This window comes from Equus przewalskii, chromosome 13 (assembly GCF_037783145.1).
Source record: "Equus przewalskii isolate Varuska chromosome 13, EquPr2, whole genome shotgun sequence".
NCBI lineage: Eukaryota > Metazoa > Chordata > Mammalia > Perissodactyla > Equidae > Equus > Equus przewalskii.
Window position 1 is genome coordinate 39,602,941 of NC_091843.1, and position 142,963 is coordinate 39,745,903.

At 48.4% G+C, this 142,963-nt stretch overlaps 2 protein-coding genes and 1 long non-coding RNA gene across 10 annotated transcripts in view; 2 read left to right on the forward strand and 1 right to left on the reverse strand.

Annotated features, from left to right (window-relative positions):
* Positions 1–7,486, forward strand: part of TIFAB (TIFA inhibitor) — a 7,578-nt gene extending 92 nt beyond the window's left edge. The window contains exons 1-4 of one of the 2 annotated variants that reach the window (XR_011525145.1): positions 1–68; positions 3,201–5,981; positions 6,432–6,570; positions 7,017–7,486. The exon at positions 1–68 is cut by the window's left edge and continues 92 nt beyond it. Coding sequence is in view for 1 of the 2 variants with exons in the window: in XM_008510314.2 (XP_008508536.2) it covers positions 3,211–3,825 (615 nt within the window). In the remaining variant the exon portion in view is untranslated. Of the gene's footprint in view, positions 69–3,200 lie in introns of both variants that reach the window. The other variant, XM_008510314.2, reaches the window with a different exon arrangement.
* Positions 7,487–39,461: 31,975 nt separating this feature from the next.
* MACROH2A1 (macroH2A.1 histone) lies at positions 39,462–112,891 on the forward strand. Of its 7 annotated transcripts, none has more exons than XM_070570946.1 (9): positions 39,462–39,739; positions 49,972–50,176; positions 71,059–71,165; positions 71,593–71,790; positions 85,652–85,759; positions 93,238–93,337; positions 99,904–99,993; positions 102,568–102,742; positions 112,124–112,891. In XM_070570946.1, exons 2-9 carry the CDS (start codon positions 50,005–50,007, stop codon positions 112,287–112,289), a joined length of 1,116 nt encoding a protein of 371 aa, XP_070427047.1. In that variant the 5' UTR covers positions 39,462–39,739; positions 49,972–50,004; the 3' UTR covers positions 112,290–112,891. The 7 variants fall into 7 exon arrangements, with proteins under 7 accessions (XP_070427047.1, XP_070427050.1, XP_070427049.1 ...); XM_070570949.1 differs by lacking the exon at positions 93,238–93,337 and adding an exon at positions 95,002–95,092 and having other exon boundaries at positions 39,512–39,739; XM_070570948.1 differs by lacking the exon at positions 93,238–93,337 and adding an exon at positions 95,002–95,092 and having other exon boundaries at positions 39,538–39,739; positions 85,649–85,759.
* On the reverse strand, positions 102,742–112,334 carry LOC139075312 (uncharacterized). The gene is made up of 4 exons (XR_011525572.1): positions 112,007–112,334; positions 110,488–111,113; positions 108,798–108,896; positions 102,742–106,658 (listed from the first exon to the last, which is right to left on the reverse strand). It is a non-coding gene; the product is annotated as an uncharacterized lncRNA (long non-coding RNA).
* Positions 112,892–142,963: the final 30,072 nt, after the last annotated feature.

Here is a 142,963-nt window from a genome sequence, read left to right on the forward strand (position 1 = left end):
CCTGGAACCACTCCCTCCCGAGAGCTCACAGCTGCAGCATCAGAGCCAGATGTGCCACTGGCAGTAAGGTAAGTGGAGGTCAGAGGGGCTTGAATCCACAGTGAGGGGAGCAGGCCTGGCGGGGCCGGGAGAAGGGCCCCTGCTGGCTCCCGCCAGGTGCACACCCCAGAATGTCTTCCTCCATCTCATCCTGGAGGTGGTGTTGGTAGGGCTGGGTTTCTACTTCCCCAGATCAGCTAGGGTCCTAGAGGCACAAGACGGCCTCCTCAGGAGCTCGACTCTGGCGGGGGTCTCTGTCAGCTCTGGAGGGCTCAGTGGAGCAGAGAGAAAGGTTATATGAGCAGTGGTGAACCTTTATTTCTGAGGGAGTCTCTTAGGGTCCCTGGGCCATAGGATTTGTTCCTAGAAGTGAACTCTGAGTTTCTGGCCGGGCCTGAGGCCTTGGAGGCCTGGCCCAGCTGTCCTGGGCCCAGCTTATATCACACACTTCAGGAAAAGGCTTTCTGGAAGCTGGGGCCAGAAGGGGGTTGTGGAGGGAGGCAGGCGTGTGTCTGTGTGTCAGGAAAAGGGGGTGTCCTGAGGGGCCCACCCCTCACCATCAGAATGGAAGGTCCTCACCATTTGCCTACTTCATCCAAAAGGCAGGAGGGGTAGAGGGCCTGGGCAGTGGGGCACAGGGCAGCGTGGCAGCTTAGATCGGAAGCCTCAGGGGAGACAGGAGAGGAGCTCAGGAAAGACAGGACAAGGACCATGTAATGTGAAGATGGACTGAACGGGGGTTGGCCAGGTGCCCGGGGCGGGGGAGTCTCCCTGTTGTGGGGGTGAGAGGGCAGAGAAAGGAAAAGAGCTTCATAGATGAGGTCGAATTTGAACCAGGCCTTTGAAGATGAGCAGTATTTGGACACAGAGTTTGGGATGGAGGATGCGTTCTTAGCAGAGAAAATAGTGTAAGTAAAAGCCTGGTGCTTTTTTACATTAGTGCATGTGTCACTTGATGGGGTTTCATTCTGGGAAATGTGTCTGTTTGGTGATTTTGTCGTTGTGCGAACATTACAGAGAGTACTTACACAAACCTAGATGCTATAACCTACTATGCACCAGGTAATACGGTGTAGCCTATTGCTCCCAGGCTACAACCCTGTCCAGCAGGTTACTGTACTGAATACTGCAGGCAACTGTAACACAGTGGTAAGTATTTGTGTAGCCAAACATACTTGAACATAGAAAAGATGCAGTAAAAATACAGTATAAAGGATAAAAAGTGGTACACCCTCACAGGGCACTTACCAGGAATGGAGCTTGCAGGACTGGAGGCTGCTCTGGGGGAGTCAGTGAGTGAGTGGAGTGAACGTGCAGGCCGAGGACATCACTGTGCACACTGCAGACTTTATAAACACTGTTCACTTAGGCTACGCTACGTTTATTTTAAAGACGTTTCTTTCTTCAATAATAAATTAACCTTAGCTTACCGTAACTTTTTTACTTTGTAAACTTTTTTTTTACCTTTTTGACTCTTTCGTAATAACACAGCTAAAACACAAACACATTGTACAGCTGTAGAAAACATTTTCTCTCTTTATATCCTTATTCTATAAGTTTCTTATTTTTAATTTTTTTTTTTACTTTTTAAACTGTTTCATTAAAAACAAAGACACATAGGGGCCAGCCCAGGGGCATAGTGATTGAGTTCACGTGCTCCACTTCGGTGGTCCGGGGTTTTTGGGTTCAGATCCTGGGCACACACCTAGCACTGCTTGTCAAGCCATGCTGTGGCAGCATCCCACATAAAGTAGAGGAAGATTGGCACAGATGTTACCTCAGGGCCAATCTTCCTTACAAAAAAAAAAACAAAAAACAAAAACAAGAACAAAAGCAAAAACACTAAGACACAAACAAATGCATTTGGCTAGGCCTACATAGGGTCAGGATTGTCAATATCACTGTCCTCCACCTTCACACTTTGTCCCACTGGAAGGCCTTCCAGGACAATAACATGCACAGAGCTGTCATCTCCTATAACAATGCCTTTTTCTGGAGTAGCTCCATTATAATCTTATGGGGCCACCGTCACATATACAGTCCATTTTTTACTGAAATGTCATTATGTGGTGCATGACTGTAATTAGTTATTCAAATCCACTCAGTCCTGTTGAAGGTTGTTCCTGTAGAAGCTGGTGGCAGGTCCTGGGCCACATGGGGTTGGTGGATGTGGCAGAGAGTTTATGCTCCTCAAACCCCCAGGAACAAAGCTGACTGTTACAAGTAGCCTTCCCACATGTGCAAATGAGATTCTAAAGGACAGATTGTTGATATAGTTGCTGGGACAAAAGATGTGTGCATTTCCCACTGGGGCAGATATGGCCAGTTGCCCTCCCAGGAGCCCTTGTCAGTCCTTGAGTGAGATCTCAGCCCCTTCCACCTCCTTCATCAGGACCTGTCTTCTCTCCCAGACAGAGGATGGCATGCTCACGGCATTCACGCCCATAAACCACTGGGCATGGTGCCAGGCTCATAGGAAGCACTTGGAATGTGCTAGCTGTTTTTGTTCTTCCTCTGGGTCTCCAGGCAGCCTTCCTGACCCCCAGGAGCAGGCTGGGCTTCCCTCTTCTATGTCCCTCCATAACACCTGGTGCTAGAAGCACCTGTCTCCTCCACCAGCTGGGTGCCCTGGAGAGCAAGGGCTTGTCCTCCTGTTGCATCTGCTTATCCTCAGCAGCTGGCCAGTGCCTGGTTCAGAGCAGAGCTCAGCAAGGGTTTGTTGTGTGACTGTCAGATACAAGGAAGGTGTATTCTGTCTGTCCTTCTCTTCCCATGAAGCAGAGCCAGATTGTCCTCAAATGACAATAGACCACCAAAACCCCACCCCCAAGCTGGTATGCCTTATACCTTGCACAGACAAGGACAGACATATCTAAATTACAAAAACTAAAATTCAGAGAGGGTGGGTGGCATGTCCTACTCGCAGAGTGTGACTGTGATGAAGCTGGGACTAGAACCAGTGGGCCTGATCTTCCACTCCAATTCCAGCCTTCGCTCCATCCTGGCTTAAGCAGAATGACTGCATCCCCAGTCAGTGCTTGGCTCTGTTTGGCTGGAGGTGGGCAGTGGTCCCTGAGATGCGCCAGCATGTCTGGGCTCAGGAAGTCAGAGGTGTGTCTGGCTCTAACCACACCTGTGTGTCTGTATTCCCTCCTTCCCAGGGTCCCATCCATGGAGAGGCCCCTCACGGTCTTGCGAGTGAGCCTGCACCACCCCACACAGGGCCCGGCTGCTTTCACCAATGTCCCACTGCAGCTGCAGCACGACACCAGCCCGCTGCTGGTGGGGCGAGGCCGGGATGCCCACATCCAGCTGCGGCTCCCCAACCTCTCCCGCCGACACCTGTCCCTGGAGCCCTACCGGGAGAAGGGCAGCGCTCTGCTGGTCTTCTGCCTCAAGGCCCTGAGCCGCAGGGGCTGTGTATGGGTCAATGGGCTGACCCTGAGGTTCCTAGAGCAGGTCCCCCTGAGCACCGTCAACAGGGTCACCTTCGCCGGCATCCAGATGGTGGTCCATGTAGAGGGAGGCACGTCCCTGGAGGCCTTTGTCTGCTGCTTCCATCTCAGCCCCTCGCCCCTGATTTACAGGCCCCAAGCTGAGGAGACGGATGAATGGGAGAGCATCCCCCAGGAGCAGCCTCCCCCAGGTTCAGGAGAGCGAGCGCTGGGTCACCTGGGCTTTCTCCATGGCCCTTCCCAGATTCAGGACGACCCTCCTCAGCCAAGCCCTGGAGGAGGAACAGAAATACAGTTCCAGAGGGAACGCCCAGACAGCCTGCTCTGCTAGCACCACCGGCCGCCAAGGGCAAGCGTCAGCTGAAACAGGCCCTGGAATATTCGAGCTCCATCATGTGAGGTTGACAAGCAAGGCCTGCCTGGCTAATAATGAACCGATTCTGCAAACACGAATAGGTTGGGGTGGGGGGGAGCAACCTCCATGGTTACAGCTATGCAAGGTAACAGGAACTTCATATACTTTTAGAGGCCCTGAGGGGTTCTCCGACCCTCTCTCAGGCTTTCCCCACATTTCCCCCTCTTGTCTGAGTAGGAGTTACTTTATGTTGCTAATTTTGTGTGCTGCTTAAGAGCTGGAGCTTGAGGTTGCCCCAGGAATGCATGGACACATGTAACAATTACGTTTGTGGTAGCTCCAGGTTACCTTCGACTTTCAAATACCCACAGGCACTTGAGGCTTAGGGAAGCCTGCATTTAATAAACTGCAAGTATTTCATTAAGCTGGCATGCCCAATAGGATTCCCTGATCCCCAGATGGGCTGCATGCATGCCACGTTGTCATGCAGAGCTGGGGGTGGGAAGTATGGAAGAGGTGTAAGAGGAAATTGGAAAGGTGGGGCTCACATTTCTGGAAAGGACACAGGCAAAGCTCAGGGCTTCCTGAGGATGGGGAACTGGGGGCTGGGCCTGCCTGGAAATTCATTGTCACCATCATCCTCTTCATCTTCACACTATACCCCTCTCTGTCGTTTCTGGATCTAAGCTTTGGCTGACCAGAGGGCAAAGGTCTTCAGGGAAAGGTGGCTTCCCAGAGCAGTGGGCTCTTTCAGGACTAATACTATGAAACAGTGGGGTGGAGGTGTGTTAGAATTCAGCCCAGCAGTTCTTTCACTCAGAGGGGGTCATATACCAATGGCCGTGGGGTGGTCTTTCCTGATAGGAGACTAGGAGGGGACCAGGCAGGCAAGGGTGGGATAATTTTCTCGGTGAACAGGGGAGCAGAGCACAAGCAGCCACTCTCCAAGCCATCCTGGGGGCATGTGGGAGGCAGATTTGGGGTGGGCAGTCAGGAGTGGGTCTTATCCTGTTCTTTACTCCAGAAGGCCCAGTATTCAGGGTTTGAAGAACGGGAGACACTGTCAGGGCTGGCGAGCAGAAGACGCCATGCATGGTGTGGTCTGATAAAGCCCACCGCTTTGGAACTGCCTTTATTTTTCACACAGACATTCTAAATGCAGCAATGATCCCTCCACAGACCAAAGTGTTCCCCAGACTATGCATTAGGGTGCAGCAGCCCACATACAGAACTGAAAAGCCACAGTCTGGAGACCACCTGAACACCAAAGGCTGAAGAGAGGAAGTTGGCTGGTGGCCCCTCAATGTCCCAGGGTGCAGCTCCCCAACTCCACTAGGGAACCTCTGCCACTGAGGGAGGGTCCTCTCCCCGCCAGGAAGGAACAAACCCATCCCAGGAGGGAGTCTATGAGAGGGAGCAGTCTGCCTCCTCCACGGGGGAATCTGCGACTTGGGGTGAAGTGTCTGTGAGGCCCTCTGGGACCCAGGATGAAATGCACTGCAGGCTGAAGGATGACGGGCCAGAGACAGGACAGGAGGGAGCCAAGACACAGCCAGGTGTTGTTCCAGACTATCCGCTCACGCATCTTCTTGGGAAACTCACTGCTTGCCTTGTACCAAGTTTCAAGACAGCGAAGATCCACTCCACACTAGGGTCCATTTTTCTTGAGTAGGGAACCATTTAAATCACCAGATCCCTCACACCCACCCCCATTCTCGCCTAGAGGTTGGAATAATCAGTTTACTTTCATGGCCCTGGTCTACACATTTGATCTCACCTTCCTTTGCACAGACATCCTGAGCAGGTCGGTGAATCCCTCCCAACAATGTCGTCCGCCTTCTCTCAGCTCCCGCACACAGGGAAGCCCACGTGGTTGAGGGGAAGCACATGCATACACGTGTGGACACATACACACAACACACATGTGCTGTGGTGGCTCCAAGCTGGGGCTCTGCAGTCAGAGTGCTGCCTGGGTTCGAATTCTCGCTCTACTACTAGTGCTGTGATGTCGGACAAGTGACTGAATCTCCCTGTGCCTCAGTTTCTTCTTCTGGAAAACAAGAAAGATGATAGCTTGGTGAAGGTAGAATGAGGCACCACATCTAAAGCACCTAGGCAGCGCCTGGCCCGCAGTAAGTGCTTGGTAGGGTTAGCTTTTCTCATCCAATTCAAGGGAATGAATTGAATGTATGTGGCACATGGACTCAGCTGGCCCCCCCACCCCCCGCACACACACACCCCTGCTACAAAGAGCTACATCAATTACATTCCGACAGTGTTGGAAATCTAGGAATCATCCCCTGTGTCCTTTAAGGCATTTTAACCCTCACATTCCTCTGCTTTGCCAAGAGTAGGAGTCTTTCCAACCTGTCTGTAAATAAGACACCAAGTTCCCTCAAGTCCTGTGTTGAGGGAGACACGAGAATGCCCCAAAAATGCACTATGAGGATGCAATGGCAGATGCATCAGACAGGGCAATCTTGGCTGTAGCCTAGAGCAAGGAGGGCCACAGCTGAGCATGGGCAGTCCCACAGGGCACGTCAGCATGCTGTGACCACAGTTTCTGTCTGTTTCCCCTGAAGAGCTCAAGCTCCATGCAGAGAAGACCACGGATTGTTCACTGCTTTGTTCTTGATGGCCACTACGGAGCTGGGCAGAGGATGGATGGACAGACAGATGGGCACGGGTGCTCAGGGAAGCAGTCACCCTCACTCTGCTAAGGTATGAGCCAGGCATCCCTGGGCAGTCGAGGGCAGGGCCAAGGCCTGCAGTGGCGGGACAAGAAGCAGGCCAGCCAGCTGGGGCAGAAAGGCCTCAAAGCCATGGGCAGACAGCAGGTGAAGGTGAATATCGCTCACCTGTTCTAGGCCCCAGTGAGGGCAACCCAGACCCTCTGGCTGTGGCAGAACAAGGCTGGTGCTTCTGCCTAGTTCTTGAGCCTCTGCAGCCCAAACTCAACCAAAACTCTGAGTTTTTGGAATTCTGTGTGATGACTACTAAGGAAAGTTGACCAAGTTGACAAGGCCCCACGTCACTGAGAGAAAGCTCTCAGCCAGCACTTCCCACCCCAAACAGAGGTACATCAGCTGCCCCCAGGAGACCCTTGAAGGGCTGCAAGCAGCAGCAGTCAGGGGCTGAGCTGGCTGGGCTGATTCTGGGCCACGCAGATCCCCTCTCCCAAAGACGCGAGGAACACTGCCTCCTGGAATCAAGCCTCCGCCCACCTGGAGCACAGCTTTCTCCTAAAGAGACTGTACAAGAGGCTAAGACATCACCCCGCTGGATGCATTTGCATGTTCAAAGAAAACATTGGAGACGGCAGTGAGTACCCTGAAAGAGTGAGTTTCCTTGTAGAAAAAGTGGCATTAAATACTGCATGATTTCACTCATGTGTGGAAGATAAACAAACACATGGATGAAGAGAACAGATTACTGGTTACCAGAAGGAAAGGGGGCTGAGGGATGGGTGAATGGGGTAAAGGGGCACATACGTACGGTGATGAATAAAAATTAGACTACTAGTAGTGAGCACGATGCAGTCTATACAGAAATTGATAAACAATAATGTACACCTGAAATTACACAATGTTATAAACCACTATGATCTCAATAAAATAATTGAAAAAGTGCATAAAAATTTTGATTAATAAAAACTAAACTCACATACAAAGAAAAGGTTTCACAGCAGGCCAATAAAGAAAACATTTCCCTTCCCCTCTAATGCACGGCTGCTGCATAAGTGCGGAAAGCCAGACGTAGTCAAGGGGCTGGCTCAAGGTCTCCCTGTGGCTAACTGAAGCTGAGACGGGAACTGAGGACTGACTCTTTCCACAACAGCCCACTTAGCGGCCAGGCTGCAGTCGATGTGCAGAAGTAAGTCAGCCCCATGCAGTGTGGACGGTTCATCACCACCTCCAGGCCCTCCTCCCACCCCCACACTGAGCTGCAGGCTGGGAGACCTTCCTTCCAGTGGATCTACTGTGTGAGCCTGGTTCTCAAGCTCTGCTCTGTGTCCTCTTCTTCCTGGGCTTCCACAACCATGGTGCCTGGTGGTGCTGATGTGGCCATGCGGAGCCGGATCCTCCAGCTTCCCTTCACTGCAGCAGCTCTACCTGCGCTCCAGGTTCCAGTCACTCGCCACCGCACTGTTCCTAGAAGCCCGTGCAAGGCTTTGGGGCGAGGAGTAAACAAACCCAGCTCCTCCACCTTTAAGAGGAGATGCCCAAGCTAATGAACTCGATTCGCCTTGCAGGGCTGGGATCCCTCTTACCTTGAACATGAACTCACAGGCGGATTAAAGTGAAATAAAACCTACCATTTGAGTTACATTCTCAGCTGATTGGAAACATGCATTACCTCCCCATGACCGGGCCGTGAGAAGGGAAGTTATTATCTTTCTTTAGAGTTTGTAAACTCTTTATGGCTGAGGCAGCTTTAATCCTGATGGGGGAAAAAATGATCCAGGAATAGATTGCTCTCATTTACCTTTGTTTTCCAATCACATGCTCCAGTGGGAACAAAACATCCTAAGTGAGGGGATGTGGGGAGCCAGGTGATCCCAGACAGAAGAGTTCAATTATTTTCTTCTTTAGGCACATGAGTTGAAAGGCCTTTAAAATGCTGTTTGGCAAGAGGGTTGCTTCACAAAAATGTGCACTCCCACAACGACGCCGGCACTCCTGCGCCGTTACCGCTCTCTGCCGTTTCTTTCTGGGGGAACACAGCCTCCATTTCCCCACAATGCCACGGTGCCCAGCTCCAGACATTTGGAAACAACCAGGAAGGAGTCTGAGAAAGGATAGATTTGAATCAAAATCAAATCACAGTCCGGGAAGGAGGGAGAGACCGTGAGGTCTGGGGTTCTGGAGGGGGCTTCCTTTCCTCCTCTGTTGTTTCTCTGATCCTCTCTGTGTTACTTAATACACAGCTTACACAGAGCAGGTACTGAGCAAAACCATCAGGAGGCACCAGGCTCTGAGCCAAGCATTCTAACTGCTGGAAGGAGCCCCAGCTGAGATGTCTGCCTCACTTCCCTTCAAAGATGCAGAGGCAGGGGGTAGGGGGTTGGGAATCTTCAGAATAAAGCTGAGACAGGGATGCTCAGTCGGCGGCCAGCCACAGGGCTTCCATAATCACTTCTCCGAGGGATCGGGACAGGATATCACTCTTCCACTCATAAGCAGCTTGTGCAGATGGGCTGAGAAGAGGGACCTTATTAGGTCATCTCACTTGGGGAAGACGGGAGAAGGGGATGGGGGAGAGTGTATCAGTCAGGAAAACAAAAACCACTCTATTTCAAAAATTTACTTCAGGGAATTGGGTACACAGGTGATGCAATTCAGAGATCAGCAAGAACAGGAAGTTGCTACCTCTGCTTGCTGCCAGCCCTGGGCCTGCAGGGGCAACTGAGAGAGGCTGTGTTACCAGAGGCAGAGCAGTCACTGTGCTGCCCAGAGCTAGAACTACCATCACTGTGGAGTTTCCCTGCAGAAGCCAGGACCTCGGAGGCAGAGGCATCCAGGGGAACTGGAGCCAAAGAGGAGATGCAGTGGCTGCCTGACACTCTCCCGGAGATGCTGAGAGAGAGGGCGAAATATCCTGGCTTCTCCCCTTTCCCACCCCACCGTGGCTCCCATTGGCTGAAGGCAGCCAGAAGGCAGCTGACAAGGGAGCCTAGGAAATGCAGCCTCAGGGTAGACTCCCCAGCAGTACAGAGCAGAGGCAGGAAGAGAGCGATGGATCTGAAGGCAAACAGTCAAAGTCAGCATAGGGACATGCCCACTTCAACACCCCTCAGCCCTTGCCTGGGGCCCTGGGGTGGCCACCAAAATGGAGAGGGGGCCTACAGTGCAAAGGGCTTCACCACCTGGGGGCTTCCTGGAGGCAATAGGCAAACACAGATCCCCCACTACCATCCCTCCAAACTCTGTGACCTTTGACCTCTGTAAGAAAGGAAAGAGGAAGGCACAAAAGGATAAGTGCAATCCAGGAAAGAGTGAGGCGTGGCCTGGCCTGGCCCACACAATGCTGCTTGAAACCCCCTCCCCTCCCACCTCAGAGGCAGGGCGGCAGAGCAGGGTCCGAACCCCCACTGCACTCCACTTACTAATTCTGACACTCCCTTCATCACCCAAGCCACTTTTCCTCCTGTGTGAAATGTGGACACCGTCGCTGCCGACCTCACCTCTGTGAAGACTGAAACACACAACGTGTAAAGGAACGTAGCACGCACACCTCTGAAATAATCAACGCCAGCCATTAATGTTAACTGCCACCCATCCCCAGATGTTCCTCCCTCCAGAAGGCTTCCCTGACTTCCTCCACACAAGAGCCATCTCCCTCCCAGCTCCAAGCCAGTGTTGCAACACTCAGAGGAGTTTTCAAGCAGTGACCCACGGAACAAAAGGTATTTCCTCAGCTGGGAATATGTGTACTTGCTGTGCGCTCTGCGCCATGCCGGAACCTCCCCCAGCAGAGCCCCGGGAGTGGCAGAAACTGTCTTGGACATGTCTGATTGAGCAGCCACCCAGCACACAGTAAGTCCTCAGTAAAGGTCTATTGGCGGAATGACAAGAGAGGGAGCTGGGAGAAAGAATTTTGGTGGGGTGAAAGCAGACCATAGGGAATGAAGCTTTGAGCAGAATCTCAAACCACAACAAAGCTGCTTGTTAAAAGGTTAAAATGCACTTTAAAAAACAACTTATTACTCAGGATGAGAAGAGGCCAGAAGGAGTGGTTTGCTCAGTGAATGGACTCACTATATCCATAAAACGCTGAGCCCAGGAGCCAAGGATGCATCCCAGCAGGGTGGTGCGGGGCCCACATCCCTGATTCTTCTGCTCTCCGCCAAAAGGTTTTCCTGCTTCCAGATGAGTCCTGTCTCCATAGTGCAAGCCAACCGCCCAGCCCGTCACCACTCAGAAACACACGCACAAGGTGCAGGGCTCCCAACCTTGGAGCTCTGCCCCGCGAGCCCTGGAAGCCAGCAGGCTGGATGCTTGAAGTCGGGGGCTTCCAGACCAGCACTGGGCCTCATTACTGAGAACACGTGGTCCCCTGTGGACGCTTGTTGGAGGCCAAGGAGGGAAGCTAATAATCGGGGGGCTCCGTCTTTCAGTTTTATGTTCCTCTTCCCCTGGGCCTGCGGTTGCTGTGCAGATTTCAAGTTGAAACATCAGGAAAGCCTCACGTGGTCTGACTTCTCCTTCCCCGCTCCACTCCCCAACACATGCACACACATGCACACTCACACACGCCTGCCTCTGGGCTCTGTCATGCTCCCCAGGTAAAGTGTTGGTTGGAAAACCACAGGGTAATTATGAGCTGTGAGTTTTGCTCCTCAGTTAAAGCAAGAGAAAATACCTCCACTTGAGATCCTCAGCATGCTTTACAAACCAGAGTGAATGTTTTGGCTCAGCTCTGGGGAAGAACAGAAGCCAAGGAGAGACTTCATTAAGAGGAATGGTGGGGAGCATTCGGAGGAGGCCAGAGTGTTTTGGATAAAGAAATGCCAGACGCCCTGGACACCAGGTCCTGGGAATGCTGGCATAGCTAAGTCTGACGGAGAAAGCAGTGGGTTGAGAGGAAAACATCCAGCATGGCTACAAGACTCTGGGAAAGTCACCAAAATCTCCGCTAATTTCTACGATCTGGGATGTGCTGGTAAACATTTAATAACCAGCTCTCTGGTGGTGGGGGAATTCTGATTGTAGTGTTGGCCAATTTCTGATTTCCGTGGTGTAAATTCTCCCACCATGGTCAATTTCAAGGTGTCAAGATGACATCACTGAACTTAGAGTTGGAAACATGCACAGTGAGCACATCGTTATATAGCATTTCTACCAAACAGATACAATGTAGATAAATGATTTTAAGAGCACAGATATAGTAAAATAGAGTAAAATAATTAGGAAGCAGTGAGTTTTAGTTATTTATTAACTTTGTATTTATATGACTTCTTTAACTGTAAGTTCATACAATTTAATTTTTAATATAGTCCTGGGCAGAAAGAGGAAAAGAGCTTCATAGACGAGGTCACATTTGAACCGAGCCTTTGAAAATGAGCAGTTTTGGACAGTTTGGGATGGAGGATGAGTCCTTAGTAGGGAAAATAATGTAAACAAACCCTGGTGCTGAGAAAGTGTATACAGCCATGTGTCACTTAACGACGGGGATACGTTCTGGGAAACGTGTGGTCAGGTGATTTTACATTGTGTGTCGTGCAAACAGAGTGTACTGACACAAACCTAGATGGTGTAACCTACGATGCACCAGGTAATATGGTGTAGCCTATTGCTCCCAGGCTACAACCCTGTACAGCAGGTTACTGTATTGAATACTGCAGGCAACTGTAACACAGTGGTAAGTATTTGTGTAGCTAAACATGTTTGAACATAGAAAAGATACAGTAAACATACAGTATAAAGGATAAAAAGTGGTACACCCTCACAGGGCACTTACCAGGAATGGAGCTTGCAGGACTGGAGGCTGCTCTGGGGGAGTCAGTGAGTGAGGAATGAACGTGCAGGCCGAGGACATCACTGTGCACCCTGCAGACTTTATAAACACTGTGCTCTTAGGCTATACTATATTTATATTAAAAACTTTTCTTTTTTCAATAATAAATTAACCTTAGCTTACTGTAACTTTTTTACTTTGTAAACTTCTTAATTTTTTTACCTTTTTGACTCTTTTGTGATAACACTTAGCTTAAAACACAAACACATTGTACAGATGTACAAAAATATTTTTTCTTTATATCCTTATTCTATAAGCTTTTTTCTATTTTTAAAATTTAGATTTTTTTTTTTTTTTTACTTTTTAAACTTTTTTGTTAAAAACTAAGACACAACACACACGCATTAGACTAGGCCTTCGCAGGGTCAGGATCATCAATATCACTGTCTTCCACCTCCACGTCTTGTCCCACTGGAAGGTCTTCAGCAGCTATAACACACATGGAGCTGTCATCTCCCATGACACAATGCCTTCTTTCAGAATACCTCCTAAAGAACCTGCCTGAGGCTCTTCTTGACGAGGTGCCACTCTTTTCAGCAACATGCTCATGGTGCTTTGTTGGTTTGTTTCTTTTTCTCATCATAGATTTGTTTGTAAGCAGATAATGGACCAAGAACATTCCTCTCTATTAATGAGAACCTTTCAGTGTTGAAGTCCATGGTTTCAAACTTTTTAAGGAGCTTCTTGAGGGTCTGCGGAAGTTTCTGCTAAACCCTTCACTGTGGATTTTCTTGGGGGTTTCTCTTTTCTCCTCTTGCAGTTTTCTTTTTCCTGCTACAACGTTACAACACCTACAACATCACTAAGTGATAGGAATTTTTCACCTTCGTTGTAATTTTACGGGACCACCATCCCATATATGTGGTCCGTGGACTGAAACATCGTTGCGTGGCACATGACTGTAACAGCTCGTTTAACAGTCAGCTCTTATGAGACAGCTCCAGCCCACTATTGTGTGGAAAAAGTTCCAGCCCTTTGTGCTCAACTGTGGGCCAGAGAACCAAAATAACCAGTGTGAAAATGTCTTAGAAATAAGGATGATATCTACACAGAAGCCATGGAGAGGTCAGAGTGACCATTCTAAGAGACCTGTACTATGTTTTGTTATCTAAAAGTGAATGTGTTTATATTTATAACATTATATATTCAAAATAGCCTTACGAGGATGTTAAACCACCCCAAGCTACAGACAAGGAAACTAAGGCTCAGCGAAGGGATGCATGCCCAGATTCACTCAGCTGGTAAGTGAGCAAGCCAGCAGATGTCGCCAAGTACGGCTCACAATTGGAGTGCTTGTGCCGGGGCCCTGGAGTCAGTCCTCTGACTTAAAACGTTCAACAGGGGGTATTAGGGAAGAGGCCACACTCACTTCTTTTCTGGGACCTCTTTCTCAGAGCTTAGTGCAATACAGGTCACCTGGTGTTTAAAGGCCACCCTCCTTCCTTCCCTGAGGAAGGAGAACACAGCTCTCTGGGCCCCGCCCCATCTCTCTGCCCTCTTGGACACAAGATGGTGGAGTCCCTGGTAAATTGATCTGCAGGGAGCAGAGGAGCTTTAAAACTCCATCTCTGAGCCATAGTTAAACCCTGAGGCCTCCTGGACAGTGAGAGCAGGGCAGTGCATGGTTGGCCACCCAGGCTGTGCGTGAGCATTACCCAGCAGCCCTTTGGGGGTCCCAGACAGGCCACCCTCAACCCAGAGTGACTGGCACTGGATTCCAGACAGGATCAGGACCCTGCTTGAGGCTTGGATCCCAGACCCAAAAATCACATGCGGCTGGAAACCAGTCCCTACAAAATCTTCCGACGCAAAGTGAGCCCCTCTCCCACCTCCCACTTTCTCCCAGCTTGGCTACTAGCCCTCTGGCTCCTGGATAGGAGACGCCCCATTGCCCAGCCCACGTCCCCTCAATTCTGTGTCATTTCACATTTTCTGGCCTGTAGGTTTGGTGTGCTTGGCTCTTTTAAGCATCACGCTTTATGGCCTTTTGCAGTGTAATTTCATTCCTGTCCTGCCATTCAGTTTGAATTAAATATCAAACAGATGTGAGTCATTTTTTGCTCTTTTTAAAGAAAAAGTTTAATATTAGGGAGCATGCCCTCCTATATGATCAGGAAAGCCATTCGGAGAAATAAGCCCCTTCAAATTAAAAAAGAATCATATTGGTTAACATTAAGATGCTTTCAAGTGATACTTTTCGAAGTGCTAAAGGAAGGTGTTTCCAGCAAGCTATAAAGCAGCCAGGAGAAAGAGGGAGAAGATATACGGCCCCAGGCTGATGGGGAAATTGGAGCTCAGAGAGGGGCAACCCCACCTGGGGAGGAAGCTCTAAGCTTGGAGATGAGGTTCACAGATGATGTTGGGGGAGGCCATCTTCCCCAAAGGCCTATGGGGGCCTGCTCTCTGCAGCCTGTGTGGTCAAGGTGCGATGGGAGCCAGGAGGAGCTCCATTGTGCTCAGAGAGCCAACATGACCTGGGTACCCATTCTGCATCCTCACATACTTGCACCAGCTTGGCACATCTACCCCCAACAGCTGTCCCAGGGGTGAGTGTGTGTGTCTGGACATGCTGAATGGCTTAATCCCCTGGTTCCAGCTGCAGCCTCTTGGATAGTGGGGTCTTGGCCTTTTGTGGGTCTTGGATACCTCTGAAAATGCAGAGAAAGCTATGGCTCCTCTTTGCACACAGCAAAGTGCATAAACTTGCATACCACCTCAGAGGCCCATGGTCTCCTCGTTTAGGACCCCCTCCCCCCACCGCCACCTCATAAGCACAGAGCATTTCATCACCAAGACACTCAGCCCACAGGACCAAGGCCTTCCTTCTCTTATAGAGAACAGGAACCTACGTTACTAAGCACCCACAAGCCCAGCACAGCGCAGGGCCTTTGCGTGAGCTGGAGGAGCTGGTCAGTTTCCAAACCCCTCTTGCTTCTTGGCAACATGCATGCCTGGAGCTCAGTGTTATTGGACCTGCCGCCATCTGTGGCTCTGAGCCAGAGCTTCTCCAGTGCCGGCTCATGCTAAAGTGTTTCCATGTGGTCCTTTGACTCACTGCACCTAAAAGGCAGCTCTCCAACTGCAGCCGGCTGACTGCAGATGACATTTCCATGTGGTGGGGAAAGGGGCCAGAAGGCCTCTGATTCCAGCTGGTTCTGGACATCCTGGACCCTGAGCTGAGCCTCTGCACACCCAAGGTTTGCCTCCAGGGATGATGTGCAAATGCCCAGAGTCTTTGCTCCATGGGGAGGATGAGGCCCTGCTGATGAGAAACAGAACCAACACTTCCTAGAATTCCGCAGACAAAAGAGAAGGTGGAGTGGATGGATTTAGAGCAAAGAGAAGCCTGGACTTTGGAGTCAGACAGCTGAAGTCTGGGTCCCAGCTCTACCACTCTCTAGCTTCGTGAGCTTGGGCAAGAGACCAACCTCTCGCAGGCTCGGTTTCTTCCATCTGTAAAGCAGGACTGTCGCCCACCTCATAGGGTGTTTGGGAGGATGAAATGGGATGATGCAGTGCAGCGTTTAGCACAATGCTTGACCCACAGCAAGGGCTCAGTGTTCAGAAGGGGTGTTTCTTTGCCCTGCCTTCCAAGATGACAAACCCCCTATCTAATGGTGCCTGCAGGACCTAGAGGGCTGGAAGGTGGTTCACAGCCAGGCTTATCCCCTGAAGTAACCGTACTGACGACCACAAGAGGAGCGGGAGATGCAAAGGGAGGGGATGTGAGTTACTGTCTCATAATTTTTGTCTGGGGGGAAGGAAGAGGTGGGAGGGGAAGGGGAGAAAGCAGCAGAAATATCTGCAAGTGGTTTCAGAAGAGGAATTGAAATTCACAAATCATTGCTGCTATTGCAACCGTTATTTTGCATCAATGGCAATTCAATCAGAATGTACTGAGATCCATTCTGAATGCTGGTGGCGGGGGCGGGGAGCGGGAGGGGCAGCAGAGCAAGGGCGAGGCCTGGCTCCTGCCCTCCAGGGACTCAGGACCACATCCAGATTCTAGAAGGGCTCTGAGCTCAGACAGGCAAGGGTGGGTCTTGTCAGAAGAGGTTTCTGGTAGCAGTAGGATGAAGCTGTACCTTGAACAATGGGAAGTCTGTTAATGGAGAGAGACGCCCACCCTCTATGCCTTGCTGCTCACTAGGCAGGGGTCCGAGGACAAGGCAGCCTGCTCTCAGGGGTCTCGCTTTAGGCCCCCTCCACCTCCCAACCTACACAGCCACACACGGCAGCCATTCATCTGTGCTTCACTCAGAACAAGAGGTCCTTTCTATAGTGCTGCCCAGGTGCCCAGCCTTGGAACTCCCAACAGCAAGGAAAACACATTTCTCTCACCTTACAACTAGGGGCAGCCGTGTGCCGGTCAGAGCCCCGAGGACACTCCCACCCCTCCTCAGGGGCCCAGCTCCCTCTCCAGGCTATAGGGGCAGGGGGAGTCTGTGGGGTCCTAGGCTGTTAAAGGAGGCTGACTGTGGCGGGAGTTCAGCCCCATTTCCCCCCAGGATGCCCAGGACACCCCACCCAACCTGGAACCTCATTCGGTGGCCACACTGATTGTGATGATTCTGCTTCTATGTCCTCCACAGTGGCAGTACCCCAGCTGCAGGCTTTTCTCCAGCCTTTGGGACCACATCCATCTTGTCCTGGACTGATGACACAGAGGTCTCATCCTAGTAAGAACTAGATAACTTAGACACATTCATATCTCCCTCTCTTCTTACCTAATATTCATTTTTTATTTTGCATTTAAATGTTTTGAATGAGTTAAATATATTTAAATAATCAGTTACTTAAATCTCCCTCCAGTCTTTTTCCCACAGTTGTAATCAGGGTGCATACACTCAGTTTCTCCAGTTATTTCCTGGGCATTTTACATGGCTTCATACTTGGCATATTTATCTTACTGGCTATTCACTATTGCATCAATAACACACCTCAGTCTATAATCAATTGATGGGCATTTTCATTGGTTACAATTTTTTTTTTTTGCTATGTTTGAAGTAATACCCTAAACCATTCATAAAATAACTTTCCTTTTGAGCAATTCCCTTGGGGATGTTCTCAGAAGCTGGAGGCCCAGTTGAGAGCTGCGTGAACGTTCTCTGTGTGCTGGTCACAGATCGTGGGCCTGGAGTTTTATGAATGATATCTCATTCATCTGCATGGCAACCCAGCAGAGTTCATTCCTGTGATTCCCATTTTACAGATGAGAAAACTGAGGTGGGTAGAGTGGGGTGGACATTTGCGCAGAGCCACACGGTATGTCTACCTGTGACGTTTCTTAGCATGCTCCCTCCCTCCCTGGATTTACCAGGAGACAGAGTGCCTCTATCCAGGGCAGTGAATAACTAAAGGTGGAATTGCCCCACTGGCAGCCCAGGGATATTATGGGATGAGGACAGCTGCCTCTTCGGCCTCTGAAACAAACCCTGCAGATGGCCATCTCAGACCAAGCCCAGGGCTGCGCTCCCCAAGCCCTCCAGAGACCCTTTAAGCAAGGGAGGGTGTGCTTTTTGGATCTCTAAGCCCTTCAGAAGATGTGAAAATGGGGGCAGGTCAGCCACATGAAGTGCTGGCTACAATGTGTAAACACCACCTTAGGGCGCTGTTAATCTCCCAGGTCAGGCCCTGGTGCCACCAGCCACCCACTACAGGCACAGGGGCTGGGGTGGCTTTTGCCAAGTTGCCTATGTGATCTTGCATCAGTGCCGGACGGTCATTGGGCTCCCAGGGCCAGGCAGGGGACCGTTCGATGGTACCTCCGTCTGCTCTGTGGCTGCCTGAGTGCTCTGCCCAGCCTTCCCTAGATGCAAAGCTGCGGCAGCTGCCGGGCCAGAGAGGCCCCGGGCTCACACAGGCATCCCTAGCCCCGAGTTGTGCCCCCGGGCGAGGTGCACCGGGCTAACCAGAAACACCTGTGTACATGGAATTTCCTGCCCCAGTTCAGCCTTCATTTCCTCCGCCAGTAAAAACCCAAGGCGTGCAAAGGTGAAAGAAACCAGCCAGTCAATCACCCAGACGACGGCCACCAGGGCCGCAGAGACAGGACTTTCTAAATTAAATTTTAATTCCCACCCGATGGTCTGGCCGGGACAACCATGATTCACACCATGCAACTGGCTGCCTCAGCCAGGCAGATGCCCGCCCGGGTCCTTGCAGGAATTAACCTCCCCCCTGGGCCAGCGGACAGTGGCATCTGCCTTGGCCATCAGGTCGTGGAATGAGACCCTAAGAATGAAAGGGACCCCCTTTCCTCCTCAACCCCATTGTGCAGCTGCAAGGGCTGCCCAGCTGATTAGCTGCTCACTACCCCAGGCTGCTTGAATTATTAGGTGCTGGAGAGATCAGAGCCTACCAGTGACTCAGGGACATTTACCAAGACAACATCAAAGCTCGGGGCGGCCAGGTCCAAAGTATAGGATAATGGTCAGAGCCCGAGGGTCTGTGCTCTGTCCTGGCCCAGCAGGTTTAGGTGAGGAGAGAGTCATAAAAATGCCTCCGTTTTTCCAGAACATTTTTCCAGAGATTCCTGCCGGCTAGAGGAGGTGGGACTTGGAGCAAGAAGAAGGGAGGTATTGAGCTGCCCGTTTTATGGTCAAACCAATGGAAGCATCGTCTGAGCTAATGACTTGCCTGGCCACACAGTTGGTTGGGACCTGGCCACGAGACTGAGCCCATCACTGGAGATTGTCATGACCCCATCTCCCCATCTCAGCCAGTGATGGGAGGGGCAGGGGGACGGCCTTGAGAAGGGATACTGGGGCTAAGAACTGGGCTTAGGGTCACACAGACCTGGGCTCAAAGCCCAGCTCATGCCCTTATGCAAGTTCACTTCTCCCAGTCTCGGTCTCTTGGTTGAGAATCATGACAGCCCCTTCTTTATAAGGTTGTTGTGGGGAATAAACAAGTGTCCGTGAGGTGCTTTATGCTGAGGGATGTGACAAGCCATGGGACCAGATGAAGCAGCCTTTTGGAGGAAATTTCTGTTTCTCTGCCAGTGGCATGTCAGCCACAGTCATCACGGGAACAGAGGTGAAGACCATCCCCTCAGGAGGACCTGACGCCATCTGGGACACTGACGGCCCCATTTCCTATTCCACCTTGTGCAGTGCACACCTGCCTCCGTCCTCATCCTGTCTGATTGGTCTCCTTATCGAGGGGCTCCAACACAAATATACATCACCGGTGATGACAGGGGAGTCAGAGGATGGTGGGATCAACACAGATCCTTCCAAGACCTGGAGAAGGAGCTGGGAGGGACAACCTTGAGGGCAGTGAGTCAGAGGCTGGAGGCCATGACTAGCTCCCCAGCAGAAGGACTGTAGAACACTCATCAGCAAGTGGAAAGTGTCCCAGGATTTTAATAGCTGCTGTCTGCCATCTTTTAAAAGTAGCTTTATGATTTTAAAAATAATGTATGTTCATTATAATATTCTACAACCACACACCATAACATAGATGAATCTCGCCAACAACGTGGAGCAAAAGAAACCAGACACAAAAGAGTTCACACTGCATGATTCCATTTATAGAAAGTTTTAGAACAGGCAGATGGAATCTATGGTGTTTAAAACAGGAAATGGGTCATCCTTGTAGGTGGTAGTGACTGGAAGGGACACAGGGGGACTTCTAGGAGGGCTGGTGATGTTCCATTTCTTGGCCTAGGTGCTGGTTACACAGTATGTTCACTTAGTGAGCATCCACTGAGCCTACACTTAAAATTTGTATACTTTTCCGTACGCATGTTACATGCAATAATAAATTTCCTTAAAATAAATTATTGGGTCCATGGCAACACTGTGTGCACAAATAAATAAATATAAAACAGTCATGTTAGGTGTAGAAAACGTGGGGAGAGAGTTTTAAAGTAGAAAATTCAAAACAGGTCACTTCCGACCAGCCAGAGTGAATTCCTCTGATGTTTTAGTATTTTTCCTTCCCACCTTTTCCCATGGATGATGTGTGCTTATTTTATGCATTTAGTGTTATTCTTGTATGTAAAATTATATGTACAACTTTTTTTCTTAATATTATGTTGTAAGGGTTTTCAAACGCATCCTTAATGACTCCTGAAGACTATCTCATGACTCTGTAACATGCCACCACATGGCAGGTCATCCTCTAACCTGGTGGTTCCCAACCGGGGTTGATTTTGCCCCTCCGTCGGGAGCACTTTGCAATGTCTGGAGACATCTTTGGTTGTCACAATTTGGGGGTGATGGTGGTGCTGACTGGCATCTAGTGGATAGAGGCCGGAGATGCTGCTAAACATCCTGCAATGCCCAGGACAGCCCCCGCAGCAAGGAATTATCTACCTCAAATGTCAACAGTGCTGAGGCTGAGAATCCCCAGATAATTATATCCTTATGGTCACACACACAGGCTACTTTCAGCTTTTCCTGTTATTAATAAATCAACAACAAACCTCCTAGATAAATTGTTCTGTGCCTCTCTGACTATCTCCTTAGCATCAGTTTCTGTGGGCAAACTCAATGTTATGGCCACTTTAAAAGCTTGATTCACACCGTTAGACTGTCTTCCAGAAAGTGGTCTTGGTTTACCCTTCCCGACCCCTGGCCCTTTCACCCTCTTCTCTGGTGAAAAGCTCTGGCCCCTCAGCATTTTAGGGACTTGTGGACCGCCCATCCCTAAAGACGCCCTTCTTTGCCTGGCCTCCCTCTCTCACTATGGCCCATCCTCTCATGCTTTCTCAGAGGAACTTCCTGAAAGAGCTGTCCACAACCCTCTCCCCGGACCCTCCTCCCTGTTCACCATTCAGGCTACAGCAGAAGGACTGCCCCCCACACCCTCCACTGAGACTGCCCCCAGAGCTACTATAAACCCCCCTTGAACAAAATGTCAAGGTTCTTCTTCAATGCTCAGTCCACCTGACCCCCAGCCACATCTGCCGTAGACAAGCACCCCCATTTCTCTCAAAAGGTTGCCACAGACTTCCATGCCCGCCACCCCTCAGGGCTGGTCTTCCCCAAGGCTTGAACCCCACTCTCTTCTCACCCAGGAACCAGAGATGATTCCAGCCCAGCCTGCCCTCCTGAACTCCAGACCCGTGTTTCCAACTGAGACAATGCAACATGGCCTCTCTCCCAAGCCAGGAGAGAGGAGTCTTCCATAGTTCACCTTCTCTGTGTGATCTTTCTACAGCAAAAGTCATAAATGCAATATGTGGACTTGATTTGAATCCTGATTCATACAGGTCAACCTTGAAACAACAACATCTTGGGGACAATCTGAGAAATTTGAATATGAACTTGGTATTAGATATTGAGAAACTTCTATTAATTATGTGAGATGTGGTAATGGTGGTGTAGTTGTGTAAAAACATGCTTGTTTGTAAAGGATTCACACTGCAGTTTTTAGAGGGGAATGGTTAGGACGTCTAGAGTTGTGTTAAAATATTTTAGCAAAGAAGAAATACAGTAATCAAATTTGGAAAAACATTAATAATTGTTCAGTTTAAGTATGGATTCATGGAGGCTTATTATACTCTTTTCTCACTTTTTATGAAATTTTTCATACATTCAAAAGACCCTGCAAATCTGACCACATTGCTCTCCTGCTCAGAATATTCTGGTATTCCCTACTGTCTAGAGGATCCAGTCCAGACCTGTAAATGCATTCATACCAGCCCAAGGGGCTAGGTCACTCTCCATTCTCCCGCCTCATCTCCCCCTACATCCATCGACAATCCTCTTCACTCTGCTTGGAAAGCATGGAGCCTAACCCTGTCCTTGCTGCCTACAAAAATGTGTTCATCTTTCAAGAGTCTTTTCAAAGTGTTCCCTCATTTCTGAACTCTTCCCTGAGTCCTCTCATCTCTGACCCCTCAAGCCAAGCCACTGGCCCTCCCTCTACACCCCTGCCCCACCTGCTGATCAACTATTTTATAGTTGGCAGTTTTCCTTTGTTCTCCACCTCCATCCCCCCATCCACCAAGGACAGAGCTCCCTGTGGCCACCAGCTGTGTCTCATTCACTCCCACTTCCCAAGGGACTGGTGCAGACCCAGCACCTGGTTGGGATTCAATAAAAATCAGTGGGATGAAAGAGTGACCCTCCTTCCTTCCTCCTCTTTCCCTTCTGAAGGTGAGCAATACTTACATTTGTGTTTCTAGGCTGAGCTTTTTCTATGCTTTTCTCTGGATGGGACATTATTAGAATAGTTTCTGAAAATGAGTCTTAGGGACTCAGAGTGGAAGTGTGAACCAATCTCAAGAATACCTGAGTGGCCAGGCAACAAAAGAACACAAACACGAGTTCTCAAACGTCTGCCCTGAGATGTTTTGTAATTGCTCAGGGTCATTCTCCATACTAGTAATTTGCTTACTACATGCAAGGAGAGACTTAATCAATAAGTAGAGTAAATTGTGTCGATCACTGGGAGGAGATATCAGACGTGGGATCCTGTACCACTGATAAAAGAAGCATCACCCACCCCTGGCACTGGGAATATTAGGCAGAAAGAAGACAGCATGACCAACTTCAAGAAGTGGTCAGAACCCAAAGTCACCTCCTGCCCCTGGCCTTTGCTGGACCCAGCAGAAGAACTTGGCTGTGGAAGTGCAGGCTGGAGAAGGAGGAAAGACAGGGCTCTGAATGCTGACATAGAGATGGATAGACGCCATGCAAGGCCCTGGATCTCAGGGCCACAGAGTTGGATGTCATATCCCTGCTAGTCCTCTGATCCGAAGACTGTCACATTTGGATGCAGCCTGGGTAGACCAGTGTGCCCATCTGACTCAGCCAACGCACAGAGGGACCTCCCTCCCTCTGTCCCAACATGCAGAGCATGAATGTCCTGCCTTCAGGACAAGCTCTGAAGAGCAGCAAGAACTTCTCATCTGTTTTCTTGTGTTTCACAAGAAAGAAAGTTGGCATAGCCTACATATGTCTGCGTTTCTAAAATGGGCCCTGGATTACCCACATCAGAGACACCTGGGAAGCCTGTTGAAAAGGCACATCAGCCCCAGCCTGGACTTACTGACTCAACAAATCTGGGAGCAGGTTCCAGGAATCGGCATTTCAGCAAGCTTTCTGGTAATTCTTTTTGTTTTTTAAATCACAGTAATATATATGGCATAAAATATGCCATTTTAACCATTCTTAAATGTACATTTCAGTGGCGGGCATTAATCACATTAGCACTGTTATACAATCCCCACCACTGTCTCCAGAACTTTTCCATCACCCCAAACAGGAGCCCTGTACCCATTAAGCAACAGTAACCCATTTCCTCCAGCTTCTGGTAGCCTCTAATCCACCTTCTGTCTCTACGAATTTACCTATTCTAGATGAGTGGAATCATACAGTGTGTGTCCTTCTGTTTCTGGCATATTTCACTTAGCATAAACTTTTTCAAGCTTCATCCACATGGTAGCATGCATCAGAGCTTCATTCCTTCTTATGGCTGAGTAATATTCCATTGTATGGATACACCACATTTTCTTACCCATTCTTCGGTTGTTAGACACTTGGATTTCTACCTTTCGGCTATTGTGAATAATTCTGCTGTGAACATTGGTGTACCAGTATCAGCTCAAGTCCCTGTTTTCAGTTTTTTGGTGTATACACCTAGGAGTGGGATGACTGGGTCATAGGATAACTCTATGTTTAACTTTTCGGGGAATGCCAAACTATTTTCCACAGTAGCCACACCATTTTGCCTTCCCACCAGCAATGAATGCACGAAGGTTTCATCCCCATCCTCACTAACGCTTGTCATTTTCCATGTTTTTTATTATAACCATCCTAAGTAGGTGTGAAGTGCTTTCTCATTGTGGTTTTCTCCAGGTAAAGTTGGAGAACTCTGCCATGCATAAAGGAGACAGAACACTCAACAGAGAGAGACAGGAACTCAGGGCAAAGGGAAGGGGGTTTGTGTTATTTTTTAAAGAATGAATTTTCTTCTTTTTGGTGACCAAACATTGGTTCTTAGTGCTAAGTTCAGTGGCCCATCAAGAGCATCTCTAGTCCTGAAGCACACTTGAAGAGTCTGGGAGTTGAAGGGCCAGCTGAGGTCTGAGCAGACTGGGCAGGTGAGCATGACTGAGCCGGTGGCAGAGGCACAGGGGTGGTGACGGTGGAGCCGGGAAGCCTACAGACAGGGGTCCTCTCTCATTAGGCTTTCGTCAGTGGAAGGGATTGAGTCTGAACCTCTCTCCAGGGGCCAAGGATTTTATGGGTTGGCTTTGTAGGACCACTTGGCCTTTTAGGAAGAGCCATAATGAGAACGCACAGTGGGAAAAGTGCCATGCAGCTTTTAGTGAAAAACCATGTGAGTCGAGGGTGGGAAGACTGACTTCTCTGCATTCTCACCAACGGTGTCTACAGGGCAACACTTGGTGGGCAAGCTATCAGGCTTCAGGGCCATCTTGACAGATGTCCAAGCAGAGGGGTTTCTTGTGTTCCAGGACTTGAGTGTGGGATGAGTGGAAATCTCTCTGGAGGCAGGCGATGCCCCTCAGGCCCCACCATCACCCTGATCAAGAAGCTGTGGGGCTTCTGACAGTGTGAGAAGGGTTGGGTGGGACCCAGAGTTGACCTGTAAAGGCTGCCCTCTCCCAAATGCCAAATCCTGCCAGAAGAAACACTCACTGCTTCAGGGGGAATTTTGCCTCTTCGGCTACACCAGGCCAATTAGCATAGCAGAGCTCTGTGGGTAAGCACACTCTCAATGGGACTTGTAAGAGCCACAGTCAAGAGATCAAATAACCCCCTTGCTCTCTGTGCAACAGGCCTGGACTCCATCAGAAGGACACACCCAGCCAGCCAAGACGTAACTTTGGTGCAGACAGCAGGGCAATGAGGCAAGCAATAAAAAGGCCTAATCTCTTAAGGCAACATGAATTGTTGGCGAGAACATAAGTGGAAAGCAACATTAGCCAAGGATCATTTTCCTCTTGTTATAGATGCCTGCTGACTGCTTGGAAAAACCAAAGTGGGAAAATAATCCTTCTAACACTGGTGGGCGGCAAGATGCAATTTACAAAACTGGTTTGCCCAAAATTTTAACAGCTAAACAGTTAGTCTTATTGCAATCATTAGTGACTACCATTGACTGAGTGCTTCTTCTTATATTAAATATTAAATATAGCTTGCCTAATCCTTGAAAAATTAGCAGTCTCATCATCCTGTGTCAATTGAGTTCAGTGCAAGAAACAGAAGTAATTCTAGATATTTGAGCAAAAGAGGATTTTTGTATTAGAAATCAAACGCTTACAAGATTATGGTAAGGGCCGGAGGAGCATGTGCAAGGGTGTGACAATGAGCTGTTGAATACAAGGACCCATCACAAGGCTGGGACATCAGGAAGCTGTTATAGCTGCCACCATAGCCACTGTCACAACTGCCTCTCCCACCCTGAAGCTAGTCACCATCTTTCTTGGCTGCCTAAAAACTCACCACAACCAAGCTTGCCAGCAACCTCAACAGGAGGAAGAAGGCCTTCCTCAGCTCCACCTTCCAAACCTCCCATAAGAACCATCAACTAGTGAAACTTCCTTGTCAAACAGGACTCCACTGCAAGGGAATCTGGGGAGTCTTCCATGCTCCCCTAGGGAACAGGGTGCAGTTAAGAACAAGCATGGCTCTTGTCCCCATTTTTTAGTTGCATCCAGAAAGGTTAAGACACTTGTACAGGGTCACACAGCTGGTGGGTAGTGGAGCCATTACTTGAGCCCAAGTTTGCAGGACTCTGAAGCCTGTTCTTACTCACTGCTTTCTAGGGAATTCAGGAGAAAAAGCACTTTACATATTCTAAGCATTTCTATTAATTATAATTACACTGGTGTCTATTATTAGACCTCAGATTAAATTGCCAAGAGATTACTCTGAACTTTACGGAGATAATGACTCTGGCAATTGTGAGAAATGAACTGTTCCAGTATCAGCAGAGAGAGGGTAAAGAAGGGAGTTGTGAAAGAAAATAAATGTGACCAGTCTGGACTTAACCGCAGAGCAAACCTGTTTCCTCCTAGATCCCCGTTCCAGGCTACAGGTTCTTGACTCCCTGCCTGGAGAGTTTTTGCGGCACCATTGTTGAAGGGGTAGCATGGAAGAGCAATACTCACAACTAACACTGGCACTTAGATGCCAGGCATCAAGCTAAGCGGATTACAAGGTTTAGCTCATTTCATCTGCACAAGAACTTATAAGGTAGGTGACTTTCCTTTGAATTTCATGCATAAGGAGATTGAGTCCCAGAGAGTTTAAATGACTCACCCAAGTTCATACAACCAGCCTGTTAGGAAGTCAGAGTTGGCACCCAAGTCTGCCCAAGTCCGTATTCTGAAATTCTTAGCCCCTGGCTGTGCACATACCTCCCTGACCCTACAAGGTCTGGCAGCCCCTCACAGCACACCCAGAGCTGGATTAAGGCAAATAGACTGAATACTGAATAGACTGTGAATAGGCCAGCATAGCACTGGTGACCAACTCCCAGGACCCCAGGCTGGAGAACTCAGTGGAGATGGCTCCAGCAGGCCTGAGGACAACCTGGGGCTAGGGCATCTCCCTACACCAGGGATTCCTTCCAGGTCCATAATGCATGCCCCCCCACCACACCCCATCCTAAGGGATTTGATGCAAGTCCTAAAACCATGTTGTTCCAGCTTGAGAAACCTTAGTGGCTTGCTTATCCAAGCCTCCCATTGTACATATGGAGAAATAGAGATTCTAAGAGAGGAAGTAACCAGCCAAAGGTCGTTGAGATGGCTAAACCAAGGGGAGGCTGCCTCATCCTCTCTTCAACTTTGGAGCTAACATTTAATGGAGGAGGCATCATAGCCCAAATGAGGTACCAGCAACTCCGGGCCCCTAAAATACCCTCCCTCATTACCAAGAACTCCTCAACCCACACTTACCAGCTGGTATTTGAGATGGTGGTAATGTTCTATTTCTTGATCTGGGTGATAGTCACATGGCTATGTTGACCTTGTGAAAATTCATTGAGCTGATTACTTATGGGCTTTTGCGGGTGGGGGTTTGGGTACATTTTTCTTTATTATGTCAAGCTTCAATAAAAAGCTTACTTAAAAATAATGTCGGCTGATTGGACCTCCCCCAGGACCAGGAAAATATTCCATGTTTTAGTTAAAAAGTATCTTCCTTCTAGTCTTAAGAGGCCGAAAAAACTGTATCCAGTGCTACTCTCAACCCAGGGTTTGAGTAAACTGAGGAGATGAAAGAGCCAAGAAGGTTTGGGGGCTCTTTTGCAAAAGTCAAGACATTCCTTTTACTTTCCCTTCAGAAGGCAGACACACACACACACACACACACACGTAAATGAGACCTGTGGCAGAGACTTGATAGCTATTCACAACCTATTTACCTATCCCTCCTAGAATAGGTAAATAGGCTCCACTTCCCAGCCTCCCTTGCAGGTAGTTACAGCCATTTGACTGGATACTGGCCAATGGAATGCCCAAAGTAGACAGAAGTGATGGATACAAATTCCAAGTCTGGCCCATAACTCACCCCGCCTCCCCTGCCCCGCCCCATGTACAACCCTTGGTTACCTTTTCCTATCTGCTGGCCAATTGGAGAGTTCTCTGAGGCCATAGTAGAGAGCGGAGCCATAAAACCAACAGAGCCTGGTGTCCCTGTGACATCATGTGGAGGAGAACCATGTAGGAGAGTCATCTGACCAGGAAAACCTATGCTGGGACATTGCACAAGCAAGAAATAAACTTTACTGTGTAAAGTATTGACACACATAGCTTATTTGTTACAGCAGTTAGCCTACCCTGAATAGAACAAGAGCCATTTTGAAATTAGGCAAATCCTATCCTCCCAATCACCCCTACCTTCTCAACCTGGAGTCAGATCCAAAGGATTTTTAAAAATCTGAGAAGCCAAAGTGTCCTCTTGCCTGTTGCTTATTGACTCAATTCAGAAACAGTTGCAACAGGTACGCTTTGCCAGTCCCAGGTGAGTTAGGGCAAGAGATCAAAGGGGAAAGACTCATTGTTATAAGATGTGAGAGTTGGCTGTCATTTTCTAAAAAATTGTTCTGTCTTCTCCTGTGTTGGCAGAATTCAGAACAGCAACATTCTGGACCCATTCAATACACGGGCTAACAGTTCTGTACCACCAGAGGGCAATACTATATAATAGTTGATGCACATAATGATAACTTCAAATCACCATGAAACGGAGAAATGGGGCAACATTTATGGAAAGAGGCAGGAGGTAGACACCAGGATTGTGGCAAGGTCGCTAGGTGATGGGATGGGGGACAGTAAGGAAAGTGTCTTTAAGATGCATGCCCCCCACCTCCATTTCCCTTGCAATTGTTCGAAGGACTGACTCTGCCTGTATATTTTCTGCATGTGGAAAAATTCTCGAGCTGAAAGATTCAGCTTCTTGAGGCAAGGAAAAATTGTGCTAAAGCTACCTTCTATCGAAACATCCAAATGTATAGAGCTGTTAGAAAACAAAGATATTTAGAAAAAAAATTAAAAAGAGGTACACATCGGGAGAGAACCTCATTTTGTTTCCTGATGGGCCTGGGGCATGCAAGAGTCTGTAAGGAAACAGCAGTTTCTCTAGCAGATCCCTGTGGTTTCCTATTAAAACCCAGGGTTGTGAGTTCTGCTTCCTGGAATGGGGAGCTAGCTTTTTACCAGACCAAGCTTCTAGACAAAAATAGCTAGAAAAGAGGACAGAAATTTATCTTTTAAATTGTTTGCTGGCATTAAAAAGTAGCCAAGAATTTCTAGAAGCAAGACCTCAGAGAGAAGGGGAACCCAGGATTCTGAGCCCAATATTTGGCATCCCTTTTCTCCTTGATATATTTGCCAATATGAACTTTTTAGTTGAAAAGCTAATCAGAAAGTGGCAGCTGAGAAGCTGAGTAGACTTTTGACAGTCTCTTATCAGGTTGCAGGAACAAAAATTGGAGTTTGAGAACTGCCAGTCAAGAGAGGATGTGTGCACTTCCATGTATGTACATTTTACCTTAAAATAAAAGTGCTGTTAAAAATCATTATTATCAAGTTGGGGAGTTGTGGGGAGTATAGATGATGCAAGAATGGCAGGATTTGATCATTGTTGTAGCCAGGTGACAAATACTGTGGGAGTTAACTATACTCTCCTCTTTACTTGGTAAGTGTTTGAATTTCTCCATAACAGAATTTCTTGTTAGTGAAATACAGAAGTTTTTGAGACTTCTTTAAAGAATTAAAAAACAGAGAATTAATTGCCAGCAAGTCTGTATTAAAAGAAGCATTGTGGTAGTTTTTTCAGGAAAAATAAAAATGCTCCACATGGACACATAAATATGCAAGGGAGAATGAAGAGCTCCAGAGAAGGGTAAATATGTGGGTAAGCACGGATTAATATAGCTGTACAGAATCATCCTAGTGACATTGTGGAGTTTAAAATATAAATAGAAGATTCATGACAATAATGAGAAGTTGAGGGAGGTAAAATATTCTAAGTTCTTAAAAGTATTGGGAAGACATGAAAAATGATTTCTTGGTAAAATGTCAAGGATACGTCTTGGAATATCTGTGGTAATTTGTTACAATAGTAACAGGAAACTAGTATAGTATCACTGATCGTTTTTGCTGAAACTGATCTTTGCTATGATGGTTGTGAAATGCTGCTTTTCCAACCCCACCACTCCCTCTACATTTGCTGGTTGCCATTCACCATTCTACCACAGCAAGAGAACTTCTTCCACCCACCTTTATAGACAAATATATTTTATATATATTATATATGAGTGTGTATATATATATATTTATATAAATGTCTTTATTCTCAGTATGGACTCAAGAATCCCTCAGATTTGACCGAAAGGAGCCTCTTCAAACTGTCTGCTTTATTCTTGTGACACACCCCTATCATTGTGTGTGTGTGTGTGTGTGTGTGTACTTCCCGACTTCCCGGCGTGACAAGATATCCCAGGCTCATCTTGCATTCTTCCTGCTCCAGCCCTAGAATCAGCCATTTCTCCAAGGAGCCTTGGTTCATTTTAGTGGGAAATGGTATTAGAAACCAAGATCTGGGTGCCAGATATGTTTATTGCTACAGGGGTGTCTTCTCGACCCTTTCACAGATAGAGCTAGCAAATATATGTATGTATACATACATAAACATACACACATGCATATATACATGTGTGTACACATATATAGGTATATATACATACACATTTGTGTATACCTATTTTATTTTATTATTGTTATTATTATTATTTTTTTTGCTGAGGAAGATTCTCCCTGAGCTAACATCTGTTGCCAGTCTTCCTCTATTTTGTATGTGGGTCACCGCTGCAGCACGGCCACTGGCAAGTGGTGCAGGTCCACGCCCGGGAACCGAACCCAGGCCACTGGAGCGGAGCATGCCAAACTTAAACACTAGGCCACTGGGCCAGCCCCTGCATATACCTATTTTAGAAATGAGTTCACACTAATGGCTCCAGTCCCAGTTAATCCCCACAGGGTTCTTTCTTGCCTTCCTGCATTCCATATTTATATGTCCCTTCTTCCTATAGCGAGAACTTTGGCTCCCAATAACATCAACACATTTACTCGTTTGCTAAAACCTATAATAGATGCAAAATTGTTTTAGAATTGACTTTCCCCTACACTACAGAATGCAAACTCCACAAAAATGGTTCAGGATTCCTTTGCAATTCTTCCCTGAATCCCTTTCTCATCACAAACAGAGAGTATCAAATCCTGTGTTCATAAATAAAGTGGATTACTTCTTTTCCCTCCTTCAGTAGGATTATGGTCTTCATTTGAAATATAATTGGATTCAGTGGTTTTAGTCTGATTTCAGCTTTAGGAATTTTCTCCCTGTCTATTCTTAGAGATGCAATTTTCGGTTTTGAATATATAGAATATTAGCATGCTTCCGTAAAGCCACATGTATGCAAAAAATATACTCAGAGAAATGTCACTGTCTCCCTTTCTTCCTGCCCCTCACACCTTATAGGTAACTATCTTCATTGTCTTCTGGTTTATCCCTTCTGTGTTTCTATTTGTAGAGATATATGTACGTTTTCTTATTCTCCCTTCTTTCTTACACAAAATGTAGCATACGATATATACCCATTTTCACTTTACTTTTTTCACTTAACAATATCTCCTGGAGATCATAATCAGTTCATGGAGATTTTTACCATTCATTTTTACAGCATATAGTGCTTACTGTGTGTTTGTATCATAGTCGATTCAACCAATCTCCTATGCTTGGATATTTAAGTATTTGCCAATATTTTGCAATTACAAATAATGAAGCAACAAATAATCTTGTGGGTAGGCATTTTCATATCATTGGGTACATTTTCAGGGTAAATTCTAAAATAAAAATTGCTTGGTTAAGGGTGAAGGCAGAGATAGCTGTGTTACATATTGTGAAATTCCCCTCCCAAGAGCCGTCACAGTTGGTCTTCCGACCAGTGATGTATGAGAGCCTGCTTCTACAGCTTTGCCAGCAGCCTGTAGTTTCAAGCTTTGGAGCTTTTGCCAGTCTGCTAAGTGAGAAAGGATAGCTAGGTGTCATTTTGTTTGCACTTGCCTTATGAGTGAAGTTGAACATCTTCATATTTTAAGCACCATTTTTATATCTTTTTGTTAATTGTTCCTATCTTTTGAGCATTTTTTCAATAGGACTTTAAATTTTTCCTATGGACTGAATTGTGTCCCCTCAAAGTTCATATTGAAGCCCTAACCTCCAAGGTGACTGTATTTGGAGATGGGGCCTTTAGGAGGTAATTAAGATTAAATGAGGTCCTAGGGATGGGGCCCTAATCCAACAGGATTGGTGTCCTTATAAGAAGAAACATGAAAATGCTCTCTCTCTCTTTCTCTCTCTTGTCCGTACGCATGCACGGAGGAAATGTCATGCGAGGACAAGTGGCCGTGTGCACTGGAAGACAGCTTTCACCAGAAACTGAACTGTGCCAGAACCTTGATCTCGGACTTCCCAGCCTGCAGAACTGTGAGAAAATTCTGTAATTCAAGCCACCCGGTCTATGGTATTCTGTTATGGCAGCCCAAGCAGATTAAGACAGGGACAAGGGCTTTTATCTGTGTCTATTTTGCCAATATTTTCTTCCACTTTGTCATTTGTCTTTTGACTTTCTTGTGGTGTTGTTTTTTTTTTGCCCATGCAAAAGTTTTGTTTTGTTTTTAACGTAGTCAAAGGTGGGGTATCACAATAACCTTCTCGGATAATTGTGGCTATTGTTCTCTGATTCTACACCAAAACTTGACAAATGGTAATTTCTTAAGGGTTAGTAGTGATGGAGAATATTAAAATATATCACTGAACTTTTTATACTCTGTGAAATTAAATTCATTGCTTTATCTTGCACTTTGAATGGATTTTTTTAAAACCTACGCATGATGTTGTAGCATCATACATTAGTCATTTGGAAAATATTGGTCCACTAAGACATACTATCTTATATATCCCGGAAATATATAAGAGCTTGCCAAATGTTAACAGATTTTATTGTACAACTTCAAAGAATCATATCAGTTAATACCATCACCAATCTCATCAGAAAAGTTTTAAGTCTTGGGAAGCTGTCAAGCTCATGCAGGCAGAGACAAGCTTTCAAAAATTTTTAAATCTGCTTCATTAAAGACACTTTTAATTCTTAAGTGAAACTAGCTCTGTGTGTGTGTGTGTGTGTGTGTGGTGAAGAATCCCTTGACTATTAGCAGTTTGGGGCCACTTTTATGCTAAGGCACAAAGCTTTACCCCGCCAGGGCTTTTGTATTATCAGTTAACATGCAAATGTCAACGGAGTGAAAAAGGCATATGAGGCCTTACAATTATTATGAAAGTTGTTTTGACCCACGGACTCCATTAAAGGGTCTGGGGACCCACGGGAGTCCGTGGACCACACTTTGAGTACTGCCACTCTACAGGTAGCATAAATCCTTCAGATGTGTTTTCCATACAGCTCTAACCTCAGGGGAAAAAAATATTTAAATCTAGAGATCTCTCTAGGCCTAAGAAGAGGTAATACAGACCTCCCTCCCTCAGACATACACCCTAGCCTGGTTTTCCTTGGCTCCCTGTTATTCCTCATTAAGGGAAAATATTCACCTGTATTTCTCTTAGAGAAGGGCATTAACTACTTAACAAAGTCAGGAGGGGGTGGGGTTGTTGAAAACAAGGGAAAGTGTCAGATGTCTCCGCCAATTGCAGATCAAAGAGAGAGAAGTTATCTCTGAAGTAATCAAATAAGGAAGAAAGGCTGACGAATGCATCTGTTCCGTGGAAAAGAGCACATCTGTTTGTGGGGGCAGAGGATGGTGGAGGAGAGGTTTGCCAGAGGCTTTCTTTCCTGGGATTCCCCCAGTCCCTCCAGCACACACACATTCCCCTTGGCTTGATGTGCGTTGATCAAAAGTCTAGGGACTAACTGGACACCCACTGCTTGCCCTTCCACAAACAAGGTCAAACTAAACCGAGGGAAACGGTGACACCCACTGTTGACCCTCAGATCATCAAAGGTCTTGGAGGACACTCAGGGTGGGGCAAAGAGGGGCTGGGGAAATGCAGGAATGCTCAGTCCTGCCCACTGGCTGGGTGGTACACTGTCCCAGCTTTTCTGGAGGGCCATCTGGCTACTTGTGTTAAAGCTTTTAAACTGTGGATCTTTGATCCAGCACTTCCACTTCTAAGAACTTATCCTCAACAGTCGGATATGCACAAAGAGGTATTTCTAAGGATATTCATCAGATCTTTATAATAGAGTTGGAAACAGCCTGAAAGAAAAACAACAACAATAAGGAACTGGTTAAACAAACAATGGTACAGCCCCGGGAATGTCTGGAATAGTGGTTCCCAAAGTGGGGTCTGCAGATGCCCTGAAGGTTTCTGAGACCCTTTCTGGGGGTCTACAAGGCCCAAACTTTCCAGAATAATGCTAAGATATTATTTAGCTTTCTCACTGTCTCGATCTTTGCACCAATGGTGCAAAAACAATAGTGGTAAAACTGCTAGTGACTTAGCACAGATCAGCGATGGCAACAAACTGTAGTAATAATCATTTTATTTGTTATTGCCAAGCACTTGCAGAAAAACCCCAACAATTTCACCTAAGAATGTCCTTGATGAAGCAGTAAAAAGTACTAATTTTATTGACTTTCGATGCTTCAGGACGATTTTTAACTGTTGTGTGTGACTGTGTAGGAAGTCTCTATGAAGTGTGTCTGCTGTCTGAAGCACTAGTGTGGCTGCCTTGAGGAAATGCACTTGTGTGTTTCAGTTGTGCACCGAGCTAGGTGTTTTTTACATGGAGCACCCTTTTGCCTTGAAACAATGACTGACGGCAGGGCTATCATAATCCTTCTGTGGGCCCTAGGCACTTTCGCCTTTGTGGGCCCCTTCCTCTATAAAAAGATATAAAAATTATATTTTATGACTGCATTGGTATAAAGACAAATATTGTTGTATATTAAAATATTTTATTTGACCTAAAAGAATTAACCTTCATTTTCTTCTTCTGATTTTAAAAGAAATTAAAACATTTTCACAGGCCCATAAAGTCGGGTGGGCCTCAGCACTGTTCCTCATGGAGAATTTGGGCCTGATTGACAGACAAGCTATGGTTGTTCAGACTTGGGTGTGTGCAGGGCTGAATTCTCTATAAGGTACAGTTTTAATATACCATGTTAGTATATTTACCTTTACACTAATGCAGTTGTTTTTTTTTAAGTGGAGGAAGGGGCCCATGAAGGCAAAAATGCCTAAGGTCCAGGAAGGTCATAATGCAGCCCTATGCACATAGTAGACATTTTCTTGAAAATGAATGAAATGAACCTGTCATTTCAAGGAAAATAACTGTGACATTATGTTGCCAATGATAAATTTGAATTTTCAAGCAAAAATTACAGCACTGGGAAACTTGTATCTGCCCCATGAGCTTGACAATTTCCTGATACTTAATAATCTTCTGATGATATCAGTGGTGATATTAAGAAACGTGATTTTCTGATGTTGTACAATGAAGGAGTGTTCACATTTGGAAGACTGGAAGATCTATACAACTCAGTGAACCACTATTTTCCAAACGACCAATGTGTGATTTTACCAAATCACGCATGCCTGACAGATCCATTCAGGATATAAGATAGATTAATGGATTTTTATGTTACCAAGTTCAAAAGTTTATTGATTGGTTTCAGATTCTACATTGTAATTAACCTTTAAGAAACTACTACTTCTTGAATTTTGATGTAGTATCAAAGAAGAACATCAAAATTATCTGAAAAGACTATTAAAATCCTCTATTTTTTCCCAAATACATATCTGTGTAAGGCTGGATTTTTTCATATACTTCAAACAAAACAACACATAGCAATTGATCGAATACAGGAGACATGACAAGTTAACTATCTTCTATGAAACGAGACCTTAAAGAAATGTGCAAAATTGCAAAGCAATGCCACTCTTCTCACTAAATTTTTTTTTGTTCAGAGAATATAATTATTTTCCTACAAATACATTATTTATGTTAACACATAACAACGTCTTTAAAATGTAAAATTTATGAACAAAAATGTATACATTAGTAAATACTTAACATTTATCTGTTCTAATTTATAATGGAGCAAATATTGATAGCTATAACCCACACAAACAAAAACTCTTTGCACACCTCAATAATTTAAGAGGATAAAGGAGTTTTGAACCCAAATAGTCTGGGAACTGCTGCTGTAGCATAACTACCTGGTTAAATGTTCATAAAAGACCATTAAGTTTAAAAAACAGGTGACAAGCACTAAATGCAGTAGGAACCCCAATACGTTTAACATTAAGTAGATACGGTCGCAAAGGCTGGAAGGGGAGCACTGGTTCTCTTTTAGTGGTGTACTTAGGGTGATTTTTATTTTTTGCGTGTTTTTGTTTTCCAAGTTTTATGTAGTGAGCATGCATTTATTTTGCAATTGGAAAAAAAAGATATCTGATGAAGCCCCCTGAGCAAGATTGGGAAAGGGGGCAGGTGACCAGGAAGAAGAACAGGGCGCGCAAATTGCAGGAGAGAGAGAGGGTGGAGCCTTCTGAGAGAGGTGGAGACAGGGCCTCAGCGATGAAAAGCTCCAGGGGACCACATTCCTAGTGAGTTCTGTGAGAAGGGTACGGAGGGGGGTGGGGGGTGGAGTTGGACCAAGATCAGCTTATGGAGCAGCACAGACTAACCCAAGGACAGGGGTTCATGACTGAGTGGGGACAAAAAGACCCACTCTGAACTAGGGGGCATGGGGAAGATGGGTGCCAGGCGCAGAGGAAATCAAGCCCCCAGAAGGGCTCTCTTCAGGCCTAAACATGAGCGCTCAGGTCCCAGATGAACCTGGGTTTGAACCCCAGTGCCAGCCTACTTTCTATGAGATCTCAGGCAGATTTCCTGGCTTCCTTAATCTATGGTGTCCTCATCTGTAAAACGGGGATAGAAATGTCCCAGAAATAGCCTGCCTGCTGGGGCTGTTGTGAGGGTGAAATGATGGGATACATGTGATCCGGCACATGGCAAGTGTGCAATAAGATGGAGAGTAAAAGACGACCTTTTAAGCATTACCCACGTCGAAGTCACCAGGAAAATCAACTGAGTCAGAAACCAACGCTGGGATGGAGGTAAGTGAGTTAATTCTTGGCTTCCTAGGGCTGCAGACTGGGACCTATTAGACAATCATCCTCTGCACTTGGCCTTGGCCATCACTGAGGACCTGGGAAGAAGCCTCAGGTCTGTCCACCACCAGGGCACTGGCAGGCTGCAGGCACCTCCCCCTCTCCACACAGGCCTGGCCTTCCCCCCAGCCCACTGCTTCTCTCTTGTTAAAGTTTCCAGGTGTACTGCTTACGTTTTGGACCAGGGCCTGGACAGTCTGGCAACACACCGAGGTATCTCTCCCTGGGAAGGAGCCCGGCACTGGCCTGGCACACAGCAGGTGCACAGCAAGAGTTTGTTGAGTGAATAAATGAAGTCTGGCATCCTTCCGACTTGCTGTGGCCCACAGAAACTTCACCTGATGGCTGGCCCCTGCAGATGTGACAGACCTCCCCAAGGACCCAGGGAAGGACAGACCAATGAGGTGGGGTAGTCTCTGCACCCTCCCTGACACCCCTCTGCAGCTTCCCTGGGGGATCCGTATACATCACAATACTTTATTTTGGGACCCAAAGCATCATCATTTCTCCGGTTTCACCTCCTGTAAGTCTCTGCCCTTCATTCGTTCCACTCCATCCTCAGACTCACTATTCCTCTTTTTTTTATTGTGATGTTATTGACGTATAACACTGTGTAAGCTTAAGAGATGCAACATGTTGATTTGATACATTTATATATTGCAGTATGATTACCACCTTAGTGTTACTTAACACCTCTATCATATCACAGTTATCTTTTTTAAAATTTAATTTAATTTCTTATGAGGTAACATTGGTTTATAACACGGTATAAATTTTAGGTGTCCATCATTATATTTTGCCTTCTGTATTGACTACATAGTGCTCCCCACCAAAAGTCTAGTTGTCATCTGTCACCATACAAATGTGCCCCTATACACCTTTAGTGCCCACCAGCAGATGAATGGATAAAGATGTGGTACATATACTATATACACACAATGGAATACTACTCAGCTATAAAGAAAAATGAAGGACAAATATCATTTCCTTTTTGTGGTAAGAACACACTCATTATTTCTTGACAATTTTGGAGACACTTCTGCCTCAAGGCCTTTGCACTTGCTGTTCCTCATACTTAGAACGGTTCTCCCCCAGATATCCACGTGGTTTGCTCCCTCAATTCCTTCACGTCTTTGGTTAAATGTTACCTTCTCAGGGAGGCCTTCTCTAAAATTTGGAACCCCAGCCCATCTCACCTTCCCTATCCCCCTGTCCTGCCTTATTTTTCTCCACAGCATTTACACCATCGGACACACCTCTTTTGTCTATTGTCTGTCTTTCCCTACTTGACTGCAAAGCCCAGGAGATCAGGGATTTTTACCTGTTCTGTTCACGGCTTCATCTTGATCACCCAAATTGGTGCATGGCACAAAGTATAACCTCATTACTTAACTGAAATGAATGCATGAATGGCATGTACTGGGTACTGCTTTGCAAACTTTTAAAGTTTGGTGGGCGTAAAGCAGCATCTTGAGGGGAGGAGGTTACCACTGTTGCTATACGGGCAGCCTGAGGACGGAGGAGTCTTTGATGTCTTGCGTAATCTCCCCCCATCCCCTCCTGCAGCGGTACATTAAGCCTCACATCAACTCTGCCCTATGTGTATTGTTATCTAAATGTGCTCCACAGCTGGGTGGTGAGGTGGCTTCCCCTTTCACACTGGAGAGGAGGGAAGTAGAGGGGAGGTTCCTATTTACGTACCCAGAATGGACCACTAAGGCCTTCGGGCGAGAAACCAATTTAGGAATACGTAGACCGGCTTTGAGGCGGCCCTTCCTCTTTCTGCTTGTCTGCAGTTTTAAAAAATGTGCGTGATGATGAAGAATCACTGTTTATGTTAATAAATCCCCACTTGGGTCCAGTAGGGGACTTTTGCTGAATCCAAGTAGCTAACGGCTTCCATGCGCAAAGCACAGCCAGCCTTCTGAGGGTCACTATGAAGAGCCCCAGGGCAGCCGGATGTGCAGCAGTTGGTCGGGGGGCCATGTGGGATGGGGTTTGTATTTAGAGACAGCGGGAGGTTCTGAGGAACGCGGAGGTTTGCATCGGTTGGGGAAGGGAAAGTGCTTACTGGAAAGAGCAATTGTGCATCCCTCCTTGGATTAAAGGGAAGACCTCTAGGGATCAGGCAGCGAAAGTCCCGTGCTGAGGGCGAGGCACACAGTAGGCGCTTACTAAGTGTCACTGGAGACACAGGCTGGGACACGCGCTGGAGAAGCACCTCTGCCTGGGGCCCGACCCTTTCCAAGGACTTGGCTCAGGTCGCGCCCAGGGCTGGGGGTGGACCCTGCGTCCAGCGTCCGGGCGGGCTGCCAGACGCCCGCGCCTCGGGGAGACACGCCGACCGACGTGCGGGCGGCGGAGCGCGGAGGGCCCCGCGCGCGCGCGCAGCCGCGGGCTGGGGTCAAGGCCGGGGCGCCCCGGTGGCGCGGGAGGGGCGGCCGGACGCGCGGGGACGGGATGGGATGTGACGAGCGGCGCGCGGTGCATTGTGGGAATCCCGGGCCGCGGCGACTGGTTCCAGTTCACTCGGCAGCGGAGCCGGGCGGCGGGGGCGAGCGCGCGGCGCGCGGGCGGGAAGCGAGGAGGCGGGCGGGCGGGCCAGCGAGGAGAGCGGAGAGAAAAGGCGCGAGCGGCCAAGAGGGCACGGGCCGGACACCTTGCTGCTGCCGCTGCCGCCGAGCCGCCCCGTAAGTCCGCGCGGGCCCCTCGCCGCGCGCTCCGTCCCCGCCGCCCGGGGCCGGCCGCCGTGCTCTTCCGGCCGCGGGTGCCTGGGAGCGGCCGGGCCTGGCGCGCACCGGGCGGCGCGCGGCCGGGCTCGAGCTGCGGTGCTCGGTGCGGCCCGCGCCGGGGCCCCGCACACACGGCGCCCTCCCGAGGCCCTGCCCGGCCGCGCAGGATCCCTTTGGTTTTGTTCAAAAAGCAAACCCGGAAGCCAACTTCTCTTAGAACCGTGTCCTGCTGCCCGCTCCTGGGCGCTTTTGTGGGAAGGAGACAGTTCGGGCCCCTCCCCGGCGGCCCTTCCCGGGCGGCCGGGCCGGGCCGGGCCAGAGGCAGGGGGAGGCCTCGCGGCGCTGGCTGGCCAGCCTGGGCCTGGGCTCCCAGGAGCTGCTGAGCCCGGAGTTGCACTTGGTGAGGCGCCCGCCGGCCCGGCACAATACGTGGGGCCCGAGCCCCCGGTGGCAGGCGTGTAGGCGCCCGGCTTGGTATCTGCCGGGAGGGCAGTGGGGGGTTGGGGGTTACTCGCGGGACTGGAGCCAGGCAGGGGCGGGGAGGGGGCTGTCCAGGGCCTGGCTGGAGAAAGGCCACGGGAACCCCCGCTGCTCTCGCTCGCCTCCCGATCGGCCTTTTGTTTGCTTTGTGGTTGGGAGTTTTTTTAAGGTGACTCCGGAAGGCTGTAGGCTCCCTGGGTGGAGGAGGCCAGGAGGGAAGAGACTCGCTGGGGGTGGGGTGGAGTGGGGAGGCCGAGTGTGCAGGATGCTGCAGGCCCTGTCACCTGACAACAGGTGTGCCGGCTGGCGCGCCCTACCTCCGCTCCTGCAGAGGCCACAAATCACTCAAGGATCTTGTCAGTAGATTGCTTGGAAAGTTCTTTTAGACAAGGTGTTACGGAAAATATTGTTAAGTTTGAAAGTGAACGATTTCTGTGCAAACAGCTGAGACAAACCTTGAATTCAACAATTAACAATTACCAGAAAGCCCTTGTAAGATTTTAATGATCCAATAAACAGCATATAAGAATGGACAGTTAGAGGGGCACTCCTGCAAGTAGCTTCTCTTTTTCTTGCACCTTTGTGGTTTGAGGTTTTACCGTTAAAAAGGAGGGAAAGTGCTTTTGTTCCAAGGCGCCCAACTCCAGTGAACCCCCCCGGGGAATTTTGAACAGCTGTAGGTTTGAGTGGGAGACTTCAGTTGTAGGTTAGGGGGAATGCACCTACTGCAGGCCACCGTTAGGGTACTGGTCTGTTCTCAGGAGTTATTAGCTCTGAAATGGACACCTCATGCCCGCACTGGAATTAATACCCCTTGTACACAGCTAACTAAAGTTGGGCCACGGCATCTCAGTCTGGCACAAGACGCTCTCCAATGAGGATAAATATGTTTTAGAACCTTTTTTTTTCCTAAACCTTAAGACTTTAAATTCTTCCGCACTCTAGTTTTAAGAGGAAATTAGGAAATCTCTCCAGTCTCTTATTTTGTTTTAGTCTGTTACCATTGTTAATACTAATCCCTAGATAAAGGCAGTAAGGAGGAGGGAAGGGGTTAAAGTAAGTGAAAATTGTTTAGAATGAGGAAGGGATGGCTCACGTTTGGTTAAACTTTAAGAGTTATCTGGAACACCACACGTGACGCTGTAATACACAACCGCAAGTCACTGGGCTGGTCTGTACCAAATGTGCCAGGATCGGGGAGTGGTGCATCTCAGTCTGCCATTTCTTCTGGCCCTGCAGACAGCAGAACTCAGGGAGAGCCCTCATCCCTTCCCCATGCTGAGGCCGGGAGTACGTGTGTTCTGGGACCTGCCTCTAATACCTGCAGAGCTAATGCTGCCCCAAGTCATTTGAAGGAGACTTAGTTAAACAAACAAAAGCGCAAACTGAAACCCCAAGCTGACAAAACCCAACAAGAATCTATATGTGCTGTTCATCAAGATTGCAGCAGCGTCTCGTTCTCATTTGAGGGTGCCTTTGGATTTGTGTTGAGTTTTTCCCAGCCCCATTCTTGGCACATAGGGTGGGAAGGGGCAGGGGTGAGTGGGGCCCATACTTGTCCTATGGGTCCTCCCCAGGTTCTGTAGGTTTAGGAGGACATTGGGCCCCACCTCAGCTCTTAAGAGTGAGCCCAAGTGGGTCAGCTCTTCGTTCCAGAGTTGTATAGCTTGTTTGCTTGGATCAACCTGCCAAATTGGTGACTTGCAGTCTTTCGATAAATATTTCCTGAGAATCAACTCTGGGTCAGGCACTGGCAACAGAACCATGGTCAAGAAATGCCCAGTCCTTGTCCATGGGAAGCTGACGTGAGAAGGAGAAAACGGGCAAGTGGCCATCGTGAGGTCAGTGTAGGAGGTCAGAGTAGCTCCCATAGTGGCCCCCGGGATAGTATCCCAGCCAGGAGCAAGTCTTTACCTGGTAGGGAAAGGCCAAGTAGGAGTTGGCTGGGCAAAGGAGGGCAGGTGGGGACAAGTGTTTGAGGCCTGGGGAATCACATGTGCTGAGTCTTAGAACAATGAGAATAGAGGTCATAATGGGGGAACTGCCAGAGGCTCAGGATGGCTGCATCCTAGAGGTATCAGGTGAAGCTAGAGGGTCAAACAGGCCAGATCTCAGGGGATCCTGCTCAGAAACACACTGAGGGATTTACACTGCATCCTGAGAGCAGTAAGAGGCCTTTGAAGGCTCTGAGCAGGAGAATGATGTGGTCAGATATTCTTTAGTCTTTTGGGAACACTTCACCTATTCAATGACTATTGAATGGCTTCTAGATGCCAAGCCTGACCAGGCTCCTACCCCTTCTGAGGCTCCCATTTTGCCTTTTCCTTTGATGGTCTTCTGTTGGAGTGATTATGTTAGAGTTTGGTACAACCTTACACAGAGGAGGTGTGAAGGAACGTTTCCTTGTGAAACAGGCAGATGGTGCCTTGCTGTTGACTTATAGTGCTGGTTCCTTTAGTGCAGTTCAGGAAGCACTCCACGGAGTGGGTTTGCAGAGGTGAAATTTTAATCCCGGACCAGCTTCCTGCAAACTGTTTCCTGCTTGTGGTGAATAACACTGGTGTTTGGGTTTTGCTTTTTCCCACCACTGAAAACCTAACACATGAGGAAGATATGTCTGCTGGAACAAAATGTGCGGTTTAGGATTTATTTACTATCTCAATTTATCCTTCTCTCCGTTTGCAAGCCCTTGGTTCGCTGAGGGTGGACTGTAAGTTCCATAATCATCTGGCTCACTTTCTGGTGTAGTGTTTTATGAATGGAGAGAGATGTTTTTCCTGATTGGCTAGAGTATCAGAGCCAGCCTCTGTTCTGAGCCAATCAGAGTGCAGCTAGTGCAGCTCGGAGAGTGATAATTGTGTAGTATATCCACATGCCTCTGGGACATGACAGCAGTGACACCATTAATCATTTGGTATGATCGGAGTAAACAGAAGAGAATGCTGTAAACAGGATTAGTGTCCTATGCTTTAGAATTAAGTGTCTCAGGTTGGCCTTTAGGATTGGAGTTGATGGGAAGGTGACAAATGCATGTGGACACGTGGGTATTTATCCAGCTGCAGGGAGTGGATGGGGCAGCCCTCCCTCGGCAACAGCGACTTGAGCGCTGATAGCTCAGATTCCTCCACCCTTGAGTGCTGGAGACAGGGCTGTCTGACCAGCAGCTCCCTGGCAGCTCTGATCAATATTTCTTTCAGGATCGATATGCACACATTCATTGCTTTGTTAATAAAAAACTTCACACTTGACCATTCCACTGGTATTGTGAGTGTCCTACAGAGGTCAGTCTCTTACAGATGTGAGGAAGGTAAGTATTTTCCTCTGGTCTGAGTTACTGAGCTGACCTTGTGGCAAGCAGAGAAGTTGCTAGAGCTATAGAATTGTCAGGGAGTCAGAGGCCTCTGCATGGCTACCACCTCAGCTATCAGGTCAATTGCAGTGCTCCCTTCTTAGGAATTCCCAAGTCAGCTCCACAAGCTCTCTGAATTTTTAGGGTCTGGGCTCCCACAGTGATTGACCAGATATGTGTACATGAATGGTGCCAGAGAAGGTTCCTGACTGGTGTCTCACTTGCCCTATCTCTGAGTCCTGTGGCCTTTGGAAATGCTGCCCTCATCTTTGTCAGGAGAACTCATCCACTGTAAATGCCAACTAATCAGTCACCAGCCAGCCAGCATCTGAGAGCCCACCAGGTACCAGGCAGGGTGGTGGTTCATGGAGATACAGTGGTGAGCAGAGCCGACTGGTCCATCCCGTCAGGACAGACAAAGAAATACACAGTGATGATGAGTGCCCAGCGTGAGGAAGTTGGCTTTAGAAGGTTCATATAAATTGGATCTAGAGAGGCAGTCAGGTTGGAATTAAGGGCTGGAGCACTTTACATAAGATTGAGAAAAGCAATTGAACATATTAAAGAATGGTGGCAGGCTGGGGGACATTATAAGAAATCTTTAGCTTGGCTCAGGGGCCACAGCAGGAATGTTCACTGAGGAAACGGGGCAATTCAGCCTGGTGGAGCCCTGGTTGCAGTAAATAGGGAGAGATGGGCTGGAGGTCAGTGGGGCCTTGTGTGCAAAGCTAGAGTCTGGGCAAGGGGCTGCTTCAAACTGGACTGTGACTGGGCACCACAAGGCACAGTCACACACAGCAGAAATGCAGAGGAGGGAACTCTTTGATAGATCTTCATCACCAGAGAAGGTGTTGGAACCACTAGGTAGGATTGTCCCAGACAGAGGGCTGGAGAGAGTGTTCCAGACTGAGCAAGTGGCGTGTGCCAAAGGGAGGAGGTAAGAATGAAGGCGGTTTGCAAAGCAGTGAGGAGCCTGTTAGGGTGCCCTGTTGGGGAGGAGAAGAATGATGTGGTAGGTCAGTAGGATGGCCCTTTGCCCTCCTCACCTCTTTTGCCCCTCCTAGTAGTAGAGGGCTTATTGTTTTCATGTGCATTTTTATTCACAGGATCCTCACAGCCGGGCTTCTCATTAGTCCTGTGCTATGAGGACAGATCCCATTGTCCCAGTCACATCTCAGTTGTTGAGGGGGCTGTGGTCAGAGACGTGCTTCTTACTCAAGCCTGGCTCCTCTCTCTGTATAGCCCCTCTCCAACAGTGTGTCTCTGGGTAAGCTTTGGGTTTCTGCAAACAAGGTTCATGTCTATTGTGACTGATTTATAGTTGGAGGAGTTGCAAAGATGAAAACCACACAGATCCCTTCTGGATCAACCACAGAATCTTCATTTCCTGGCCTGATAACAGTCAAAAAGGCAGCCAAGCTAATGTACAATGATGAACAGATGCCAAGGTTGCCTGAAGACCCATCACTGTCTTCAAAGCATGTGGGGCCCTCTACAGGGGAGAGGGCTTCTGGGTTTACTGAATGGGGTGCCCTCCTGGACAATGATTCTAAGAAGGAAGGACACAACTTTGTCAGTTTGACAGGATAGTATGGTAGTTCCCTCTTAGTGGACCCCCAGTGGGTGCCTGAAACTGTGGATAGTACTGAACCCTATATATGCTGTGTTTTTTCCTATACATACGTACCTATGATAAAGTTTAATTTATAAATTAGGCACAGTAAGAGATTAACAACAATAACTTCTCTTTGGCATATCCAAGTTGCCAGCATCACTAGTCTTATGCTTTGGGGCCATTATTAAGTAAACTAAGGGTTGTTTGAACACAAGCGCTGCAATACTGCGGTAGTAGATCTGATAACCCAGGTGGCTACTAAGTGACTAACGGGTGGGTAGCGTATACAGCGTGGATACTGTGGACAAAGGGATGATTCACATTCCAGGCGGGATGGTGCAAGATTTCATCATGCTACTCAGAATGGCACACAATTTGAAACTTATGAATTGTTTATTTCTGGAATTTTAATGTTTTTGGACCATGGTCCACCTCGGGTAACTGAAACCACAGAAAGCAAAGCCATGGATAAGGAGGAACTACTGTATAGCTGTTTCTCCTGTGAGCAATGTCAGTGCCCAGAAGAGAAGCTGATTGTGTAAGAAGCCACTTTTTCTATGATGTAGGACTGTGCATCTCTCCTAAGAGGCTGGATGCAGGGCATGGGTCAAACAGGGCAGCAGGCTTTGGCTGATCACTCAGACCCTGGCTTTAGGGTCAACTTTCAAGTTGGCTTGTCACGTGACAGAGACTGTTTCCTCTTTTCTTCTAAGCAAATGGCTAGAGGACGTTTCTCAACCTGTCTTGTAATTAGGTGTGGCCATGTGACCAAGTTCTAGTCGATGGATCATGGTCAGAAGTGATGTGCCCCACTTCCAGGCCTGGCCCCTGAAAACCTCCATGTGTTATCCTCCATGGCCTTTTCTCCTCTGTGGTAACCCTGGGAACTGTGCATTGAAGGGTGAGAGGAGTCTGGATCCATGAATCATCCTGCGGAGAAGCACCAGCCAATTATGGAAACCCTCTTTGGACTTTTCATGAATGAGAAATAACCTATAGGGGCTTATTTGTTACAGCAGTGAGTGCTACCCTCACCAATACAAATATCCCATATCAGTTCTTCTTCAAGAAGGTAGCCTTTTTTCATCTTATACTCATTGTTGTCATTTTTATTAATGTTACTGAGCCATCACTCAATGCGTGAGTGTCAGGGCCCTTACATACATGCTTTTATTTACATCTCCCACCAACTCTTTGAGGTCCATTCTGTCATCCTTGCCACTTGACAGATGAGAAAATAGGCTCGGGGGGTGAGATCATGTGTCCAAGGACACCTAGGCAGTAAGTGGCAGAGTCGTGACTTGAATCAGGTCAGTCTGACTTTAGAATTCAAGTTATTAACCACAATGTTCAATAGCCACTTCCATCACAGCCACTCTCTCTCCCCACATTGGTACCTTCCTGTAGCTGCCTCTATTTCCATAGACCTCTGAAGAGCTGGCTGGACCTGGCACATTCATGGGTTTATTTGGAGACTGCACAGTACAAGGTGATTTTCCAAATTATGTTTTTAAGATCACCACACATTACTGGATGTCATGAGGCTGCATGGCTTAGTCCGAATTCTTTCATAGTTGTGGCTTAGGGATCTATAGTTAGAAGTGCAGAGAAAACATGGAGAGGGGCAAGGAATAGAGGAGCCTGACTCAAAATGAGATGTGAGGATGTTCTTCTATCAGTAGAGTGGCAGTTGAGGATCCATGATGTTTAAGATCTTTCCTGGGACCTAAGGACCCCAGGAAGGATTTGTCTACAGTACCTCGCATCAAGTAGCTTGCAGTTCATTTGAGCTGGGGAGGCAGGCACACAGATGTGTGCTGGGATGTATGCTATGGGAACACAGAGCAGTGAGCAATTCTAGTCTGTGGTCAGGTCAGAGAAGAGGGGTAGTATGAGCATCAGTTCAGCAGTTTGGAAAGAGGACAGGCAGGAGAACCAGCGTGTGTAACGACATTCTGGACACAGCATTACACGTCAGGAAGTCAGGGGTGGCCTGGGACATCTGAGCCTGGGTAGGGGTGGCAGGAAGCAGTGCTGCGGAAGTCGTTGAAGGATGCTGTTTGTGGCTGGCTCGGTGCTGGGGAACCAGCAAAGTGGGCAACGATCCTCTGGTGTCCATGGAGAGAGACTGATGCTGGGGAGAATAGATGAGAAGTAGAGAGAGCTGAACCGAGGTAGGGAGGGTGAAGGAAGAGGCTTGAGAAGTCATGGGGGTGAGTTCAACTGAGCTTGGCTAATGATTGGGTGTCGTGGAGGTGGGCAGAGAAGTAGGGGCCAGGTTGACTCTTCTTGGTAGCTTGATGCATGATGTTACCACTGATGGCGCTGAGAAACCCAGAGGAGTTCAAGGTGCCCATGGGACTTACAAGTGGTCTCTTGCCACAGTCAGTCAGAACAGAGCTCTGGGGCTCAGCAGCCAGAGCTGCACTGGGTTAGAGACCTTGAAGTCACCAGCATGTTGAGGTAAAGACTCTTGGCTAGAGTTGGAGGGAAAGCACCAGGAGCATCACTTTTAAGGAATAAGCGTGTCTAGGACCCATCAGGTTCCTGCGTGCTAACGGCTCCTCTCTGGGGCAGAAATTCCCACAGTTGCAGCCCAAAAGATACATATCCAGACAGATCCACCCAGAGACAGAGCTGAAGTCTGTGCTCCAGGAAGAGTGCGGCTGAGCTGCATTAATCATCATGGGACTCTCCTGCTGAAAGAAGGGAAACATTCAGATCTAAAAGCTCTTAGTCCAAAGGCATTGGGTTGGTCTGTGAAACACATGTTATTGTGAAGCAAAAGACTGCTTGGAAACCCAGTGACAGCTTTCCCTGCAAACATATGTGCACACACATATACACGTACCATTCCCTGCTCAGAGTGAGCATGGGCACCTGTTTGCAGCTCATTACAGCAAGAAATGGAGCCAACTAATTGTTTCAGAAAAACTCAGAACCAGAGCTTGAGCCATTGCCTGTCAGCATGGCTGCCCCAGAGTGTCCAGGAATTCTGCTCTCTGCTGTTTTGGCCATTTCTCTGTCAGGCAGATGATTTGAGATGATCTTGGGGGTTGCACTGATGTTAGGTGTGGACCATGACATGTCCTGAATATGGGATTGGGCATGAGAGTAACAGACTGTTGGAGCGGGAGGGGCCCACACACCATGGAGCCTGACCTCAGTTTACCAGTAAATGGGAGACCTACCCATTTGGTTCAGAAGTCTGAGCGTGAATGTCCTCTGGGGAAGGCTTGCCTGGTGCCCCAGAACAAGCTGAGGCCTCTTCACAGCCCCTCTCCCACCACCCTGCACTAGCCTTTCATCATTGTCGTTTAAGTCACTGGAGGGTTATTTATTGTCTGTCGTCCCCATCAGCTCCAGAAGAACAGAGACCACGTGTGTCTTGTGTACTGCTGTCTCCATTCCCCACCCTACTTCCTGAAGTGAGTGCGTGAATGACTTGAATGCTTCTAGCAAACATTTGAGACCTCACTGTGTCATGCCACACTAGGAATACAGTCAAGAGCAGCCCTCCGAGAGCTTGCTTGCAGTATGGTGGGAGACATGGAGTACGTGCACATCATTGCTGTGGTATGAAGCACATGGGAGCCCAGAGGATGGAGCAGCCAGATCTTAGCACCTGGGGAAGGGTTGGCAGAGGGCAGAAAGCAAGGTGAGGGATAAAGGAGGTCTTGGCAAAGGGGCACAGCCACCACAGAGGAGGGCATTTGTGGGGAACCACCGTGACTCCCTGTATCTGAGTTTACACCACAAGTGGCACAAGAATGGGTGTACCAGGCCTAGATTTCTAGGGCATTGTGTGACAGGCCAAGGGTCCTAACTTTATGTGGGAGTTGTGGCAGCTAGGGAAAACTTTAAGGCCAGGGCCATGGCGTATTCAGATTTGTGTGTACAAAGATAGCCATGCCTGTGGAGGGCAGGTGGATTAGAGGAGAGTGGGGCCAGAGGTGGGGAGACCTTTACAGGAGATGTTTGTGATTATTTTCTTAGGATAGTGATGACCTGGATCCAGTCACAGTCGGGGTTGAGAGGAGATGACCCCACAGGAGGTGTTGAAGAGGGGGCCTCCTCTGGACTGAGTGGCGTTTTGGACGGGGATTGGGAGAGCAACAGGGAAGGGAAACACTCCTCCCTGTTGTCTAGGGACAGGCCCGTGTAGCAGACTGTAAGTGTTCAGAGGGCCTCCTGTTCCAGCCTGGCTATCCGCTGAACTCCTCTGAGCTGCTTTTGCCTCTCACAGATAAAGGAGCGTAAGATAGAGATGCTCCTTTCATCAAAGAACCTAGGTGTCAGGCGTCGATACGTCTTCATTCTAGGGGCAGGTGACATAGTTTTCTTTTCTTTTATGAAGGCTTCAGCAGATTTATCAGCCTTGGTCTCAAGTGTATGAAAATGCAATTATTAAACAAGCATATAGAACGTAGCCAAGAAATCCCATTTTCTTTTACATCATGTGGCATAAAGGCAAGGCACTTAAAAGCAGTCATTGTCAGAGTAACATTTAAATGGAAGTGGTCGATAAAATTGATGTCATGCTATAAAATGTGAAAAGCTAGGCCATTCTCTTTTCCAGGGCCAAAGCGCTCCAGCGGAGTGCAAAAATGGGCTCAAAGGGCTCAGTGGCTGCAGGCAGTGGCATCTGCTGTCAGGACCTGTTTCTTCCAGGGGCCAGAATGTATGGGGAGAGGGAGGATACACTGTCCCCAGTGATCCTAACGGCTGTGCCTCTTGCCTCCACAGTGTGCTTACTGACTCACCTCCAGGGCCACCGCCATGTCGAGCCGGGGTGGGAAGAAGAAGTCCACCAAAACCTCCCGGTCTGCGAAGGCAGGAGTCATCTTCCCCGTGGGGCGGATGCTGCGGTACATCAAGAAGGGCCACCCCAAGTACAGGATTGGAGTGGGGGCGCCTGTGTACATGGCCGCCGTCCTGGAGTACCTGACGGGTGAGTGGACCTGAGTCACCGCGGACACCCCCACGGACACCACTGGCTCAGACTATGGCAATTCTGACAGCTTTCCAAGGACTTTTAGGGCCTTTTTGGTTTCCTTTACTTTGGAAACTTTTCAAACCTACAGAGAAGTTACAAGAATAGTACAATGAGCATTTTCACCTAGATTCACCAGTTGTTAACATTTTGCTCCATTTGCTGTATCTTCCCCCACCTTGTGTGTGTGTGTGTGTGTGTCTGTGTGCACGTGCATGTGTACATTTATTTTTGTCTATTACATATTATACAGTCCATTTTGAAATTTCCTCCATTGTCCCAATAATGTCCTTTATAATTTTGTTTGGTTTTCTTTCTTGATCCAGGATCCATTTCAGAAGCATACATTGCATTTGGCTGTCAGGGTTCTTTAGCCTTATTTAATCTAAAACAATTCCCCTGGCTTTGTTTTTTCTTTTTTTAATTTTTCATGACGTGCACATTTTTGAAGAGTCCAGGCCAGTTGTTTTGCAGAATGTCCTTCAGTCTAGTTTGGTCTTGTGCTTGGATTCAGGTTACACGTTTTTTGTAGGAGAATTGAATACGTGATGCATCATGTCCGGGGGCACCTGATGTGTGTTTGTCCTGTCTTTGGTGATAGTTTGATCACTGGATTAAGGTTGTGTCTGCAGATTTCTGCACATCCCAAGTCACAATCTTTCACCCAGTGGCTTTAGCATCCCTCGATCTTACCTGACTTTGTTATTACTACAGTGGTTATAAAATAGTGATTTTTCCATTTCTGTCATTCTTCTACATTTGTTAGTTGGCATTCTTCTGTAAAGAAGAGCTTTCCTTCTGATTTTCCCTTTTTATTTTTGGTACTATCAATGTTGGTTCACAGATTTCTTAATTTAGTGGGTTATGCATTATCATGGCATTACTCATTATAATGCTTAAATTCTCTCAAGTTTGACCTTTAAGCTGGTCCTTATGACCTTTTGCCATGTCTCCATCAATTTCTGTGCATTTCCTTGCTTTCTGACGTAGTGAGATAGTCTAATCTCACCCTGAATTTTCCCTGCTCCAGGCTTGCAATCAGGCATCTCTCTGGGAGGTCCTTGGTCCTTTGCACAGATATAATCTGATTGATCTTATTGGTGGCTCCACAGCAATTGTGGGAGGCCAGCTGGGTGGGGATGCCACCCCCATTTTTATTGATGAGAAAACCAGCCTCAAAGCATAAAAGGATTTGCCTGGGGTCACATATAACCAGTAGGGACTTGAGAAGGGACCTACATCCTGCTGTCCCGTTGTAATGCTTTTACCACTTGCTGCTCCATATACGAGCAGGGTAGGTGGCAGGATGGGTACCCTTGATTCATGCAGCCACCTCTCCTAGAGCCAGAAAGGGGAGACTCTGCAAGACAGGGTACCTCTTCACAGTGATAGAATCAGGCAGCAGAAGAGCTGGGTCACTTCTTGTTCTCCCAAGTCTCTCAGTAAGGCAGGACCAAGGGTTCCCCATAAAGAACACAGTCAGGAGGGGTATAAAGTTTTTGTGTTCTGTCAAAAGCATCTAGGCACAAAAAGTAATTGATATGTTAGAATTGCAAGACTTTTGTCCATATACTGGGGCTTTTGACCCTCTGCTTGTTAGAGACTCTTATAGATGGCACGCCTGGTAGCGTGAGCTAGGCATGATTCTTCTCACTTCATAGATGAGGAAACTGAGGCTCAGAATTTATGTGACACACCCAGCAAAGCCATGTATAGCATTGGCAGTCAGCCAGGGAAACCAGGGAAGAAGTCACTAGATAGGAATCAGAGGACATTTTCTAGGTCTGGCCTGGCAGTTTACATGCTGTGTGATCTAGAGTGAGTCATTTAACCTCCCTGGATCCTAATTTACTTACAACTAAAATGGAGACAACAGTTCCTGCTCCACCAACTCCAGGCTGCTGTGAGAGCCAAAGGGGCTTTCTTTGAGCATAATGGGAAAGCTGACATGATGTGCAAACTCAGGCAGTCCATGTTTCTTGGTTCCCAGATGCCATGATGCCCCTGTCATTGGGGTGTCCACAGACAGTCATTAGGTCAAGTACACTATCAATATCACTTCTTCCATCAAGCTTCCTCTTTTCAGTTTACAGGGTATGGGGTAGGAGTACCATTGCTCTATCGTGTCTGAGGCAGCTGCTCTCTGTGCCACGTGGAACATCTATATGTTTTTCTTGTCTGTGCCTGGCTGGCTCTGAAACTGAGCACAGTGCTCATGAGGTCGAGGTCAGCGGCCTGTTCTCATGGGAGCCAGAGACCTTGACTCTCTTTGCACCCACACCCATCATGCCTGTCCCCGGGTGTCATGGTGTGTGTGGCAGTGGTCACAAAGGGTGTGGGAATGATCAGGGCAGCCCATCACTAGAGCTGGAAAAGTAGCTCAAGGCAAGTCCTTACTCTGGCGTTGGCCACATTGACCCCTGTATATTAAAGAATAATATCTATTTTTAAGTTTTAACAAGTCCTTCCAGCAGAGCTATAGTTAGCTGAAACTGAGCCATTTCCTCTGGCCACATGCAGCGCTGAGTCTTCGGCATGACCATTGCCCAGTGCCTGCCCCCAGCATGGTGCCTGGCCTGCATGATGGGCACCTCGGGCGACCTTCTGAGCCATTGGTGCTATACTCAGTCACTGCTGTGGTCATTTGTGTCCTGTTGCCTGATGGGATAGGAGCTGAGCTCTGAAGCATGTCCAGTGAAAACACTGTTCTGTTCCACTCCTCAGAGCAGTGCCACATATCCACACCGACTGCCCTCGGAGGGGGACCTGCCCCAAGCCCCTTGGGCTGGGATGTGGGAGCATGTGGATGTTTGAAGACCTAGGCATCTGCCCACTCAGAACTTTGGTTTTAGTCCCTGAGCTAGAAGAAAAGGTGAACAAGCTCTCTTTCTGCTCTGCTCTTGCTTTTGTTTCACTGAAGACCCTTTCCCGTTCATTCCACAAACTTGTTGAGCACCTGCTGTGTGCAAGGCACCATGCTAGGCTCTGTGTGAGAGCATAGGAATGATTAGGGCAGAAATGGTCTCTGCTCCGTGGAGCTCACGGTCTAGTATTAGAGAAAGAACCAGCCATGGTTACTGGCTATGATAAGTGCTGTGGAGGACATAGACAGACCAAAGGTGGCCTGGGCCACCAGGGGCCTGGAGATGAACTGGCTTGGGAAGACTTCTTTGAGGGGTGACATCAGCTGAGACCTGGAGAAGGAGAGCAGGGCAATCAGCCCTGTGAGAGCTGGAAGAGGGGCTCTGTCATCCACTCACTTGTGCTCGATGCACCTACTGGGTGCCACCCTCTTCCCAGAGCTTGGGGAAGATATGGAAAGAGGGAGAAGCCCAGGTACCAGCCCTCAAGCATCTTAGGGCCTAGTCAAAGATGTGGCCCAGACATCATGCTCTAACCCAAGTCTTCTGAGAATGAGATCACCCATTCAGCAGGTCCTCACTGAGAGCTACAGTGTCCCTGGCACTGGGATACAAGCCAGAACAAGACCTATGCCCACCCCAAAGAGCTTTATGTCCAAAGTCAGATACAGGCAAGAAAAAGGCAGTGGGTGATGCAGGACCACATGTACTGCAAGGTATCAGAAAACGTTTTCTAGAGGATACTTGTTAACCAGTTAACCAGAGCTGCCCTGCTCGTCTAGTTGTCACTTGAAGGGCCCTGTGGGAGGATTGTTTTCCTCTCTGTGAGGCCCAGCCTCTTACAGGTGGCATACACAATTGCGGGCTTGGTGATGGGGGTGTGCCACATGATGTCCTTTTCAGATGGCTGGGCCAGGCCTCCTGCCTTCAGAAGGCCCCAGTGGAGAGAGGAGGAGGTGTCTGGATGCTCAGGGGTTGCTAATGGGACTCCTGAGCTGTGGGCCCACCTGGGACTGGGTGGCTCTGGAGCAGGGAGCTGATATCTCCTTAGTGGCCAGCCCTGGGGACTACTTGGGATGCCGTGATATTCAGTGGAAATCAGGTAGGGGTAGTAGAGCTGGGTGGTTAAGAGTGTGGACCTTGGTGTCAGAGCTGCCATTTCTTAATTGTGGCCTTAGGCAAGTCACTTACATCTCCCAGCTGCAGCTTGATTATCTGTAAAATGGCGATAATAATAGCTGTCTCATAGGGTTATTACAAGGCTGAAATGAGAGGATGCGTGTGAAGTGCTTTTCCATGCCTGCGCAGTGTAAGTGCCCAAATGCTGTTAACATTAGGGGTAAGGCAAAGAGAGGACAGAGTCCCCACTCGTCCTGCTCTGGCTGCTGAGGAGAGGAGGGGTTGTCCACTTCCCTTAGGGATGGTGATGGGAGCTGTCACTGTCCACTTATGTGTGTTGTCCTTCCAATTGGTTAAAACCCACTGGGCCTCACCAGGCACCTGCAGAATGTCTTGACAGCTTCAGGCCTACTCCCTCTGGTTTGTTTCAAACTGCTGCTTGACTCCTCCTCCTTAAGCCTGTATCACCCTCAATACTAGGATGCTCTGTTACCAAACTCTTCTGTGTGGTGTTGAAGGCCACTTCTGTCCTGAAGTGACCTTCAACTCATTGAAACCTTGAAGGATTTTCCAGTTAGCCACGAGCTGAGCATGCCCAGCCCTGGGTCTGTGTGAGGGCCCAGCCGAGGCCAGGCCAGCATAAGAGTGTCTGAACAGGCAGCAGCCCTGCAGGCCAGGGCCCATCAGAGCCCAGTTACGCATTCCCCTGTGAAGAGCATGCTTTCATGGGTGAGGGACCATGCAAGTAGTCCTCCTTAGGGTGGATGTGGGGAGGAGGTAGTGACCTTGCGTCTTGCTCTGAAATGTGAAGCTGGCATCTGTTTCTCCTCTTGGGTGCAGAGCCTAATCATCTGCTGAACTTAAAAGGAAAAGGAAACATCTGGAATAAGCTTGAGTCTGGCGACCAGACAGCTCCTTCCCCAAATCTCTGTGCGCCTGGCTCCACAGCCCTGCCCCACTCTTCTCAGAGCTCTTCCTGAGGAATGTGATGTTGTCTGTGTGTCTTCTCCGTGCCCCAGGACTGTCTGGGCCTTTCTCCATTCTCTACTTTGCCTTTGACCTTCCAGCCTAGGGGATTATAGCAGCCCTGCCTCTTGGGGTGCTTGAGGATTGGTGCTGCATCTCACGAAAGTCACCGGCTTTCACACAAAACTCTCAATAAGAGATAGATAAAAGTAAGTATCATTATGGGAAACTGGGGCTGTTCCTTTGAAGCATCATCTTTGCCCCCATAGCACTGTGGTTCTTTTTTCTTAAATTATATTGAAAGGGAACTTGACTTTAGTTCACCTCAGAAGGCCTCTGTGGAGTCTCTCCCCTGTGCCTACACAGCACTGTGCAGGGCTGGAAGGGGTAGGAGATGTGAACTGAGGAACACGTGACAGGGCTTTTACCCCAGTGGAATTTCCATTGATGCTGGGGACACATAAGCCCACAGACCAGTAAGGGAATAGGGCAGATCTAAGGGGTAAGTTAGAAGGATCTGAGTCCCGCAGTGCGGGGAGAATGAGAAGTGTGTGGAAGAGCAAAGAGCAAGCACACTTGTGATTTGATGGTCCTAAGCCGTGGATCCAGGGCACTCTGGGTCAGCATTGCTCAAACGTGGTCAGCAGAACCGAGGTGTTTGGCAAAATTTAAGAGGTAATCCACCCCAAAAATAGGGCTCTATGGCTGACATTAGGAAATGACTAGATTCACATTCCCTTTTTTGAGATGGATATATGAATAACTTTGATGAGTTCCTCAGTAAAGGAACTTGTTCTAGTTTGGGAACCACTGAGAAACAGCTTTCTTTACTGGAGGACTTTTCAGAGCCTTTAACATACTGATGTCACTGTGGATCCCCAAGGGAAGGAACTGTACTATGTAGTGGTTCCCAAACTTTTATCACAAAAGCCTTTCAAGGGACCCCTAGAAACACCTTGCAGAATACAGTGTTGGGGACACTGTTGTGGGTTAAGCCTGTAAGAAATGGCACTATGAGGAGTGGTAAGTGAAGAAACAAAATCAAAAGCCACCATAAAGAATGAACTTCGGTTGGCTGATTGTGGCGTTGAGGCACAAAGCTTGACTAATCGGGAGGCCTAGGTCTTCCTCCCCATACGGGGCCCAAAACTTGGGAGGTGCTTCAGTATTTGCTAAGTGCCGTGGGAGTCTGGGAAGCCGTGCACTTACTCTGCCAAGCTCAGTTGCTCAGGCACTGGCTCGCGGGAGGCCCTCCACTCTCCAGGCCTGTGCTAGACACTGAGATACAAGACAGAAGTCCCTGCCCAAGGAACTTACTCTGGCAGGAAGTGCCTTTGGCGCCATTTTACTCAACCCCTGACGGAACAGGCCTGGTTTCTGTTCATCAAACCCGAAAAGGCATGTGACGACATCGTTTTCTTTTTTTTTGGTTCAGAAAGCCTGTGACATAGCCAGATCACACACCTTATTGTACCAGCTAACCTCCTAAGACTTAAACCTGTTTGTAAAAATCAAATCCACGCTCAGAGGATTCCTGGACAGTAAGGAGGATGGAAAGCCCTGGCTGCCAGCTCTCAAGACTGAATGTTGACACCTTGTAATAAGTATAGACCCTCCCAAGGAGACCACTGTGGGATTTGGGTACCTAAGCTCTGGTCACTTTAACAACCTAGTGTCACAGTATTGCATTTCCACCTCTCACAGGATAAGGCTGTGGTTAGAATTTTTTTCTGTCTTCTTTGGATCTAATCTAAAAATGATGAAGACATCATATGCAAATATGGATTTGCATATTCTTAGTCTCCAATCCTTCTCCATTTTCCCAAGCCCTGCCCCTCCCCATCCGCCATGTTTCGGACCTTGGTCTTCCCTCTCCTATCTCTTGGCAGTGACAGACCGCCACTCTCTGCTAATAGACCTGGCGTCCTCTCCTAGCAAGCGCTTCAGTCTGAAGCTGCCTGCAGCACTTCGCTAACCGTGGTGAAGTTACAGGGCCAGCTTCTGACTGGGGAATAAGCAGGGTCCCCTGGGTGACCTTATGGCCACTTTACAGCCTTGATGAGGCCCAGGCCTTGTGTCTGACTGTATCCTGTAATAAAACCTCAAGGAAAAGGGATAGTTGTTAAAAATACATTTTGCTGCCTGGTTTTGCCTAATAAAGTGATTGTCCTCATCCCAAGTTTCAGCTTGTTTGATTTCTGATCTGTAGCTCGGGTCAGATGTTGCATATCCCTGTGGTGTTAGACATTGGGCTGCACTCCATCCCCACCCCCATCTCCTGTAAGTGCAGTAGGGAGAGCCCTCTCCTGTCAGCAGCACATTCTGTTACACCGATACTCATTTCAGCAAACGTCCATCACACTTGGCGTTTCTGGCCTGGGAAAGAAAGGATCTGACCAGATTGGAAGACTAGGGTAGGCAGAGCCTACAGTTGGCTTTGTCACTTACCTGGCCTCTTTATCACTTTCCTATCCGGGACACCCAAGTGTGTCCTGAGCTCACACAGCTAAAAATAGGGCAGAAAGAAGAGGACAGTCAGCCTGGCTCCTTGATTCTCCGAGGCCCTCTGAATTCCTACGTCTCTTGCTTGTTTACGTGACCACCCCTACTTTAGACTGACTAACACTTCAGGCCAGGACCCAGCTAACTCTTGCTAGCACCTTCTTGGGCATTCATGCTGCCTTGGGGCTCTCGGCACCCCACCATGCTCATTGGTCTGTGAAGACCTTCACCAGCTTTATTTTCCTTTTAAAAAAAGCCAAAACCACACAAGAAAGGAAGGGCTAAGGATTTTAATGACCCAGAGGGTTACAACTAGGAAAAAGTTGGGAACACTGAAGTTGAAGCTCTAGTGTGCTGGATATTGAGTGTGTCCAGACGTGTTTTAAATGCATATTCCATTTTCTGGTTGTGTGAGTAATTTGTATTTGAAAATTTAAGAAGATAAAACTCACTCATAATCCTACTGCCCAGAGATAGCAGCTGGTACTGAATGCCTTTTGTGTGTATGTGTACATGCATAAGAGAGAGTTATATTTTAGTCTAATTATTTGCTTTGATTAATATCTGCTATTAAGGGTCTTCCTTGGTAGCCAATCACAGAAAATCATCACTATACATAATCTCACAAAGCAAATATTGGAGTAATTAGAGAAGTGCTCCCCACATATGCTACATCCTCTGCCCTCCTTCACTCTCCCAGGGGAGACAGATGATTCCATGGTGGATGAGCATTCAAGGAGTACTTGAAAAAGCACCAGTTTAGCACTAGGGGCCTTTGACATTTCCCTGAAGATGTGGCGTCAGATGGCCGGCCAGTTAGCAGCCCAGGTGGGTCAGACCTCAGGGCTTGAGGCTAGAACGTGGAAACCACCAATGGGTGGACTTCCCCAGTTCTTCCCTACCCCACCCAAGATGCGGAGGTGGCAGCACAGCTTGAGGACGCTCTTCTCCCAGGGGCACATGAATCTGCTGTTGAGCTCAAACACTGAGTTTTTAATCTATTCTTCATCTAGTCCTTCTAGAGACTCCATGAGGTTGTCCCGAAAGTGTAAATGTGACCTGGGCCCACTTCATGAAATGACGGCCACATATCCCTGTCTCCCAGGGCCGGGGGTTGGACTACATCACTTAGAAACAGAGAAAAGAAAGGCATCATTGCTTTCTTTTGCAAGTGTTTTCTCCCAGTCTGTGACTTGTCTTCATAGTCTCTTAACAGTGTCTTTCACAGAGCAGTTTTTAATTTTAATGAAGTCCAACTTATCAATTCTTTCATGTATTATGCCTTTGGTGCTGTTTTTAAAAAGTCATCATAAAACCCAAGGTCATCTAGATTTTCTCCTATGTTATCTTCTAGGAGTTTTATAGTTTTGCGTTTTACATTTAGGTCTGTGGTCCATTTTGAGTTAATTTTTGTGAAGGCTGTAAGGTCTGTGTCTAGGTTCACATTTCTCCGTGTGAATGTCCAATTCTTCCAGCGCCATTTGTTGAAAACTTCTCTGCTTTCTTGAAGGTAAACTGTGTTGCCTAGGAATCCTCAATGGTCAAGGAGTCTCACTGTGGTTTGGTGATTTCCCTTTGAAGGGTAACATGCAACATTCATTTCTGCCATTGGGATCTAAAATACATGGACAAGATCCATATCAAGGGTTCTGTTTTGTCTTGGGCCACTGGAAAAGCACACAGCAGTACAAAACCTGTTTCTGGATTCAGGCAAGGAAAAAGGTGTGAGCAAAAATAAGTGTGGCTCTTTCATGTCATACCTTCCTTCTGGGATCACTTTACTTCTGATTGAAGTATATCCTTTAGAATTTCATATAGTGAGGTCTTTTGGTGGTAAACTTTCCCAGGCTCTGTTTCTGAACGTGTCTTTATCTCATCCATAAGGTTTTTAGCTGTTATTTCCTCACTGTCTCTATTCTAGTCTCTTTCTCATTACGGGACACAAATTAAACATATGTCAGTGTTTCACTCTGTCTTCTATATCTGTTCATCTCATTCATATTTTCCATTTCTATCTCTCTCGACTAATTTCTGGATAATTACTTCTGATCTATTGTCTAGAACTATCTCCCAGTTTACTAATTCTCTCTTCAGCTGTATCTTACCTGCTATTTAATTCAGTCGCTGAATTTTTAATTTCAGATTTGATACTTTTTATTTCTAGAAATTCTCTTTGGTTGTTTTTTGAATATGTCTGGTTGTTCTTTATACTCTTGTTTTCTCCATTTTCAAAGTTTTCTTTAAATATATTACACATAGTTATTATAAGTTTATCTCGGTAATTCTTTTTTCCCTTTACTAAAGAATAATTGACAAAAATAATTGTATATATTTAAAGTGTACAATGTGATGATTTGGTATACATTTAGGTTGTGAAATGATTACCAAGTTTATCTGAATAATCCTAATAGCTGAAGTCTTTATGAGTTACAAAGGAATTCACTCGTGCTTTTCTTAGTATTTTTATGGTTTAATTTTTTTACATTTTTATTTTGATCCATTTGGAATTTATCCTAATATATAGTGTGAGATAGGGATCAACTTAATTTTGTTCCAGACAGTTACCCAGTTACCTCAGCACAATTAATTGAATATTCTATCTTTTCCGTGGTGATTGGAGATCCTACCTTTACTATACATGAAATTTCTAGATATAATTAGGGTTATTTCTGGACTTTCTTTTCTGTTTCATTGGTCTGTCTGTCTAGTGATGTACTTTATAATATGTTTCTCATATCTGGAAGGTCTTTGTCTTGCTACTTTTGTGGAAAGTAATTCTTTTCTGTGGTAAAATTCACATGTTCCCGAAGGACATACAGTGAGACATGCATTCCCTCCCTGCTCTTTTGCACACCTGGTTTTCCTCCTAGGAGACAGTCAATATTATTAGTTTCTTATATATGTTACATATCTTTTTAAAGATATTCTTCTTCTCCCTTTTTATTTCAAAATAAATCCAGAGAATGAAATGGCAAAAAATAGTAAAATCAGGATAATGGGCACATGTGATATGCAGAAACTGACATTTCTGTTTGAGCTAAAGTCTTGGTTGGGAGACTCTGAGCATCCTTGATTGGCCCCTGCACTCCCCCCATCATGCCCGGTCCCCTCAGCCAACTTTGAGTCCTGACGAGACTGTGAGGGGAGGTCTGCCTGGACCCTGGGCCATCATGGGCCTGCCCTACCCTGAGGTGACAGCTTTGTAGTTCGCACTGCCTGCCATGGATCCTGAGTGTTTGTTCTAATACATGAAACCAGGCCAGTGCCTTGGAGAATGTCCCTGCCCTTCCATCCTTCATCACTGCCTGAATGCTGCCGTGCTTGGTTCACTTGTTTAGCAATTCGTCTGTAATGACCTATTTGTGAATGAGTTACCAAGCTCTGACCAGACGCCAGGTGCCGAGCTGGGTGCTGGGGATTGAAAGAATCATTGCTGATTTCAGCAGATTTGTATGGAGTGTCTCGGATGGCCAGGCCTATCAGAGGCCATATTAGTCCCCCCAGGGCTGGGACTGCATATTTGCCACCCCTGCCTCGTCATTATGTACTGAGGTCCCAGCACAAGGGCTGACATTCTGCATCTGCTCAGTAAATAATTTTTTATTGAAGGATAAGAAGACTCGTTGGAGGAATGATGAGTTTCAGGAGGAGGGAATCTTGGTAATGTCAGACGCTACCAGGAAATCGATGAGGATGAGAGCTGAACTAGAACCCTGGATTTTTAATGAAGCATAATTAGGATTAACATCAAGGCATAGTGGGCCAGACTACCTCAGGAGAGGCAAGAGGCAGGGCAACTGCTAGTGGCAAACAGGAGGTGTAGGCAGTGTTTCAGGGCTGATCTCTCACTTCTGCCACAAAAGCCACTGAGGATGTCTCAGCTATGCCTGGAAAAGCAGAGGAAGCCAGGAGCTGCCGATTGACTAAAATAACGGCATCCCAGGAGGGGTGCTAGATGTACCCCACAGTCCTCCTGTGGAGGACCATCAGGAATGGCTTCAAAGAATTGCTTACTTACTGTGAGGAGAAGGAAGTGGGTAAGAATTCTACAACTGTCTTCTCTCCCAATATCTTCCTGTTAAAATATCAGCAACTAATAAAACATATTTATAGTCCTCTTGCTCTCTTTCCCTGCCTGAGGGCCTCTATGTCTAGTCAACCCAGAGTAAAATATCATGAAAACAAAATGCCGCTCCTCAGAGCTATAAATAAGTTCTAGCAAGAAGACAAGCCCAAAGGGTATTAACCATGGTCAGCCTCCCTCCATCTCCCTGTCTGCCTCTTCCTGCCACCCCCTCCAGTTCTGGTTGCCAAGAAGATGACACAAACTCTCCTGGATGTGCCAGCTGCTCAGCCAGCTGGCAGCTCTCACCCTGGCTCCCACCTTCCCTCCCTCCCTCTCTTTCTTCATTTCCCACCCTGCCTTCTTCCTTTTTAGGCAAGTGCCTTCCATCTAATGGCTAGAAAATGTGTGTTCCCTGGTACTTCAGAGGTCTCAATGGCGCCTGCTGCTGAGCATCAATCTTGCGGGATTGATGTCACCCCCATAGGGCTATAGGAGACATTTGTAGAATGGCCTGTATAGGAGACATTTATAAATATTCTGCTTATAGAAGGAGGCTCATTCTTGCCAGAGCTCACTTTTCTTGCCTGCAGAACTTTGGAGACCATGCAGAAATCCAGGGCCTCTGGAAAAGGCTCATCTATCGGCTTCCCTTGCTGTCGATATCCTGATTGATGCTGCTTGTGGTCATTGGTGACTGAGGTCGTCTTTGGTTAACATTTATCTGTTGCCTCTGTAAATCTGGATATTGACTGCTGAGAGTCAACATCAGTTGTCCATTCAGAAAATGAGCGTACTTAATTTGAGCAGCATTGCTTTTTTTCCCTCCCACCTCCACCCCAGGCCCGGGCAGTCTCTATTCCAGATTCAGACTGTGGTTTGTTGTAATGTTAGTTTGGGGGTATGGTGGGCAGTGCTGTGAGTGCTGGGTGGAGCAGTTTCAGTAATAAAACATTGGCCATATATTGAGCTCTTACTATGGGCCAGGCACTGGCTGAGAACTTTACATTTGGTAACTCACTGAATCCTCAGACTACCTCTTTTGCTTAGGAGGAATTGAGGCTCAGAGAGTTTAAACTTCTCCAAGGTCACTCAGCACAGTAAACATCTCTAGCAGAGCATTTTCTGCAGGCTGTCACCTGGAGCTGAAAGCTTAACAGTTAAAAGAGAGAACTGGGACTTAGGATCACTCAGTCCACTTTGCATCTCCTTTGTCTGTGGTGGAAGACATCTCAGGAGGATGATATATGCTAAGTCCTCCAAGGCTGGCTCCTGTCCTTGATGGAGCTGCAGCCTGGCTGAGGAGGCAGACTTGGACTCCTGAGAGGGTCAGGCCCTGAGCAGTCACAGATGATTGCCAAAGGGCACATGGTGTGGGTCTGCAAAGGCTGGAGACAGTCCTGTCCTGGCTTGGCCAAAGAGGACACGGCTCCTGCAAGGATGGGCCTCGAAGGACAAGTAGTCACTGAGACGGAGGAGGAAAGTCGAGGGCTTGCAGAAAGGAGATGGGTGTGAGCATGAGGGGAGTGATGCCTGTTGGAGTGATGTGTGCTGGGCTATAGGGAAGGGGCAGTCGGGTCAGTGTTGGGGGTGCTGGTTCTAGCAGCAGCAGGACAAATGAGGTCCTGGGGGAGAAGCTCTCAGATGGCCAGAGGTGGCTTGAGGGCTGCCGTGAGCAGCCAGAGTCCTCAGAGAGGGACGGCCATGCCTGGTTGGGTGTGGGGAGGTTGTATCACTCAGCGGCACTGAGGGTGGACTGGAGGGCCTGATGCTTTTTGCTTGATGTCCCCTCATTGTCCCCTTAGTGAAGGGGAGGTAGAATCCTGGGTGACAGAACTTAGGCAAATCCTTAGACAGGTGGCCCTCAGCATCAGGAACCCCCTTGGGCAGACAAAGCCAGGGCCAGGCTGCGAAAGGTGACCCCAGGCTTGGCAGTGTCTCTTGGGGGCCTGCGCTGTGACACACTCCTTGCTCTAAAAACCCTCAGTCACGAAAAGGACCTGAAAAGTCTTCATATGCTCAGAACTTTTGTGCGAGAAGCAGGATCAGCAGGCTGGAACAGATGTCAGGGCAGGAGGGTGCTTGTGACACGTTCTTGCGATGGCCAGTGGGGTGGCATAGAGCATAGTTGCCTCTTTTATGCTGGATTTTCATTTTTTTACATTTTGAAAAGATAAATTGTGCACAAGATAAATTCAGACAGCACAAAAGAGGGTAGAGCAAAATGTCTCCCTCTGATCCAGTCCCTGATTCCACTCCCAGGAGGCAGAGCCATGCCACATCTCTGTGAATACGTGTGTCAGTGCGGGTGACAGGCGTGGCATCCGCTCCCCACACAATGGCAGCCCACCAGGCACACTGCTCTGCTCCTCGTTCTCCCCTTGAGGAGTCCATCTGGGAAATGGCACCATGCCAGGCTCTTTAAATTAGTTTCCTCTTTACTCTCTTCAAATACTTTCATTTCAGTGGACGTCTCTGGTTGTTCACCCCTTCCCGAGATGAATTAAGAACAAATGGCTTGATTTTCCATATCAAAACAAAATACATATTAACCATTTCCTTGTAAATTAATTGAGTCCTTGGAAGAGAGTGACTGGGGGGATGGGGGCAGAGGGCCCTGCTTAGCTGTCAGCTGGGCCCTGGGTCAGAGCAGGTTTCTCTGGGCCTTCCCCAGGCACCTCGTGCTTCTGCCTTCCTTCCTGGGGCCTCAACTTGTGCAGCCTCAGCAGATGGCTTTGGTCCTGCCTCTGCCGGGGCAAACTCTGCTGAGGTCAGAAAAAGCCCCAGACCCCTTCCCAAGGTAGAGACCGCCTGTGGGGCCGCCCTGGGTGCTGCGTTCTCTCAAGGCAAGTCTGGCAGCACCGAGGTTAATCAGGTTCAAGTGCATTTTTCCAACATATGTAAACTGTTAAGTGTAACAGCAAAGAGTAAACTATCGGGGGAGGAAACACCAGGTTTTCTATATTGCTTTTCTCCTCCTCTTGGCGCTCACGCACATCCAGCTGTCCAGCCAGCCAGTTATTTCGATGGAGGAAACTGAGGAAAAGAAACTATCGTTTTCTTCCCCTAGAAAACAAGCCTGCCATACTTTTTAAAAGATAACATGTGTAGTTGTAGCCTCGATAATAGTAGCTTACGTTTACCAAGTGTTCTAAGCATGTAACTTGGTAACTCATTAATCCTCACAAATGTAGAGATGACCTTGATTATCATCCCCCTTTGTAGAATGGGAAACCGAGGCTCAGGTCTGTGTTGACCTGCTACGTGCAGGAGCTGGGGTTCTCACCCAGGCTGTCTGACAACAGACCCCCAGCTCTACTGTCAGGGCCGTTCGTGGCTGCTGCCCTCCACTGAAGACAGACCGAGGAGGTGAGCTTTCACAGAGGTGCTGGAGACTTGGGGAAGGAAGCCGAAGGCTTTCCTGAAAGGGACGGCCTTCACACACTGGGCTGTGTTGGCTGATTAGATGAAGATGATGTTTGCCAAGAATCATATCATCTCCTTTTTGCTAATGTGTATAATGCAAAATTACTTATTTTTTATTTTGAAATATGCAAAACAATTAGCTTACTTTAGAAACTTGCAAATTAAGCCTTGTTTCTATCTTATTGGGAGACTTGGACCACATGCCACCTCCTGGACCCCTGGCTCATGGGCCCTTAGGAGGGGTCTGTAATGTGGGCTTAGCAGCAATGGTCGAGTTTGTGTCAGACTTGGAACATCTGCAGAAAAGCAACAGAATGGCTCATTCTTACAAAATGCCTTGTATTCTACACAGAAAATACTACCTTCAATTACTGCTGTAGGTTTATTTCTCTGTGGTGTCCCTGGCTCCTTTGAGACCCTGGGACAGGCAGGCTGAAGAGCTTTGCTGTGGCCCACGAGGGAGGCCCGGAGCTCCAGGATGATGGCTCAGCAGGCTGCAGACCCTGCCACTCATCTCCTGAAGAGGTGGGATGTGGGCCGATGGATTCTGGGCCGCTGAGGGAATTGGAGGAAACTGTGGTGCAGTCAGGATGCAGGAAACTCTTAGCAATCACTCTCCGATTGGGGTTGATTGGGTTAAGGCCTTCCGGAATGGTGTAAAACAGTTCTGAACTCAATGAACTGCTCATGGAAGCCTGATGAATTGAAAGAAATACAATAAACAGATTCCTTGTCATGTTGTTGGCTTTGTAGCAAATATGTTTTCTCCTTGGGATTACGTGAACGTTTGCTTTTCTTTGATTTCTGGTTGTTATTTTCAATATTTCTTTTGTTCGAGGAGATGCTTCAAACAGCTCTAGAGAAGCCCCGGACTTTTTCCTTTGCAAGGTTGTGTTTAGAGTTTGGCGCAGCCTCCACACATCACCTGTTAGCTGTTAGGAGGCTAATTCTGCAAACCATGACTTCATCTCCCTAAAGGAAGATAGACAGAATGCTTCAATACAACAGATATGGTTCAGTTCAAGACATTTGGGGGGAAAAAAAAGACTCTAAGCCTTTGGTCTCTGGGTGAACTTGGAAAGTAGACCTGTCAAAGGTATTCACATTCAGACAGCTGGTGTATAGCTGAAAAGGCTGCCAAATAATGTCGTTATTCAAGGTTGTGGGAATTTTGTCAAGTGGCCTTAAAACAATCACCTTCAATGAGGCTGGGAAACGTTGGGCCCAGGGGTGCCTCTGCAGCTCTTGCTGCTCTGAGGAGAGAATAAGGTCACATAGCTGGTCCAGGCCACTACAGACAGATGATGGAGCCAGCGGCTCACTACTTGCCAGAGACGCTTGGGTGTTTTGCAAATTAGATCTTAAAACAAACAAACAAAAAGATCTTAGAAAAAAAGGAAAAAGTTCATGAGCTGCCCAATGTTGCTCATCATTCATCTTGTCCGCTTTGCCAAGTTTATAGTTAGGGAACCTTCTCTCTGGCAATGACCCCAAGTGCTTTGGGCCCCAAACCAGTCCAGTGCTGGTCATTGGTAACAGAACTAGCCTGTGACTGGTCAGGAAGACTTGGCTTGAAGGGGAGGAGAACCCGGGAGGGGGTCTGTTTCTTCTCCTAACCACTATTCCCCAGTTTCCTCCGTGGTTTCTTATGGATTCCATTTGTTTGGGTTACAGCCCCCAGGGCTGTGGCTCCTGAAAACTCCCTCCAAGGGAGGATCTAAGCGTTGAGTTCTGGAAACCGTGGAGAAAAGGATTTGTGTCTGTAGATCTGGTGCTATCCTGGTTCTCTTTCTCAGACTCCCCTTTCTCTTAAACCAGCCAGAGGCAAAAAAAATTTAGAGATACACAAAACCTGCCAAAATACAAGATGAATCTAGTGCAGGAAACCCTCCCTTGTAGGAAGGTATGGGTTCCATTCAAGTTGAGGCAGAGCTGAGGCTGGCTCTGGCCTAACCCAGGAGGGAGCCCCCCTTGCTGGTGGGGGCGTGGGGTGCAGTGGCAGGAACCGATGGACAGCCCTGAGCCTACGACTCCGTGGCTTTGCCCTTGCTATCATTTGCAAAGCCGAGGATCACTTACTAGGAAGAAAACTTACTCAGAAAATCTCCTTCCGCGGCGTGTGCCCTGCCCTAGTTCTGCAGTAATTGCTCCCTCTCTCCAACGTGCCCTGGAGAGCAGATGGGAACGCTTCCATCTTGTCGAGTTGCTGGCATTTTGCACCTCTCCTCTCCCCCTGCAGCGGGCAGCCCTCTCTTCGCCAGGAAAGCATTTTACGATTGCCGTCTCTAAAACTGGACTGAGGATGAAAGGGTGGGTATTACTGAACACTTGGCACGGGGGCAGTTCGTGCTCTGGGTTCCTGCTTTTGTTAGCAGTCAGAGCATCCTCCATCTTTCTTGGCTGCTGTAAACTGCCCCAGCCCTCGTCTGCTGCAGTGCAGGGGAGGGGCGGGGCATGGAACACACTTCTCAAAAGGTGTGTCTCTGAGGTGCTCTGTCTTGTGTGTTCCTTGACGGAGGAGTTGCTATGGTAACTATCCGTCTGGAAAACATGCAGGAGTAAACAGAAGATAAAGCTCTTGCTCAACTAGCTGGAGTGTGAATGTATGCCCCTCTTTGTTATCCCCGCTTGACACCACTTCCTCCCTCCCCACAGGGCTGAGGGCCCCCTCTCTGGGTAGTGGCTGGAGGGCTAGTTATCTTGGCCTGCGAAGATCAAAGGTGAGCTGGGGTTTTGCAGGAAGGAGTCCTGGATTCTCTGGCTCCTTGGTGAAGAAGACAGAGGAATGACACCCCTGCCCAGCTCTTTCCAAGGAGCCAAAACACTCCTCCACCGTCACCACACATATTCCCCTGGCCCCTCCGTCCGCCTCTTTGTCACTCCCAGGTGGATCCAGCCTGGCATTCTGGAATCCAGGCTGAATTAGCAGTAAGTGAGCACAGTCCTTGAGATTTCCCAAGTGGAGAAACTCAGGCTGTTGGAAGTTTCAGCCACAAAGTGAGAGAGCAGGGGAAAAAAAAAAAAGCTTGTGGAAGTCAGGAATTCCTGGAGAATTGATCTTCAGATCTCTCAGCCATGAGTGCTACGTACAGGTCACTCCATTGCTTTTTTCCCTTGTGTTACATGCTGCCTGTCCCCCACCCAAATCAGGGGCCCAAACACACTCAGAGTTCTGGTGACCCCCTCCCCTCCCTCCAGGTCTTTGCATCCATCATCACCATCTTCCCTGTACAAAAAAAGTTAAAGCAGCACTGCCGAAAATAGAACGACCACATCCCTCCTCTCCTGCCCTCCCTCCCCCCCGCCAACGGCCACCGTGCCTTCTCATGGCGAGAGCCTTCCACCACCAATCTGGCAGGAAGAGGAAACAGGCCACCTCTTCTTTCCTGAGAAACTGTAATTGCAAACGATCTTCTTGCCAAAGGGCTGGGCTTAGAGCACCACTGTGGGGCTCTCTCTTTCTGATGAGGGCCGGGTAAAGCATCTTAGTACATTATGAGGAAAAGGTTATAATCCACCAGCCTCCTTCTGTATATTCTGGCTCTGCAGATACTGATGGCTCCGTGTTTCCCTGTGGCCTCAGAAAGTGGGGGAAGGCAGAAAAGGAGGGGGGCGGGGCGGAGGCCAGGAAGCCAGCCAAGTGGGCTACAGCTCCATGGTGCCAGCTGCCTCCCTCTGGCCTTCCTGCCACATGGGCTGCAGACTAGCAAAGCTGTGGCTGGCTCTCCTTCTTGTGCCCTTATTCCCAGCGTCTGTGCTCATATCGGGACCGACTCCTACTTCAGCTTCTTCACAGGCCGTGGGCAGGATAGTAGCATTGCATATGTGCTGCCTCCTCCATGAACAGAGGAGAATGAAGGCCAAGCTGGGCTGGCCAGGCAAACCTTTCTGCATTCATGGCACCAGGGGCCTATGGTAACTTGGGCATCCCGAGCACCTTTTTCTGCTTGGCCAAGATAGGTCCATCTCCGCTGGGTGTTGGGACTCACTGCCATGATCACTTATGGGGAAGCTTCATTGAAAGTGCTAGGTGGGCCATCTCCCCGACCCTTACTCGGCCATATGGGGAACAGTACTCTTGAGACTAATGGGGAGTGTGGGAAATGTTCTGATCATCTCCCTTTCCTCCTCTGGGCCTCAGTCTAGTGACTCTCCATGTGAAATTTAAGGTGAGGGACTCTGTAGCCTGGGAGCATCAAGCAGGTGCCTCTGGTCCCCGTGTATCATCAGTGCAGTGATTATTGAGTAAATGAATTCCTGCCTTGGATTTAGGGGAAGCTGCTGTTCCGGGCACCACTGATCTTTCCCTCCTGCCAATGTGAGGGTTGACGTGAGTCGCCAAGTTATGTTCCAGGTTCTCACACGGAGCACTTTTTGCATTGGGTTCAGCTGTTAGTACCTCTTAATGATGTATACCATCTAATATTATAAATTTTAAATACATGATTTTCATATAGCTAGAATTTATTCCCTAGTTATTTTATAATGATTCGGAGTTTTGACGTGGATGGAGACATCTACTGTTGACAACCTGGAATATTAGAAATTCTTTAGTCCCAAGAAGAGGTCAGACTTGAGTTGGGCCCAGAAGGGTGGGCTAGAAGGACATCACAGGCAGGGCCGTAGCATGGGCAGAATTGTACAAGTGAGGGTGGAAGACACATTTTGGGACAATCTCGTTTCTCGTTAAGCAAATGAGGTGACAGTGAGGAGGTTGACAGTTACGAAGAGAACTGTGCCACCAGGAGGAAAAAACCTCTTGCCAAAGGGCACTTCCTAACTTCCCCCATCTTCAGTGCTGTGGAAGATCTGTTTTCTTGTCCAGTGAGAGCCTGCCCCAAAGGAAGGTAAATACACTGTAACTTAGCACCAATTGTGGAATGGGCTCATAGCCTTCTAGTTTTTATGTTTTATTTTGAAAAATGTCAAACATACTGAATGCTGAAAGAGGAACACTCTTCCATCATACACTAGATTTAGCACCTATTGACATTTCACTATATTTGCTTTACTCTGTAGACTTTCTCAGAATTATCCGAAAGTGAATTGCAGACGTCAGGACACTTCACCCCTAAGTACTTCAGCATGTATCTAGATGTTCCCTATAGAGTGTAATGTCATTACACGCCCAAGACAATTAATAATTCCCTCGTGTCTGATCTCCAGTCTACAGTCAAATCTCCTCAGTTGTTTCTGGTATGACTTTCCTAGCTTTTTTAATATAATCAGGATTCCATCGAGGATTGACACATTGTATTTGGCTGTTATGTCTCTTTGGCTTCTTTTAATCTACTACACTCCTTCTCTTTTTTGTTTGTTTTTATGACATTGACTTTGTGAAGTCATATCCTTCTAGTTTTGAATCCAAATGTGCAGACATTGATCCCAACATTGCTCAACAGAGATTTACGAAGCACCCGTAATGTGCCACCTCCCCTGAAGTCCTATAAACGCATGCATGACCTGTTGTTCAAGGTGCACAGTTCACTGTGGGGGGACACGCTGCTGGCTCCACAGGGTTGGTCCTGGTGACGTGTGAAGTGCCAACTGCAGGCAGCCACACTCTGGGAAATGGGCTCAAATCTCAGCTCTACCGCTTCTTACTGAGGGAGCTTCAGGTCCCGTCTCCTCTCTAAGCTTCAGTGTCTTCATCTCCAAAACAAAGGACTGGACCGGGAGGCCTCCTTGTCCCATTCAGCTTTTCCAGTCAACACTTCTGACTTGGCTCAAAGCGTTGCCAGGCAGACCACCTGCAGCTTGGTCGTTCAGGGTAGCTGCTTCCTGAAGCCACTGTCTGCACCCATTCCCAGCACTGTGAACAGGGGACCAGGCAGACTGGAGGACGCGCACGGTCCTCTGATGCTGTCACATGACCATATGCTCTTCCTCTCTGCTCCCCACAGCGGAGATTCTGGAGCTGGCTGGCAACGCGGCGAGAGACAACAAGAAGGGACGGGTCACGCCCCGGCACATCCTGCTGGCCGTGGCCAATGACGAAGAGCTAAATCAGGTATGGGGCTCTCCTACGCCTCCCCAGACCCAAGACACTTGAGCAGACAGGCAGAGCTGTCCAGCTGTCTGTCCAGAGGGAGGTTGGTGATGGCTGGCTATCAAAGGTATGGACTGCATTTTGGACTATTGGCAGCTTCCCTGCCCCTGGCAGTTTTTCCTCAAGGCTTTAAGGGGGAGGTGGTGAATGAAACAAGGGATTTGTCTCTCCCTGGAGGAAAGATATTATCAAAATTCCACCCAAGTGAGGGACTCCGAGGACTTGCTCCTTGTGTAGTGAGGCTGGGTCCCATCAGCATCCTTGTAGATGCCACGCAGGAAGGAGCCCCACCAACGAAAAGCAGGAGCATGGGTTGGCAGGGCTGACTTTCGGAAGGTCAGAACAGGGTGGTCTTCCTCACTATGTGCTACTTTGATTTTCCTGCAAGCTGCTAAAAGGAGTCACCATAGCCAGTGGGGGGGTGCTACCAAATATCCACCCGGAGCTGCTAGCGAAGAAACGAGGATCTAAAGGGAAGTTGGAAGCTATCATCATGCCACCCCCAGCCAAAAAGGCCAAGTCTCCATCGCAGAAGAAGCCCGTGTCTAAGAAAGCAGGAGGCAAGAAAGGGGCCCGGAAATCCAAGGTATGTGATTTGGGGCATGTGGAGTGGGGCGGGGGGTACAGGTAGGTGGGGTGAGGAGGGGTCCCCTTCCTGCTGAGGGCTCATCCCACTGGTGGTGCAGGGAAGCCGGGGGAGGAGCGGATGGGAGCTGGTTACGAAGGGGCTAGTCTAGCTCGAGTGGCCAGAGTCTAGACACAATCGGGGGACTGGATTCCTGCGGGCAAGGGGAATGTGGGGAGGCTCCCCCCGTGCCTGGCCTTCCAGGGAGATGCCCACGCCTGTGGCAGGGGATCTGTGCATGCAGGAGTTTCCCTGTGCTAGGGACAGTGACCATCGAGTCCTGCCTGAGGTGCCAGCTGTCCGCTTGCCTCTGAAGCTCAGAACTGTCATTGGGTTGCCAGGGCTGCATGTCCTCCTCCGAGCATGTTCCAGCAGGGACGGTTCAGACAGTTTGCTTTTAAGAATGATTGCCTTATTAAGGAGGAAAACAGATGCATTCCTCAGGTACTTCCTGCCAGACCCAGCTTGGACTGAGGCTAGGTCCTAGGTGCTGCTGTTTTTGTAGTGAGCCAAACCCTCTCATTAGTGTGACCCAGCATCTTCTCGCATGGGGCAAGCCAACTAATCCGGAGCCGTGGTCCTCGTAGTGCGGGGGAGCAGCAGCCCGCCCTTGCGAGGTCCAGGCCTGGGGTGGTTGTACACACCTGTCTGAGCATCGACAGGAGGCTCCAAGGCAACTGGAACAGATGTCTGTGTTCCTCCTTTGCTGGGCCCTGCCTCTCAGCTGTTGTCACAGCCTCCAGGACCAGCAAACTAAGGACAGTGCAGTTAAAGCTCTGGCTTTAATACAGTGGAACCTTGAGGCTGCCCAGCCCTGCCTCGAGGCGCCCCCTCAGGAGTCGTCCTTCTCGCCTCCAGCCAGACTAGAGGAAATTACCTCTGGCAGAAAGAAGGTGACCTCCCTATTTTGTAAGACCCTCAGTATTAACTTCTCGGAACTCCTTGTGGCGTTTAATGATGCAATTTCAGGATGTTCTTCCTACCAGAGCCCAAACCCTCTTACCAGAGTGAGCGGTGAGGACACCTTCCCGGATGGAGTCCAGGAGCACTGAACATAGGCTCCTGCCGCCCTCCCAGCGTGTCCCCTCCTCTGAGCCAGTCCAAAGAGCAGCCCACTGCTGATCTGTGCCTCGGACAGACAAGTATTCACCCCAAGGGTGACCTCTAACCTCCCATCCATGCTGTTTGCAGGCCGCCTTTAGGTGAGGTAGAAGAGGCTGTATTTTTTGTTCTGGGTGTAGACAAACGCTTCCTTGAAAACAACAAAATTTAAACTCCTCTTGCCGACAGGCCACCACGCCACCCCACCCCACGCCACCCCACCCCACCCGGCTCAGAATCACTCCCAGCTCTCTGAGAGAGAAACCCGATATTGAAGAGTGTCCTGTAAGTTATTTCCAGAAGCTTGCACTCCACCTAGCTCACAAGTCCTGGAGGAGGCTCGGGGCCAGGCTGGGATTTCACAGAATGCTCCGTTACTCATTCTGCTAACTATAAAATTAGCAGATTGAACTGTTTCTTTTTCCCCTTTCAACATTTACAGTCGAGGGGAGGAGCAGAACAGGGAAGACAGGGGAAAAGTGACTGTGCAGCCCTTTTTATATGTTAAAAGAGAAGATGAAGATGCCAAATCCTTCATCTTCTGGTAATGGGCCCCAGGGAGCTGGCTGCCCAGAGAGCGGGGCCCTCGGTGCTCGGCGCTGGGAGCCAGCCGGGGCAGAACCGCGACGCTCGGCTGAGCCTCCTTCCAGCTGTGGCCAGAGCCCTGGCCCTCGTTCATGCAGGCCCACTGCTGGCTGGTGTTTGAGCAGCCCCTGCAGCAACCCTGGGCTGAACCCTGCTCCCCGTCACCCCTGTTCTTCTCCTAGTGGCTTTTGCCCCATGACTTTCTGAGCTTCCCAATTTACCAAACACTAAGAATGCTTTTTCTTTCTTTTTGGACTTGAAATACAAAGGTGGGCGTGTGTGTGTGTTTAGCTCCTAGTAGCTATATTTGGAACTCAGTGTTTCTAATAACCATATGCCAATAATCACTCGAACACTCGACTTTTCCCTTGATTACAAAAGCAGGAAGTCTGTTATGGTGGTCTGTTTTTCTTCCACACAATAAAACACATTGTCTGCTTACTGTACCAGTATTTGGCTAACATTAAACCCTGGGGGAAGCTGAAATTGGAACCGTGAACAGCTAATTTTCAAAACATTTGTTTAATGTAAATTGTGGTGTCAGCTCCCAGAAACAGCGGAGAGCCCTGCATCTCCAGGTTTAAGTGGAATGTTCTGAAAATAACCTTTCCAGAGACACGCAGAGAAACATGCTAAAGCACTTGTAGTGAAAGGGAGTTGGTATTTTTCAAGTGTCAACACTTGAATTCCAAATCATAATTTTTCCCCCAATTCTATGTAATTGGAAGGTTTTGAAAGTCTCCAGTTGCGACAGCTGAGTCAGCTATAGTGGAGACGGTTAGAGAAGGCAACAAAACCCCGGGGGGCTGTGAGTCTGGGGCCCTGGCAGTACCTTAGGGCTCCTCCTTCCTACCTGGGTGGCCTCAGGCAAGTCTGTGCCTCAGTTTACCGCCCCCCTCAGACAATGATGGAGTCCACACCAGCCTTTCAGTTCAATGACTCGGTGAATATTTGCATAATGTGTTTTTGACTAGGTGATACATGTGAGTTTGAACAGTAGAAAGAGTAAACCTTACTCCCGCCACAGTCCCCCCACTTCTCCCCAGAGCAGTCTCTCTAGTGAGTTTTTATGTATCCTTTCAGAAAGTCTGTGCACGTAAAAGCAGATAGATATGTAAAGCCTTGACCATCCTACCTGCCTTTAAAATGTATATATATAAAATGTTACCCACTGTTTGGCAGTGTTGCATAGTGGTTAAGGGTGCCAGCTCACCTGGCTCTGTATTCCAGTTCTGCCATTTCCTGGCTTTGTGACCTTGGGAAGTTGCTTAACTTCTCTGGTATCTCAGTTTCCTCATCTGTAAAATGGAGATATAACACGAAGTGGTTGGGAGGTTTGAAAGAGAATTCATGTAAAGTGCTTATAACGGTGGCACGAATGTTAGCTGCTGCTGTTACCACCTTGGCAGTTTTCCCATATCTCTGCGTGGAGAGCTGCTTTAGGATTTCATGGTGTGACTCCAGTCACTCACGTGGTATGCAAAAAACCACCGTAGCCAGTTCTCTATGAGTGGACTTCCGATTGCTCCCAGCATTCACTCTCACAAACAGGCCCCCAGTGACCGTCGTTGTATGGGCGTCTCTGTGCTCTTGTGCGAGTGTATCTGCAGGATAAAGTCCTCGAGGTGCACCTGCTGAGGTAGATAGTGTATTTTCAACTTTGGTACCTATTGCTCACATACAGAGCATTTTATCTCATTAAGAAATTTCAGAAGTTGCCTCATTCTTTTAACATCTAAGACGAAGTTGTTTAAAGAAGATGAATTCATTTGATTAATATTTATTGAGTCTACTTGTGCTCGTTACTGTTCTTGGTAGTGAGGGTACCACTACCCTCAGTGAACCAAGGGTGCCTGTCCTTCCTCCATGCTCAGGGAGCTTTGGTCAGGTGAGGGGAGGAGAGTCATCATAGAAGGTGGGGGGAGTAAGTGTTGTGACAGAATAAAGCAGAGCGGTGGCATTGGCAGTGTTATTTTACATGAGTGGTCAGTGACACTTGAATAGAGACCTGAGGGGTAAGGTGTCTGGGCATTCAAGTGCCTGGGAGAAGAGAGCTCCTGGCAGAGGGAGAGCAAGTGGACCCTGAGGTGGGAGCATGCCTGGCTCCTCCCAGAGAGAACTTACTAGGACTTGTATGTGGGGTCCCTAACATGCATGCCTTTGGCAGTTGAAGAAGCCGGGGGATGCTTCTCAAGATAAGGTTTTTCAAATGTGTAAAATAGCGAAGATTCAAAGGAAACTATTTATGCCTAAATCCCCCAGGTTATGACCCCTTGTCAGAAGGTTTATTAAGAGTCATAGGATAATCGTTAGGGGATCTCCAGGAAGATAGTTTTTGCCAAAAATGTGGATAAAAAATTATCTCACCTAGGATTTTTCAAACATAAACCCGCAACACCACCCCAACTGAACTCCACTCCTATAGGAAAGCCACCATCCTGGATCATGAAGATATGCTTGCTCCTCACTACCTGGAAGGAAGCCCAAGATGATTTTGGTAGAGTGCCTTGTTCTTTTTTGAGAATAAATATTTAAACTGCAAATTGAGTGATTAATGTTCTGGTAAGGGATGCCAAAGAAAGGGATTGGTTCTTTTGAGAAGCTGCCATCCTTGCAAAATTTTGCTGGCTTTTTAATGAAATTTACAGCAGTTCAAACATCAGAGTGAAAGAGACTAGGCAGAGATAATCTTAGGTTGATGATTTCACATAAGTCTTATTGGACACTCAGTTCTACAGATTCTTAAATATGTCTCCCACTGACTCTGACCTTACAGGTTTTCAGCTGCTCAGAGCAAAGCTGGGTGTGTGTACAATACATGAGAGCTTTTGGATTTGTAGAACAATATAAAATTTTATAAAGTCAATTATGTTGGGGATTGACAAAGACTACTGCTTGCTAGCTTTTCTTCCCCAAGCCAGGATATGAAAAGAATCTACCACCTACTATCACTATTTCATAAAAGAAAGGGCATTTTAATACCGAAAAGTTAGGGATGGAAATAATCCCAGACTACAAGCTTTATGAAAAATTTAGGGCGCAGTTATTGTGACTTGAATGTAGTGACATCTCATAAGACACCTGTGCGGACCTAAAGCACCGCTGTCATGGGCTGGGAACCTTGGGAGAACAGGAAGGCATTATCTGCACAGTAGATGGACTGGAGAAGATGGAGAAGGAATGGCTTGTCTTACACAAGGTTTAACCACTTTCTCTCAGCTGCTCGTTTAATCAGGAGTCTCTCACCTTAGTCTCCTTTTCCCCAGTGAGGAATCTAAGGCTTAGGGAAGGTGAGCAATTTGCCCAAGGTTACGCAGTTAGTTCTGAACCAGGAAACAAATACAGAACTTCAGAGTTCAGCATAGTGTCACTTGTATGTCCTCTGACTATGGACCACTTCCCTTGGCAGAAGCTGCTCTGTTCTGATGGTAGAGGGCTGTAAAACCGCCCACTGCAGGGTGAGTGGGGCAATAGCTTAAAAAAAATTTTTTTTTTGAGGAAGATTAGCCCTGAACTAACATCTGCCACCAATCCTCTTTTTGCTGAGGAAGACTGGCCCTGAGCTAACACCTGTGCCTATCTTCCTCTACTTTATATGTGGGACGCCGGCCACAGCATGGCTTGACAAGCAGTGCCATGTCCACACCCGGGATCCAAACTGGCGAACCCTGGGCCACCAAAGCGGAATGTGCAAACTTAACTGCTGTGCCATCGGGCCAGCCCCCCAAATTTTTTTAATGTCACATTCTGGCCTCTCATTAAATTTACTTGTGCATTCACAATATATATTCTGCTTAGAATTTCCACCTCTCACCCTCTACAACATTCTTTTTTTCAATTTTGTTGATATAATTGACATACAGTACTGTATACATTTGTTATATGGCGTAATGATTTGACTTACATATATTGTGAAATAATTATCACGATAAGTTTAGTTAACATCCATCATCTCATATACATACAAAAAAAGAAAGAAAAAAGTTTTTTCCTTGTTACAAGAGCTCTTAGGATCTTCTCTCTTAACAACTTTCCTATATACCGTACAGTGGTGTTAACTCTATTGTCATGTTGTACATTACATCCCTCGTCCTTATTTATCTCATAACTGGAAGTTTGTGCCTTTTGACCAGCTTCCTCCAGTTCCTCTTCCCCAGCTCCTCTGCCTCTGGCAACCACAAGTCTGATTTCTTTTTAATATGAGTTTGGTTTTTCATGTTTTTTTAAGATTCCACATATAAGTGAGATCATACAGTATTTATCTTTCTCTGTCTGACTTATTTCCTTTAGCATAATGCCCTCAAGGTCCATCCATGTTGTTGCAAATGGCAGGATTTGCTTCCTTTTTATGGCCAAATAATATTCCATTATATATATTATAAATATTATGTTTTCTTTATCCATTCATCCATCGATGGACACTTAGATTGTTTCCATATGTTGGCTATTGTAAATAATCCTGCAGTGAACATGGGGGTACAAACATCTTTTTGGGTTAATGTTTTCATTTTCTTATGATAAATATCCAGAAGTGGAATTGCTAGATCATGTGGTAGTTCTACTTTTAATTTTTTTCCCTGCTTTTTTCTCCCCAAATCCCCCCAGTACATAGTTGTATATATTTTTTTTTTAGTTATGGGTCCTTCTAGTTGTGGCATGTGGGATGCTGCCTCAACATGGCCTAATGAGTGGCACTGTGTCCTCGCCCAGGATCCAAACCCTGGGCCAAAGCAGAGCACGTGAACTCAGCCACTCGTCCACAGGGCCAGCCCCTATTTTTAATTTTTTGAGGAGCCTCCATACTGTTTTCATAGTGGCTGCACCAATTGACCTTCCCATCAACAGTGCACCAGGATTCCCTTTTCTCCACATCCTCAACAATGCTTGTTATTTCTTGTCTTTTTGATAATAGTCATTCTAACAGGTGTGAGGTGATACCTCATTGTGGTTTTGATTTGCATCTCCCTGATGATTAATGATGTTGAGCACCTTTTCATGTACCTGTTGGCCATTTGTATGTCGTCTTTGGAAAAATGCCTGTTGAGATTCTCTGCCCATTTTTCAATCAGATTGTCTTTTTGCTGTTGAGTTGTATGAGTTCTTTATATATTTTGGATATTAACACCTTATCAGATACATAATTCTCAAATATTTTCTCCTGTTCAGTACATTTCCTTTTCTTTTTGTTGATGGTTTCCTTTGCTGTGCAGAAGTTTTTTAGTTTAGTGTAGTCCGACTTATTTATTTTTGCTTTTGTTGCCTTTGCTTTGGTGTCAAATCCAAAAAAATCATCGCCAAGACTGATATCAAAGAGCTTACCATCTGTTTTCTGCTAGGAGTTTTATGGTTTCAGGACTTACATTCATGTCTTCAATCCATTTTGGGTTAGTTTTTGTGTATGGTAGAAGATAGTCCAGTTTCATTCTTTTGCATGTGACTGTCCAGTTTTCCCAACGCCATTTGTTGAAGAGACTGTCCTTTCCCCATTGTATATTCTTGGCTCCTTTGTGGTAAATTGATTGATTGTATATGTGTGAGCTTATTTCTGGGTTCTCTATTCTGTTCCATTGGTCTATATGTCTGTTTTATGCCAATACCATACTGTTTTGATTACTGTAGCTTTGTACTATAATTTGAAGTCAGAGAGCATGATGCCTCCAGCTTAGTTCTTTCTCAAGATTAGTTTGTCTATTTGGAGTCTTTTGTTGTTCCATACAAATTTTAGGATTGTTTGTTCTATTTCTGTGAAAAATGCCATTGGAATTTTGATAGGGATTGCATTGAATCTGTAAATAGCTTTTGGTAGTATGGACATTTTAACGATGTTGATTCTTCTAATCTGTGAGCATGGAATATCTTTCCATTTATTTGTGTCTTCTTCAACTTCTTTCACTAATGTCTTATAGTTTTCAGTGTACAGGTCTTTTATCTCCTGAGTTAAATCTATTTCTAGGTATTTTATTATTTTTGATGCAGATGTAGGTGGGATTGTTTTCTTGATTTCTCTTTCTCATGGTTTGTTATTAGTGAATAGAAATTCAACAGATTTTTCTATACTGATTTTGTATCCTACAACTTTACTGAATTTGTCTATTAGCTCTAACAGTTTTTTTGGTGGACTCTTTAGGGTTTTCTATATATAGTATCATGTCATCTGCAAAATAGTAACAGTTTTACTTCCTCCTTTCTGATTGGATGCCTTTTATTTCTTTTTCTTGCCTAATTTCTCTGACTAGGATTGCCAATACTATGTTGAATAAAAGTGACAGTGGGCATCTTGTCTTGTTCCTGATCTTAGAGGAAAAGCTTTCAGCTTTTCACTGTTAAGTATGATGTTAGCTGTGGGCTTAGCATACCTGGCCTTTGTTATGTTGAGGTACATTCCCCCATACCCACTTTTTTGAGAGTTTTTATCATAAATGGATGTAGAATTTTGCCAAATGCCTTTTTTGCATCTGTTGAAATAACATTTGACTTTTATCCTTCATTCTGTTAATGTGGTATATCACATTGATTAATTTGAAGATGTTGAACCATCCTTGCACCCGTGGAATAAATTCTACTTGATCGTGGTGTATGATCTTTTCAAAGTATTGTTGAGTTTGGTTTGCTAATATATTGTTGAGGATTTTGCATCTATGTTGATCAGAGATATTGCCTGTAATTTTCTTTTTTTTGTGGTATCTTTGTCTGGTTTTGGTATCAGACTAATGCTGGCCTCATAAAATGAGTTTGGAAGCATTCCCTCCTCTTCTATATTTTGGAAAAGTTTGAGAAGGATTGGTATTCATTCTTCTTTAAGTGTTTTGTAGATTCACCAGTGAGGCCATCTGGTGCTGGACTTTTGTTGGGAGGTTTTTGATTACTGATTCAATCTCTTTACTAGTAATTAGTCTGTTTAGATTTTCTGTTTCTTCATGATTCAGTCTTGGTAGGTATATGTTTCTGTAAGTTTATCCATTTCTTCTAGGTTGTCCAATTTTTTGGCATATAATTGGTCATAGTAGTCTCTTATGATCGTTTGTATTTCTGTGGTATCAGTTGTAATGTCTCCTCTTTCATTTCTGATTTTATTCATTCGAGTCCTCTCTCTTTTTTTCTTGGTGAGCCTAGCTAAAGATTTGTCAATTTTTTCAATCTTTCCAAAGAACCATTCTTAGTTTCTTTGATCTTTTCTATTGTCTTTTTAGTCTTTATTTCGTTTATTTCTGCTCTGATCTTTATTTCCTTCCTTCTACTAATCTGGGCTTCATTATTCTTTTTATAGTTCCTTGAGGTGTGAAGTTAGGTTATTTGAGAGAGTTCTTGGTTGATGTAGGCATTTATTGCTATAAACTTCCCTCTTAGAACTGCTTTTGACAAATCTCATAAGTTTTGGTATATTGTATTTCCATTGTCATTTGTTTCAAGGTATTTTTTAAATTTCTTTTTTGACTTCTTCTTTGGCCCATTGGTTGTTCAGTAGCATGTTGTTTAATTTCCACATACTTGTAAATTTTCCAGTTTTCTTCTTGTAATTGATTTCTAGTTTCATACCATTGTGTTTGGAGAAGATGCTTGATGTGATTTCAGTTTTCTTAAATTTATTAAGACATGTTTTGGGCCTAGCATATGTTCTATCCTGGAGAATGTTCCATGTGTACTTGAGAGGAATGTGTATTCTGCTGCTTTTGGATGGAATTTTCTGTATATCTCTTAAGGCCATCTGACATGTCATTTAAGGCCAATGTTTTCTTATGGATTTTTTTATCTGATGGTCTATCTATTGATGTACGTGGGGTATTAAAGTTCCCTACTATTACTGTATTGCTGTCTGTTTCTCACTTTAGGTCTGTTAATATTTGCTTTATGTATTTATGTGTTCCTATGTTGGGTGCATAAATTTTACAAATGTTATATCCTCTTGTTGGATTGACCCCTTTATCATTATGTAATGCCCTTCAATGTCTGTCATTGTGGTTTTTGTTTTAAAATCTATTTTATCTTAAGTATAGCTACATCAGCTTTCTTTTGGTTTCCGTTTCATGGAAAATCTTTTTCACCCCTTTGTTTCAGTCTGTATGTGTTCATACATCTGAAGTAAGTCTCTTATAGTCAGCATATGGATGGGTCTTATGTTTTTATCCATTCGGTCACTCTGTGTCTTTTGATTGGAGAATTTAGTCCATTTATATTTAATGTAGTTATTGATAGGTATCCACTTATTGCCATTTTGTAAATTATTTTCTGACTGTTTTGTAGTTCCTTTGTTCCTTTCCTCTTCTCTTACTCTCTTCCTTTGTGATTTGATGATTTTCTGTAATTGTATGCTTAGATTTCTTTCTCTTTACCTTTTACGTATCTACTATAGGCTTTTGCTTTGTGGTTACCATGAGACTTACATATAACAACTTATATTTCTAACTATTTTAAGTTTGAACACATTCTAAAGCTCTACATTTTTACTCTCCCTCCCCCACCCCAGTTTTATGTTTTTGATGTCACATTTTATATCTTTTTATGTTGTGTATTCCTAAACTAATTATTGTAGTTATAGTTATTTTTACTATTTGTCTTTCTACCCTTCATACTAGCTTTATAAGTGATTAATCCACCGCCTTTACTACATATTTACCTTTACCAGAGAGATTTATACTTTCATATGTTTTCTTGTTACTAATTAGTGCCCTTTTCAGCTTAAAGTCCCTTTGACATTTCTTGTAAGACCAGTTTAGTAGTGATGAACTCTTTTAGCTTTTGCTTAGCTGGAAAACTCTTTATTTCTCCTTCAATTCTGAAGGGCAACTTTGCCAGGTAGAATATTCTTGGTTGGCAGTTTTTGACTTAACAGCACTTCGACTATGTTGTGTCAGTCCCTTTTGGCCTGCAGAGTTTCTGCTGATACTCTTATGGGGGTTCCTTTGTATGAAACAAGTTGTTTTCTCTTGCTGTTTTTAAGAGTCTCACTTTGTCTTTAACTTTTGACATTTTAATTATAATGTGTCTTGGTGTGGATCTCTTTGGGTTCATCTTATTTGGAACTCTCTGGTCTTCCTGGCAGGATTTCCTTCTTTTTTATGGCTGAATAATATTCCTGTGTGTGTGTCTATCTCACAAATTCTTTATCCATTCATCTGCCGATGGACACTTAGGTTGTTTCCATGTCTTGGCTATTGTAAATAATGCTGCTATGAACATGGGGGTGCAGATATCACTTCATCATAGTATTTTCACTTCCTTCAGATATATTCCCAGAAATGGAATTTCTGAATTATATAGGAGTTCTATTTTAATTTTTCAAGGAACCTCCTTCCTGTTTTCCATAGTGGCTATACCAGTTTACAGTGTAGGGCAACATCTTTAATGGAGGAGGCCATAAGCAAGTGAATCATTGCTGAAAATTACCTGTATTAATTATCACCAGTTAAGCCTTAGACCTGCATAGGTGGCTGCTGACTTGTATCAGGGGCATAAGGAAGCTCTCAGGACTCCTCTTCCCAGTAAAACCAGCTCCTATTCCCGGATGCCTGAAATTTTATTAGTTAGGGCTTTCTAACCTCCTAAAATCCAAGTATCCTTGGGCAGAAGCACTAAATCCTTGTGTACGTATCAGCTGCATCCCATTCCCAAGCATTTACCAAGCATGTCCTGTATGCATGGTGTTCACTGGGTACAGCAGTGGTTTTCAAACTTTTTTGCTTGCATACCTCCTAAAACAATTTTGAAAGTCTTTGTATCTCAATCATAAGTTCGAACATTTACGTGATTTTTCTCCTTGAACCCTTTATTTCTCTTTCACTTGCCTCACAAAATTTTATCCTAATGTAACACATTTTTATGCTTGTAGTATTTTATTGATCTCTGCAACAAAAAGAACATATATAAATTTAAATTTATTTTGAAAAAATTTCTTGTGATCATAAAAGCACTAAACGTTATGGATTCTACAGAATTGGATAGTTACCACATTTATTAATAGTACATAATTGATCAAATGACAAATACTTAACGAATTTTAATAAATATTAAGGCAAATGTAAAATTTTCTTGGAACTATATCTTGTAATGGGATGGATGAAGATAGACTTTTTCCAATTAACTCAAGTATCCTTAGATGAATGTTACTTATAGCTAAAATGAGATGGAGTTCAGCATCTTATGTTTTTATATCTATAAGTGTCTGGAAAATCTTGTTCACAAGAATCATTAAATGAGAATAGAAAGGATTTTGTTACAGCGACATCACTCTGAACTCTTTCCGAGTTGTGTGCCAACAATCACATAGTAATCTGTCATCAATTTATTTAAATAAATGTTTTATTTTAGAATCATTTTAGATTTACAGAAAAGTTACAAAGACAGTACAGAAAGTTCCCGACTATCCCCCACCCAGTTTCCCTGTTGTTATTATCTTCCATAACCATGGTACATGGTCACAACTAGGAAACCAGCACTGGTACACTACTATTAACTAAACTTCATCAATCTTATTCTTTAATGATCTATCAGCTGTTAACTCAATTTGGTATTTCTTCAGTTTTGTTGAAAGCACAGAATTAGAAACATCTGACTTGTGAAAGGATTTGTCATCCAGCCTTTCTTTCCCTCTCTTGTTTCCTGGAAAGTCTATCAAAAAAGGCTTTACTAAGACTTACCATGTAATTGTTGGTTATAACTGTTTCTCTTTCACTTGTCAAATCTGATACAAAGTATTAAGAAAACCAAAATAGTGATAATTTTATTATATCTTTGCTAATACCATATTTCTTGATAAAATGCTTCTTGTCTTATCATTTATATCAACACTTTGGAGCTTCAGATTTAGCTCACTTAATTTATGGAAAATGTTCCAGGTTAGCTATGTAACCTAAATACCAAAGCAGTCCTTATTGTGAAAGCACTCAGCAAAATTAGACTTTACTTTTCATTGTAAGTAAAATGTTACTGTGTTAATGAGTTTGAATCCTAAATGGGCAAATGGATAGCGCATAGGCCCTGCCCCGACTTTACGGTCCAGATTCATCCTGCAGGAAGGCGTGGCATCTGTAATATTTCTCACTTCTTACTTTCTTGATTTGTTCCTGCTCAACCATCCCTCAGGAGTGATGTAATGTTTGATAGTAATTGGGGGAAGGGAAAAGGTAAAGTGTCTAGACAAAAATTGCCTTTGGTCTCACTATTTACTCTACAATGTATTTGAATGCAGAAAATCCCCAAATGAGGAAAAATAGCCATTTCTAATACAAGCCTTGTCCTTAACAGAAATACGTATAAAAGACTAGGAAAGATATATGCATCCATGCTTCTGGGGTGGTGTACCACACTAATATTTGCTCTAGCAGGTGGGAGAGGGGTGGTCATGCAAGGAGACTCGACATGAAACCTTGACCACAGGTGTAGATAACTCTTAGAGCAGATCAATTTTAGGAAAATGACATGAAGATGTTGAGAATCTGGAAATTAATTAAACCTCTCTGTACAACATACCCCTTGGATGGCTCTTGGGAACCCCAGGTTACCCATACTTCAGTCTCAATGATGCATGAGGCTTGGGCATGACGCCCAGGGGCATGCTGAGATCCATGCCCACTACCAGGTGTGAGAGTCCCTGGGGGACAGATGGCTCACCAACTGCCACCATATGGATCCTTCTCCAAGCCTGGTTTTAAGGAAGGAGAGTTGGGGGTCTTACCTCCTGGCCTGGGGAGATTTAGAGGGTATGGTCCTTGGTCTGCGTTTTTGCTTTTTCAGAACTGATGATCTTGAACAGTTTGTTTTTCCCCCTTAAATTTGAATAGTGTACAGACATCTAGAATGTAAAGACCCTTAATTAGGAGACATTTACTTGGTCTAAATTTATGAAAATTGTTCTGTTCTAAATTATCACTGTAAAGTTTTGCCTTTAAGTAGCTAAGTTTTTTTAGATAAAAAGTGATGAAAATACAATTTAACACTCTTCATGGAACTCTTGGACTTCAAAATAAGCCTTTAGGCCCTTACTTTGAGAAATGCCAAGAACTCGTTGTGGTTTGGTTTCTGGTTTTCTCTTGGGTGTTATGGGTAAGGGCTGTGAGTCGCCTCCCTGTTAGAAAGCCCAGATTCCTGTGGTCTCTGTCTGTTGTGGGCCTTAGACTGACTCTTCTATTTGTGCAAGAAGAAGCAGGGAGAAGTCAGCAAGGCAGCCAGTGCCGACAGCACAACCGAGGGCACACCTGCTGACGGCTTCACGGTCCTCTCCACCAAGAGCCTCTTCCTCGGCCAGAAGGTAGGCAGATATGCAGCCTTGGTCTGCTTGTGGGCCCCTGGACAGATGGGGACAAGACTTGTCCCAGTGGCAAGAAGGCCTCACCGGTGTGGGTGGAGAGAGTGGGCGGCTGGGGCTTTAGGAGTGGCCTCATTGAGGGCAGTGGATGGAGAAGCTGCCGGGAGACTGGCAGGCTGGAAGAGGAGATAGGATAAAGAAGAGGGAAAAAGGCTTCCTTGGGGGGTTGGAACACCCTGGGGCTTAGTCTGTGGGAGGAGCTGCTTCTGTGGGATAACCTGGTCATCATATAGCACTGGCCAGAAAAACAGCCAGAAGTCCACACTGGGTCCTGGAAAAGGAATGATCAAGCAGGCAACTCACTTCTAGTGGGCACTGAAGGTAGAGCCCCTGATCAAGGGGGCTGGATTGTTTCTAGACTTCTACAACGGGTGCAGAGCCACCCGGGGACACCTCAAGCCAATTGTTGGTTTGTTTTGACCATGGACAATACATTTTCAGCTGCCCCAGTGATGCAACTTTGCCAGGACACCATGGTTTTGTAAAAGATGATTCACTTTTGTTGGAAATAAAAATGATGCAAAGCCCGTTAAGAACTGAGAATGAGAATTAATTAATAATTCTCTATTAACACCAAAAAAAAAAAGTGGAGAGAGAGAAAATTAAACTTTTCTTAGCATTTTTATCCTACATTAAAAAAATTAAAGGCATGAATTTGACCTTCCCTGTCAATTTTGTCTAGTTTGATTGTGGTTAACAACGTGGTTCTGAAGCTGCATCATTTTTAAAACCTCACGGTCAGTTTTCTTTTGCATCTCAGTGACCCCGTCCTGCTCACGTCACTGCAAGCGCTCCTCCCCCTCCCCTGTCGCTCATTGTGCTCAGGCTCATGACGCAGTTCCTGTGGTGGACTCTATGTTCCAGCAAATCTCCATTACAGTTTACATTTATAACCATTATCTGTATTCTGTATGCATTTTTCAAAGGGAAAAATAACCAGCACTAGTTGTCATCTTAAGGTCTGGGGTGTTTAAAAGTTTTTGTTTAAAATATTTTTTTATTTATTTAAAAAATTTCAACTCAACAGTGAAGGCAACCACCTGGGTCTACTTTCACACCCTTTAATGTGTCCTTTGGATAATATATTGAAAGTTAATGTGACCTGTCATCCAGATTGCTTTGGTTTGAACTAAAGTGTGAAAAACTCCTGCTATTTAGGACTATCTCCAGTGTGCTTTAGATCCCTGACATGGGTGATTAGTCAGGACTTGGGGCCTGTTAAACAAGTGGAATAGTTCAGCCCCTGGGGCCACACTCGCCCTCCTCCTTCCCCCTCCCTGCCTTTAGGTCCCCTGACCCTGGCCGCTCCCTTCCCTGTATTCTTGCTTCTCCTGCTGGCCACCCCAAAGCCAACCTCAAATCAGAACTCACAGCCCCTTGCTGGATGAACTCAAATATTTCCAAAATAGCAGCACTCAGCCGTACAAATATCCACAGACAAATGGAGATGCCCTTCTTGCACTTCTTGGTCTTGGGATCAGGGCCTTGTTTGGGCTCTGCTGCACGTGAGCCCTGGAAGGGAGGCAGCAAAGGCTGCAGACATCTTGCTAGCTCCTCTGCAACCAAGCAGTGCTGTCTTCTCCTCCGCTTTGGGTACCCCTGATCTCAGGCCTCAGGACCAGGTGCCATAGGCATAAAAGTACCAGGAAGTACAAATTCTGCTAATACTGACTGTACCCCACTCAGAGCTGGGGAGGTGGACTCCAAAAAGCTATAGAGAAGTATTGATGCTCTATAATAATTCACAGGGATGTCGTCTAATATTATTTAAGAAATAGAGGAACATGGAAGAAGTGGACTTGACGATGAAACTAATGTACTCTGTTCGATGTCTTGACTTTTGGAGGGAGAATCTGAAAGGAGTGGTTGAGCTGGAACCCATTGTAAAATGGTCAGCTGTAAGAGAAGGGGCTGAGTGCAGAACCACACAGACCCCCGCCTTCTTTGCCATGTCAAACAGTTAAGCGTTAGTGCTGAGAACAAACACCAAGCTCCCGTGAGACTGCCCTTTGAGTTAAATGTGCTTTCAGCTTAATGACCCAAGACTCACACATCCAGATGAGGTACCCTCAAATCCAGCACTGCAGACGCCCCTTAGCCGAGTAAACTGCCTCTCCCCAAATGTGGCCTCACAGAATAAAGCAGCATCTCAAGTAAGCCTGGGCAGGAGAATAGAAACAGGTGCCAGGGGCTGTCTGGAGCTCTGGCCCTGCAGCGTGAGATGGGGGAATGCTACAGTTCGGAGCACTATTTTGAAGCAGTGCTTTCTGGCCCTTATTGGCTGCTGCTGTCAGGTGAAAGTCATGGCATAGAGTGCAAAAGGGGCAAGAGTCGTAAAACTGACACACACAAATGTTTACACAAAGCACATTTTAAAGTGTTATGATTACAAACATTAATTCTGACTTGGACTTTAGGAAATATTTCAAAAAGGGTACTTTAGAATGATTACTAGATGGTACCCTGTGTTCTTCGAATCTTATTTTTCCATCGGTGACCATGAAACCTATGCTTTTATAGTGCAAGCAAGCTGAGGTGGAGACAGGTGATCCTGTGCTCGCTCCAGCCCTGGAAGGCATGGTTGCTAAGCTACTCGCAGGGGAAGCTGGCCCTGGGCTCAGCAGCCTGGGATCTAATTGTTGTTGATGATGTATTTCACATGCTGGAGTGTCAGGAGTAATCGCCCTCATTAGAAAAGAAATGTTTTCTTTTGTTTTTCAAAAGAAAACAGTGCTGTGAGTCTGAATCCACTAAATGTTTTTGCTTTGTGGTTCACAAGCCTCTTTTCAGAGATTTAAAAACCTCATGGTTTTATTTCCAAAAAAATACTTGCAAAGTGTATTTCTATAAACCTGTGTCAGTGGTAGTAAATGATTTAGGCTTCCTCAGTAGGGTCAGTGTTATTTGAAACTGTTGGAAAGGCAGCGTACGGAGGGTATGAGTCTACACCCTCCCAAATATCAAGATCACAGCCACAGCCCTGTGGGCCACTAAAGGCAGGGGTTGGGTAGCATGGGTTTTCTCCCTTGGATCCAAACACCCTACTCCCCTCCCAGAGGCTGGGAACTGTAAGGAGAGAGGGAGCTCTTGAAGCAGTAATGAAGAGGAGAGGGCCGTTACCTGCTCTCCACCCTATGGCTGAAGATTGGCTTCTGAGAAGTTTAGGAAACTGGCGAAGCCATGAAGAGTGGTGACTCGGTTCCTGAGCCTCCAGAAGTGCCCACATGAGTCCTTACCTTTGTGTGACACATTCTAGCCTGAAACCTACCAGATGCCACCACCAGGCTTGAGGTGGGGGATGCATGCAGGTGGGCAGCATAGCACAGATGAAGGAGCCCCTTCATCTCAGAGGCAAGGGCAGGAGCGGGCCCTAGACTGGGCCACAGAGAAACAGGGTTCTCCATGAGGAATTTAGAAACAATTCTATGAAAGACATGCCCTTTCCATCCTTCTTAGTTGAAGTGGACTTTGGAGACAGGAAAAGAGTTGCATTTTATGTGGCTAACACAGGAAAATAAGACCAGCCAGTCTTCTTCCTTCCTTGTCCATTATGAGGCATAAGAGACACCAAAATCTGACAATTACAGGCTAGACTCAACATGTCAGTCAGATAATCTTTAACAATCACTTTAATTTCCTAAAATTGAATTTCTGATCATATTATGTAAAAACAAAATAAGATTGTACTATGTCCTGTTGCCAAGTGGGTCATGTCAAGGCAGCCAGAGGCCTATCCAGTAGCTCCAAGCCACCAGCTCCTTCCCTGTCATTGGCGGGCCTCCTCCTGACCTGCCCTAAATGGTAGGTGCCAGCCTCCCTTCCAGGATGGCCCGTTGGCTCTGAGCCACCTCAGGTCCAAGCCAGGCCAAAGGCTCCATTCCTGAGCTCTGGTGTTTCCATTAGCCCTGCTTTAAGGGAAGGGGGTGTTCATTTCATCTCAGAGTTATGTAAGGATGTTTGACCTTCAGTTCCAACTCTATCTGGGTGCCAGCAGAAACCCAAGCACTGTCTTGGGCGTTCTGTGGCACTTGGGGCTAGCCGGCAACCTACTCTCTGCCTTCGAGGAGCTTCTCTAAGGAGTTCCATCGTCAGTAGAGAACAAGGGTTAGTGCAGGCATAACCACTTGAGGGAGGGCTCAAGTACTGTGGACATCAGAGCTACAGCAGAGCCAGCTGGGATTAACGTAATCGGGTCCCAGTGGGGGAAGGGAGCTTGAAGGACACTTGGCTAGGTCTCTTTCTCCCAGCTCCGCGGCCCAGTGGGATCCCCTTGTGCTCTATAACGGGCAGTACCCTTTGGTCACTCTCTCCAGTGGCCAACAGTCTTGACAGATATTTTAAACTCCCCATGCTGTGGTTCAAAACTTAATTTTCCATCTTTTTCAATGATGAGACAAAGAAGTAGTCACCTTATTCAAATTCTGAAATCATTAATGACCCTCCTCCCTCCCAGAAAATCAGACTAAACTTGAGAATTTTCACAGTTCCCCAGCAATCTGATTTCCCAGCCTGTAAGAACTCCTGCTGTGCCATATGCTTGACACAGCCACTGCCCTTCAGCTGAGAGGCCCAGTTGGATTGGATCCTGGGACCTCCCAGGACTGGGCATCATCCTGGCCCTACCAGGCCTATGCATATGTGTGTCCATAAACAGTGGGATCCTTTTCAGACATGTGCACACATGGCCCATTTGTGCCCTGTGCTCATGGGTTTTCTTCTTCTGTCCAGGGGAGCTGCCATCTTTGTTCATGATCCTCTCACAGTTAGCTTCTGCTCACTGGTTCAGCCTGCCCCAGCCAAGTTGATTACCCATTTGTCTTTCCAAAGTGCCCGAAGCAATTTGTGCTCTCCCATCCCCATCCCTCTGCCAAACAAACCTGCTCTATAGTCCAGACAATTTTTTAAAACATACTTATTTGTACATATTTAATAGCAGCAAAACTGTTTTGTGGCTCATCCCCTCCCCCTGAGGACTTCTGCTGAACCTGGTGCACAGCAGAGCGTAGTTGGAAAATCAAGGCTCAGCTGTGGGTGAGCGTGAACCAGCCCTTGGTTAGTTGGGAATTCTCAGTGCTGGTGGAAGTGGCTCCCTAAGGTACAGAATTCTGTGCTTTCAGGAATGGGGCTGCCTCTGCTCAGAGGGGAGGTGATGAGTCCAGAGTGAACTGGGAATTCTCCAAGGAGCTTGAGTTCTGTTTGCAGCCACTCCCTCGCTTCAGCAAAGCCGTGAAGCCCCATTTCCCGAGAGAGCCCATTCCTCTAGACAGAGGGGTGGTTCTCCCCAGGCCAAGGCAGAGACAGGCTACCGGGGTCTTCCCGGCTAGTTGAATTGGAGCCCATGGAAATAGCTGACTTTCCAATGAGGCATTTCGAGTACAAATCCAGAAGCATCTATACAATTGGGAAAAAAATAGTGTGAATTTTAAGGATTTGAACACATATGGTTTTTAAACAAACAAAAAAGGAATCTCAGATTCCTTAAAAGTATACTCATCCACACCATACCAAGTGTTTCTTTTCCTTTTTTCTCCTTTTCCTTCCTTGCCCAACAACCTCCTACCTCTTTGCACAGAGAGGGTTGTTGTGGGGTTTTTTGGTGGGAGCAGGGAGTTATGGGCTTAATCTGAGTTTTTATAAACTGTTTTCTAGAAGTAAAGTGCAATACTTAGAAGCTGTCAGAATCAAAGCCTTTACCTTGTCCTGAATGTTCACTTGCTTTACCCTGAGGCCCCGTAGTCTGTGCCCACTCACCCCTTCTCCCTGTGTGCGGCAGTGGGCACCCTGGCCCCGATGCTTGTCTCTCTTTTCTGCCTCTGTCCTGGCACCAGGGCCCTGGGCTTCTGAGGGCTTTGCCGTGAGATCACCCCAGTGGCTTACTTCAGCTTCAGGGATGTGGGTGGCCCCTGAATCACCCCGTTATGCTGGGAACCAAACCCTGGGACGGCCAAGTGGGGAAAACTTGTTCCTCTTCTCCCTTTGAGTCCTAATGAAGAGTGAGGGTCACTGCCCTGTGGCAGGGCCTAGCCAGAGCCCTTCCCTGGCCATGCAACCAAATTTATTTCCTTTCTCACAAAGGATGACTTTTAGTCCAGGCGGGTCCCTTTTTTGAGAATCTACTGACTGCTTCTGGGAATCAGAAATGCGGGTTTATATTTCTAATGCTTATAGAATGTCAGGTTTTTTGTTTGGTTTTGTTTTCAACAAAATGTTTGGCCCTAGAAATCCAGCAACTTGGAGCTCAGTTGCCAAGAGCCTCCCTGCCAAGTGTCTGCACCCGGCCCTCTCCTCGGAGGGAGCGCCCGGACAAAGGCTCCTGCCCTGCCAGGCCTGGCAGGCTGCAGCCAGGGCCCCCAGCCTGCATCACAGTCGGTCTTGGGCACCTGCTCTTCTGGGGGCTCCTTAGGCATTGCTCTTTGCTGCAGCTGTTAGGAATTTATGTCACTGAAGAATGAGCATCTTCATTGAAAGAGAGAGAAGGTGTGTGCTTTGCTGCAGGCACTTATACCTAAGAACAGGATGGGGAAGAACAGGACCTAGGACAGTAGTCCTGGGCCAGCTAATTCCCCTGGCCCCTCTGACAGCTGAATCTAGAACTTAGGATTCCTCACAAACTGAGGGTTACTATGACAACAGGATAACAGTGGAGAGGGAGGACATTCAGTGGCTCTTCAGAAAGAGCCAGTTGCTTGGTACTCATGAAACTCACTCAAGGAAAATGCTCAACCCTCTGGGCCCCATAGTAACCTCACCAACAGAGTGAAAACAGTTTAAAAGACACATTGCTGTGCTAGAGAACTGCTATTTCTGTTCCTGGGTTTCACCAGACCTTCAGCATTACATGACTAATAGGCATATAAAATTAGATGTTACTAAGCAACAGACCATTCTAGCTCCTTGCCATCCCTGAGCGGGGCAGGAGAGCCAGCCAGCCAGTGATGGGCACAGCCATAGAGACACATGGCCTCTTGGAGGAGAATGGCAGAGATACTAAGGGTTTGCCCAAAACAAATCGGACTTCACCATTCTAGCCCTCAAAGAAGAGGAGAGTCACATAGACCACCTCACCCACCCAGCAATGAGTATTCTGATTCTGGGTCCTGACGGCTGCTTTACTTTGGCCCCTAGATCACAAGTTGCTTTAAAGGGAGGTGGATCCACCAGTCCAATCTGGCTTATGCCTCTTTTGTCCCAAGCATCACCCACCAGGTTCTGGACCCTTGGCCCAGCTTGCTTCCTTTCAGCATCCCGTGCGGCATTTGAGTCTTTTGTTTGAAATGGATTCATTTTAGCCAGCGACTCCCCATTCCCCTTCGTGCCCAGCAGACTTGGAGTGTCCACTGTCCTTCATCTGTATCCCAAGGCTCCCTTCTCTGTGACTCCCGGCTGTCCTGTTATTTCCCACCTCATGCTTTTCTTTTCAGCTGAACCTTATTCACAGTGAAATCAGTAATTTAGCCGGCTTTGAGGTGGAGGCCATAATCAATCCTACCAATGCTGACATTGACCTTAAAGATGACCTAGGTAATTGGGGATGGGGTTTGGCACTGCCAGCTGTCAGATGAAAAGTTATGGAATCCAGAATTTAGGCTTTTCATCTTCTCAAACTTCAGATGGTCAAGCCAAATTCCCAAATTCGGGATTAACGTTTGAGTATAGACATTGAATGTCTGCTTGCTCCAAGCCATTCCAAATGGAAACAATCTGATGTTTCATTAAGTGCGATGGGCTACTTTCCCCTTGATTGTAAATATATTGCCATCTAAATTCTCTTCCATAATGATCGTACTGACTGCTGGTTACTTGGGGGGGGATTTTTAAAAAATGTGTTTGTATTTTTTTTTAGAACTGAAAAATCTCAGGTAACTACAAAATGATAGTTTCTCCATTTAAGCCTTAATTAGAAGTGACACTCAAATGAAGCTTGAAAGCACTTAAAAAGGGAGAGAATTAAGTTGTATCAGTATACCATTAAGCTGTCTTTAATCTACCAGCAAATTGCTTTCCCCAAGATTTACCACACACTGTTGTTTTTTTTTTAACTTTTTCTGCAACTGAAAACAGCATATGACTGAGTGTCACCTTCTTGAATTATGTGGCTAGAGGATGATAGTAAACAGAAGGGCAGTCTCTCTTTCTGAGTGAGTTCCTATGGAGGAAAATTGCCCCAGAGCCATAGTGTCTCCGGGCTCAGGAGGGTTGATGGTTCAGGGCAAGCTGGGAGGTACCCCTCAGGTGTCCTGTTCTTTGGCTCCATTCTTGCATAAAGGACAGCTCAGGGGCACAATAAATGCTCCTGTCCTCTTAGCTGTGAGCCTTGCCAGGGGCAACAGGCTAGCAGATGCCCCCAAGGCAGACTCGTGCCTGGTGCTGACAGAGGTGTGTTTTGTGTGCCTTTGGCTCCCAGCTTTTGTAAAGAGGGCATATTTCCTGGGAGAAATGCTCATTCAGAACCCAGGCCCGACCCACACAAACTGGGTCCAAGAATGGGCTGAAGACATGGGACCTTGGACTCAAGAATGCCCTGTTCAACTGGTTTTCCAACTACCTTATATCTTCTTAAAAAAAAAAGGTCACAAGCTAGAAAAAGCAAGGATTCTATCCAAAGTACATTTTGTATGTAAAATACGTAAAAATAAAATTGACTAGGATAATAGGTAAGCCTGGAAAAATATATTTACACCTTGAGGGAAAAAAATAAAAGCTCTACTGTTTTCTCAGTTTTCAAAATGACGACTGTCACAAGAATAAAAAACCCCGAGCGTTGCCTGCTGCCGACAAAATGGAGAAACTTGTTGTTTTGGGTGGCCTGATAGTCTACATATTTTTAAAACAGATGCCATGTTTTAGTAGCCTTCTCAGTGGGTGCCAGTTTTATAGGCTTTGCCAAGTGAAATGGGGCATTCGTTGTTTTATTTCTTTTAACCTTTGGAAATGATCTCATGTGTGTGTTTCTCTTTTTTTGGACTTCTCATTCAAATGTTTAATTTAAACATGTCACATTTGATGTTCCTCCTCCTCCTCTCCTCACCCCCGTCCACGTGTGCGCACTTGGTGGACTGATTGCCCCTTTGGCTCGTGGGTTGGAATCGACCAGGTAGGCGGCCCTGCCCTCGGGGCGTTAGTGAATGTGCCTGTGCGCGGTCCCGGTCCAGCACAGTTGATGTCCATCTGTTTACCTGTTATAGTTGCAAGTTGTACAGGCTGACATTGCCTCCATCGACAGTGACGCTGTCGTTCACCCGACAAACACTGACTTCTACACCGGTGGTGAAGTAGGTAATGCCTAGCGGGTGCTGCCGAGTGTGTGTGTGCATGGTCAGTCGGCCGCCGCAGACAGCTTGATCCTTTGACAGCTACGCAGGCTGCATTCATTTCACACTTCCAGCTGTCCTGACCTTCCCAAGGTCTTCCGCCCCCGGGTTGTGAACTGAAGAAATACAGCTAGCTGTCAGCCAGGGTACAGCATGCAGCTCACAAATGGGCACAGTTCTGGTTTGGAAACTGGTTCAGCAACATCGTTTCTTCATTTGCTTCACGAAGCACAGCTGTGTTGGAGACTGGGTTCACACGTGATTTCAGCTGTAAGGGGGATGCAGCCAGATCGGCAGAGTGGTATCCAAGATCACTTCTGTGCCCCAGACGTACAGGAATGAATGCCTGTGCACAGGTCTCTGCCCCACACACCTCTCTCTCTGTGTCAGAAGCACACTCATTCCTGAAAATGGTCTTAAAGCCTCAGGTGCACACAGGACACTCGCAGAACACTCTCCCACCCTCAGGGGCTCTCAGACCTTAAGTGCATGACTGTCACCTCATCTGATGTGGTGTCCCCAGACCACACTTGAGAAACACTCTCCTAGACCTCGAAAGCTCCTTCCTCTCCCCGGGCAGCTGACATGCATCACCCTCACTTCGCTCCTGGAGCTAAATGGCTGAGGCTAGGGTGAGGCAGAGGAGCACCGAGGGTGCCGGGTGCCCAGCGCTGTGGCTGCGGACTTGCTGCACCAGCATCATCAGACAGTGCCCTACTTTAAAAATACACTGAGGCACTTATAGGACGAGGAGGCATCCAGGTGTGATGGCAAAAATGTCCACCTGGAGCTAGTTAGAAGGAGCTTGAATCCTGACCTTACCACTTACTGGTAATGGGGCCTGGGCAAGTCACTTAACTCCTTGATGCCTTGGTTTCCCTATCTGTAAAATAGTGGTAATAATGAGAATTACGTTAACAGATGGAAGGAAAGCACCTTGTTTTGTGCTTGGCTCATGACTGGTGCTTACTGTATGCTCTCACTCTGGTGTATGTAGGATTGTTATAGTAGTGCTGGTCCCGAGGGCAGCATTCTGAGTGTAGGCTCAAACACCAGCTTCCGAAGAGAATGGATACATTTCCAATAAGGGCAAAAGTTGAAGTCATCTTGAAGGAAGAGGCTATCAGGATTTTCATGAGTGTCCTGGACACCGGACGGCCACAGCCTAGCAAGCTATGGCTGTCCAGCTCTGTTTAGTGTCACTGGCAAAGCCTGCTGTTCACAGTCTGCCCCGGCCGCTGTGATTTGGGCTAATTGCTCTCTGGGGCATTTTGGATTTTGGACATGGATGGAAAGACAAACTGGATGGAAAGTCAGGATTCGCCAAATCTGCCAGGCCAAAATGAAATCAGGCTGTAGGCAATTAACATAAACTCCTCTTTCACAAGGTTTTGGAGGAGTTTAAGAGCTCCTAAGTCAGGCAACTTAAGAGAAAGATACTTCCTTTCTTAACCCAATGAAAACTTGATGGGAGGGAAGTACTTATTTGGAGGAAAATAAATAAATGAACAGCTAAGGGCTTATCTTTCAGCCAGGACTGACTAAGGCCTGGGTTCACCCTGCCATCCAGGACTTCTGGCGAAATGGAAATGATGCAACTTCCTGGGCAAAAGTATCTCTCCCAGGCCCGGGGAGAGGAGGAAGTTGGCCGAGCTGCCGTGGCCGTGGACAGCGCCTGTTCAGCAGGATTAGCCACGCTCAGGAGTTAGAGCTGGAGGCTTTGAGACCGGTGGTGGCCAGTTGGGGGTGACAGGCAGAGCCAACTATGTCCCCCTCCACCCCGTGAATGGAACTGGTCTCCTTGGAATAATGACAATGCTCATGCTTTTCCCTCTGAGGTGCTTGCCCTCACCCTGCTGATATGCACAGGATAGGCACGGTTAGCATGGGTGACATGAAAGTGTAAGTAACCTGGGTCCGATGTTGCCCAAGGTCACATTGCACCTCACTCACTGTCATAGCTGGAAAAAACCTCAGCAGGTCCCTGACTGGCCAAGGAGGAAAGACTGTGCCGGGACCAGAACCCAGGTCTTCAAAGCCCACCTCAGTGCTGCTTCTCAGTGATCAGTCCAAACCAGTACTGAACCCAGGTATCTTTTACAATACCAAAACAATGGTAAACTCGATTTGTACGTGGTCTCAATTGGTTCCAGCTCCCACTTTGATGTGTGAGAGGGGGAAAAGAGGAAGCTAGGAGGTAATCACTCCATTTCTCATATTTGGTGTGAATTCCTGAGTCCCGAGACTGCTGGAAGAAGGAATGCGAGTGCAGGAATGCCTAGCCCCAGTGATTAACTTTTACCCATCAAAGTTCTTTCTAACAGTGAAATAGACCACAGGCTTAGCCTGACATTTGTCCAAGCCTAAATTTTCGCTTAGGCTGTTTTGAACACTGAATACTTATGCCTGCTTTCTGAGCATGAAATAATGTTCTTGTTCTCCTGGGAGTAACACATGTTTATGCTTGGGGGCAAATAAGCCAATTGCTTTATGATTAACCCTGAAGTTAAGCCTAAAAAACAAGAGTCTTATATTCAGAGTGTCGACAATACAGTTGAAATGGGCCTGTTTCTTGTTAAAAAGTACACGTGTATCTACATGAACATGTGCATACGTATGTGTGTGTAGGAGTCAAGTCCTGACTGGGTTGATTGCCTGCAATCTAGGATTCAATATTTAAGTTTGGGAAATGCATTGAGTGTATTGCAACTTGCAAATTTCACTTCTAATTAAAGCAAGATTTAATTATAAGTAAAAATTTTAAAGTAAACACTCTTCCTAAGATAAAACACCTTTAATAATAAATCACATTTTCTTTATATTTTAAAGGGGAGTTGGTAGTATCAATTAGTACAGTACTGATTTTGTTTTACCTTCCAAATTTCCCAGTTCTCCCCAAAGAGTAGATATGATAGAGAATGTGGACCTGAAATAGTCCTGCCTAGAGCATATGTTTCCCTCCCTCCAGCTTGAGGATGGGTTAGGAGGGGAGGCTAGACCAGGCACAGCTGGCCAGCAGCATCTGGGATCCCGCGGATTCAGACTTCAGGTTTATCCTCAGTTGCATGGATATTTCAAGTGAACCTATAATCGGGCCTCACTCAACTAGGTTATATCCTCAAAGTCTCCACTGCCTGGTGGGTGGAGTTGAGCCCTGAAGCCCATACCTGCTCCCTCAAGCCCATTCAGCTGCTGTCTCTGATGCTGAACTTTGTCAGAAACACGTAGCAGCCCCCATTGCTGCTGCAGCAGGTAAAAGTTGCTGGAGTGGATGTGTTTTCCCTCCTGACACCTCTGCCATTTGCAGCCTTCTTCACTGCTTTCTAAGACAAGTGAAGGCATGAGGGCAGTCTGGGCTAGTGAGGAGGAACCCTGGATCCCACCTGAAGGATCCCAAGTTAATCTCTCTCTGAACCCTGGGCCTTCTCTTAGATGGCTGAGACCTCCCTGTGAGTGACGGCCTGCTGGTCATGTTCATTCACACACCCCAGGCTTCCTACAGTGGAGCAGCTTCCTGGTCCATGCCTGCCATTAGCCCTGGTGCTGCTTGCTTGTGACAGTGCCCAGGCCGTCTGCTTTTCCTTCCAGACACTTCCTGGGGTTAGTTCACCCCTCCAGAACAAGCATGCAAATAAGGCAGGTTTCTCTAAGATAATCAGACCCAGTCACTACAGGGTGAATCCCAAGAGAATTTGGGCTGGTACATTCTAACGCACCCTGACTGACCCAAACTAGAATGTGCCAGGTGCACCTTGAATTTTCCAAGACAAATGGTGAATCTTAAGGGGAGTATTTTATCCTCTCGTGAGGAAAAGTACTTTAAAATGTGCAAAACTGAGGAATCAGGGCTTAAGGAAGACTGAGACCCCATTCTGGCTATTGTCCTTCATTGATTTCTGCTCACTGTCCCACAGGAGACATTTAACCCACAGACCCTACATAGGTGTGGGTAATCTTGTTTGGGGACTTGGTTTTCATAGCAGGAATTGATTACTTAGCAAGTACCCTAATTCAAGAAAAAGCGCTCCCTACCTCCCTTGGATTTCTTTTGAAAACTATGGTCCTGAACAGTTAGTCATCCTTCTTTCCAGCTTATATGTAATACAAGTTCATCTTTAAGCTCTGCTTCTGATGTTGGTCTCCTTTGCCTAAAATGATTCTGAACCATTAGTGTGATTAAGGAAATACTGTCTGAGGCCATTTTTTTTTTTTTGTATTCGCATATGATACCAAAGCTGCAAAACAGGAACTAAGCATGGTCATAATGCTGGTCCAAAGGTGGCCAAATCTGAATGCTTTCTCCTGGGCCTGCTGCCAAGAGGAGAGCTAGCTGTCTGATGGGAGCATGGTATGCTTCTTCTAAAACCTCCTTATTTGGGGCTTCTCCCCAGAGATAGGGAAGAAAATCCAGGGGAGGCATCAGCCTTGGAAGCCAGCACTATCTGGTTTCTCACGCTGATGAAAAGCATGCAAAACAGGCGTCTCCCATGTCCCTTGCATCTCTGGCACATCCAGGGTCACCCTGCGTCACTCCCAAAAAAGGGCCAGCAAAGACAGCTTGGTGAAGCAGCAGTGCTGGAGCTGTAACTGGCTGATGGTGAATCCCTTCTGAATTTCCCTTTTCTGACTCACTCATGGCTTAGTTCCTGTTTTGCAGCCATACGGAAATTTAGCTGGTCAGATCATTTAAAGTATGCAATCACCTGACATGCTAAGTGTCTATGTGTGCCCTGAGACACAAGAATGGCAATCTGACCTCGCCCTCTCCTTGTCTAGGAAACACACTGGAGAAGAAAGGTGGCAAGGAGTTTGTGGAAGCTGTTCTGGAACTCCGGAAAAAGAACGGGCCCTTGGAAGTAGCTGGAGGTGAGATGGGGAAGCGCTGTGCTTACTGGGCATGGCACATCAGTGTTAGGGAAACCAGCTTATGAGACAGCTTAGGTTCAGAGGTCCGTGGCGCTGCAGACGCATCTCTCAGATGCAGGCAGAGGAAAGCCTATTAGCTTTACAACTAGACTTTTATCACATGCAGATTGTCAGGAGAGCTTATTGTGAAAACTGCCCATTTTTTTTTTATTACTTAAAATACCTTCTAAATGTTTGATGTCTAGACCTCAAATTTTAAGGAATTACAGAAGCCAAGTTTGGCAAATCTAAGAGCTGAGAATTGTAGACAGTGATACTGAGCCATCTGCAAAACTGCTGGTGAAAGATGCAAATTAATCATTTTCATTCAGCCATCTGTGTTTTTAATGGGAAAAATAAAAATACATATTTCTCCTTTGCCAATTACACCTTTCCTAATTCTAGGGGTAAGAAAATGACTTGGAATCTGCCATGGGGAGAATTATTGCTAAGAACCAGAGGCAGGGTACTTCTTACTGCTGCCAGCCTGGATTTTAGCATTTTAGGTGGTCAGTAGATGTTCAGGACACAGGGCTACCTGAGGGCCAGGGAGTCCCAGCAGTGGGTAAGGCTCAGCTCACCCCACCAGCTGTGTGAGGACCGGCCATTCCCATCCTCTCTTTGGGCTCTGATTTTCTGTTCATAGATGGTTCCCAAAGCCCATTCTGTCTTTCAAATCCTGTTTCTGTTTTCAGAATGAATCTTATTTAATGTGGGCACCAACAATTACCCTGTGACAGCCACACAAGCACTCCCTGAGGGTACACCAGTGACCCTCTCTCCCCAGGGACTACACATGACCTCCCTTCCTGGGCTAGTCATGGGGCCTGGTGGGGATCAGAGGGTGGTATTCCCTTTGTTGATCTGTGCCTTTGACCTCTGCTCTGCCAGTTCTCTTTTGCCTGTAGAGGGCATGGCATGGGTGGGGGGTGCTGGAGCAGTACAATTATCAAGCTCTTCCAGGTAGTTCCACCAAAGTCCCGCATTGAACAAAGAAGGGCACACACAGCATTAACTACCCAGCTAGGGGCTCCTGGCCTTTCTTCAGCCCTTTCCCAGCACCAATCTGTGCTAGCCCAGAGATCCTTCCCATTGGTGCTATAGTTCAAGCCCATTGGTGACCCTCAGCATGAGGTGTGATGAGAGGCTGCCCTGGTGTTGCCATACACCAGACTCAGCTGGTAGAGCCTCAGCCACAGCTGGTGCGAACCCGTTAGATTTAGCGTGGCTAAAGATGTTTGCTTGTTTTAATAACAAAAGCACATTTTGTTCTTGATTTTAAGATCTATTTTAGAAAATGTTTTAAAAAGTCTAAAGAAGATAATAAAACATACCCTTGCTCCACTGTCCAAAGATGATCACTGTTAACATGTTTCTTTCCAGTCTTTTCCCAGGCATAGTTTAGCAGTGACTTCTTAATGCAGCCAGACCAGTGAATTAAACCCTCCAATCTCAGGTTTCTATAGGTCAATGCTTCAGCCTAGAGTTCTTGAGCCAGTCAGTGAGCAGAGCCAAGACTCAGACCCGTGACTCTTCATGCAGAGTTGTTTCTACTGCACCCTGAGATGTGGTCCACCAGACACTCCTTTCCATCATGTACTAGTGATGCGACCTTAACCACCCATACCCCTCGGATAGTGAAGACGGGGGTCCCTCACAAAATGGGCTTAGGAAATGCTTGAGCAAACAAACAGGTTTGGGTGTCTTTCTGTCTTAGGTGAATGTGTGGAGGTTTTAGTGTGCTCCTGAGTGGAACTATAGCCAGCACACTCCTCAAAACCACTGCACCCAGAACCCCCTGCTTTGTGTTGCCTCTTTGGGGACAGGAATCCTGGAACATGCTCTGGCCTGTTACATTTCCTGGTGGGTGGCAGACCCAAGGCCAGTGTCTTTATATCTGACAAGGGATAAAGGTTGAGAGTGACCTGGAGAAGTGGGTCTGTTGTAGAGATGTGCAGCTAAGTTCCATCCTTAAAAACAGTCGAATTCTTTCAGAACGAAACAGGATCAGTCAGTCAGGGATAAGAGGAGGGCAACAGAGATGCTAGTCCAGTTGTTTTCCTAATAGGTTTATTGTGGACTGTGTCTGGGAGATTTACAGCTACGTCATAATTATCTGCACGTGAATCCACTTGAGGACAGGGCGTTGGAGACCCCAAAAGGCAATTAATTTGAGACTACAAACATTCTAACACATTCGATCAAGTTCGATGGTTAAGGCTCTGCTTTCTGGGCAGGTAGAGAGAGGGCTCACTACAATCGGGACTAAAATTCCTGGTGGTGATGCATCCTAAGGCCAACTTTCCAAGGGTGGGTCTTGGCTTGGCGTCTCCTGGAGAATACTGATGAGCAGTTTCCAGCTCAAGCTTACTCTGGAATCACAACGCGGTGGGCAGCTGTGGCCCTCCCTGGACACAGGCCATTGGTGGGCCCAGGAAGATGCGCTCTGGCTGGAGAGTGGGTCTGTGGTTGGCATCTTGTGCCGTGTGCTTTGCAGAGGGACAGAACTCACTGTTCCTGTTTCATCCCCTCCAGCCGCTCTCAGCGCAGGCCATGGCCTGCCCGCCAAGTTTGTGATCCACTGTAACAGTCCGGTCTGGGGTGTTGACAAGTGTGAGGAACTTCTGGAAAAGACAGTGAAGAACTGCTTGGCCCTGGCGGATGATAAGAAGCTGAAGTCCATTGCTTTTCCATCCATTGGCAGCGGCAGGTAAGGGCTCCCGGCTCATTACTGCGTCAGCTGGGGATGTATTTCTCCACATGTTTGGCCCATGATTGTGGAGCTCTGCCTGAGTGCAAGGTCGACTGAGGCTGCTTTCAGGCACTTGCCTTCGTCAGGAGACCAGATGCACAAAATAGGGAAGGATGCAAACATTAGCCATGGTGGGGGACAGTTGAAGAGATGCAGTGAGACAAGAAGCCCAAGGACAATATAAAACTTCAGTTATGACAGCAGACGTCATCGCACAAGGAGACCTCAGGTGTCCAGGGACCATCAGAGACAGTGGCTCAGAGCGTGAGTCTTGAAGGACGCTAAGACTGAGAGGGTGGGGAGGACTGGGAGGTGTGACTGCAGGGATCCTAATGAAGGGGGTGCCCCTCCCAGAACCAGCCTGGAGCTGTTACAGTTCTGTCCCCCAAACCGCAGCATTCTTGGGGTAAAGCCCTCTGCCTCTTACCTTTGTATTCCCTGAGCATCCTCACCTCTCCAAAACCTGCTCACTCTCCCTTTGTGTCACTGCCCTGCTAATGAGGTGACGGGACCTGGTGGGCTGATTGGAGAATTATGTGACAGTGAAACAGGGCTGGGCCTCCCCCACCAGGCAGCCCTGAAATATCCCCAGGTAGACTCGCCGAGGCCCTGAGGAGCTGCATGACTGCTCCTGAGAGGGACACCATGGGAGAGTGAGGTCCTTGGACAGCTGCTGGGGCAGGCAGGACTCAGCAGCAACCCCCACCACCCCACCTCCCTGGCTGTGCACCCCCAGATGCCAGCACGTAGTCCACTGGGTCCTTGCCTGTCAGAGCAACACTGCACTCTGGCACTGGCTCGGGCCTGGTTGAATCCTGACTTGGCCACTACCCAGCTGAGTGATGGCACATCAGTTAACCCCACTCTGAGCCCAAACCCCTGCTCCATAAAATGGGCCTAATAGCGTCCCCAAGCGACATCTCAGGTTTCTCTGGAAATTAAAGGAGCTCTTAGAAGGGAGAGGGCTTTCCGAACTCTACACCGTGCTGAAGATGTGAGGGCCTGGCAGGGCAGCATTGCCTCTAAGGTCATGTCCCATCACCCATCATGTCACCAGGGTCCTCTCTGCCAAGAGTCTGAGTTGGAGGCCTCTGGAAGGCTTGCAGTCTGGTTTGGGCACTGAGGCAAAGGAAAACGGCCTTCAGAGGCTGCAGCTGTTGGCATCTTGGGCCTGAGAGGGGCCACACCCCAGGGCTCTGGATTGGCAGGTGGCTGCACCTGGGGCTTCCTCTCCAGACCATGAGCTGCCTTGGGTCTCTGCCATCGGTCCCTCCCAGACACAAGGCAGGCAGGGCTGTGCAGTGGCAGCGCAGGTTCCCAGCACACTGACTTGGTGTGATACCACAGGCTGCGCCCTCCTCGGGGAGGAGTAACCTCCGCAGACCACTCCTTGTATGTACAGAAAGCTGCTTTTTAAAGCACTTCCCTTCTTAACTGATGAGGATAGAATGTGGATTTTGCTATTTTCATCTTGGGTAGACCTCATAATTCTGTCTCCCTGAACACTGCCATCACTGAGGTCCCACGTCTCAAGTGACAGTGACAGAGCTAGCCCTGGGTGGGCTTCTTGTCACATCGCCCTGGGATGTCTCCTCAAGCAGAGCTTAGACCTTGTACCTAGGAGGCCTTGCCCACAGCCGCCCACTGCCACCATGCCCCAGGGCTTTCTGTGGGCCACGGAGGTCACGCACGACTGGCAGGACCCACCAGAGGATCTAATGTGGGGAAAGATCCTCCTCTGGAGCCTCTGTCACTGCCCACTTCCATCAACAGCAGAACGAGCATTCCCCAGCGGCCCCTCAGGGCTGTGGGCACCTCCCCTCCCCTCCCCAGCCTGGCCCTGCAGTTCTGGGCAGCCGTGGCTCCCATACCAGGTGCTCCTGTGAGCGAGGCCCCTCGGTCCTCGGTGCTGTTAGGGCAGGCTTTCTCCTTAGCCTTACTAGCAAAAGGAAGCCGGAATACCAAAACGGCCACATCCACATCCCGGTGTGTGCGGGGAGGGACTCTGAGCAGAAGACGAGCAGTCATGCGGGTGCACCGCCCTCGCGCATGCGCACACGCATGCTGCCCTGTACCCTCAGTCCACTTCGCCGCCGAAGTGCGGAGCCATCCAGAGCTGGCGTGGTCCCACCCACGTTGTTATGGAGTGCCGTCTACACTTCCAGTCACTATTGTGCTTCATTCTGGTCTCTTGCCAAGAGCATACGTTGAACGTCATTTTAAAACACTGTTTAAATGGATATTAAAAGAAAAGCTAACAGAGATAGAGCATCTAAAAGCCCTTTCAGTTGGCTCTCAGAGCCCCTGGCAAAGATGAGCATCCTTTGTGAGGTGGTTGGCAAGCACCCAGTGGACTGAACTTTCCGCAGAACTGTGGAGATGTGTAGCAGGTGCCAGGGCTGGTCCCAGAGTCTACTCAAGACCTTTTTTTCCCAAGTGCTTTTGGATCAGAGCCCAAGCGGCCAGCTTCCCACTTCCACTACCTTCACATCCCCCCACCTCCCACACAGTGGAAGGTCTGTTCTGTGGCACTGCACTGCTATGTGACCTTTAGTAAATGACTCAACGTCTCTGTCCCTGGCCTGCCTTATCAGCGAGTGGGGCTGTGGGGACTGCCCTTCCTCACACACGGTTCTGAGACTCAGTTAATTAGTGCTTCAGATGCACTTTGATCTACTCTGATGAAAGGTGCTTCCGAAGAGAGCAGCAACAGGAGCCTTTATTGGAGGTAATAATTTCACGCTCTTTCATATGGCTATTGGGGTATTTTTAAATGGAGCATAAAAGTAATTCTCTTAAAAGAGCATCTGTTATTACAAACTTATTTACATTTTTCATGGAGTAAAAAGTTTTAAAAAATAATCAATTGAAAGCTTTTAAGAGGGCAGAATGCCAAAGGCAAGCACATGTGCACAGCCACCCGGTCCCACATCTGTCAGGCAGACCTTGCCCCACAGAGCCGTGTAAACAGCTGCCCTCTCTTTCATGAGTAAGGAATGGGATTATCCCAGAGCCGGCCAGTAAATCACAGTGGGTTTTAGGAGGGGAAATAAAACAGCTTGTTTGTGGCATCCAGTGTCTCCGGCATAAAAGTCACATTGGAATTAAAACAATATAAATGCAAACATATCAGTAAAGAGCTGTGGGATCACTTTCTCTCAGCCAAGGCCCAGCGTCTCAGGCATGTGGAGGATGACCACAGCCCTCCACTCCCTCCCTCCCGCCCATCAGCCCCTCGGCCAGTCTCAGAGTGCACTGGAGGCAAGTGAGACCCCGGGAACCCACCTCTGGCATCTGGATATTGTGTCCTTGGGCGTTCTGGTCACAATATTTATGGACACCCCCACTCCCTCAGCTCTGTTTGACATTAGGGGCGACCCCTCTCTGGAGGGGCAGTACATAGGGAATAGCTAGTTTGGGGCTTTGATTAAACTCTCCTTAGATTTATGAGCTTAAAAGAAAAGCCAGTTTGTTTTTTTCAAGCTACGATTTGTGGGTATTTATTGAGTCCCAGGCACTGTACTAAATCCTTTATCTGCATCATCTCACAACAACCCCATGAGGTGAGCACTGTTGTCAAGTCCCCTCAAAGGTGAAGAAACAGAAGCTTAGTGGGGTGAATCCACTCACCTGAGGGCACCCAGCTTGTACTTGGCAGAGCCAGACTTTGATCAGAGGATCCTGGCTTCGGTGCTCATGACATTAGGCACATGGGACCCCTGCCTCCTCTCCCCGCTGGTCAATGCAGCCACCTCCTCGCATCCTGCTGGAGGACTGCCCACTGTCCGAGCGCTCTCTACGTGGGGGCATTTTAGGCAGCCTTGGAATTCCTGCCCTGCCCCAGCCGTCAGCCTTTCTGCCCCTCGGCATGGGCCTTAGAAGAGGAATAGAAAGGAGAGAGACACGCTGAATTGGGGAGAATTATTGTTAGCCCAAAACACGTGAGCCCTGGAGCGAGCGAAGGTGAGAGGCCACTTCGGGGTTGTCTGCCTGGCCCCTCTCCAGCTTTGCAGGGGGCACTGGGCCCATCGTTGCCCCTTCTGAATTTTAGCTGCTCTCTCTTGTAGCACACGGCTCTCAGCCCAGGACCCCGAGGGCCTGATCTTTACCTTTGGATGGAGTGGCCTCTGGCTGGGGCAGTTTCAGACAGGCGGTTACTCAAAGCCAGAGAGAACATGGGGAAATGGAAGGGCCGAGGAGCACAGTGTAAGGGAGACCTAATCTTAGCCGAAGGGTGTCCACATGGGGTGACAGACATTTTCCCTGTGTCACCCAAGCTTCCACGATATCCAGCCCTATCCATCTCCCAAACAGCTGAGACAATTAGGTGGACTGGCCCAGCAAGAAAACCAGAGTCTGTCCAGAATCTCCCTTTACTCCTACCCAGCCTTCAGAGGCGAGCTCCTAGTCTGTCTCCTCCAGAAAATTGCCCTGGACTCCCCAACCCTCAGGACACAGCCTCTCCTGTAGGAATCTCCAGGCTCCCTGAGCGGCCTGCTCAACACAGCTTTTGGCTGGATTCCTGGGTGCCTGCCTTGCCTGGCCCTGGAGGATGAGCTCACTGGGAGCAGGGACGCTTGGTGATGCCCCATACGAGGAGGAGACTCAGCAGGGCTGGGGGAACTAAAACCTCTTCTGTGATATGGCCCTTTGGACCCAGAATCCTTGCCATCCACGTGGGATGGTGGGCCAAGCAACCAATGTGGGCGGCCCCTAGCCACCACTGAGCAGGCTGACCCAAGAGGGCACCAAACAGATAGCCCATGGAGGTCCCCTTGCACCAGGCTAGGGAAACTGACGCTGTTCCAGACACAACTCGAGTGACTTCAGGGGAAGCTCAGACATCTCCTTAGTCTGCTTAAGGCAAGGTTAAAAAAAAAAGATACTTGGCTGCAGAGGAACTTAAGGCACACTCTGTGACCACAGCTCACAGCAGACTAGATCAGGGGCTGAGAGGGAATATGAGGGACACCCATCTTCTGGGGAAAGCAACATCCCTGCCGTCACCACCATTGTCCTCATCACCATGTGTACTGTTGAGGCACCTATTTTCCAGTCGAGGAAACTAATGCTTAGAGAGGTTAATAACCCTGCCCAAGGGCAGCGGGGATTCAAACCCAGATTTTGACTCTAGAGCAAAGGCCCTTGTCCTTTCTGGCTCTGTTGCCCCTTGGAGGAGGGGCTGTCTGGTCTTGTCTAGAAGGCAGGCACAGTGCAGCTGTGGGACAGAGTTACTGTCACAGAGGCAGCAGGCCTGAGATGGAGGAGGAAGGCACAAAGACTTGGCCAAGCAGGGATGGCTGTTCAGAGGGGCTGTGGTTACACACCCAACAAGGGAACCCAGCCAGCCGAGAAGCCGGACGATGAGTGAGGCGCCTTGGGCCATGGCTCTCCTGCAGCTGGTCGGCGCTGCACCAGGGAAGCCCTCCGTCGCCCTGCCACACCGCAGCGTGCCTACACTTAAGGCTGTCGGCCCTCCAAGGAGACTGGGTTACAGGCCCAGACGGCAGCTTTCTGGGGGCCTGATGCTGCGACATTGTCAGCACAGGGTAACTGCAATGACGATGGCAGTCACCCAGCCATAGCTGTCACGGGGCCTTGAGGGAGGGCAGTTTCCACTGTGGGAGCCTTTAGACACTTGGAGACCACCCACTTTATAGAGAACACTTCTGATTGAGGACTCTGGACATTATCTTGTTCAGCACTCACAGCTTCCCCAGGTAACAGGCACTTTGATTACCTACCCCTCTTCCCTGGTTGGGGAAACAAGGCCCAGAGACAGGGCCCAGACTCCAGTCCTGTGCCGCTTTGGGGCCTGCACTCCTGCCCATGCTGCTGCTCTGCCCTGGGGAGAGCAGGGGCTACCTGGCCACTGCGTGCACCACAGCTGCCCCTCTCCTGAGGGTGCAGGGCTCTGCATGTAAAGCACTCTTGTGAGAGCATCTACCTATACGTTTCCTTTTGCTACAAACATTTCCAGCGGTGGCTACTAGAAAATATTTTGGAGCCCCACCTGAAAACATGAGGAAAGCTGTTACCGTTGCCATTCCTTCCTGGCAGCCTGCAGAGTGGCCAGTCCCATGGCTAGATTTCTTCTTTAGGCTGTGGCTGCCTAGGACAGAGGGATGGGTTTGTCAACAAGAGGATTTCCTGGAGACAATCAGATTCATATTCACCCAATAGCAACCCTGAAGGATGAGGCCAGCCCAGCCCGTGTTCCACCAACAGTAGTCTATGCAGGTGTGGGCCCTGCAGGTCTAAAACCCTTACCCCACCTGTCTCCCCCACTTGCAAGTTCTTAACCCTTGGGCCCCCTCTGTGAGCTCACATTATGAAGTCCACGCTGGCTGCATATAGAACAGTGCTTCTCAAAAGAGTGGTCCCCAGACCTACTGAATCAGACTCCCTGGGTGGAGCCCAGCAGCCTGCTTTTTGACAGGCCCTCCCTGGTCCTGATACAGGTTAAAACTGGGAACTATTGATGTAGAGGAACAGGAACGAACATCCCCTCGCTGGAAGTTCACACACTCCTTTCAAGGGTCTAAGACAGAGGACTGGAAAGCTGTGGGAGAAGGTCTGGGTCAGAAAGTGCTGGGCCCAGGAAGGAGGAACTGGCATGGTTTTGGTACTCCAGGGAGGCCCTTGGGGTCAGCAAGGGCAGAGGGGCCAGGGTGTCTGCATCATACCACATCTCACCGGGGCCCAGGCAGACCAGCCGCAGGGAGGCCGAGGGCTGCTAACGAAGCCCTGCCAGGGGCTCCGGCTGGGCAAACACAGGAGGAGGTGAGCTGTGACCATCAGGCCACACCACAGACTTCAGGGAGGTTCCATGGCCCTCACCTCAGCCCAGCTCACCTGTGCAGGTGCGAGGCAGAGACAGGTGGGCAGGAGAGCACCCTGCCTGGAGGATACAGGGGGAGCATGGTCTGGGGCTTCCAATGCAGAAAGCAGCTCTGAACAGCTCTGCTCAGTCCCTGCCCCGCCAGGTCCTGTCCACAGACCGAGCTCTGCCTGGTCCAGAAGCCCTCAGAGTTCCCTTGGCCCCAGTGCAGGCTTCTTCCAGCTGGCTGAGCTGCCTGTCCTGCTGCTGCTTCTGGAAGGTCCCCACTCCTGATGTCTGGCTACTCACTGCCTCCTCCTCAGGCTTTCCTCACTAAGGATGAAGTGAATGGTTGTAATCTGACGAGTCTGTTGGGTGGCCACTGTATATACAGCAGGAAAAGAAACATTTGCTGTTTCTGAGACACTTAAAATCGGCCAATAGCCCAATGGCCCCGTGACCCCGTGCCTGCACAGCCCTCCCCAAAAACTGGCCCCGGTCCCTCTCTCAGGAGTGGGGCCAGGTAAAGACAGCCCCTACACCCCCACACACCGCATAGAGGGTGTGAGCTGGGATCCCAACGACACTCATTCCCCCAGGAACATGCTCATCGGACAGATGCTCCCCAAAATGGAAGGTCGAGTTTACTTCCTGAAGCACTTTCCAACATGTGTCTTGTTCTGGACAACCTATCTTCTGTGCTCCTCGACTCTTGTGAAGGTAGTCTAGGCAGCCGTGCCATGTGTGGTGAGAACAGTTTCTTTCCAGACTGAGCTTGCAGAGCTGAGAGAGAAGGGGTGTGAGGGGAATGACCCCATCTTTCCTCAGTCCCAGCAAAGCCCTTCTTCCTGCATTGTCCCCACCACCCTCCATGCCAGCCCACCTGTTGGTTGCCCTCTGGTTGCCCAGGGTCTCCTCAGGAGGAAGCTGTGCCTGTCTGATAGCACTGTCCTGACTGGAATACTTCTGAGGCTCTTCATTCAGCCTCTGAATCATGGTCCTCCTTGGCAGTCTTGTGTGTGCCTGGCAGGTGTGCCATACGGCCAAGGAGGAGCCGTCTGTGTGTGAGCAAGTGGTCACACCCCACTATTGCCCACAGGCTCCTCTGCACAGGCTGGGAACATGCCCTGGGGTGACACCCCTTGTCCTTCAAGAATGAACTTCACTTCTGAAGCATCCAGAAGTTACGAGGGGTCCATCATCAGCCGAGTGAAACCCTGTTTGACCAAAAGCAAGTCACAAGAATGGTTTGCTCCTGTGGCGCTGAGATGCTCTGGGCGCTGATGACACTAGAACCAGTGTTGCTCTTGAAGGGAACCAGCTTGGTCATTCAACTCACAGGCACTTAGGAAGCGCGGCTAGGAGTGTTCTAAGAAATCCCACGCCTTACACATTTGAAAGCCGGCAGGTACCACATCTGAAAGAGAAGCCCAGCTGACACTGGGAGGTTGGCCCAGCACTTCAGATACCGATGGGTCCACAGGCTCGGGGCAGATTGAAGACTGTAATCTGCCAATGAACAAGAAATGCCCTTGAAAACTGGCCCCAAACTCTCACCCTCAGTGCCCTTCACTGGAAACGGGTCAGTAAGGGATTTGACTCCAGGGCCACTGGCTCCAAAGGCCACACTATTTCCAGCAGACTAGGCAAGCTGCCCCATTACTGCCACTGTCCTCATGGGCCATCTGGGTCCTGCACCTGCAGAGCTGACCAGGAACAGCCTCGGGCACACATGGAGTAAGGCCCACCAGTCTTTCTAGTCCTGATTTCAGATTCTTGTGTAAGCTCTGAGCCCCTACCTCCAAAATTGCCACATGACATTTACTATAGATGTTGTGTGTGAATTCACATCATTCGGGCTTGGGGACTTGGATGCTATCCCTTGAGATGAAAAGCCTGCTTGTTCTGGAGTTGTTCCCCTGCACCACGGCTCCCTGACATCCTGGCCTTTGGTGTGGTACACGTTGGTGTGTGCTGGGGGGTGGATTCCTGGCCAGCGGCCCCAAACCCACAAAATTTAAAGGCCTTGTGAAGGGCATAACCTTCCTGCTTTTGTGCACGGAAGCCAGTGCCTTCCTGGAGAAGCTCCAGCCGACCCCTGGGGCTGAGACCCAAGGCCCATGCTAGTCATAGTGATGTTGGGAAAAGAAACAGAGGAGGTCACACTGCCCTTGGGAGACTAATGCACACCACGCGCCTTGAAACTCAGATCTTGTCTGCTTGCTGGTTATGCCTTTCAGAAAACTTCCTGGCCTGCCTCCTTCCTCTGAGAGCACATGGAACATTCTCCTTCGGGTCACAGTTCTCCACCCACTTGTCCTTCCTCTGTGTGGTGGGCACTGGGTTTTCTCACGCCTGTGTATGAGCAGCTACAGGGCCTAATACCGCTAGGGGACACTGACCTGTCAGGCAGCAAGCTGCAGCACAGATGGCCTGGAGGGCGGGGGCGGGTGGGAGGTATGGGTGCCACGGCTGCTGTGGCCTCTCTAGTCGCTGAACACTTGTTCTCTCTCCCGCAGGAACGGTTTTCCGAAGCAGACGGCAGCTCAGCTGATCCTGAAGGCCATCTCCAGTTACTTTGTGTCAACTATGTCTTCTTCCATCAAAACGGTATATTTCGTGCTTTTTGACAGCGAGAGTATAGGCATCTACGTGCAGGAAATGGCCAAGCTGGACGCCAACTAGGCGGAGGATCTACAGAACGAGCCCACGCCATGTCCCCGCCTCCCGCTGAAAGAAAGAAAAGAAAAAAAAAATCCCCTTCACTCCTGTCGGGAGGCGGGAACCCTTTCTTTTTCAATTTTGCTCATCTAGGGAAAATAAGGTTTTGGTTTCCAGTTTAATTGTTTTTGACCTTCTAAAATGTTTTTACGTTAGCACTGATAGTTGGCATTACTGTTGTTAAGCACTGTGTTCCAGACCATGTCTGACTTTAGTGTAACCTAGGAGATTTTATAGTTTTATTTTAATGAACTCCTGCTTGACGCAGAGCAGTGGGGAGAGCAGTGTCCTCTGCGTGTGGCAGGATCCGGGAAGCCCATTTTGTAAGCGTGTGTCGTGGTGCTTTATTGTACACCCAGTGTCGTTCTTTTTACTATAATGTTCCTTTTTTTTTTTCTCAAGAAGAAAAATCATGAATTTGCAGCAGACTTAATTTTTGTTTACTTTTTGTGTTAATGTTGGATTTGGAAATGAAAGATTTAAAAGGCAGAACAGAATCTGTTGTCCTTAATTATATTTGCAATTTGGAATTTGTGTGAATTGATTTAGTAAAATGTTAAACTGTTGCTGTGACTGGTGTGTTTCAAGTTACTGTGCCCTGAGCCCTAAGTTGGCTGCTCTTGTCACAAGATGAGGGGCCTTGGGTGGAGGAGCCCCGCCCCGGGAAGCACCACAGTGGCCACTGCAGCCTTGGGGGAGGGGTATCCTCAGCCCCCAGTGGCTGGTAGAGGGAGGTCATGTGATGTCTCGCCTTTCCTCCTTGTGGCAAGGATGTTATACCAGCTCGTGGAAGAGGAAGCAGATACCCTGGACGCCATGTGGGTGGTGAGTGGCAGGCTGGTACTCAAGCCCAGGTCTTCAGCCTCTGAGTCCAGCTCTCTCTTGCCATCTGCCCCCTCCTGATGGTCTCTCTGGCTCATGGCTCTGGGCCACTCGCCAGAGGGAGCTGCAGAAACCTCGAGCCCTCTGCCAGGGCTGTGTTGGGCCTGTCATTCCTACAGGATGGGGTCACTGGTGCCAGGAGCTTTCTAAGGGCAAGGTGCCACCACCAAGGTTCCCAAGATGTGCTTCCAGCTTGTACACGCCTTCTCACAGCTGTGGGTGTGTAGGGACGTAGGTTATTTAGAAAGATCCCAGCTGAACCAGAGTACCTAAACTTTGTTCCCTAAACTCTGCTAGCAAAACACAGACGCCATTTGCTTCAAAATGTACTTTCACCTTTAATGTAAATTTGCCTAAAATGTAGAAAAGATTACTCTAGCTCTTTAAAAAGAAACGTGCCTGCTTCTAAAGCTGACTTTAACCAGGAAGAAATATGCAGCGCACTGCATATCGTGAATGAATGTCAAGGATCATTTTTCCTTTCCACACTGTGCCTGAGGAAATCAAGTCCTACGCCTTCACACAACCAGTCTTTTCAGTGAAAGGCCGACTACTTCTAACTTAAACTTGAAAGATGATTTTTCCAAGTTTCTCCTAACTGTAAGGTGTTAAGACTTTTACATTTTTTCTAAGATCTTTACTGGGTCTAGATTACATAGTCCTACTTTTTGATTAGGGTTTGGCAAAAAGAGCGAAAGTTTATCATTGTCTTTTTAAAAAGATGCATCTCAAAATGATATCACTTTATAAATAATATCTGCAAACCGCTTGCTTGGACAAACCATGCTGTGCAGCCGTTCCCCCGAGAGCATGGCTTCTACAGGTGGAATCTGTAGCACGTAGGGTGCGAGGAGTCAACGGTGCCCTTGTTAGCTGGTGATGCTGGTTATTTGCTGTGTGCCAGCCACTGTATTGAGTCCCTTCTGGGCATCATTTCATTTCATCCTTGCGATAACCCCATAGAGGGTCCTAGTATTAGAGCCGTTTAACAGCTGAGAACACTGAGGCTGGGAGAAGTTAAGTAACTTGCTTGTGATCACACTGCTAATAAGTGACAGCCAGATTCAAACACAGAGATGCTGACCACTGGGATCCAGGGCCCCTGATGGCACACTCTCATCAGCAACAAAAGAGTCCATGTGGGCTTGGTGGTTCTAAGTTGGAGACTGAAACACAGGGAAAGGAGGGTTAAATGGCTTCTGCGTGAATTGCATTTCCTTAACTTTGGAGAAGGAACACCGTAGAACAAATCCTGTATTTAGCAGAGATCATCCACTAGATGTCGCTAAAAGGATTGGGAAGTAAAGAGAGGCAAGCCAGCCAGTTTCTGCTCTTCCTTGTGCTTGCGTGAAAGAATAAATCGCGTTTGTCAGGATTTGCGTGAATTATTTACCATAATCACCTAAATGTTCCTAAACTTTTAATAATCCAAAGTGCATGATGCCCCTGAGATGTGAGCTCATTGAAGAAATTCTTTTCAATGAAACCGAGGGAAAGAGAGCCAAGCAGCCGCCTAGGATTCCCATCGGGTCTAAACCACCCAGTTAGTTCTTAAAACTGGGATCAGAAATTGGCCTCTGATGTCAGCCTCGTGTTTACAGGGAAAAAAGAAAACAGCTCATTACTTAAAAAAAAATGGTGTAACTCCAAGGAACCGCTTGACCTGCACACGTCTCTATTCAAAAGACAAGTTTGCAGTTAGTAAATTGACCAAAAAATGAAATTATTCTGTGAGGGGAGAAACCTGAAGGTTCTGGAGAGTCGCGGTTGTCCCCAGCCCTCCCCTATTGCTATAAGCTGTGTCAGAGGCAGAGGTACAGTGAATGCCATGGAGCAGAGCCGCTCACGCCACTGTCACACTGCCGCGTGCCCGAGCCCCTTACACCCGACCTCGGGGCCATGCCACACTGTGATCTGACAGCAGCACTAGGCAGACAATGACACCCCACCCCTCACTTGTTTCTGCGGAGCAATCCTCGCCCTCAACAGCTGGGCTCTGCCCTGAATAATCCAGACGATTCCTGAGTGCTCCTCTGTGAGCCCCTTTAAATGACCTCTACGATCTAACACAGCACCGTGGCTCCTCCTGGGACTAAACTGGTGATAATAACTCCTGTGTGTGTACGCACGCACACACACTCGTCCTCTACATCCATCGTTTCACCTACTGCTCATGGCGACCCTAGGAGGTCGGGAACACTATTCCGAATTTACACATGAGAAAACTGCAACACAGAGAGTTGAAGCATATCCCCTAAGGTCACACAGCTAGCAATGGTGGAGCTGGGATTTGAACCTAGTTGTCAGAGCTCTCCCCGCTTGCTCACCCTCAGAGCTGGCCTCTCCTTTGGGATGCACCCCCAAACTCTGCTCCAGTTAGGCAGGGCTTCTTGCCTATTCACTGACAGGTCCTGTGTGGCTGGCACTGGTGGCATAAACAGAACCTGTTGGATGTAGGCAAATAAAAACATGTATCTAAAGCAATCCAGTGGCCAGTGAGGATTTCCTGGGTACTTACTATGGATGGGGCCTCAGATCCGTGCCTCTTGCAAAGATAAGTGAGACATTGCCTCTGTCCAGCAGAGTAGGGGACCAGAGAAGTGCCTGTTCAATGGGCCGGAGCTCAGAGGGGAGCTTTGAACTCACTGGCTCACAGGGTTCGGGGGGGGTTCTTAGAACAGATAACCTGAAGCTGGACTCGGTAGGAAAGGTTGGAATCTTCAAGGCCAAAAAAGCAAGGTAATAGATGATAGATGACAAGATAGCACGCAGGCATCTCAGCCCCAGCTGGGAGAGATACCTGTGTCCCCCCTGCTGAGGGCCCAGGTCTGCACCCCACTGGTGCACCCCACACCAGCCCCATCCCCAGCAGGTGGAACTGTCCGCCCGTGGATTCGCTTATCTGGCAGAATTCCTCCCTCTGGTTCAGGGTCAGCTGCCTGTGTTTGGTCACATCTACCATTAGCCCCAACAGAGAAATTGGCTTACACCAAGGCAAACAGGAAAAACCAAGATGGGCAGTAATTGCCCTCTCTTATCCGGTCATGCCCCTCCCGATCCCGGGGTCCACGGCTGTTCTGTTCTCCAGTCAGCCTTTCTTTCTCAGGAGGGTGGAAGACCGGACTGGGCCAGTCACTGTGGGAGGCAGGCAGTCCTCTCGTTTCCTGGTTTGTCGCTCAGGCTGCGTCGTCAGTCCCCCGAGTGAGCATGCGTCGTCAGTCCCCCGAGTGAGCAGTCCTGCTCTCATCAGACGCAGCAGTGGCTGGGGGAATGGCATGGCCGATTTATTCATCAGTGACTGCGATGTTTAATTTGCACGGTCCGGCGCCACCGGCCAACGTTATCTTGGGAGCTAGCCTTGGTGCCGCCTTTGAGCGATCCACCTGAAGGCTCCAGGGGTGGGAGGGGGGGGTCCCAGGCCCAGCCCTGGCTTAGAAGAAAGGGAAACGCTCAATGGCAAGGGGCGAGGCCAGTTTTCTTTGGCTTTTCTTCTATTTATAACCTAGACTGTTGTGTTTGCTTCTGGGGGCCCCGATATCAAAATAATATCAAATGACCCTCCTGACAGGCGAGGCAATAAAACTGCTCATTAATCCCGGCCCCATCACCGCCCCTCCATGCGCCTCTGCAAAGGTGTGTAAATAGATTGGCCTTTCCCTGACCCCAAAAACCAACCCAGCTGGGGCTGCCTTGTCAGACTCAGAGAGAGAAGGAGAGGGTCTCAGAAACACTCCGCAGAAGGCACTTTCCTCCTTGCTCCCCTTCTCCCACCAAAGCGACCCCCACTCCTCCCACACCCCTCCCCTCCATGCTCATGCATACACACACCCCTCCCACCCATGCTCACACACACACCCACTCATGTACTCCTAAGGAGACTCCAGAGCCCTCTGTGCCAGCAGCGTGCAGAGCGGAGGGACGTGCAGAGAAACACCCTCCTAACGAGCAAATCAGCCTAGACTGTCTCCTACAGAACAGCAGGAACTTCTCCTTGGAGAGGCCCTCCGTGGCCTGTGTGACCCTGGGAATGTGGCTCTTCTGCTAACAGCCCCATGAGAGTGCTGAGAGGGGGTGCCCAGACTGCCCTTCAGAGTCTGCTGGGGCCTGGCACCCCCCGGGGAGGGGGCACTGCTGATGTGCCCTAGAGCACCTGCCACCAGTCATGTGCTCACTGAGGAAGAGGCCTCAGATTGCCTGAAAACTGTCCCAGGGTCACAAGTTAAAGGCCACTGCTGTGGCCTCGGGTTTATGACCACACTTTACAGAGGGCAGAAAGCTCAGAGTCCCAGAATGATACCCTCCAGATCTTCTTGTGTCAAAGCCCAGAAACCAGAGCCACGATCACAGCACAGAAGAACTTGGTCCTAGTACACATGTAAGTTGGTCATATGTGCCTTGCTGGCAGGAGTCCCTTCTGCCTCTGAGCCCATGGGGCAGACGTCCTTGATCCCAACGACATGTGACATCATGCTACCCCCCCCCCCAACTCCTCCCCTGTTCCAACATACAATCTTCCCATCGATTAGCCCAGCCTACTGGGCAAGAAACCAGCCTCCTCTGAGCCGGGCTGATGGCACAGCCCCTGCTGACTACTACGGCTTGCCCAAGTTGGGCCCAGGCTCGACCTTCTCGACATGTCCGCTGGTACACTCCATGCCCAGGCCGACTGGGAAACCTGATATTCCTGTCCCCTGAAACGACAAGGCTTCCTAAGCTTAGGAGAATAAATTAGAGTTGAGTTCAGAAAGGCTCAGCTGCAGTGGATGGGCAAATTGATTTGCTTCCCATCTGGGAGATTAAATTCCACCGCCCAAAAATGGCAGCGGGGTAATGAGCTGTCAGTCAAACGGCGCAGAGCCAGGCCGGTGCGTAATTGAACCCCCGCAGCTCCTCATTAGGTCCCATGTAGGTTCCTGGCTATGGATTCCCACCTTGAGGCTGCCTCTGAACCCCAGGAGAGGATGCACTTGGCACATCCTCTGTAGGGAAATGCCACTTTGGGCAAGGGCTAGGCCAACTGCAAGGAACTTTCACTTAGCCAAAGTGGTTATGATATACTTGTCAACAGCCACTGACAGCCCTTCCAGGATTTAATTACGGTCAAATCCAAACAATGGGGAGGATGTTGACGCCTTCCATTGAGATGACTCCCAAGGGACTCGATTCCCAGAGGCCATCACCCTGAACCCTCCTGTGCCTCCTCATGTGTCCCCAGTCAGCTGAGGGCTTCTCAGAGGGAAGCACCCTGAAACCATCACCACACCCCACTCAGCCCTCTACAGCATGCAAGACACTTGCACGCACACTGCCTATCCTATCCTCACAACGCCTGGGCTGGTGGTGTGGGTGTCTCCATTTATAAACCAGATAAGGGAATGGGGCCCACGGAAGTCCAGGAGCTGCCTTCTGACGTCTACACGGGCCTGGGCAGCCTCTGCAGCCTCACCGTCACCTCTGCTTTCCCTCTGTGCTGACTCTGTTTCAGGCCACCCTTATCTTGCTTTCAGGCACACACTACTGCCGCTTTTATTTGTAATCCTGCTCAACTCCCAGGTCTCTGCTCTTAGACCTCCCTTCTGCCTCCTCCAGGAAGCCTTCCCTCACTCTGCTATCTGGGCTAGGTGCTCTCTATCAGTGTTTCCTGCACACCCACCAGTCACAGCACTGGGACTCCTAGACAGCTGTCATGCATTGACATGGCTGTCACCCCATGAGACAGTGAGCATCATCCATTCACACCAGTTCCCTGAGCCCTGTGGGCTGGTCCCTGTACTAGGCTCTGGGACACAGCAGTGAGCAAGCAGAGGAGACCCTACCCTCCTCCACCAGGCCAGGGACCACGGCCTTTGCACTCTGTGGCACCCTCAGTGCCTTGCCCAGAGGGCCTGGGGTAGGATGGGGCAGCGGCTGTAGGAATCACTGGTCAAGCAGAGCCTGCCACAACCTCAAAGGCCAGTCACCAGGCAGAGTGCCTGACTCAGAGAAGGCAGTGGGGAGACCGGGCAGCACATGGTTATTCCTGACACTCCAGCCCTGTAGAAGTCAGCTGGGTAACAGCCAACTGGATCTCTCACTTCTTGTGGGCGCATGGCAGCTTCAGAGTGAAGTCTGATGTTGACACCAGGCTCCAGCTCAGGACCCTCGTGTCACATTGCTAACCACAGCCTGGATCTCATGGCCTCTGGGACTGCTGCTTTCCCTGGCTCTTGATATGAAAAGGGAGTGGACATGGGACGTGGGACATGAGACATGGGCTAGATGCCAAATCTGTGGTATCAATAAACAAGGAAAACAGTGGAAAATGTTTGCAAGAGAAACCTATAGGTTATGGCAGCCAAGAGCCCATGCCAGCATGCCAGTGAGCCTGGGCGCACAAATTATCTCGGCAAATGTAGTGGTCATGGGGCGGCATCCTTGGTGGGCTACAAGCAGAACGTTCTGGTGACTCAAGCCTGAGTCAGGAAGCTTCTTCTCACAGCCCCAGCCCTGGGAAGGAGGATCAGGTCCTCCTGCCAGCTCAGTCCGAAGCCTGGGCCGCAGTCCCATTGGGCTCCTGCACCAGCAGAAAGAGGCCTGTGATCACGAGCAGAGGCAGAGGGGCCCTTGTGAGCCTCCAACGTGCCCCTGATGGGATGTGCGTCCAACCTCTGCCACCTGCCTGCCATGGCACAGGGGCAGGACAACGATGACGCAGGGCCCACGAGACCCCATCTGCCACCTCCATGCTTGGGTGGAAGAACGACAGTGACAACACAGCCAGAGAAGTGACCGTGCACTGAGAGGCGGCAGCGGGGTGAGTACCAGGTACACGAAGGAGTCGACACACATTCTCTCATTGAATCCTCCTAATGATCCCGCAAAGTAAACACTACTATCCCTGCTCTCTAGGTGAGGGAGCTTGGATCAGAGAGGTGAAGTGACCTGCTCAGGGCACACAGCAGGAAGCTGGCAGAGCCAGGATTCAAAGCCAGGAATGGGTAACTGAAGTCAATTCTTATTCATTCTGGTACACTGCTTCCCAAAGGCCTCAAAAGGTATATCGTCCCATTTTACAGATGAGAAAAAGTGAGGAGAGGGATCAGCACCTTATGCAAAGCCACAGAGCTAGTAAGTGGCAGGCCTTGGGCTTCCTCCTGGGCCTCCTGGGTAGAGACAGAGGAATCCAGTGAAGCCTAAGCTGACACAGGAACCAGCCCCAAGCTCGGCTCCTCCATGGGCTAGGGACCCGGCGGGGCCTTCCAGTAATTAGTGGGCTCTTGTTAAGACCCAGTCGCGCCGCTCTCGGGCCAGGACTGTTTGTGTTCCCATGCGGAGGCCCTCGCAGGAAGGCCAGGCGCACGTGCGCGGCCCCATAAATCCAGCCGGCGTCGCTCATTACAACGTTCCGCTTCACGACTCTGCCAGGCAGCCCGTGCGCTCGGCCGGCCGCGGCCTCCCTGCAGCCCGGCCCGGCCGCCCGCACCGCCCGAGCCTCAGACATGAGCTCATCCAGCACCGGCGTGTGAGGAAGTGGCCGGGCGGTGCTCTCGGCAGCAAGGGGACAATGTGCCTATTAAGGCTGTCAGCTGTCAGCCCCCCACCCATACACCCTGCCCCACTGAGGCAGGACCACCCCACTCTGGGCCCTGCCCAACCTCCAGTTCATGTGGATGTGCCCCACGGGGGTGGCCTGTCCACTCCGAGAGTGGCCACAGGAAGTGGAAGCAAGGCAGGGAGGACTAGCGTGCTGGGAGAAGCGGGCTTGGAGACGTCCAGGCCCCGAGCTCCGTCCTGCCTCCTGGCGGACTGAGCAACTCCCTGTGGGATCTCGGGCAGGCCCCTTGACCCCTCTGAGCTCCATTCCCACAGCTATAAAATGGGGAGCCACTCCCCATCCGGCCAGGAAAGCCCTGCGCTGCAGCCTGGGCCCTTGAGCCTCTGTGATTTGGCATTCTGTCAGTACAAACCTGGCTGGTCCTTTATCTTTGTAGTCTGAGGAATTGCTAGGGGATGAGGAGCTAGGTGAGTCGCCCCTCCTCTTGAGGGCAGGGTCTCCTTGTCTAAAATAGAGCTGGCAGCACAGCGTCAGGGGCAAATGCTTAATAAACGTGAGCTATTTCTTTCTATTGCTATGATTCCCATGCATGTTAGAAGCCATATACCTCCCATGGCTAGCAGCCAAACTCTGGCTCTGGTCAGTGTTTGAGAGTAGCCAGCTCATCTCCACGTGGGCCAAGTGCAAGGGAACCTGGCCAGGTGGTTATCAACACCATGCGCACTCCAACCCAACCTTTCCTGTATGTGGCTGAGGATGCTGGAGTCATCGGCAAGCCCTTCTCCATCTGGTGCTCTCATAGCTCAGAGAGGAGCTGAAGGAATGTCCAGTTTGGAGGGAACCTTCTAGAACTGTGCTGTCCAATATGGTAGCCATTGACCATGGCTAGTAACCATGTGTGGCTATTTAAAGTTAAAGCAATTAAATAAAATTAAATTCAGTTCCTCGTTTTCACTAGCCACATTTTAAGTGCTCAGTAGCCACATGTGGCTACCATATTGGGTAACTCTTTTCTAGAATATCAGTCCATGGAGCCCTTCAGAGTGATGCCCCAAGCTTCCACACCATTTAATTTAGTGTACGGAACAAAAACCACGGCCAGGGCATTTCAGCCAGCAAATGGTTCTTTGCTTCCAAGAGTGATCATGACAGCGATGGATAATCATGATGGGGAACAATATCCACGTAGTGAACGTTCCCATGTTCCAGGCGTTGCGCTGGATGCCTCACAGGCATTGTTACATTTAACTCTCCCCAAAATACTCTACACTTAGTGACATATCTCCATTTTATTCATGACAAAAATGGACTCTGGGAGACTAAGGAACTCAAGCAAGCTTGAGAGGCAAAGGCAGCTCTGACTTCAAAGCCACCCGGCCGCTCGGATGCAGAACGCGGCTGCCCTTCTCGTACTGGAGATTAGGAGAACCTGGGCTCTGACGAGATGTGCCCAGAGGGATGCGTGTTCTTCCCAAAAGGGATCTGTGCCCTTCCTGCCTTTCACTCAGCTTTGAACGCTTCCTCCTGTCAGGAAAGCTCAGACTTACGTGAGCCTGGCCTGAGGGTCACTCAAGGCCCTGGCTGCTGCTGGAATTCCATGCCCTGGACAGACCTGTGAAGGCCACTCCTGGCCACTGGGGCTTCTCTGGCCCCACCAACCACCCCTAGTTCCCACAGGGACCTGTTCACTGGGCCCACCCGGGCCAGGCACCATGGGAGGAGACAATGGATGGAGGCCTCAGCTGCGCTGCCCAACCCCTTCAGGAAGCATGGTCCTCTGCAGGGGTCTGGCCAGCGGGGCTCAAAGGGACACCAGGTGTCAGGTGGACACCCCAGTGTGTGTGCCTGTGAGCAGAAGCAGCCCACACATTTGTGCTCAAAGCCATAGCCTGGGCACACACTGAAGCACAGAGAGCAGGACAAGGTGACCGTGGCCAAGCCCTTGGAGTGATCCCCAGCTTCTTGCTTCACTCGTCCATCCATTAGCTGTTCACTGAACCAATGAATGCCAGGCACTGGACCCAGTGCCAGGTCACCTTCAACAGATCAGGTCCCTCTGGGCCACAAAACTCTTCTTCCGCTATCGGCAAACCCTCTCTCACTGTATCCTCATGACAACCCTGAGATGCTGGCAGGCAGGGCACGGACAGACCCCCAACTTGACAGATGGAGAAACAGCCTTGAGGAGCAAATGCAGTTTCCCAAAGCTGGCAAACTGCCTCCCAAGACTCGCCCGCAGGGCTCATCACCTGCTCACCAAGTCTCTCTTACAAGGAACGGTTTACACGGACAAGGCGTGCTGTGGGCTCTGTGGCCCAAAGGCCATACAGGACACCAGAGGGACAGCTCCACCTGGGGAACTCCCATCTTCTCGCTCACCCCCATGGGCCATCCCAGGACCCAGGTCACCAGGGAGGCTTATTGCTGAGCTCACTTAGCCGGATACTGGGGACTTGGGACACTTCCTCTCCTACAGGTATCTGCTTGTTTAGAGACCCCGGGATCTCAGGCCCCACCACAGGCCCAGGGAAATATTCCAGGGCCAGGGTACTCTCTCGCTGTCACATCCCAGAGGGCCACACAAGCAAGCCAGCCTTCACCAGGGACTCACCAGAAACAGCCTGCAGGCCTCAGGCAGCCCCCGCCTCTGGCCCCTCTGCCCACTGGCACGAGTCTGCTGCAGCCATGCCCGCCAAGCCGGGGCTTCCAGGCTTCAAGCTGGAGCACATCCTCAATGCGCTCACACCACGGTGCTGAAGGCAGAGGGCTGGACTTCACCCTCCTCGAGGCCAGATCCTACGTTTGTCTCACTGAAGCCCTAGGACTCCAGTTTAAGAGCCTTTTTATAGACTCCTATAAAGGAGAAAGTGAACTTTTAACATGTTTGCACTCCGCTAAGTCAATACGCATAAAAGGGACAACAGCTGAGCTTCCTCCGCCCACATGTGGTCCAGCAGGGCTGGGGGGCAGCGTCAGTGTCATCCCAGCTCCCGTGGGTACCTGTGGCCGCTTCTTTTCACCTATGGGCCTGGAGCATGGCCCAATTAGCAGGCCCCTGTCCCCCAGCGCCGTGGGTGGGCACTAACGAAGCCGGAAAGCCCTCCGTGACTGGGCTCATAGGTGGCTCCTGCCCTCACTCAGCCAAGACGGCCCCCCAGACACTCAGTTTTCATGGGAAGATTTAGAGGAGGGGAAATGCGGAAGCTGTAAAGTTTTACTAGAAATTCTCCACCATCGTCCTTTGGCCCTGACACTCATGCTGCCCTTCATTTTTAAGAGAGCTTCCTTTCTGCTTTGAACTTACCCCTTAAATCTAAGCAACCCTGTGCCCGCCTCCAGGATCTGGGCTCCAACTCCGGAGATGCCTGCCTGCCCAGGAGGAAGAGGAAGAGACTGCTCGGGCATCCCAGAAGGTCTCCTCCTGCCCAGCCTCACCCTGGAACAATCCCCAAGGATGCCATCTGCCTGCCATCGGGCCAAGGTCATGGGAATCAAGGTTTCACGCCTGAGACCCAACACGCTCTTCAGGGTCAGGTTTGTAGACTTTGCAAACAGCTCTGTCACTCATTTTTATTGAACCTCTACTGTGTGCAAGGCCTCCTAGGCGCTTGGTGGGCATTATCTCAGTGGTTAAGAAAGTAGATATTTGGGTCCACTTCTGGGTTTGAGTCCCAGCTGTGCCACTTACTAGCTGTGACCTTGGGTGAGTCACCTAGCTTCTCTGAGTCTATAACTCCATCTATTAAATAGGAACACACACATCCACCATGAGGTTGCCATGAAGAATTAAATGACATGGTACGTGTGCCCGGCATACAGCAAGTACTCAATAAACGGTAGCTTAGAGCCCTAACAACTCTGTGAGGAAGATCCCATTTTCCCCTTTTTGAGAACACAGGAATTGAGAAGCTTAAATGACTTACCTAAGGTCACACAGGAGAGACAGACAGAAGAGGGTTTCAAACCCATTTTTCTCCGACACCAAGGGCCACCACCATAAACGCTACAGTGCAAACGCCCAGGCTGGGGAGCAAAACAGCCCCCAAAATCAGTGAGAAAAGCTCAGGGTCAAGAAACCTACCTAGAATTTTGTAATCAGCAAATCTACAAAGGAACTATTTTCATTTCAGCATCACGGTTTGTGTTGCTCCTTAGTTTGGTTGGCGATGGCAGAGAGGGGGCGGTTTTATAATGTTTTCAGTGCTTAGGGGAGTCAGTCTAGCGCATGGGGCCGGTTCAGTATCTGCTGTAGAAGGTCAAACCCTGACTCCACAGGCAGTTAACTAATCATGGTTCCTGAGAGCCAGGCCCTGCCGCATCCCAGCCCATGGAGGCCAGGCCAACAGAAGTCCTCTGGCTGCGCACCCAGGGAGGGGTGGGGCAGGGAGGGAGTGCAGGCAGGAGTCTAGACTGCCTGGCATCCCCCCAAAGAGCTGGTCTCCCTGCCATATCCTGGTCTGGAATTATCTGGAAAATTGATATCTCTTTGCAAATTCTGAGGACTGCCTGCCAGCCATCTTTATGGAATTCTTATTTTCTGGGAGAACTTTTTAGAATCAGTCATGAAATAGTTTCTCCTTCTTTCTGAATGGATCAAGAACTCCTCAGCACAAAGTCATGCAAAGCATGGGCCTGGGGTGATGTGCAAGCCTGCAATCAACCAATGGTACAAGTCAGAAGTGGATGGACCCGTGGGGAACATCTAAGTAGCAGATGGGGAAACTGAGGCCAGCTGCAGAGGGACGGCTCAACAGTCAGCTATTGGTCTTGTGTCAGTGCTGGGAAGGTCAGCATCATTGTCTCAGTCTGTCTGCCTTTCTGTCTTTGCCTCCCCCTCCTTTAGAACAGCCTTGAAATGCCCAAATCCCATGAGAATTGTCTGTACCAAATTCCTCTTTGGACAAAGAGCTGATTTGTTTTTCTAAGTTGTTCAAAGGTCTGGGGATGTTCGGATCAATCAGGTTCTCAGAGGAGGGAGCGAAGGCTGGCTGTTTATGGAAGATTCCCGCAGCCTTAAAAAAAGCAAAACACCAAAGCCGACCACCCCCAGCCTCCCTCCCCTTGTCCATCACCAGAGCCCGCCGGTTCCTCTCTGCAAAGCTGGTTGCCCATCGCGCGCTCTTCTTGAAGCCGCAGTGAAGAGGTTGGCTTAACGCTCGCTCTCTGACTACATCAAAGCCAAAGGTATTTCTGAAAAAAACTCGCAGACCCCGCCACTCTTTTGGCTTTCTATGCAGACCCCACAGTGACGTGAATTCTCCTGTGGCTCCCTGCCAGTGCTCGGAACCCCTCTGTTGGCCGCACTCAGCCTTCCCGGAGCTTCTGCTCTGTGGAGTGCAGACAGAGAGCCAGAAGTTGTTGAAGAAATGCAGCTGAACGAAGAGAAATTGTTGTCAACGAAGCTCACCGCCGTGACTCCGGGGGGAAAAAGGGTCTGAGTCATGACGGTTCCTCAGCGGCCTGATACCTCTTCCCTTTGCTCCTAATCTGCTGTTAGACGTGACTCTGAGGGAAGTGAATGCTGAGAGGATGGAGGATGCTCCAGAAGACACATCGGCACAAGCGTCAGCTAGTGGCAGGGGAAGAGACAGGCAACCTACAGAGGAGAACAGCGCCGGGGGCCCACTTCAGGTGTGACAGCAGGGGACAGCAGGAGGTAGGGCTCTGGGCTGGACCTAGGACAGGCCCTGTGCTCACTAGCTCATTCAGCCCAATGCAGGTCTCCGTGTCTGAGTTAGTGTCCCACTCCTGCTGTAACGAACCACCACAGACTTAGTGGCTCCAAACACAAGCTATCTTCCAGTTCTGGAGGTCAGAAGTCCAAAAGGAGTCTCCCTCTATGAAAAATCAAGGTGTCACCAGGTGCTCCTTCTGGGGGACAAGGGGACACTCGGTCTCCTTGCCTCTCCCAGCTTCAATAGGCAGCCTGCTTTGGCTCAGGCCCCTTCCTCCATCTGCCAAGCCACCCGCGGAGCATCTTCTAACTTCCCTCTGCCTCTCTCTGACCTCTATTTCTGTCGTCACGTTTCCTTTTCTGACTCTGACATTCCTGTCACATGTAAGGTCCCTTGTGATTCCACTGGGCCCAACCGGATAATCCAGGACAACACCCCGTCTCAACATCCTTAACCTCATCGCATCGGCAAAGGCCCTTGTGCCGTGTGAGGGAACGTATTCACAGGTTCTGGGGATTTAGGATGTGGACATTGTTGGGGGCAGTGTTCTACCTACCACAGTGTCCCCATAGACCCTCGGGGCAAAAGTGCTCCTCACACCGCGAGAAACGGAGAAAGATGAACTGTCACCATCAGGAAAGTGCTGGCGGGATCTGTGTGTCACTAAGGGAAGGAAACCAGCAGATGAGGCGCTGCTCTCCCTACAAAGCGCTCATTCTCCCAGCGTCACCCGATGAATGTGACTGTGAGGGCATCTGCTGCCCAGGAGGCACACGGCCCCTCTCACGTGGCTGGGCGGGTCCCAGGGTCAGGCATGCCCTTCGCCCTCATGGTGATCAGGACCTGGGCCCTGCACAACTTAACGCGAATCTTCCCACACGAGGCTGCGTGCCCCCTCAAACCTTTTGGAGCACCACCTGAGAAAGCTCCAAATGCCAGTTCAGGCCACCAGATTTTTGAGTCAGTTCTCAATCCTGCAGATTCATAGTGGGACATGAAATATGGGCAATGCAGGCCCACAGAGGGCCCAGGGAGCAGCTCTGGGCAGCCCCCTGTATCAGCTGTACACTGCAGGGCCCACGGGACCCACACAGTGTGCTGGCCGAGAGCAGGGCTCTGGAGCCCATGTACCCGGCTTTGATGCTGACTTCTGCAGCTGGCTGAGCCCCCGGGCCCCAACACGGCCACAGCCACAGGCGCAGTGTAGCCTAGAGAATGAATATCTATCCTTTTACAAACATCGGTCTTGGTGGCTTTCTCCTAGTTCTCTCTGGAGTCGTAGAGTGCCTGTTTTCTCTCCAGATTCCCATTCCAGCAACCCAAGCTCCTCCACAGCCCTCATTTAGAAAAGGCCCTTGGAAACCCAAGTCATGTTTGGGTGCAGGTACATAACCCTAGCCTCCCTGGCCTGCCAGGAGGATGCAGTGGGGCAAGGCGGCGCAGACCAGCCCATCTGAGTCGGGAGCAGGGGCCTCACTTGCCAGGCTCCTCGAGGAAGCAGTGGGAAAGGGGCCCTCCCCCTCCAACCACCTGCTCACTCCACTTGGCCTTTCAGACACCTCCTCCCAGGGCTGGAGGGCCATTACCTCAGCAATACTGGCAACTTGGTTTCTACGCTGACACGTGGAATTATTGGGCTCTTTCTTCTGGGCTTTCCTCTTGTCACTCAGACCAGAGCCAACAGAACACAGCACCGTGGACTCCAGGGGCCCTTCAACATCAACAACGATGACAACAACAGACAGCATTTACTGATTGCTTACCACGTGTCGGACACTGTGCAAACGGCCCTGTAGCAACAACACAGAAACAGGTCGTATTATCACTCTCTCACAGGTGGGGAAACTGAGGATTTAAGAAGTGAAGGAACTTGCCCGAGGTCACATAGGCAAGGGACGGAGCTGAGTCTTGAATCAGGTCTGTCTGACCCCAGGGTCTACTCTCTAGATCACTGTGCTCCCCGTCCTGACCTGGTGTTTCCCCTCCTATCACAGAACTCCACCCAGAGGTCCCAGCGTCCAGGCTGCTGTGCCCAGGAAGCCTCTGTGAACCTAAAGCCAGCTCAGGGCACTGCGCGCAGCCGCTGAGCTCCCCGAGACCACTCCCTGCCCCTGGAGAGCACCCCGCCCCGGCTGGCCTGGGAAAGCGGAGGTGAACCCAGCACAGGGCCCTGTATGCCCTCAGGAGCGGCTTCCTTCTGCTCTGCCACTGACGTCTCCTGGAGCCTTACCTCTCAGTGATGGAGACATCCTGATGCAGAGGAACAGACAGCATGGGGGCTGGGGGCAGTGCCAGGGAGAAGAGAGGAAAGGCGACTTTCTCCATGGAAAAGGTGTAAGCAAACACTAGTAGGTTTGGGGAGAAGATTTAAGTCCAGACTTGTGTGATAAAGCTGCTGTGACCCTTGGAAATGAATCCTGATGTAGGGGGTAAAAAAAAAACACCCAAGGATCCTTGGTCTGGTGAGTCCTGGCTGGTGAGCATTTTGGGAGCAACTCAACAACATGGCAGCTAGTACCTCTACAGAGGTCTGGAGCACGGCCTGACGGTCAAGTCCCTGTGCCCACACACACCTCTCTCAACCTGACGCACCTACACTCCAGTCACCAGTGGTGCTAGATGCCAACTCTAAAGACAATGTGGCTGGGCAGCCCCGCCAGCCGCAACCACACCGCAGCCCTCTACCGTCACGCACAGTGCAGCATCTCCATGCCCCATTTAAAAGGTTTACTTCTCTGCTCCTTTGGAATATCTACAACCATCATGATAAAGGAGGAAGGGGAAAGCCCCCACTCGTTGATGCCCACCGTCAGCTTGCACACACATGCCAGAGACACAGCTGTGCAGAGCACTACAGGAAGGGTCACGCTGCTTCCCATGCAGCCTGGCCCAGCTGGCCAGGCCCACCCATGCCTTGTTCTCTGCAGAAGCACAGGACAGTGAAAAGGAGGTAGGCCTGGCTTTTCAGCCCAGCCACCTACTACATGTATGACCTCGGGTACATTACTTGCCATTTCTGAGCCTTTCAGAAGGTTGCTGTGAGGATTAAATACGATGATATGAGTAGATAGGCAAGACAGTGACACAGGATCTTGCACACAGCAGGTGCTCAATAAATGCATTGTCATGACTTCCTCTTCCACCTCCTTGTGTCTGTACGCCCTGTTGCTCTCTGACAAGAACCTTGTAAAGAGAAATCGGGCCTTTTCCTTCCTCTGGATGGCTCCTGGGCCGAATCCAGGGCTGTGCCTCTGAGGCCTCTTGAGGAACAGGGCCCACTGTGTGCCCAGGGAGGAATGAGACACGTGTGCTATGGAGGGGAGACCTCCTGCTCCTGGCAATGTGCCAGGCCACCCTCCCACAGTAAACACCAAGAAATGCTGGATAGACACAATCAGTATAAACTTAAATGCAAAGTTTAAGTGAGCGAAAGATGGGGGTGGGGAAGAAGAGGGGGAGGAGGAAGGGAGGGAACAGGTGTGGGAAATCTCTAGTGCTAGAAGCTGTAGCCGAGGGGGCCACAGCCATGTGAGCACTGAAGCCGTGGGCGGCCCCAGGGGCACCTGCCAATCCCAGAAACAAAATCTTTGGCCCACAAAAGGGAGGAGGTCTGGACTGAGACCACTGTAAGAGATAAATCTCCTCCCATCCAGCCACTGCACAAAGAGACCACCGGGAAACTTGGTGGTCTCCAGCCTCGGCTCTGAACGTGATAGACCCAGGAGGTGACCCGTGGGAGTTCACAGCCCCAGCCTGCCTTCATTCGGGTCTGGGTGTAAATTCACAATGGCTTCTTAGTCTGGGAAACTCCAAGCAGGTAAGTTAATTTAAAGTGATTTCAGGTAGGGGACATCACTGGGCACCCAGAAGAAGCGTTCACCAAATCTCTCTGGAGGGGTGAGTGCTCAACCCAGGCCTCTCAGGAACTTTGCAGATTACAATTAGCTAGATATGAACTCACCCTGAAAAATTACCAAATATCCAAGGAAAGAAGCCACCATGACTCAGAGTCAACAGAAACAATGGTCTTAAATTTGCAGATGTGAAATATACAATAAGATCCGCAAGCTTAAGCATAATGGAAAAATAAAATTTTAAAACTGGCCAGGCGTACTTGAAAAAGAATCAACTAGACTTTCTGGAAATAAAAAATGAAATTTAGAAGCCCAATGAACAGTTAAATACAGCTGATGGGAGAATTAGTTAACTGGAAAAGAACTAAAGAAACAACTCAGAAATTGGCACAGAGATAGAATGGGAGGGGGGAAATGAAAGGAATGTTTTTTAAAATAAGCTGATGCCCACCCTCTGTGCTGTGCCATGTGAGGGGCAGGCCCTGGGTAGCGGTTGCCCTCAGCCTGGAGCCCAGAACGGACAATGAGTTGAAGAGATCTGAACCTGACCCACGGCCTGGAGCAGAACAGAAGACCTGCAGACAGACCCCGGAGTAAAAGGTATTTTTGTTGTAAGCCACTGGAGTTATCAGGAATTATTACTGCTGCAAGAACTAACTAAAACAGAAATTGGTACCTAGAAGGGAGGAGCTATCACAACCCAAAATACGTGGCATTGGCTTTGGGACTGGGCAGCAGGTGGTCAGGAAACCTAAGAGGGCTGGAAATGGCCCCTGGGTCAAGTAGCAGTAAAACTGCTTCCATGAGCCTTGGAAAACTCAACGTGTACCTAACGTCTTTATGGCTTCCAGTGAGCAAGCGTCAGAAACGCTGACTCCTTGTGTGAGTTGGTGTTACTAGCTGCATTGCATAGGGCGCTACAAGAAAGAAATGAGCTCAGTGAAGAACTGGCCAGTTTGCAAGCAGAAGTGAGAGGATCCTGGAGTCCCTGGACTTGCAAAACTGTGAAACGGAACTGTTTTCTCATCAAATTGAGGGTGTGGCCGCTAAGAGGCAGTCCTAGGTCAAAGACCAGATCAAGGGCACAGAATAGAGATCAAGTCACAGATGTAGCCATCACACAGCACAGTAGTGAAAACTGATTGGATTAAGGCGTACCTGGTAGATTAAGGACAAAATCCGGTTTTCCTCCCATGGAAGCCTGATTAACTCAAAATACCTGTAATTAAGGGGAGAGAGAGAGAGAAGAGACAGAGACAGAGGGAGAGAGGAGGGGGAGGGAGGGGCAGGCCTCAAAAGAATTGTGGGTCTGGCTTTTAGCATATGGAATTGGAACTCAAAAGCATTTTTAAAGGTATTTAATAAAATATTAAAAATATAATAAAGTCAAATGCATTTTTAAACATGATTTTGAGAGTACTATACTGCCCAAAGCATTGATATAAAAATGTCTTTGCCCCCCCTAAATTTCTACAGGCAGGGAGCAAGCTGAGAAAGTGACTCAGGCACTTGAAGAGGGCATATTTTCTAGCACTTACTGCAGAGGTAGGCAAGGAAGATAATAGAAAAGATAGGAACTCTCAGAGGGTGAAACCAGGAGCCATGGAGAATGGACCTGGATGCTGCTCCAAGAGAGCAGAACCGTGACCCAATCAAGGAAAACCACCGAACCCCACAATTAGAGGAGCTCACAGTATTTCCCAGAAGGAAGAATCCACTATGACCACTGTTTTGTGCCTCCCACTCTTCCCCTTTTCAAATGGGAATGATAATTGTGGTTACTTGGTCACTGCTCTTCAATTGCATGTAGTACACAGGGCTTTTGGGGGGTGGGGACACAAATACTCGTGTCTTTAGTTGACAGGCCTCTGAGTCAAGAGAACGGATGTAAATTACAAGACTCTGAGGCTGATGTGATGATTAGATGGACCTTTTGGACTGTCTTGGGGAGGGAGGAAGTGCATTTTGCTAGAGGCTTAAAGTGAATGTTTGTGACTAAGAGGACAGACTGTGGTAGACTGCATTATTGTTCAGCACGTAATCATCTTTCCTCAGCCCCTCCATGAGTGAAGCAGACTTCCCACCCACTATTTGGGGCTTAGCCATGTGACTGCCTTTGGTCAACAGAGTGTGAATGGACATGATGTATGACAACATTAAATGTACTTCTGTGGTTTGTTTTGGCCTCTCATATGCCAAAGAATTCACCCAGGTAATTGATGCCCCTTCTTCCTAGGTCCCGAAATCAGCGCCATGAGGATCAGACCTAAACCCAACCTTAGGCATGGAGTGGAGCCACCAGAGGCAACCCACAAATCTGTGAGCAAAAAGTAAGTTTCTAAGTACTTTCCTGCAAAGTTTAAGGAAAGATTGAGAACGTTTATTTAGTGTATATCTCTTTAGATTTCCTGAAGATAATAGAATGTGAGAGCGGAAATAAAGAGATAACAGCAGATGCTTTTCCAGAATTGGTAAAAGGTGTTAATCCCCAGATTTAGGAAGCCCAGTGAATACCAAGTAGGATAGATCAAAAGAAATTCACACTTAGACACATTGCAGTGAAACTATACAAGCCCAAAGACAAAGAAAAGATCTTACAAGTTGCCAGCAAGGACGCAATCTCTCCCCTGCCCTGCCTGAGCTCCATGCCTAGGGGTCTACACATGGGACAGATACTTACACCTTTATTGAGGAGAGTTGCCAGGCAGGTGGCTTTGCAGGTATCATGTTATCTGGAAGGAACCTTACAGGGCCTCTAATCTGGCCCCCTTGATAACAAATGAGAACACTGGGCTCCAAAAGGGAGAGAGGAAATATCTGCATATGTTGTCTCCTTCTCTTGGCAGATGTGAGACTTGAGGCCAGAGCACCACTTCCCAACGTGTGTTTCCTATCACAGAGGGCCAAATGTGCCTGGACCTGGTACAGGGGGGTACACAGAGAGCAGACACTTCCCAAATCCATGTGACAGGGCCTAGAAGAATCAGGGAGAGATCCAGACTGCTCTGATGCATGCGCCACATAAGCAGACCTCCTTGGCTCCTGATGGCTGTACCTTGGAAGAAACTGCCTTCTACATGGTGCAAGCTGGCTTCTGGGGCCTCTCCTGGCATAGCAAACCCCCGCTACCACTCCCAAGACAGCACTCAGCCCAAATCAAAACCAAGCCCTGCCAAGCAGGGCATGCCGGGCCCTATCAGAAAAGCCCCGGGCCGGCCAACTCATCCCTTTTGGAACGACCCTCTCAAAGTGGACACAGCATGATTTCCCTCATTCTTCGGCTGGCCAAGCTTGTCCTGAGGAGAGTGGCCAACATAAACACACATAAAAATGAGTTCAGAAACCTAATTTTCAGCTCCAGGATGACGATTTGTGGGTGGTTAACCAAACTTCCTGGGACGGCTTCCCAGTGCTCAGGGCCATCTGTCCTGCCCACGCCTCCAAGCCCAGAGTTGCCACTGGCAATGTGGTCTCCATAGATGACAGCTGTCTTAGGGATCTGCCCTCAGAAGTACCTTCCTCCCAGGCCCTGAGAGGGAAGGACAGACACAGCTACATGGTTCACAATGGCCCAGCCAACATGCAAATGGAGAGACTTGTGGAATGTGTGGACTGGCAAATGAAGAAATAGCATTTGTCTCTGAGCAAAAGGGTCTAGGCCTGGAGGGGTGACTGAGGCAGTTACTTGGCTCCTTAACAACCAAGGATTTGCTCGTTGTCATTAAAAGAATCATGTGGCTGGTGTTTCCCAGGATGGTAACCCTGGAGTCACCTCACAAATGGCTGCCAACGGACAATTCACCCTGCAGGTGGCCTTGGCCAATCTATTAACATTTGGCAACCTCTGGGCTCCAGTGGTGACCAGGGGGCACTCATTCTCACATTGACCTGTCACGCAAATCTGCTTTAAGAAAAGAAACCAGACGTAACCCCAAAGAAAAGGTGGTCACAACTTAGACCCAACCCTCAGGCAATCTTACTTCAGAATGTTTTAGGAGCCAGGAAGTAGGCCACGAGGTCTTTGAGCAGCCAAAAGAGTTGTCACAACTCCCACACATGAAAGCCCAAGCCCTTTCCTCACACAGAGAGTCCCTCAGAGCCAGCAATGCTGCCCCGAACGAGCTTGTTCCTATGGCAGCCTGGCCGCGTCAGACTGGAAGTCGCTGCAGGAGCTGCCAGTGAGGTCAGGCAGGACCACGCAAACGTGGAACATTAGTAACAGCAAAAAGTGATAGCTGCTAACCCACAGCAGAGACACACTGAGAGAAAGAAGGCAGAACCATAAAAACAGATGGAAAGAGACTTAGAGAAGCAGCCTGTGACCATGCAGGGCAGGGACGCACAGTACCACGTATCTGAGTAGGTTCTGAATTATAGCCTGGCACATCATCGCATGAAAATATATCTTTTTAACATGAAACAATTTTAATTAATTAATTTTGCTTGAATTAACTATTATTATAACGACTGTAGAACGGAGATTTTTCTAAGCCCACTACTCTTCTACACTGATCAGTGGGCATTCTACTGTGATGAGGAGATTTCTCTTCTTCCACATTTATTCAGTTATACCAGTGTAGACTCACGGATTGCTGTTTAATGGGTTTTAACCCACTACCACAATTATATATTTTGATGCTCAGATGTCCCAGAGTGTGCCAGTGGGAGCCCCTTCAAGCTGGCTTCCGTGTTCTTTTGCCATGTCTGCATCATTCTTTGATGACCTCCTTACTCTGGCAGAAGATGGTTCCAGCTCATCATGTACTTTCCTGCCCCAGCCCTGGAATCAGACATTTTTTGAAGGAATCCTGGTCCCCATTAATGGAAAATGGTACTAGAAACCACTGCCTGAGCAACTAGTTGTGCTATTTCCTACATAGGTGGCATTGTTTCTAGGCCCTCCCAGTGGAAAGAACTCAGCAATTTTTGTATATGCATATATATATGCATATATACATCACATTTACATGTATGCTAATTTCTAGATTTATCTATATTGATCCAGCATCTTAGACTGCTCTACCACACTACCTAGTCATATTTATCTATACTGAGAATGACACGTTTACACCTGTACCTCCAATTCCAGTCCAACAACACTGGGTTCGTCCTCACTTTCCCCTTTCCTGATCTGTGACCCTCTCCTCTTATAGCGGGAAAATCAGCCCCATTATCTTCAATCTATTTGCTTATCTGCTCGGTTCCCCTGTGTATAACAAAATTCTCGAATCCACTAGGCTGCCATGGCATTCAGCCACCTACGTCACATGGCCTTCAATCTGTGCCAGGCCATATTCCCCAGCAGTCCTGTGTAAATACTTTTTTTCTTTATTTCCAAATAGCTTTAGTGAATTCTAAATTATTTACCATAAAATTAACCCACCTAAAGGGTACAATTCAATGATTTTTTAGTAAATTCATAGAATTGTGTAGCCATCACCACAATTCAATTTTAGAACACTTCCATCACTCCAGCAAACTTCCCAGCATCCATTTGCATCCCACCCCCATTCCCCATCCCCAGGCAACCACTGACCTGCTTTCCGTCTCTGTAGATTTGCCTCTACTGGAAATTTCAGATAAAGGAAATTATATATCTTTTGCATCTGACTTATTTCACTTAGCATAATGTTTTGAAGTTCATCCATGATGTAACATGCATCAGTAGCCCCTTTCTATTGCTGCATCATATTCCATTTTATGGATAGGTCATACTTCATCCATTAAATGTCCAGTCAAGGGACATTTGGTTTATTACCAGTTTGGTGCTACTCTGTAATAATGCTGTTATGAACACTCATGTACAAGTCTTTGTGTGGACATATTTTCATTTATCTTGGGTAGTGTGGTAGGCAGAATAATAGCTCCCAGAGGCGTCCAACTTACTAATCAGCTGACTTTAAGAAAATAAGATTATCCTGGATTATTTTATATTATGTCCATGTCCTCATCCCCAGAACCTGTGAAAATGTTATGTTACACAGCAAAAGGGGATTAAGATAGCAGACAGAATTAAGGTTGCTAATCAACTGAAATTAAGAAAGTGAGATGATCCTGGATTACCTGGGTAGGCCCACTGTACCCACAAGGATGCTTAAAGGTAGAAGAAGCAGAAGAGAAAGTCAGAGTGATGTGATATGAAAAGGACTCAACCCACTGCTGCTGGCTCTGAAGATGGGGAAAGGAGGCCATGAGCCAGGGAAAGAAGCTGGAACGTTTCTCCTGTGGAGCGTCCAGGAGGAATGAGCCTGCTGGACCCCCATTTTAGCCCTGTGAGATCCTGCTGGACCTCCAACCTCCCAAACTGTAAGATAATACATTTGTGTTGTCTCCAGCCACTAAGTGTATGGGAAGTTGTTACAGCAATGATAGGAAACCCACACAGGCAGATACTGAAAAGTGGATATCGGGTTGAATAGATTCGTTTACATTTAACTTTTTAAGAATCTGCCAAACTGTTTTTTAAAGTGGCTGTACCATTTTACCTTTTTACCAGAAATGTATGATTTTGGTCAGTTCCTAGAGTCCTGAAATGGTTGTTTTCAACAAGTTTGTCCAGTTTTATTTGGGGAGAAGGTTTGCCAAGCTTCTCACTCCACCACACTAACACCCAATGGCTTTTTGACTGAGTTATTGCAGAAGGAAGGAGGGAGAAGGGAGGAAGGGGGGAAAGGTCGAATATTTCTAATCGACTTACTGGCGATACCAGAGGACGATAGATTTCAGGGGCTCACAGTCCTCCCCCACTGCTTATTAGCTGTATGATTTGGGGCATGACATCTCCCTCCTCTGAGCTCCAGTTTCCTCACTATAAAGCAGAATAAATAATCAGATCTGCCTCCCAGGTTTGTGAGGAGGATTAAATAAGATAATAGAGGTAAAGTGTGTATTCAGTGTTGGCCTCTAATAGCTATCATTGTTGATAATGTTTATAATGGTCAGGTCAACAAGAAAAGGTTAAATTTTGTCTGCTCTGCTCTATTTAAGAAGATAGAAGGGTGTGTGATTAACTGTAAAACACACAAAGTGTGGGATCCTAGAAATGTAAACACTTGTCTCGGTTGGCATATTTTCCAAGTCACTCAGATTTCAGAAACCTAAAATTTAACTATAAAATTTTACAAACCATCTGTTGCCAGTGATTATCTATACACCACGATGTTCTTCCATCAATAACAACCCTACACATTTGTACAAAATTCCATACTTTTTAACTTCTTTTCAGTAGAGATTTTCATGTGGTCTTCAAAATAGCCCTGTGGGTAGACAGAATAGGAATGATCACATTTGACAGATTAAGGAAACTGAGGCCCAGAGCTGTCATGTGATTCCCTCCAGTCTCCCCACAAAGAAGGTGGTGGATCTGCTGCCGTTGCCTTTGCTGCAACGCACGCTGCTGGTTTCCACCCGTGGGCATGGTTCCCACTTCTCTTTCACTGACATCGTTCGCTCATGGACCGTGGAAACGATTAGAGTTCATCAAATCCAGAGATGCTAATAACACAGTCAACGTCCATGAACACATGCTGATTTCATTATAATTCTGCTCATCTTGCTGGGAGCAGCCATGCATGGCTTGGTGGAGATTCAAGACTCTATTACGGAGTTAAGTTGGTGTTTGTTCTGAGCCCAGTGGCATTTTTAATGCATTTGTGAAAATGGAAATGAGTCGAGGCACCCAAGGCCGATTACACAGGACAAGTCAAACACCCCCAAAACCCATAGCAAAGGCCTTGCCAGTGGATTCACAGCCCTGCCAATGGCTCCCCACGCGCATCCTCCCAAGGGTGAACCTTTCTGAAGGCCTTTCTCTCCACACAGCCCTTTCATACCTGCCATCTCAGACAAATCCTGACAATGGCCTCACGACATAAGTCCTATCATTCTCCCCGTTTCACAGAAGAGAAAGCAGAGGCTCAGAGAGGTTAACCAACTTGCCTAAGTCACATAGCTGGCAGATTGTGGGTCTAGGCCTCAAACTCAGGTCACTGAGACTCAAACCTCTGAGCTCCTCATGCCTCTCCCCAGGGTCCTTCACCATAGAGACCTCATCTTCCCACCTCCCTATGCTCCCTTGATCATATATACTCGGATCCAAAGAGCACAGTGTGCAAGCTGGAGAACTGTGGGGGATGGGGATGCATGTCAGCCCCGCCCCCCCACCCCCGCCCCTGCCCCGAGGCCATCTCTGAGCAGCTTCTGCCCTTCAAGTTTCATGTACAAGGTCAGTTTCCAATTTGAGGCCCTAAAAATAAAGAAAGCTTGGAGGTAGGGCCATTGGTACGGAGGAGCAATGCCTGAGGGTCTCATTGAACTTGTGTTTTCCTGTTATTATTTTTTTACTCTGTTTTGATTTTTGGTTTTGCTGCTCTAGGAAAAGCTAATCCATTAAATGAATGATGCTCTGTCCTCTTGACCCAAGTCTCTGACTTTGTGGGAGGGCATGGGGGAAAGATGTCGAGAACCAGAAACTGATGTACAGCCTGTTTCAAACCCAAAGTAGATGAATCAGGAAATGAGCCATGTACACCTGTCTGTCTCCTCATCTCTCTTTCTTTCTCTCACATACCCACGCACCCGCACACTCATACACACGTGATTAAAGTTCACATCACAGCCTCCAAAGGATGTTCCCTCAAGGTCCCTCTCCAGGCTCTGCTCCAAAATCCCAAGCAGGGCAGGCACACCCTTCTGGACACAGCAATATCTGCAGGTCCCCAGGATGCCAGTGAGGGCAGGACATGTCTCCCAATCATCTAGGAAAACTGGAGAGGAGCTGTACCTGGAGGTCCCTGTCCCTTGTGCCTTGGGCTGCTCCCCAAATTTCCCAGGGTTGGGAGGATTTCAGGAGGTGGAGAAGGGGAAAAAATGAGACTCAGCAATTCTACATTAGAACGAGGGTTATTCAGATTCATTCGTTCATCCCTCTATTTATTCACAGCCTACTCTGGCAGATGGCATGCTAGGAATTGGGGACTAGCAAAGGCATAGCACTTCATAACTTCCAAAATCATCTCACACACATTCTCGGGTGACTCACGTCATGCTCCTATTTGGCAGGGTAGATCTCATGCCCATTTTACAGATGAACAAACTGATGTTCAAAAGGGACTTGCCCAGGTCCCAGAGCAAAGAAGTAGCAAAACCGGGCTGGGGACCCAGAGTGAGGTGTGTAGGTAGACTTCCTTGCCTGTCCGTCCCCTCAGCACTGGGACAGCCCTTCTTTCACCAACCTATCCCTGCCCCAAGTTCCCAGGATAACCCCAACGACAGGCCTGGATTTGGGTCCCAGCTCTAAAACTTTCTAGCTGGGGAGGGGGGTGGGGAGGGTGGCGCTTCCTGTGCCTAACTGTCCTTGTCTTTAAAGTGGGCACAACAAGAGAGGCTGGCCCATGAGATGGCTGCAGGAACCGAGCCAGATAAAGCATGAGCCGTGCTCCTCGTGGTCCTGGCACAGAGAGTGCTCCACGCACGACAGCCACTCCTACTAGGATGGTGCCTTGGTGCCCTGCCTGGGCACAAGACAGGGGCTCAGGACCCTCGCTTGGACTGAGCAGACCTCCGGTCAGTCAACTGATTTCTTCCCTGCCCTGGCCCCCCAGGAAGAGAGCAGGGCCTGGAGGGAGGGTGAGGCTGGTCCGGCCGGGCTCTGGGCCCGCCTCGTGGCCGGGCACTCCCGGTCCTCGCCTTTGTCTGCACCCCTGTAACTGAGAGGCCTGTCTAGACTGAGCGGCTACCAGAAGTAATCCCAGGAAAATCTCCCTGAAACCTGATCCTTGCCCTTATCGAGGGGCAGGCAGATTAGCCTGATTGATTGAACAATTGACGGATGCCGGGGGCCTTAACACGATCTCCCTGTGTCTCTCATGCACAAGGGGCTCTGGGCAGGCGCAAGGCCCGCCTCACAGAGGAACCTGTCCTGCGGGGTCAGCTGGCCAGTTGGCCTCCTCCCAGCCTCCTGGGGGAGGGGGCTGGGAGGACCCACTTCCACCAGGGCCATAATAGTAATCCACAACCAGTTCCAGTCCTTAGGGTCTGCTGTCCATGACTGAGGGTCCCGGCTGGGGCTCACGTGCCCGATTGTGTCTGTTATTATCATCAGCAGCAGCATTGCCCCTATGTCACAGGTGGGGGCACTGAGCCTAAGCAACTGGCTCAGGCTCACACAGGAGGAGGTGGCAGGGTCAGGAGCCAGCTCCGGGCTGTTTGACACTGAGGCCTGAGCTCTTACCCACACTCCAGTCCTGCCCCTTGGCACCTACAGTTGTGGTCAGCAAGCCACAGGCCCCAGTCATTGTTCCAGATGACCTTCCAATATCCTTCTGTGAAGAAGTCAGACCTGTGGGCCTCTCCAACGTGACCGCTAGTGTGGAAATGCTCTGTGAGCAGCGACGTACACTCATGAGCCAGCGTCATCACCAAAGGTGTCACTCTCTTTTGTTTTTATCTGAAGCATCAGGCTTGGAAACCAACTATAAACAAAGCAATGCTGCCCCAAGCTGCCTCCACCAAGAGCCTTCCAGGGTGTGATATGCAGAGGGTAGGACCACCAGGGCCACAGGGGGCCCTCGGGTGGAGAAGAGAAGGGCCATCCGGGCCATGATCTGCCGGGAGATGGGTGCAGAGAAACATGGTTGGTACATTCTGCCATCCCTGTGCTCGGGGAGAGCTGGGGAGAGAGGACAGACAGACCACCCTAGCCCGATGTCCCACGCCGCACACATGTGGGGCCTGTTCTGTGGCCATGGTCAGAGCAAGGCCAGCCAGCAGAGCAGCCTGGGGCACGAGCGTGCAAGTGAGCCAAGTCTGACTTCTACCCTACCTCTGCCACTCACCTGTGTGACCTTGGGACAGTCACCTGCCCTGTCTGAGCCGCATCAGCTCCATTTTAGAAATGAGAACATCAGCCCCCCACCTCTGTCCTGCTCCGAGGGTTGTTAGGAATGAAATGAACCAATCCATGTCCTACATGTAGGTTAGGCATGGCAGGAGACTTGCCGCCACCCAGAAACTCTTATTAAAACTCAGAATTGATGTAACCCGTAACGATATGTTACCGTCTGACAGCAATGAGGCAGCATAGCCAGGTTCTATCCTCTCCTGTGGAGCAACTGCTGATGCTAAGGATTCAAGAGAGATGCATATTCGGGCAGCCCCTTCATCACTGCCCACAGCCCAGGGGTGGCAGGGTCTCTCTCCCCTAGACACATCCACCTGCGTGGCAGAAGGGCTGCTGTGCTGGGGCCTCGTGCTCCAGATGAGGAAACTGAGGTCCAGCGATGTTTCCCCTTCAGACTCAGTGGAAAGGTTCTGCGGAAGCATCATCAACTCATTAACTAGAGTGGGTAACACTGATCCCCTGTTAATACCTCTTGGAGAGTTTTTTTTGTGACTTGAATACCGAGCTGGGATCCTAATTCATTTCAGCAAGTAGCATCCAGTGCATTTCTGTGTCCTGATCTCAAATTGGATAATCCCTGCCCCTCCAGCTTCCCGTTAACCAGGGAACACCTGCGCTCCCAGGGCCCCCTCGCCTGCCCTCCCACTGCACCCCTGTGTGGGTCTAATGTCTGTCCCTGGCCACCCTCATATCTCACCCCAGCATCTCCTGTGTTGGTCCAGAGCCAGCCAGACCCAGCCAGACCCACAGCCCAGGATGAGGCCCCATTCAACTTTCTGGACGGAGGCCCCTCGGGTCATCTTTTTCTGCCTGCCTAAGCCCACCCACCCGGAGGGCAGTGCCTTCATCTCAAATCACTGGCCCATTTCTTCCTGTGACTTTATTACTAGGCAGGGAATGACCACTTAGCCCAGCCCTTCCTTGGGGATGGGGCTCGTGCCATTTGGGGGAGGGGTCTAGGAGAGTCCTGAGACCATGAAGCCCCTTGGGCACTAAGAACAAAGGTGCAAAAAGGCAGGTTTTCCCGTGTGAATCAGGGTAACAAGCATCAGCAGAAAGCCCACCACATGCCAGTTCTCGTGCAGGTATTGGAGTGGAAAGACAAACAACATACACCTCTTACCTCTGGAGCCCCATCTGACCAAGGCCAGCATGTCGGGGGGCCAGAAGGAGCTGGCAGATGAGCTGTGACTTGGGGTGAAGGGGTGCCTCCCTACAGGAGGGGCCTCGGAGAGCTGCTTCGAGAGATGGGCAGGAGGCCTGGGCTCAGGCATTCTAGAGGATGGCAAGGTGTGAAGGAGGGAGGCCCATGGTGGAAACAGCCCAGCTCAGTGGGACTCCTGGGGGAGGGGTAAGTAGAACTTGGATCACTGTGTGAACTATGCACTGTGGGAAAATGGAAGCCACTGATGACTGCAGAGCCGGCCTGAGATCTAGACAGACCCCTCTGGTGGCAGAGTAGCAGGTAGATGGGGGTTGGCGGGGGGAAAGAAAGAGGAGAACAGTAAGGGGACTCTTGCAATCATCCAGGTGAGAGAGGGCTCCAGGGCCCACACTCTTCACCATTTATAAACTGTGTGACCTTGGGTAGATTACTTAACCTTTCTGAGCTTTAGTCTCTTCCTCAGTCAATGGAGACTGTAACAGCAGGGCTGTATGTGGATTCAACCTGATAATGCATGAAAAGCATTTAGCACAACGCCTGGCACACAGTAAATGCTCAATAAATGTTTGCTTAGCAAAACAAAAAGGCGAAAGCTGACTTCTAGGGTCCTCTCCCTCCCCCAGTCTCC

Bases quoted from the DNA above. Each gene is read 5' to 3' on its own strand.
- MACROH2A1 (XM_070570945.1), top strand. From the start codon at position 50,005: ATGTCGAGCCGGGGTGGGAAGAAGAAGTCCACCAAAACCTCCCGGTCT. The intron at 85,760-93,237 runs GTAGGCAGATAT...TTTTCTTTTCAG, and splicing joins GCCTCTTCCTCGGCCAGAAG to CTGAACCTTATTCACAGTGA. The intron at 93,338-99,903 runs GTAATTGGGGAT...CTCCTTGTCTAG, and splicing joins TGACCTTAAAGATGACCTAG to GAAACACACTGGAGAAGAAA.